Here is a 135,452-nt window from a genome sequence, read left to right as displayed (position 1 = left end):
ATAACCGTGATAACAACCAATTTCCACTAACCTAGTTTCAAATGGAAGGAATAATATGCGGTTGGGTGTTACACCCCCTATCAACTCCCTCTCCCTTCTTCTTACACACTGATCAACACTTTAAGGGGTGGTTTGCTCTTCAAGACCGAAGACGTTTTCTTTGCAATTTTGTCGTGCAAAAATAAACGCTTGAACGTCTTCAAATTTTGAAATTTTCAATCAAAAATGTTCTTCCGGTTAATCAATCTTTTCGCAGTTTGCTGCCAGAAAATCATATGTTCAGGAGAACCTCTTTTTGGCAAAAGGGGGGGGGGGGGTGTTGTAAATAAATAAAACTGCCTATTCGCTGTAATGAGCAGCTAGAGATGATCCTAAAAAGCAACTGTGTGGAAAGGGTTGTACGTGAATGATATTCTAGGCCCATTTTTCTTCAAAAATGCTGTTACACAGGATTAGGAAGACAATCGATTTATTAAAGTTGTTTTTCGATAGACAAATCATATCGAAAAAGGTAATCGATTGATTCCTTGTTCTTATTTGTCATCCTTGGATTTTTTTTTGCTACGTTAAATATGTTGTATACATCGAAAACTCACAATTTTTTTTGTTCCTAAACGGCCTATTTCACAACTAAAAACCCTGTTTTAAACCACCTATTCCTGCAATTGAGCCTCCAAACTGCAATTCCATATTTGGTTATGTTGAATATAATGGTGGAAATGTCTATTAACTGTTATGTGTCCAACAAAAAAAACACCTTTAACAGGCCAACGAGCGTACCCGGGTACCCACAAACTGAAATGCTCATAACTATGGCTTCCGTTATCCGATTTGGACGCTTTTAGTATTTTTGGATTCAGGAACTCGTCCACTTTTTGATTTGTCAAATCGAACCAGGTGAATGGATCTGGTGCATGGTAATCCGGATTTTCCGGGGTAATGTTCCTGTACTAGGGTATGATTTGTAAATTTTAATAATCTCCTAGCAATATGAGTATCAAAACTCTTCAAATTGTCTCGGAAGTCAGTTATTTATTATTACGGGACCCTATGGCAATTTAAGAAATGGAATTGGAATGAAATGGCCACTCACGGCCCCACGGGAACCTGCTGCGAAATGTCCGTTCCGGGGTCACCAAATCACCAAATGGTTCCAAAACCACGAGATACAGCCTACTGATGCAATTCCAAGAATTTTGATACCCATAATATTGCTAGTATTCAAATCAAACCATTAAATCTAGAGAAAATTTTCAATAGGACGTAAGTAACAATGAGAGATTCTCTTTGGGGTCTTTCTCTTCTGTTCATTACTCGGCCTATGCGTTCCATTCTACATCTTGCGAAGTATTGTGAAATGGGTTCTGATTTTTTTTGTAATACATTCTTAGATAGTTTATTTTTTATGTAAGCAATAAAAACACCAATTTTTTATGCTTGTGAATCAGGCACCCATCTTAAGTGTATTCTACTCGAGATGAGAATAATGTCAATAACATTACTGACAAACCTGTTGCGAAACATCAATATTAACATATTAATCGATAATCGGTTTATTATGATCGAAAATTTGCAAGATATTTTTTCTTATGCGGTACCTGTGCATCCAAATGATTTTCACTACATTTTCAAGTGTTTCCAATACTTAAGATTTGATTCTTTCAATGCTTGAGAGGTTTCGTTTAGATCCAATTTATTTAAAATTTCGTATGTTCACATGGACATTGACGCCACATAATGGCTGAGTTCTGTAAAAGAACAAAATTTGTGCGACCAAGCGCATTTGAACAACTTCACTGAAGACGCAAACTGTCTAAATTGCCAAGTTCAACATACCAAGCTTAAAAGTTTATTATTGCTCATGTACACTAGCGCCCCGTGGTGACTCACAACGTTCCGAATTGAACAAAAAACTACCCATACGACATTCACCTTCCTTTAATCTTATCCGCAGCATTGATCATTCCGGTTAATCACACAACGTGTTAACTAAAGGCCCTAGTATAAAGGTACGCAAAGAGCGTGCAGAAAGTGAAGCCGAAAAAAGTCTACCTATCGAGCAAAATTAGAATCCAACTTTGCTGCAGAGGTATCAGAGATGGATTCCAATTGTTCTCGATAGGTAGGCTTTTTTGACTTAACTCTTTGCGCAACTGTTCTCTATAGACTGTGGTGATAACCACATTTACACTAGCGCCATGTGGTAACAGCGTGTCGAACCAACATGACTATCATCCTACGACCATTTCTTTTTGAGCAGCTTTACAGAAGACATGACCTCTGTAGGCCATTATGAAAGCGACATAAAACAAGTTGAAAACATACAAGTTTTCAGTCACACTAGCGCCAAGTAGTGACAGAATTCTGATCTAAACAACTCACCTAATGGTTTCCATTGGACATTAGATCAACTGTGCTAAAGAGAGTAGTTATGCAGTTAATATGAATTTCAAGAATGAGCGTCCTGAATTTTCCCACTTTTAGGTGATGTTAAACATTTCCAGGTGTTGCAATACTTGATATGGGTTTTACAATACTTATAGAAATGATTCCAAACTTTCGACACGCATGTATGTACACTAGCGCTACGTGATGACATTGTTCCGAATCAAACAGATCATGTCCTTCTACACAACTTCGCTGAGGATATAAATCTTCTAGGAAATCAAGATAAGCAGATGAAACATTTTCAGAATGCATTATTTTACATATATTAAAACGATTGTCATGTGCATGGTCATGACCATTTTAATGAAATTTCAGAAAAAAACATCTTTCTAGGTCGTTAGAACGAAATGAAACAAGTTGAAGTACGCAACTTCAAATGTATACTAGCGCCATGCAGTGAGATCATTTCAAACTAAAATGTTCACCTGCCGGATCCCCTTGACTTAAATAATAACTTTCCTGAAGAGATCAAATATGTAGATAATCAGGATTTCGAGGTACAGGCCCATGAATGGACTCCTTCGCTTTTCGAAGTGTTGCAGTATTCAATATGGGTGTTGCAATACTTATTGAAGCGATTCCAAACTTATGACGGGTAGCGTATATCCGAATTCCGCCACGGCACATCTTATCAAAAAACAATAAAGCCCCAGGGCCAGACAGAATCAAATTCAACTTGTTGAAGAATCTGCCAAACTCTGTTAAAATGCACTTGTTAAATTTATTTAATGTTTCTTAGGGTAATATTGACCCACACAATTGGAGAAAAGGGAGTGCAATCGCTATCCATTCCCCGATTGCTGAACATGTCTGAAAAACACATGCATTCGTCGTGTGGTGATTTATCGACATAACGGTACATGGATCTTCCGCGGGGCTCATGTCTAAGTCCCTCTCTATACAATTTTTATGTTAATGATATTGATTAATGTCTTGGCAATTTCTGCGCGCCAAGGCAGCTTGCATACGTCGGTGTAGTTTCTGTTATAGTTCCGAACGGGTGCAGTTGTGTGTCGACGGCGGAGGTTGTGGGCAAAGCGGATAGATGATTCGAAGCAGCGATGCAGTTGATTTTTAAGGGCTGTAGGGAGTCCAGAGTAGTATAATACATCGACATACACGGAGATGGGCATCACCACTGCTTGCACCAGCCTCCGTCGAGTCGGTATGGAAAGCACTGAGGAAAATCAACGAAACGTGCGCAAAACTTTGTACAATCAAGTTTCAGACTAAGATTTGTGACTTCGTTGGACAATGGATCTGTTTCACCATAAAAAATGCTGGTTTGTGGTACAATTCTAAACTTACTGTATTTTGTACGCAGCGTGAACCAGCACAACTGCAGCTTCTATCAATGGGACAATCTACCGCTCAGGTCTTTACAGTAAAATATTTCGGGGTCTGGCTCGACTCGGATAGGTACCTGGGATGCCACATTCAGGCCCGACGAGAGGGGGGGTCAAGGGGGGCAACTACCCTGGGGCCCGGGTCTGTTTTGGGGGCCCGCATTTTTAACTGAATTAAATTTATTTTAATTTAATTGATGAAGTTTATTGTTTCTGTCGACACTGCAAATATATTACAATCAACTACTTCAACTTTAGCGGCATTAATTGGGTTCGCAATAATACATCATTTCTGTACCCAGACTGATCACACTCATCAACTAACACGTGTATCACTCAGCTACTCGACGGTTACAGCACCGCGGGGCTAGTTCAACTATGTGACGTCACTAATGACAACAACTGTATTTTAGATCTTTGCTTTGGAAGCCAGGAGCTCTCCGATCACTTTGCCGTTTGTCGTGCTCCAGCTCCTCTCGTTAAACTATGCCAACACCACCCTGCTCTTCATTGTTTTCTCCGAAAATGTGTACCTTGTACATTCGAAGATACCACTGAGAAACTGACATATGCCTATCGCAAGACAGATTTTCGAGGAATGCACCTTTTCTTGTCTCGTATCAATTGGAATGAAATCTTGTCACAATCTGATGCAAACGCAGCGGCTGAAATTGTTTCGAACGTACTGATTTATGCTATCGACCAGTTTACTCCTAAAAAACTCAATCATGGCTGTGAATATCCTCCATGGTCGAATCGTACACTAAAAAAGTTTAAATTGGCCAAAAGGTCAGCTCTAAAAAAGTTTTCGAAATACCGAACCGATATGCTAAAGAATCAGAATCTTTTTAAATCATTGTTACAAGAGACTTAATAAGTCTCTCTTCAATTCCTACCTTCATCGTATTCAGAGCCACCTTCGTAACAATCCAAAAAAGTTTTGGAATTACGTTAATGAACAGAGGCGTGAGTCAGGTTTACCCACTTCTATGTCGCTGGGTGATTTAGAAGCGACTTCATTGCCGGACATCTGTGAGTTATTTCGCCAACAATTCAGCAGTGTTTTTACCAATGATACTCTTAATAATCAACAAGTCTCCGCAGCAGCCGACAACATTCCCCGTAGGACTAGTATTGGACCTCATTTCACGATATCTTCCGATATTGTACAAAAAGCTTGCACAAAACTCAAGTGTTCTAACACTCCTAGACCTGACGGAATCCCATCATCTATCATTAAAAAATGCTCGTCGTTGCTTTGCCTACCTCTGTCCGTCGTTTTCAATATATCGTTAAGTTCCGGAGTGTTACCTACCATCTGGAAATCATCTTACGTTTTTCCGGTTTATAAAAAAGGATCCAAAAGCGAAGTTCCCAATTACCGAGGAATCGCATCTTTATGTGCACTATCGAAATTATTGGAGCTTATCGTTCTCGAGTTTTTGACACATTGTTGTTCTAGATACATCTCAGAAACTCAACACGGTTTCATTCCCAGGCGATCTACTTGCACTAATTTAGTAGCCTACACCTCATTTATCGCTCGCTCGCTACAGGATCGATCGCAGGCTGATGCAATATACACCGATCTGTCGGCCGCCTTCAATAAAATCAACCAATGGCTTCGATCTTACTTGTCAGGCCGTAAAATGTCTGTTAAAATCGGGAATCATTTATCCTCATCCTTCGACGTAACGTCCGGCGTACCTTGAGGCAGCCATATCGGTCCTTATATTTTCCTTCTATACATAAACGATCTGCATTCATTGATTAAGTGCTTCAAGGTGTCTTATGCCGATGATTATAAGTTATTCCATATAGTTAAAAGTTACTCTGATGCTTTGTTTTTGCAATCTCAGTTAGACATTTTCGCTAATTGGTGCATGACTAACAGGATGGTTTTGAATGCCTCGAAGTGTTCTGTGATTACGTTTGCACGAAAACGCTCCATCGTAACATTCGACTACACTATCTTGCAAAACAAATTTAAAAGAGAAACTACAGTGAAAGATTTGGTGGTTCTTGTGGATTCAAAGCTTACATTTAAGGATCACATTGCTTTTATCTCGTCTAAGGCTTCGCGTAATCTAGGAGTTATTTCTAGGGTTACTAAGCATTTCACTAACGTACAGTGCTTAAAAACGTTGTACTGCTCGCTCGTTCGTTCCACACTGGAATACGCCGCCGTTGTTTGGGCTCCTTTCTACAAGAACAGCATTCAACGCATCGAGAGTATTGAGCGTAAATTTGTGCGTTTTGCGCTGCGCCACCTGCCTTGGAGCGATCCCTACAATCTGCCCAGATACGAAGATCGTTGCAACCTCATTGGTCTTGAAACACTGTCTTTGCGCCGCAATGTGACCAAAGCGTCTTTTGTCTCTGATCTGTTATTGTCTCGCATTGACTGCCCTGATTTACTCCGTCTTCTCAACATTGATATTCGCCTCCGAAACCTTCGTTCCTACTCTTTTGTCCGTCTTCCAGTGTCTCGTACTAATTATGGCAAAAATGAACCCGTCAGTAGCATGTGTAGAGTGTTCAATCAATGTTACAATGTCTTTGACTTCAATTTGTCTCGCACTTCTTTAAAAAAATTGTTTTCGCGCACCCTTTCCCAAACCTGATAGTTTTAGCCAATTTTTTATGTTAATGTTAATACTTTACCTATGTAAGATAGAGTTTACGAAGTGTTTATTTTAAGCAGTGTTTAGTGTTAGTCATTGTATCATTTGGTTTGTTTGTTAAATGTTGATACCTAAAAGATAGAGGTTTTGTGCCTACGGGAGAAGGAGCTTTTGAAAATCCACTCCCGCGGCTTTTTCCCTCTCAATAATAATAACTACGTTCCAATTGTTCCAATGGTTTTCTGAAGTACGTGAACGTAACCCAATTAGATTCATTCAACAGTGCAATAGAACCACTCTGGTTTCATTTATCGCAAGTGTTTGTCCAAGTGTACAGTATGAAATTGTTTACAATTTATCATATTCTTAGCTAATGTTACTAATAAAAGTTGGATATTTTCGGAATGGGGTTGACGAGTAGATGACGAAAATCAATGAATGAAGCCACTTTGAAAACCAAGATGGCGAATTCCAGTTAAGACATCTCTATAACCTAAAATATTGACATTTTCGAAAAAGATAATCATAGAATAGATATAGGTATATTGATTTGTGATGCGGATGATATGATTATAAAAAACTTCTCTGAACCAGAAGACGCTATATTGGCCTTCAAAAGGGCATCGCTCATCTACTCGGTAAACCCGCTTAAAAATACCCTCTTGGTTTATACAGATATTGTTTGAAATAGCTCCAAGGTACCATTTCTATCATCTACTCATTAAGCCCGTTTCAAAAATTCCCAAATTGTTAGGGTTATCGAGATTATTGTTCAATCGGAAGTCTCCATCCTGGATTTCAAAAAGGTGCCAAATATCCATTTTCATCATGTACTTGTCAAGCCCGTTCCGGAAATACCCATATTGTTAGGGTTATCGATAATGTTGCTCGACCAACGAATTTTGATAAGAATGTGAAGCGAATTTTTTATTATCTAAATCCCAAAAAACGAACTAATTCAATTTACGAACCCTTGGCTTGGTCCGTAAATAGAGGTTCCAGTGTACACATTTGATGCAGAAAAATGTGGGAATTGAACTAGATACTTATTCTACCTATTAGTATTCACCAAAAGTTGAAACTCTTTCTCTCACAACTCTCTGTCTCAGTCTTTCTAACAGCAGACTTCACTGTTGGATCCCATTCATCGCATTCGGAATGTTTCCTCTTTGAATGTTGGCGCAAATGTAACAACTGATTCCAAAACCGATTTTACCATGTTCAGAAACCAATAAAGAAAATTCGTTCAGGTCATAGTGACAACTGCAATAACTGCATCCAGTGCCTCAAAATCATCAACGTGTACCAACAATAAGAAACAAGGCAGCATCAGTGGTGCGAAATTTTACATTCAGTTGCCTATTTCTGATTAATTTGCTGAATTTAATATTCAGTTTCAATGCTTCCCTCATTCATTCACTTCCAAACTGACTGAAATTTTATGCAGAATCGAATGGTTGAGTGCAGAGGAAATATAAATTCACTCACAAACCAAAGCATTCATTTGTTATTATGTGGACAGTTTGAAAGCAGAAGTTCTTTTACATTTTAGAGCATAACTGAACTGCATAATCTATATCTGGTGCACTTTTGCTTGATGATCTCAGAGCGGACGGACGAGGAAAACAAACAAACCTTCGATTCATCGCGGCGGGAATAAATAGAATTTTATTTCTCTTTCAAGCTCACGAAGGGATGTCAATTTTTCTAAGCTCGGATTCTGAGCAGCATTAACGATGGTAGCATTAACGTGCGTCAAGGGAGTATGAACGATGGCGATATGGACTGTATGGCAATGTCGCAAAAAAGGTTTCCAATTGCAATGGCAAATCGGACGCAAGTCATTCTAATGGCCAGCCACAAACAAATATATATATTATTATTTTTATTTTTTCATCTATTACTTATTTAAAATACTGACGATTCTGGTAAGCTAACGCATTGAATCGTATCAAATAAACAATTTTCATAAAAAATAGTTTAATTGAAACGGTTGCATTTGTATAGTTCCTCTAATCGATGTTGAAATAAGAAGTCATATATGGTACGGCCCGTCAGTACTTCGAACCCCGGGGCCCGGCGCGGCTCTCGACGGCCCTCACATTAGGTACCTAAACAGAAATGCCAACATAGGATAAACTTTCTTCGCACAATAACCGGAACATGGTGGTGTGCTCACCCAGGAGACGTGATCAGGTTGTGTCAAACAATGATACTTTTGGTAATGCAATACGGATGGATCGTTAATTGCCGTGAAAAAGTAAAACCGAGTTCGGAATGGTTTCATCCAAGTCCTTGCACCTTTCTCAATACAGCAGTCAAATTGTAACTACGAGATTGGGGCTGCAAGATGCAGAGCTGATCCAGCAATCCGAAATGACACGAAACATTCTTTTATATACGCATAATCAGGAACGAGAGCATCTACAAAGCACTATTTTTAACGAAAAATTGTGCTAACTCGAGCCACCAAGCATTCCGACAGCTTCAGGTTTGTAACGTTCAACCTAGAAAGAAATGAAAAATATTTCTATTATTTTTCTCTTTAGTTTACAACGAACGACTAGCAAGTAACTTTTTATCGAATAATTTCTGTTAGTTTGAAAACGTAACAAAGTAAAAATAATCAATTAACTGACCTTTTCGTCTCCTTAAATACACTACCGCAACAGAGGAAAAAACAACTTTTATTTCCTTCGTTCGGAAATGAAAAGAAATTTAAATTTTTCTTCGGCCTCGCACTTCTGTCACTTGGGTCGACGGTAGCGACTCGAAAAGTCACTGCGCATCGACTAGAGTCACTCAGTTGCGACTGCAAGAATAAGGTGAGAGTTCATCGGTGTTCATCCGAAGTGACTTATCTCACTGCATTCGCTTGTCAGAATCGAGTGACTCGAGTGACTCGCCGCGAGTCACCTCACTCGCCGCGCAGAATAGGGCCGTTAGTCTACGTTGCAGAAAAACATTCACCTTAATTTCTCCGTCGTTTGCACGTGATACAATTACAGCATGCAAAAACACTACCAACGCAGTAAAACTGCGACAGGCAGCTTTATTCGTGATTATTGGAAAGTTTAGTCGTAGACCACATGTGTACACAGACGCTTCTAAAGATAATACTTTAGGTGGCATAGGAATCTACACACCATATAACAACGGCAGGTACTCGTTTAAACTAAATACAGAAACATGCATCACTACAGTCGAAATAATAACTATTGATACAGCTCTCACTTTTATTGAACGCGATAAAATCTAGAATGCGGTAATATTCACCGACTCCAGCCAGGTCTGCATGTCAAATAATTGATGCTAAACAGTCCGATAAGACAGCGCCCATGCTAATACAAAATATTTTATTTAAACCGGCATCGTGGAATGTCGCGCTCCAGTGGATACCGAGCCACTGCAATATTCGTGGAAATGAGATCGCGAATACATTAGCAAAAAATGGATTGAACAAAACCACTACTTTATTTAACAGAATTCTAATCGAAGATGCCTTCTGCAAATTTAAATAAAAAAGACATGCATGAAAAAACAAATGTTTGGTACCGAGAGAATTCCGAAGAAAAAGGTAAAACGTTCTATCAGTTTCAATCAGATGTAGACAAATTACCGTGGTTTCATAATAAAAACCTTACTAACGAACAGACTAGCCTGTTGAATAGGCTTATTACGGGACATGATTGGTCAAAATATTGGAAATTTAAAATGAAAATTGTAGACAACATAAATTGTGAAATTTGCGATGAGCCGGAAAACGGAGAACATGTGATATTGCACTGTAGTAGATTTGGAAACATCCGTTCGAAGTATTCATGTGACTGCAAATTTAGAACGCTAGTAGATTTGTTTAAGAGCAAAAATATAGAATATTTTGTTGAAATTTGCGAATTCCTGAAGGAAATCAAAGTAGATATGTAGAATCAAATAAATCAACCTTGAATTGAGCCAAAAGACCTAACGAGAGAATAGTGCCAACGGATCGGATTCAGCTGAGCTGTTAAGCCTAAAACCATTCAGAAGCACAGAGAAAATTTACGAACGAGTCATTGTGAAACTACAGGGCAATATAGTCGAAGTAACTGTGTCATTTTGCTCGAACTAATGATAGCTGTCAGTTCAAAAAGATAAGAAGAAGAAGAATCGTTTTTATCGTAATTGTTGATTGCCAACAGTGGTTTAGCACGGATTTCTGTGGCTGAATGGTGATTTTGTGCGATAGAAACAAATTTATTTTATGAATTTATAAACCAATCGTTTGCCTAAATTTTACCGACTGGGAAAGCCGTAAACACCTGTTGAAATTAGTAAAAATCGCTAATCTTCCAACAATATAAAGTTTTTTAGGTAAATAATTTGTGTGAAGGTTTATGAGCAACAGGGAATCTTCATATGGGTATTTTCAAAAACACAGATATAAAAACTTATAAAAAGTACACTAAATTTTAAGTCAGATGCATGATAAACAATCCAGGGAAGACCATTTTAAAAAATGTATAAATATACCGTAAAACGCGATCACCAGGTAAGTTCGATCAAATGAGACTTTTTTCAGTAACGTACGATAAGATGATAACAAAATAATCGACACAAAATACATACCATATTCTACACATGTTCAGCATCTACTAGCAACGTTTATTTCGTCATTTAATGTACCTTTTATGAACACAAATTCAAATTAAAAATGATACAACTTTCATGCATCGTTTCAATCTCCTCAAACAATTCCTTGTATATCAATGAAATCAATCAACTTCAACTGAACTGATCACTTTTTTAGAAATTGTGAATGAATTTGGTCCAATAATTTATTTAAAAAATCCGAGATATTAACTATTTAATTTCGACTATTTTCCTGAAAAAGTTCGATAAAAGTCTGCTGTATACTTCTACGCAATTTTGTTCTCTCTCGAGACGTCAAAATGAAATCGCCTGCAGGTATGCAATTCACACAACATTTGGAACGTTATTTTTCATTTCGATACACATATTGCGAATCTTTTTTTAAATCCACATTGCGACATTTCAGACATGCGCCATCGGGCCGTGCGTTGAATTACGTGCCCATCTAATTTGCATCGGTGCGAGTGAGAAAGCATTTTGATGTTTTGTTTTTGTTTCGATCGCACTCGAGAGGCTCCCGTATAGCCACAACTCGACGAAACGCTAGATTATCTCGAGATAGACAATATTTTGCTGATCAAAGTTACCCCGAAAACAACCAATGAAAATATACAACTAATTTATTTTATTTTTATAGTAAAACGAAAAAATTACCAAGCAATATGGACGTTTACAATCTATGGGTATCAGTACTTGTTTGCAAACAGTTACATCTACCTATGTTGAAGAAAGTTATTCAAAAAGCTGTAGAAAACAACGTAAATGATTTCTGCGCGCAAAGTTCAAATCTATCGTTTAACACAATTATTCTTCTTTCCAAAGAACTCAGAACTATTTGAACCGCCCGTGTAGTTCTTGAAATATCGACATATGAAGTTCGAAGATATGAAAAATTAATATGAATTGCATTGAACCGAAATCCTTGACATCACTTGTTTCAACGACATGTTAACAATTCATTTTTCATCAGATTATCTTAAAAAATTTCGATAATTTTATTTAAACTTAGAGCAAAATAAAATAAATATTTGCAAATGAATTACACGACATTCCCCTGGGGTGAGAGTATTCAGAGGTCACGCTAAGGCCCATCCACCACTGTTTTTACGCATGGGCACACTGGGCCTGGGCCAGGGACTTGCTAGTCGACTTCGTCTGTGTGCACAGCCTAATAATCTAGATGGTAAACATCATGCTGATCAATGTCGATGTTCATTTCAATCCATGGTAGTACGTCAAGATGAAGCAAGTAAGTCCGAGTTTAGCCGTAAAAAAAACTCGAAGCTGTCAGGAATCTTGCAAGATGCAGAAACCATGTAGAATTTGAGCCCTGTGATTTGTTTGGAATTGTCTTTTCACATAACTTTCATCGTCGATCAACACACATCCATCGAGTTTCGTCAGCACCTGGTCGTAAGGCTTAAGAACCCAGGTCATGAACTTTGTTTATTACTTGAGGCTTCGGTTTGGATGTTTACAGGCTCGGTAACATTTGTAATAGAACATTCTCGTAGACAGAAGGCTGATCAATACGCCTCAACCAGAGGCATTGCTGACCGTAGCATCTATTTGACACGAAAGAATATTCGAAAGCACCCGAAAAGCGAAACTTTTTCGCAAATCGACCATGTTTTGATATACGTTCGACATTTTCCCGATGTTGTTCATGTCATGATCTTCCAAAGACCAAACGTCCACTATGACCATTGTCTTATGGTGTGTAATATTTTTTGAAGACTCTCCAGCATAACTGGAAAGTTTCTAGAATAAATTGAGGCGTTGCACTTGTCACACTTAAGGTTGAACAGAGAATGCGCAAAATTCGCAAACGAAAAAAGCAGTTTTTTTCCACACCGTATGTCAGATCTTCATAAAAATCAATCAGCGTATGTAGAATGTTGTTACAGTACTGCTGATTGATTTTTTTGAAGATTCGACATACGATGTGGAAAAAACTGCTTTTTTCGCTTGAGAATTTTACCCTTTCTCTGTCCAACCTTAACTATACACGTACTGCACTGTTAACTACAAGTTGCGCTGTTGTTTACAAACAAACTGTCTTATTTAACCAATGCATTTGTTTCTGTCCAAGATTTGTTGTATTGTCGCGATTAGTTTATTGAATGAGCAATGTAAAGAAAGTGTCTGTGATTTGTCCAAAAGTGGAACACCGTCGGAAGGCCTAGGAATGCAGCCAGAAAAACTGGCAACAGTTTCCAGTACCCACCGCCAGGCGCCGAAATCAGCAATCGGGCGGCCTTTGGGGGTGTGGATAATGATTGCAATGGGAAAAGGTTTCTGAGACGTCCTAAAAGGTCAACGGTCGCAGGCAAGAGGTCAATAACCGCCAAAACTGTAATCAATTATCCGGTGACCATCGACTTGAACAGTCAAATTTGAAAAGTTGAAGTTATAAAAAGAAAAGTTGGAAAGTTGAAAAGTCAAATTTTAAAGCGGAGAAACGTAGATAAAGTGGATTACTGAGGGGAGAATCATTGACATTCACATAATTTAAGCCTCGACCGTCTCCAAGTCAAACCGTCATGTGGAAATCCCCCATTCTAACCGCAAGGGCCCCTTGGGTTATATTATAAAACTTTTGTGGCTTAATAAAGCTCCACAGTGTCCGCTCGTGGAATAACTACGCCGAAAGCCGGTCATAGCCAACTAAACGAGCCTCTCGTCGAAACTCGAGTCCGTCAACATACTCGAGGGCCGCGTAGGGGACCGGTAGCGAGCGACATAGCTCTAGCAAAGCCGTGTGGAGTTACGGAGTCGGAGGACGAAGAATAGTGCAATTCGTGGTAGAGTGGCAGTTATAAGGAGCTGGAGTGAAGAAGGGGAAGCTAAGAAGAGAAATGCTAAGGTAGGAGGTAGCCACTAAGGAAGTAGGAAAGGAAGAGTCGACAGAATTAAATAAAAGAGGTGTTTGCTTGAGGATATTTCCCAGGTGGTTTCTTGACCGCGATTAGCCACGTTACTGAAGCACGGGGTTCGCTTCTTCATGGACTCTTGCTCCAGTGAGCAAAGATTTTAAATCGCAGTCGCACTGGATGAGTGACTTTTCAAACTCGTGTCGTGTAACCTTTGGCGGGACTGCCTTGCGTTTAACTTTCATCTTCTTCTATACGAAACGTCTGCCTCTTTGGCTGTTTGTGCAAATGGGCCTTTGTAGCTGTAAGGCTCGGTATGACAATTGCGCAGAGAATCATGAGGATGATTCTTGCATTGGGAGTGCTGAAAAATATGCCTATTGTGGGGAGAGTCCACATGATGTATTACAACGCTACACTTTTGCAGAAATACTTCGCCACCAATCTCGACAAATTATTATGTTCTCTTGGCATAAGAAGAGTGTGACTCTGATGATCCCCATATGTGGGATATATTTTACTGCTCCTAGAAACTATAATCAGATGAGATTCCTTGTAGGGGAGACTGAGGAGACTTGATCCCCGGGGAGACTTGATCCCATCATTGTAACTCAAAGGCTGATCAGAATACATTAATCGAATATACTAGAAAGTTGCGCAGCTTTATCTAAACATTCTTTAACACAAAAAAATAAATTGGACATGTGTTATCGAATTTTTACCGATTCAAAGAAAAAAATCTCAGAAGAACTGAAGAAGATTTATTTTCTAAATTTTCAAACTTTTATGCCATTGATAAAGTCACCCACTACATACTATACTTTTGCATACAGAATTACAGGAGAATGTGAATTATATGAATACGTTATGAATGAGCTGATTTTTTTGTTCAACTATACTTGTACTAAAGTTTGCTGAGATGGAGATTTGATCCCCTTCGCCATGCTTCATACACACCACTGAAAATAATCAAATTCACACCAGAACAATTGAAGTCATTGTTGCCATAAAATAACAAAAAATACTGTCAAAAATGAACGCTTCATCGTACAGAAACTTAACTGTAATTGTTTACTACAGTATACGTAGAAAACATGCATCCCACATTTGACGTTCCTCAACCATAATAACGACAGCTTTCAAATAATTGCACAGAGATTTGGGGAATTCGTAAAAAAAACTTGTGAGAGATGCGTAATATGTAGTAACAAAAATAGTAATATGTAATCACAACAATTTAATCAATACCACAATACATTTATAACATTGAATGGGGTTAGGTACCTATTTTTGTCCTATTACCACATTATTTCATTATTAATTTTATTATTTCAGCTTCTTTGCTTTGTTATTAGGAGCCATTTTTTATTTCGATTATAGAGGTTTTAGCCTTAAGATCATTCGCCTCTTTTTAAGAGCCAATATAATAACAAAATTGTCTTGAGAATGGTGAAAATCTTCTGTTTGAGCGCAGCAAAAACTCTAATCGAGTACCCCAATTATCGCAACACCATTTGAGCCAATGCGTTGAGCAAAGATGGCAGATGCTGCTCTAACCAAAGGCTTCAGATGGGTAGGATGATAATAGAAAAAGTGTAAAAATAGACTTATTACCCTACATGCACCTTTAAACACGTTTTCAAAAAATAATCAAGTGTCCCCAAATTAGGGATCGAGTCTCCACTAATCAAAGAATTTTCCAGTTTTTTGTTGTTTTCCAAAAATGCTCATAGCTCATGTCCAGTAGAATATTTCCATGTAATTTTTTTATGATTATCAGTCAACCCTAGAAACAATATAAAACTACAAAAAATACATAGTTTTTGTATCATTCCACGGAGTAGGATTGAAAAATAAAAAAGGGGATCAAGTCTCCTCAGTCTCCCCTAAAGGTTTCAATTTTTCTTTTGAGAACCCGCTTAATATATTAGCTCGACGAAGGTCTGAAACAAAGCCGACACAAACAGTCTTAGAAATTTGAGATCAATCAAAGAAGAAACACCAAAAATCTGATGTGACATTCCCACCAGAGACTCAATGTGATATTGCGCAACTCCTCCCAGCATTGACTCAACTCTTACGGTACGACATGGGGTTGAATTCTCTATAAATGATCTAGCTTACTGCATGATCTACAGCTTTAAAGAGGTAGCCTGCTTTACTGTCGATACCCACATATCTAACCCACTTTCTATGAAACTGAGAAAATGAACGGAAAAAAATTGCAATAATTTCCGTATTTTTTTTTAATTTGATGTCTTTGTAGTTGAAATTTTTGTGTCGCGCAGCTCAAACACGTTTGATGTTTATTAATTTATCCACTTTACATTTGCGATGAACACAATTTATCGTGAATAAATCTGAACGGGGTTGACAGAGCCGTGTCGTGGTCATCTGGCGTCTTTGGCGGAGATTTATGCCGATTTCGGTTTTAGATCAGAGTCGCCCTAGGTTCGCTCTAATATTTACAAAATCCATACAAAAGTGACAGCTCAGAGCGAACCTAGAGCGACTCCGCTCTAAAAACGAAATCAGCATTAGTTGTGCGCCTCTTTTATGTTTACATTGACTTTGTTTATCAACTCGACTTTCAAACAACAAAATACAAGAAAATGGCTTTTCTATCCTGACTAATTTTATAAAACACATAAAGATTTCAGCGCCCACTAAGGTTGGCACCCTTCGTGGGGGCCAACCGCACGCTACGGGCCTGCCTATGATAAAGCATATCGAGGTAGAAATAAGCAGAAACCCCTTCAATTCGATTCACTTTCTAATCTTTTTCTCATTTTCATAACATTCGAACGTAAACGTATATCCGAAAAAGATTCCAAATGATTATTAGAATCAGTATCAATAGTAAAGCCCAATCGGCCTTATAAAACCTGGTACTAACAGTAACTTCAACATGATCTAAATATACCAGCCTGTTGCCACCCGAAAATTCAGGTCCTAATCTTTACGCTCATAAAGTCGAACCATCGCCGTGCTCCATTATCCGGGTCAAACTATCAACACTGATTAAAATTGTATCAAACGGCTGGATACGACCGAAAAGTCTCCCAAAACGACCATTTATCGACGGCGCAGACAACATCTCCGTGTAGCACCCATTATGAAAATCGCCTTTCTTTTACACTCTCTTCTACCACCCTACTGGTCACCCAGCCGAGGGTAAGCGAGACAGACATAAAAGCAATAAAACCAACATCTCTATCATCGTTTTACATCAGCGTAAAGTGGCAGAACAAGGATAACATCAGCGCGCTTTCATTTCCAATACCAACGCACACACATAGCAGGCGAGCGCATCGGATCGGAGTATTTTCACCTACCACCACCCACTCGAATAAATCGTGGTTGGAAAGGAAGCAAGGAAATCCTTTTCGTCACAGTACATTTTCATCCACGATAGCATCCGTTCTTGCACCATCGACAGGATAAGCACTCACCATGAATATTGGATTTTGATTGGATGGCGGTACGGTCTCATTCGTCGAAGTCCTTTCGCTGAAATAGTTCGAAAAATCACTTTCGTCGATCCTGAAGACCGTCGGATGGCGTTGAAAAATATCGCGTCGCGCAAGAACTGTGATTTTCCCCCTGGGACTACTTCAAGCTGAGTAGCGTCAGTGGTGGGGTGGCAGAACGGGAGGCTACAGGTTCCGGTACATTTGTGGCATATTTCAAGTGTCCGTGTCGCGAAACGTTTACCGCTCTTAGCGTATGCGGGTGTGTGTTGGTGAGTTAATGTCGATTGTACGACACTCAATTTGATTACTTTTTTATTATTACAATCATTACACAAACATTCAATTGAGTGAACGCATTAAACGGATGCTGGGTTGATGTTCTATCGCCAGACGGGTGGGGGAGTGGTTTTGCGATTAAAGTGGGCGCTGAGCAGGTACTGTCAACCCGTGGTTTTCGGAGTGCAGTTTCAGAGTGTCATTATCGTCTGGTGTGCCACACGGGTTGGATGGACTTTTTCATGCAGTTCAGGTGGAATAAACTCGGTAGAACTAGCGGACTAGTGTCTGTGTGGTAGAAAAGTTTTTCCTTTGCCATCGAAAACAAGGATTTAACTAACAGTGGAAAATTAGAGACATACGAAGGAAGTCGAATGAAGTGTCGTTTGGATAACGAGCATATAGTTTACCTGCAGTGTCTGTGGAGTGAAACTACATGTACAGCAAAAGTTTCTCTACTAACGACGGATAGTTTGTCTTCGAATGCGGACAAACTTCATATGGATATACTGCTAACGATATGGTGGAATTCAATTTATACGTGTTGTGAGGAACAATTTTGTTTGAGTAGCAAAAGTTGGTTAATTAATGGGACATTTCGTTCGTGTTTCGTGATGTGATGATACAAATGTCATCCTTTGATTTTTTTGATAAATCTTTCAATAATCAGGAACAAAATTGTCTGAAATCATAAACACAGTTATCATAGATCAGTCGTGCTTTATTATTAAGACATTTTACTCTACTTCATGCGGGATATCACGCAGGACTAGAGTTTTACTCAGAAACACAAATTGTGTTTTCGTTTTTAGAACTAACGTCAATCCGGCGCTAGCTTAGTCCTGTCATTAAGTTAGTATCGGTTTTTGATGAAACGAAGTCGAAACGCAAATTCTATAATTAATTTAAGACACTTTAGTTGACAACTTTGATCACAAATTTACAACATGTGTTTCGTTTCTGTAACTTGTTTTTATGATTTTTTTTTGGCATTTTCTGTTCGCCACTAGAGAAATATCGAACTCAAACAAAGGGAGATTTTTTGGTTCTCAACTCATTTTTTACTTAGATAGCTGTCCATCAAATATTTTAAACGAACTGGCTTGAACTATAAGCACCTATGTTTCCAGTTTCACATCTTGACGAGTAATTCGAGAATTCTCAGAAAAGATCCAGAAACCATTGAAGAAGTTTTTTAGAACTTAAAGCTTAACTTCAGTCTTTAAAAGATGGCGTTTGCCACTTTTTCTAGAATAGCAAAGCAGCGAAGGTTCGCTAGATAATCTTCTGTTGTCGTAATTCAATTTATTCATCTTTCATTAATCTCTTCTCTATTAATTTACCATTAAGAACATAGCGAAAAGTTAGATAATTTCAATATTGTGCAATTTGAACCTGAATTGTGAAACATATTCGTGAATTACTAAATATTTAATGGTCCACTTTCTCGGATATGGGAAAGAAATCTACATATATTAGATGAATCAACATTTTGAGAAAAATTACTCTGAGCAACAATTTGCATAAATTTCAAGATGAAACGAAATGACTAGCATTGAAATTTGATAATAAAAAGAAGTGAGAAAATAAACAGTGGAAAATGGAACAACTAGCCCACTTTGTAACAAAATCCTTCGAGTACAACAACAGCCGTGTTCTGGACATACTCAACATGACCGCCGGCGGTCGGCTGGGGGAAGACTTCCTCGGCCGTACCAATGATCCAGAGCTGCAATCGAACAGCAGCAGTAGTGCAAGTGTAGGCGAAAGCGGTGATTTGGAGGAGGAAATTCAAGGACATGCCGTAGATCAGCGCAAAGCTGTGCAGGTAGCGGCGAATGGCAAATATCGTGATGAGGTGGAAGACGATGTCGACAACGAGGATGAAGAATCAATCGATATCGAGATAACGGATTTATCCTACAGTACGAGTGGGTTGAATGGCAACAATGAACATGGTGATAGTATTCAAACTGCAGTCCCATCGGTTGTGTACAATAGATTTAGTGTGCTGAACAATAACAATAATGACGTAATGAATAACCGAAATGAAACTAGTGTAATTAAAAAATTCGACAATAAGATTGATGAGCATGATCATTCCGATGGCATGGGCACGGGAAAGTCAGTAACTAGGATGCCCATTAATAAAAGAAACGTGCCGAAAAATTGGTTGATTGCAGATCTGGAACAGGAAAAAGAAGGTAAGTAACCGTAAAAATATATTCAAGTATAGGTAGGTGCCTATATCCATATAGTTTGAAATTTGTTTATGTATAGTATTGGACAAATCAATAAGGCTCCCCTATAAAATGTGAGATTGCTTTGTTTTCTTTCGTTTTATATCGAGTAATTTGAACATAAATCAACTTGTATAGGTGGATTGAAACAGGTTTTTATTTTTCTAACTTGGAAATGTTGTTCATCAGAATTTAAAAAAAAAATTGATGAACAACACTTCCAAGTTAGAAAAATAAAAACCAGTTTTAATCCACCTAGTGGAGCAATTGTGCATTTCTCATTTTTCCAAACTATGACTTCATGACTGGTTATATTCAATATAATTGTGCACTTATACACAACGGTTCGCCAGGCGCGAACTTGATGAGCTACGTGTCAATGGTGAAACACTTAAAACAAAAAAACATAATTTTTAATTTGCACCCATTTTAATAAATTTTGCATTACTTTGATAGTGGTGATAGCGGTACCAGTTTAAATGAAAAATTGCAGTGTGGCCGCACTATTCAACCCGTAACTCCGGAACCAAAATCCCGATCGAACCAAAATCGATATCAGCCGATGGGAAGGTTGTATCTTTCATTCAAGAGTAAGTTTGTGCAAATCGGTCCAGCCATATCTCAGAAACAGAGGCAATATCATTTGCCACATAGACTCATACACACACAAACATTTTGCAATCTTGTCGAACTGAGTCGACTCTCCGGGCCTCGGCTAAAAAGTCGATGTTTGGAACGATTGTATAACCTTTCTATATGAGAAAGGCAAATTGGTCAATTTGAAATCATAAAAATTGCCCCATGTTGCCGAGAGTGGAGCGATTAAAGTGATTATGACGCATAACCAAATACATCACGTGGTTACCACATACACCCTAAAACGATACCACATTTAAATTCGTACATAAATAGGAACGGACAAAATAGAGCAAAAATCGAAATGTATTCCTATCAATGTTCTCAAGACAGAAATTGTTCAAAATAGTTTCATATTTTCTTACACATAGTTGGATGTTAGGGTTATTGTGCCCAAATTCATCTTAGTTCCTGTATTAATCCCACCCATTTAAATACATTAGTTAGAGCAGTGTCTGCTATCTCTATTCAACGCATTACGTCAAATGGTAGCATGAATTCATGGTAGCAAGCGTTCTGCTCAAACGCGAGTATTTTACATTTTTCAAACTAATTTTTTTATGCTACTGCTTCTTAAAAACGAAGCAAGGCTTCTGATATCTATTTTAGCACAATCCAACCACTGTCAGCCGAGTTACAACCAAAATAGTGTGACATCCTACTAATGATTAATGAGTCTACCCTACTAAATTAAATGTCTCGATGTATCAAATCTGATCAGATGTATTCAATTGGTGTAAATTTGTCCGTCATTGGACCTGGTGAAGAAGTTTAAAGTATGCTGGGACAGAAACTACGGAATCTGAAGATAATCTCCGATCATTTTCGATCTGGCATGTTTAAAGAGCCGACAGCTAGTTGTGCAAATAATTTATGATAATAATATCTACATATTTAGGATGCATCAGAATTCAGCTCCGTATTATAGCAGCATAGCGAACATACTTTGTATAATCGAGATATTTTCGCGTATCCACTAATAACTTGAAGTCAAAACTACACAAAATTCATTTGACAATCGATGTGGGCAATGTTGCCAGAACTCCGGTCGAAATTTATTTTTTTCAGTGGTTACAATAATCACATTTTGTGGTTTTTAACCGTGTATTATGATGGAAGAGGTATATGGGTAATTCTAATGGGTCCACACTAACCAACTAAAGTCAGATCGTGATGAAATTCAACAGCCAATTGAAGCATTGCATCAATCACTTCAAATTTGAAAGATGGTGGACATCGGCCAAGAATTTTATGAGGAATAAGTATGAAATTAACTGTGAACATTGCAAGTCCTCGGGGGTCAAGACTGTCCTAGATGGCCAATGCGATCAAAGCGACTACTGGCCTGCAAATCTATGTAATTTAACACCAAGCTGTGAAAATTACTTATCTAATGTTATCATCATCTCATTTTTTAAGATTTTGCGACTTAGTCCGATCTGACCTAACACCGACCATTTGAGACTAAGTTTGAAAAAAGGGTCGGTTATCTTCAAGTAACCGATGTGCGACTCATAAGCACACATACATTTACCGAACTCAACGAATTGAGTGGAACGAGTGAGGTAAAGACTTAATCACTTAGTCTCTTACCCCTCGCTAATGCTGCTTATGGCATACTTGCTGTGTTGGCAGCATTGCCATTGCACAGTGGATGTCAAATACAGGGTGTCCAGACCTACCGATTTATAGGTAGTCCTACCGATTTTGGTCTTCCCTACCGATTCACAGACGACCACGGCAAAACTACCGATATTTTGTTATCCATAGCGAAAACTACTATTGATTTTGGACACATCCTACTCAACATTCATTTTTGGGTTGGATTTGGTCTGAGATCTGTGTTTTCAGTATTTTATAATTCTATGTCAACCATGTCAACACTATACGTTTTTGGGACAACAATCCGGCCTACCGATAAACTTTTAGTGACCCTACCGATATTAAGGAATTCTATCTGGCCACCCTGGTCAAATATGCTTGTCTCAGTCCATCTTCGTTCTCGTGCAGCAGCCGTTCGTAGAGGGAAGTCTTGCTCTTGTGTCTCTCGTGTCCAGTGACTTCTTCCAAAGTCATGGGATTTCACAGAGCGCAGTGTCGTAGCGGGGGGGGGGGGGGGGTGGTTGTGTTTTAGGCGTTAAACCAGCGGCGTTATCAGTCCTCATCCGTCCGATCTCCTCATGAATCTTAGGTAGATCCGGCGCTGGGAATCTGTCGTCAGCTGCGTATATCCCCAGACTGATTCTTGCGATACTCTCGCCGTCTACTGCTATTTCGATTTTCGTCATAATATACGTATCGATCAGATCACACTCGGTCGTGAGAAGGTCTCCATTAGTATATCTTCATACATAGCCTTTTCTCGAGCGATTTACCTACTCGTAGAATTTTCGTAACTCTGTGCAGATGCTCCATCGCCTCGGTATCCTGATCTTCCTGTAGGTGATTCCGAATCTATATTCGCACTGTGATGTCGGAGAAGAAGTTTCCGTTCATTAGAACGTGGTCGATTTGGTTCTCAGTTTGTTAATCAGATGATTTCAAGGGTGGCGTTCATGTCGCTAATGAGGAGCTTACCATTATGCCGCGTACTCCAAATGCACGTAAAATGCGTCTTTCTCGTTCTCGGGTCTCGCTTCGTGAGAGCAGTGCACGTTGACGATGCTGTAGTTGTAGAAGCGGCCTTTGATCCACATACATCCTTTCGCTGATCGTCTACTACTTGATTACGCGTTGGCGCATTTTGGCCAGCACGACAAAGCTGATTACCAACTCGTTTGGTGTGCCGTCGCTCTGGTAACCGAATGTAACCGCTCGATGCCCGCTTTTCCACACATTCTATCCCGTCAAGAAAAGTTCCTAGAATGCTACGGTTTTGAAGTTGCTAGTTTTCAGCTTATTGTGTAGGATTCGTTCGATCCCATGGAAGCAAAGTGACTTGCAGTTCGATCCCAGTCAAAAAGGGAAGTTGCTGGCTAACGGGGGGCTATTTGCCAACTCGGCTGCGCTAATTGCCCTTCAATTTGCCAGCAAGTTGCTGGCAATAGACCTTTCTCGTCCGACCTAACCCCCTTTTTTCTTATTTTATTCAAAAGACTACACATTTTTAAGAATATTTCCGCTGAAATGAGACTTTTTAGAGCTATCGTGATTTTTTAATGATTTTTTTAAATTTAAAAAATGCAAGAATGTTGAGTATTTTTTCACCTTTGCAAGAATGGTGGGACTCAAAATATGTGTTTGGGCAGCACTGTTTTGTATATTTTTGCTTGGCTTCCTGGCAATGCGGCAAATGAAGTGGTGAGTCGCGGTACAAAGTTAATTGGTTATGTAAACAAACTAAAGTGAGCCTCTCGGTGGAGAACGTTGCATGGTAATGTTTAACCTCACTTTTTTGACAATTCAAAGAGATTGTTTACATGATCTTGGAATTTTTGTTGATTCGATCATAGTATGAGAAACTTGGTTTGGTTCGCTGCCAAATGTTAACACTTTCCCAACAAGGTCGCTCAGCTGTATTTTTTAATTGATGTCGGCATCATACATTGTTCCGTTAAATTTAACATTTTTACTTTTCTTGTACATGATTCATTGAAGAAGCAAGGAATTTCTAGCCAAACATTTGAAAAAGGCCTACTGCCAAATGCAAATAAATCGAATTTTTATGTTCTCTATTAAAATCCTGGGACAGAACCTGTGGATAGATGTTTTCTTTTTTCTGTTCATTTTATTTCTCGTCTTGCATAGCCACTCTTTCTTCCTCACATGTTTTAAATGGACTGGCTACATTTGGCAGCCCCCCTGACTGCATTTGACGGTTCATTTTGGCTGCATTTGACAGCTCCCCCTGGCTACAATTGACATTAGGTTTTTTCGTATCCACACGTTCCGTCCCAGTTAAAAACTATCTATCTGGCCATGTACATAAACATAACGCAACAATGGATTATGAAGAATTTTGATAATGATTTTATAACACATTATAAAAGAGCCCGGCTGATATAAAAGTCCTAACTAGCAATACACTTATTATAAAATGATTATAAAGGACTATTGTAACTGATTCCAAAAGGATTATAAAGGCAGTGAAATACGTACTCAATGAATTAAGGGGTGTGTCTGATGTAAACAATATGCGCAATCAAACTAAATAAAACAGTATTCAATTTTTAAATAGAATTATAATGAATTCGACCAAAACTTCTTTTGCCTTTTTCTCATTTTCAAATGTTTGGGTAGAATTTAGATTATTTTATCGTTGTTGCGATCAATTTCGTTTGGTTTGTTTTGTTCACAATGTTAGTCGCAGAGCATTTTGGTGATCTATGGCAATTGATGACCTTTACACCCCATACTAGGTCCGCTCCTGTTGCAGCTGTTTCGCCCTGTCCGGCACCGAGTCAACCGATGGTCCAACCTGCGCCGCACTCGTCTGTCGCTATGTCAATGGCAGGGACTTGGATTAAAGGCCAAAATTTCAGCTACGGTTGGTGGTATTGCTGCAATCGGTTTGCCTTGGGCCACGTTGGACATTCGGCTAACGGGAATATTCAGCGATTCCGATTCGAAGGAAGCAGCGCCAGTAGCAGACTGCTTCGGTTCAGCAATACGCTCCGGTATCGGACGAAGCTAACACTCCGACAGGACGAAGGTTTCAACGAGGGGCTCAGGTATTAGTAGCAGAGTCCTTGCACTTCCTGCTTGTCGAGTGAACAATTCCGACGAAACCACTGCCGCTCTCGCCAAGTTTGATCACCGTAATAAGTGCGACGTCAGCGGTATAGTGCCAGGATTAGTCGAGAACAGTGCCAGCACCGACTTGCCAAGAGCTACAAGATTAAATAGCAATGCGTTTTTAAAGTGACCATAGTATAACGTAGAGGCTTTAGCCAGATGATTTATTCAGCAGAATAAGATAGCAAAATTACCCAAAACATAAGACCTGGCTGCCGAAGTGAATCCACACACATTATCATCTACAGAGGCAAGCAATATTGGAACGCAGCGAAATTCCTCACAATGAATTGATCTCGTTAGGTGAAATTCCAGGAAGTACAATTTTCATAGCACAATTTAGTCGACCGAAATTGTAGTCCTCAGTCGAGAGAGAGACTGATAGAGTAGCAGCAGTACGACAAGGACGGTCTGCTGATCAACGGTTCCGTCCGGTACCACTATAACACACGGCGCCGGCGACAAATATATATTCACAACATACTAATTACTTATCCTTCCGAAAAAGTAAATAAATTAACTATGCAATTTATCATTCGCTGCCTAGTTATTTCCTGCCAATTTGAACACGACAGCAGTTGCAGAAAGCTTTATTGCGGTGCAAAAATGATGGCAACTCGGGATATAATATAAATTTACATATAATTTCTCCACCCTGATATTCTTCCAGAATGTATAATGCTCTGCATTCTTATCACTCCTATCAAATCCTTCTTACTCCTTATCGTCAGTGCCGAGTACTGTTTTGCATTTGCCGGCTAAATCAACGACAATGCGATAATCGTCAATCGACGAAACTTTTGCTGTAATGGAACTTGAACACGAATAATAAATAATTGTTCCATTCGAAAGCGATAACCTTGTTGTCCTCATGTTTGCAGCTATCATACGCTGGTAGGCATTCTGACCAATGGAAACGTTTTTCGGTATGGGCATTGAACGATCATTTCAACAACTTATCATCAACCGAATTCGTTACCTATAAAGTTCAGGTAAACTTCACCACCTAAAAATGAGTAATAAATCGGATCATCTTGTTAGGACTTAACCGACGAGCAAACAAACAAATGTGTACAAATCCTTATCCATCATCCAGAAAGCAATCGTTTTATAGCCCAATGCTTGATCTTACGATTCAGCATATGCCACCGGGTTTTTCATCCAGCGCCGATTGGTCAATGTATGAACCAGGGGTGACATTACGCATCTCGAAACGAAAGGTTTATTGTATTCAAGTTTGTGTGAAAAGGTCGATTCGAATTGGTTGCATAATGTGGCACCAGGTTCCCATTGTTCCAATTCTCATCCCTCTTGAGTTGATAGTCTTTCAAAGAGCATCGAAAGTATTCAAGTAATGTAAATTTTAAAAGTCCATGTAAACAAGTCTTAGGTAAACAAGCACACTGAACTGTCAGAAAAGTGAGTTTATACATTTTCATGCAATGCTCTATGTCTCTATATACCTGTCAAATATGAATGCATCATTTCAGCATCAGTGATGCCAGGTCTATTTAAATAATAGCCTGCAGTGAAAATATAAAAGTCTGCAGATTGCTACAAAAATCTTCAATAAATTTGACATAGAAATGTAGTATGTATATATTTTAAATGATCAAAAATGTTGAAGGCTTGTGTATAAATTGGCTGGCATAGGCTTTGTTCTGCTAAATATTTGTAATCTGCAAAACATCTGCAGTGCAAATGCAAAATCTGCAGATTTACTAATATATATGCAGAGCTGGCATCCTTTTAGTATTCCCCACAGGAAATTCATCCAAATGGTGTAAAAATACGGGGAAACAAGGCAAGATAGGTATTCAGAATATGGGGTTAAATGAGCAGCTTGCACTATTTTTGATTTTTTCAATAGTTAGAGGTACCAAATCATCGCGGCAATCGGCAGTAACGAATTGGGGATAAAAAAGGAAGCATCCTATCATATAAAATTTTTTGACGAGAAAGGTCTATTAGGGGGCTATTTCAAATGCAACATTTGGGCGATTTGCCGCCGTCATTTTTGGCCGTTCTGCCTGCCCTTAAATCGCCCCCAAATCGCCCAGGGAATGCGCCATTTTATCGCCCTTAATAGGGATCTTTAGGGGTGTGCGGGTTAAGGCATATTCTGATGCAGATTAGTACCGTGAGTTAATATCTCAGTCCTTTTTCAATTTTTTGGCCCGAAACTATTGAAAAAAACATTTTTTAATTTGTTTCCTTTTAGGATAATAACACATCCAAACCCATGCGACTTGCACGACCCTATAGGTTGCCTTATCAGATCTACCATAGTTTGCAGATGAAACTTGGGATGGCAGGTTGCTAGCGGATTGAAAAAGTACCAGATCATGCTGTGTGGGGTGCTGTCCCGGTTAACAATAAGGCGAACGAGATATTTGCAGATACGTCATTTAGTAGGACAACTGTCAGTTTGCTGGTTGAGTTTAATTTGGTTTTTTTAAATTTAAAAATCATAAATGAATAATTAAGGTTTAAGAATGATATGAGTGTACTCGTAAGGATACCCGCTATCAATACATATGAAAAACTGGCACAATTTTTCCAAATTAAAGATCCCTATTGTTTAATATGAAAATTACAAATAATACGTTTTCCTTTTTTATTTCGAATATGTTAGTCACATTTTCTTTTTTTACATTTTAACGACATTCAATTAGCTAGAGATTACTGGGTAGGGAAAGTTATAAAAATTAGAGCCATAGTACTCAAGTGAGAGCAAGGATGTGAAGTAAACAGATCAGAAAACTAGAAGTGGCAGGGTCATTAGAACAGGCTTAATATCGTACGGGCTTAATCTTTGTCTTCTGCTTATGAGGGTCGAGCTTAGGCAGCATAACTACGAATCATGCTTAGTTATGCTGCCTAAGCTTCGGTCTTCGTTACAAATGCCTTAAAACCTTTAAAAAAAGGAAACACGCAAAAAACCCAAGAAGACATCTTTAGCAGCTGACCATCGTATTGCAATTTTAGCGAAATCTGATCCATTCGCGTCATCCAAGACCAATTCAGCACAAATTGGAAAAGTGGTAGGTCCGAGAACAGTTCGCTGTAGGCCGTAAAATTTCAATCTTCCAGTAAGAGTTGCTAAGAAAATTCCACTATTTCGAAGCCAACGCCTTTGAAGAAAAATGCAATTTGCTTTTCAACAGCGTTAATGGGCCTGGTTCAGAAGGAATCAAAACATGGCGACATATCCTTCGGAGGGAAGAATCACAGGTAAACCTGTTTTCCTCCGATGCACAACTAAACGTTAAACGTCCAAAGTGCAAACAGTTTGATCTGCGGCACACGCAAAATATGGTAAAGCACGGAGGCGAGAACAATGAGGTTTGGGGCTTGCTTTTCTTGGAATGGCGCAGGTCCTATTCTTTGCAACGCCACTATAATGGCAAGATTCGAATGCAAGGCTAAAGTATGGACATCCTAAAGGATGTCATGCAGTCCTATGCCAAAGATAACGTGCCTTTACATGACAGTTTCAGCAAGATATTGACCAAAAACACACATCGAATTATGTAAAGGAATGATTTCAACATAACATTTAATTTACAAATAAAAGTGTTCTTTTTCATATTTACGACTGTGCCTTACTATAACATATTTGAATATAAACATATTTTTAGAGAAAAAACAAAATTTCATGTACTTTTATCTCACACCTATTTTATTGACCAGCAGTGTACGTGTTCCCTTACAGTGCCATCACATCAACGAACACCCAAAATTTACATGCGACAAAATATCTGCAATCCCGAATATTAAAGAATCAAAACCTCTACTTATTCGCAAAAAAAGAAAGTTAAAAAAAACAGTTGAATATCCAAGGCGGCTCCAAAGATGAATGACGCCTAGGAAACACCCAATAAAAAAATAGGTGACAAGGGACGCGGACGAAATTAGCTGAGCACCGACTGGCTGGTTTGCCACCTATTTTTCGGGCGAAGAATTTTGGGGCGACACCTGGTAGTCACTAGTCGCTGGTGAAACGCCGATTATTTGAATATTCTAATTTTTCTTATTGCCGTATCTTTTTTCACTTTTCGGATTGAATTTTTTTCTCTGAAAAACCATTTTTCACTATTTTTAGAATATACACTGTGTTTCTAGATGTTTTTTGTGCACTTTTATTGTCCTTGCATCGGGAATCGACGGCCCGTAATGCGAGGAAAAGATATTCTTTCATTTGCCGGAATTCGATTTTCACAAACTGTCACCACTCGCGTCACTCAAAAATATGCCGAAAATGCTTTTATAAGCCACTTCACTTTGTATAATCGTTAAATTGCACCCTTATTGACACTTTCGATAACCGGGAGGCAGCAAAACTGCGCCGAAAATAATGAAAATTAAACGACTCGAAGAAAGCTCTACAAGAGTCAACCGCTCGCGAAGAAGATTCACACTCCCCCAATAACTTTGTTACTTCAGCAAATGCAAACAAAGTATTTACGATAAATCAATGTATGAAATGACAAGTGAGAAATAGTAATTTTAAGGGGTCACGCTTTCATCGCTCAATCTCTTATGGTAAAATCAACTGAGAAATAGTCAATGTGTGTGATAATGCCAAAAGTCATGAATATGTGACACTTTTTGAAAAAAAAACAGTCATGATAGCGTGAACTTACAATAGTGTTAATAGCATACCATGGTAAATTCTAAATAAAAGTTATCTATTACATGGTCAATAAAGCAAGTACCGCCAACATGCATTTTAGAGATGCTAGGGAATTATGCTTATGAGTTATTTTGCCAGTTCGCGGTTAGCGATTTTCAGACCTCTTACTTTTATTTGTTTATAGTAACAAAGAATTGAAAACCTTTAGCTTACCGACAGCTGTCATTGTTATTGATTTTTAATTTATGCTTTCAAACATTGCATAAATGTTGTAAAAGCATACAATAATTTCCGCTGTTATGAATAACAAACTCGTTTCAAGCTTTCATTTTAAGATAACAAGACGTGAATTAAAGCATTTTCTTTCTAGCACTCGTTTTGAGCACTAGTCCGAACCAAAAAGGATTTACTTAAGTGAGCATAGATAACTTTTTTGGCCGATTTAGAATTAACGATGTTTGAAACTACCACTACTGTAACTGTAACTGTGTACTGTAATTAAGGGACCATCCATAAATGACGTAGCATTTTTTGCGTGATTTTTAACACCACCCTCCTCTAAATACGCCCTGGTAATTACGTAGCTTGACGGTAACCCTGCCCCCCTTGCCACCGCAATTTTTTTAAAAATGCTATTCTATTCTCTTTTAAAAAAGCTACGTAGCATGACATGACCCCCAGCCCCCCTGTCGTCACACATCATCATAAAATACAAAACTCCCCCCTCCCCCATATAATGCTACGTCATTTATGGATGATCCCTAATATAAAAAAAAATCGGCAAGAAAGTTCTAAGAAAGTTTGCCGAATATACTGTATAACTAAAACCAATGGTTTAGGCGCAAACAGTTTTGTTTTCCTAAATACAGCTTTTGGGACCATAGTGCAATAGTCAAATAAAAACTACCCCGGCATTCGAAAGGCAAACAGAGATGAACATCAGCATTTTCTTGATGCTGTAATCGTTGACATATGTTAGATGACTTCTGTTTTGTCGGTTCGCATGGTAAAGAAAGACAAGCCTGTCTTTGCCGGGAGATATATTGGCAGATTTGAGTGCTTCCTAGTAATGCTGCCTAAGCTCGACTCCTGCCAGCAGAAGACTAAAGATTAGTCCGTAAGATTTTAAGCCTGTTTCTAATCATGCTGTCACTGTCTACCGATCTGTATATTTCACATCCTTGCTCTCACTTGAGTACTATGGCTCTAAATTTTCATAACTTTCCCTACTCAGTAATCTCTAGCTAATCGAATGTCGCTAAAAAGTAATAAAGTAATAAATCGAATGTCGCTAATAAATTAATAAAGAAAATGGTATTAGTCGAGATAAAAAAGGAAAAAACAAAAAATAATAGCTTTTAATAAACGTTGTTTATAAAAACGTTGTTGTTTATAAACAACATGGAACTGAAGGAGTTGAAACAAGATCAAAGTTGGCTTAAGGAGCAAACTAATTCAATCAACATAATTGGTTGTTTGAAATTATATATTTCGTATACGTACCATGGAATCATATTTTGGATAGGAAAAAAATGGTTGCACCAATTTGTTAAGGACACAAAAACTGACTTAAAGGAGTTGGATTTGTCGTCTAGTGGATGTCGTCTAGCTGACATCAAGTTGATGTCAGTTACTGTGGAACACGAAACATTCAAATCCAACTTCTTTATATTTTGGATAAATCAAGAAGGCCCAATCGCACTACTAATTGAATTAAAATAATATTTAAAATGGTTTAAAAATACAAGATTGGCTAATTTATTCCTGCGAAAGGAGCGAAAAATAATTTTCAACAATTATCAAGATTTTGAGGATGTAATGAATTTTTCAATCATTTTCTGTACCTTATACTAGGTTGTTTGAAAAGTTTATACAATATTTTATAATATTGCGACAAAGTGTTACTTTTCATCTAAATGTGTAGCATATTCAAACAAGAATATGGGTGTTGTTTGTCTTTTGTCTAAAGAATTGCCACTGGGCCTCTGTATCCTACACTACATTCTCTTATAATAAACATGCAAAAAATCAAAAATCATATCTACCAAAAAGGTAGTCACTAGTTTTCCACGCCGATAATGTTGATTTTCAATCTCTTGGCTTTCATTGAAAATTGTTTGCTAAATCGTCCGAAACCTTTATTCGACAATGCCGGGCTCATTGCCAAACTGCAGCTCAGACATTTATAGCAATGTTGCGCCTGGATGAGGGGGAGGAGAGCCTTTAAACTTCACAGCTTTCAAGAATGTGTAACTTTTGCTTCCCTGATAAACCTTAAACCTAGTAAGCTGGTATTTACAGTTTGTTGTCGTACCAGAAATGGGTGTTTGGTTTATTTTTATGGGATTGTTCCTAAACGACACCTCAAGCAGAGGGTGAATAATTTTGAAGAACCGTGCGTTTTCCCGAACTGGTGGGCTGAACCATTGGATCTGGCGTGGAAGCAGACTACCCACCTGATCGGAGATTTGGAGGAGTTTTATACTTACTGTATTTTGCTTTGGTTCTAGCGATTTATAATATGACAACTGAATTTTCAATTCTGTTTTGAACAGGTATCACTTCTACAGGTAGATTATTTATGGTTTAACCTTCGTTCAATGTTATTTCCAATGGGATAAAGTGTCTGAAGCCTTTATAAGGCTGCCACTGCCACCAGCCTGAAAAATCTTATATGATACACCTATTTAAGTTGAGAAATAATCTAATAGGATTTCAGTATGAAGTAGAAATCAAATTCTTATCACGACATACAATGGTTTCTGAACCATTTATTTGCGTTCTGACGAAATAAATATTTATTAGACGTTTTTTCGCATTAAACACCTCCGATTATGTCGAAGGTAACGTTTCTATTTTACAGCTCGTAATTCAACTACAAAGTAACAGCAAAACAATTCTCGAAACCAGCGACTATTTTCACAGTAGATACAAAAGACTAGATTAGGATTGTCAGTGGTAGGAACATCATTTGTCCCGTGTTTCCCCTAAACGTCTTTACAGTGATATTTTAAAACTTGACCCATAATCTCATAAATATTTTGTTTTGTTTAATTTTGGTTTTGCGCTCTCTCGAGAAAGAGCAAATTTGTGTTCGGCTCAAATGGGCTTTTCCCTGCTCCAATAAATAAATAAATAAATAAAATAAATAAATAAATAAACAAATAAATAAATAAATAAAAAAGAATAAATTAATAAATTAATAAATTAATTAATTAATTAATTAATTAATTAATTAATTAATTAATTAATTAATTAATTAATTAATTAATTAATTAATTAATTAATTATTTAATTAATTAATATATATATAAATAAATTGATTGCAGAGTACCGAAATTATCTAATTTCACTGCGAATCCTAAATTTTAATCCCTAAACAAAACCAAAATTACTTTTATACCTACCTAAGGCGATTCGATTGCCAAATCAAAAGACAATTGTTTAGTTTTTATTTAATAATAGAGATTATTCCGATGTATGGCTGTGAGACTGAGTATCGAAACGCAACTTTCACTTATCGAAAATTAATCATTTCACATCCACTACGACAAATGTCCTAACAGTAATGTTATGTATCTCTCATTACAGACAAAACAGCAAAACCAAAACAGGACGTTGCCTTAAACTTGGTTTGCTCGGAAAATGAAACCAACTCGAAGTCATCCGAGGTGAATCCACTGCTTCGACCAAAACCCGCCTCCGAGCTACTGAAGCAAAGCGTAGACCTAATCAATGGCCATGGTTATCCTCCGCTGCCGGCTGTCCCTAATACAACCCTACCGACATTCACCCGCACCGACAGTAACGCCCATCACACCCATGGCACAAACACCGATAACGATTCCGACACAGGTAAATATGTTCTAGTGTTTGGAAACAATTACGAAAGCAGAACATCTTGAGTTAATTAAGATGAAAGCACGATTTATTTAATCAATTAGCACCCCTCGTTACATGGTAAACTCGAAGCGTTCCATTTATAGCAACCCGATTAAGGCCCCCTGAAATTTACATTCCTACCGGATTTAGAAATTTATTTTGTACAGATCTGTTAACTCATCAATTAACGGCTGGATGCTTGCTTCCCACTACTAGATAGAAATAGAACCAGAAAAAAGAGTTGGAAGCTTCCCTTAATCCCAATTCATTACGCTAATAAATTAGAGCTTTGAACCTTTTTTATTAGCACTTGAAACGATATAGAAAAAGTATTGTTAAATGTAATTCTTAAGAAAGCAGTCTCATCAGATGATAAAAAACAATTACATATTTCTAAGGTAATAAACACTGATCAAACTGAAACATTTAAATCTGTAGTAAGTATTTCCAGAATGTAAAAAGATTAACTCGATGTTTCATAAAACTCCAAAGTAATATTCATGATTCAAAAGTTCCAATAATTATAGGTTCAACAATGTTTTAAGTTTAAATTTAAATATTGGGTTCAATTAGTACTGTGCAAAGGCGCAGAAGTAGAGGCACCCTAACACCTATCTCAACTCGCGGCCGGCCTAATCAAATTTATTACAGTTGAGTTCATAAACGAACTCTTTTACCCCGGTCGTGGAAGCTTCGTTTCCCACCCTGCTTGTATTTCAATTTCTCGCTAACTCTCTCGCAACCTCCAACGGAATTGATGCTTGCCGCTTCTGCAGTGCAACTCGTCGAGCGAAGGCTCCAAGATAAACAAAGTTAGGAGAAAAACCAGTTCGAAGCTAACCCCTTCTCCAGTGGATTTCACCAGGTTGGGCGTTCTTGCCAAAACCTTACATAAGAAGAGAACCCGTCGTTGGAAAGATGTTCATTTAATTAGTTAATTGGTTAGACTATCTGCAATGTGAAATTAAATTAAATTAAATGAAGAATTTATTCCTCCGATTTGAAGGTGGCAACAATAGACCTATCGGCCATTTTCGACTTTTTGCTAGCTTTATACTCCGCCACTAATTCGCGTAAACGTAAAATTTCGAAACATCTAAAAAAATTTTTTAAATTAAAAAAACGAATTCGCTTAATTGACGACAATTCAATTGAATTCTATTCTCCAAAAGCCATTTGTGGAGGCACTCAGGTCTGAAAATCTCATCGTTCATGGTGCCTTTGATCACAAATGGTTCAGTACGTTTGCCACATGCATTGAACAACATCATATGTTGCTTCAAACACTTCTCAACTCCTATTGAACAGTTTTCACGACGCCACTCGCGTTACGGCTTGGTAAGGCAAAACTGGTGTCGAAGGGGGTCAATTATGGTTGTTTGACGTATTCTTGATGGTTACATCGTTAGCATTTCGGCTAGAAATGCTAATGATGTGACCATCAGCCTAAATTGATGATTAGAATAGAATATTCATGTGCAATGAAAGTATTCATTTCATTATCGTTTCAGATAGTAAGATATTGCAAAAATACGCTGGTAGATTCTTCTCTGCTTAACACAAAAAAAAAACATTATTCTATCTCTAAACCAAATGTTTGAGGAAAACATCAACCTGTAACTGTACAGAGCATTCGCAAGACGGAAGACAAGATAAAGGGATAATAAAGGTGGTATAAAATCTGGTAAGAACCACCTAATATAAATTGTTTATATATAAAGATCAAATAAAAAAGTACGCGTCAATTTCTTACCTTCCGTAAGGAATCGAATGTATTTTTATAATATTTAAATTCATTTGATGCAAACATTATATAAGGGCGAGGTTGGTTGATGGAACGATGGCTTCGGAACACGGTTTGCCCTATAAACGAAATGGGTCATCGGAATTCAATCGAGCTAACACCTACCCAAATCCTGGAACTAAGTTATTTGCATGAACAAATACCTGGAAACATCTTTTTTTTCTGTAAACCACGGTCAGCCAGTGACACTAGTTTATATAAAGTATGATCAACATTTAAACAATGTTCACGATTTCAGGAGCTTTGTCAGGATTTTCGTTATTTATTATCACGTTACCATGAATCTACCATCGGATTCTACTGGGAGTGTAGCGCGATTTATGTTCATGATTTCAGTTGTTTAGTCACGATTGTCGTAATTTATATTCACGCAATCATGCTATTTTAGTCCGATGTTTCGTATTGGATTGTTCTGGCAGAGTAGTGTGATTTATGTTTATGATTTCAGAAACTTAGTTACGATTTCTGTAATTTCCATTCACATAATTCACATGTTTTAGTCACAAGTAGCGTAATTTATGTTCATGATTGGAACCTAAGTCACGATTTTCGTAATTTATAAGCGCATTATCGTGATATTTTGATCTTAAGCTTACTTTCGAATTTGACACTTGGGGTAATGTAACTCATGTTCATGATATTCAAAATTTCTCTTCCCCTTATGGCAATATGCCATTTTTGATTACTATCGGATTGTTTACTCGGAATAACCTGTCAATATGAACTAGATCATAAAAATGTGACTGATTCGCGGTATCTTGTTTTGTGAATTATATCACGAACACAATTTGTGGCTCTATGATGTATTTTTTGTGTTCAGCGCACTTTTCGTTTTCTATCCGGTCATCACATTGAGCGTTGTCAAACGAACAGCGCTGTTCGAAGTCTTAATAGTTTTCGTATGTCTGCTGGTCGGACCTAGTATTAGTCGCTAGCAGATGGACATAACTATATGATATTTCATGAAAAAATACAAATTTTGTTAAATAGTTAACGCGAAAATTTCATCAACATGAGCAGATTAATATGAAATTGACAATGATTAGGAATATATTCTAAATATCAGGAGCACTCAAAATAGATCATGAATCATGTACTAGGAATCATGAACCAGTGCACGAATCCATGAAACATATTTTCCAATTTTGTGAGCTAAAGGATGTCCCACTTCAAATTGCATCACGGAAAACACGCTGCAGAAAATAACCCATTGGGTATTTTCTCTTGGAAGTTTAGGTAGAACTAGTTTAGAGTGTGTGATTTACACTGTATTTTTACCTCTGTCAATTTTTCGAAAATAGGAAAAAATGGCATCTCCCGAAAAGTAACGTCGCGAATTGATTTTGTGCAAGCGCCTGGAAAATCCTCAACTCTCTTTTCGGGACATCGGAACACAAATCGAAATCGTGCAGTCAACGATGAGTCATTACTACCAAACTCTGAGCATCAAACAGAAGGAGAAATGCAGTTAGAATGAATGTTCTATGAGCGATCAGGATAACAAGCATGTAGGGAAAGCGTTTAAGCGGAAGGCTCCAAATCGTGACGAACGGTATACGGTGGGAAAGTCGTGGGACCGGGAACTGTACAGTGTACACCCAGATGCTGACGAAGCCTTATGGCTGATGAAACTTACGTCAAGGTGGATTTCCTGTAGCTTCCGGGGCCACTGTTCTGCACCGCCCAGCAGTATGATGTTCCGGAGGAAGTAAGGAAGCAGAAACTTTCAAAGTTTACCTCATGTGGCAAACGGAGTGCGCCGTTCGTGACTACCGAGACTGTAAACGGGGAGATCTACTCCAAGGAGTGTCTACAGAAGCGTCTGCATCCTCTGTTAAAGCAACACGAGAGCCCTACGATCTTCTGGCCGGATCTAGCTTCGCGCCACTATTCAAGTGTTGTCCTGAAGTAGTATAAAGCCAACGGGGTCACTTTCGTTATCAAGAACATGAACCTATCAACGCACCGGAACTCTGGCCCTTCGAAAAATACTGGGCAATTATGAAGCAGGTACTACGGAAGCATATCAAGCAGGTCAAATCTAAAGAAGACTTCGGGTTTCCGTATCGAAGAAGCTGCAGCTAGATGTTGTACAGAACCTAATGAGTGGAACTTTATACATGTTTTTCTATCATTTAATTCCACTATGTGGAATTAAATGGTAGAAAAACATATATAAAGTTCGTTCATTCCGCTAAGAGCTCCGTTCGCGTATAGATTGTAATAAGTAGTGTTAAGCGTAAGATGTGAGCGTACGGTTATGGTATTGAAGTTGAATGGAATAAATATGCCAAAAGCTTACTAATGGGTTATATTTTATTGCCTGAAAGTTGTATAAGGATCGGTCCACTAGGTAATTTGCATTACAGCGTTCTTCCGTGATGCAATTTGATGTGGGACGCCCTTTATTTTACGAGCACTAATGATCAGCCGTTGCTATTCTGCTAGGAATCATGAACTAGCTCGCGAATATATTATGTGGCAACCCGGGTTTACGATGGCAAGTTGAATCTGGATGGCTGCTACTTGAAGATGTGGTGCTACTGCGACGACGTGGAAAATCAGCGGTCCTATTACCACCTTGCTGCTGTTCGACACCGGCTCACATCAGTGGGAGGTGCCGGTTTCTATTCGCTGCTCAACACTGTATCGGAAAGGACTGCACACGATTCCAGCGGTTCACGCCAGCGAAATTCTCAGGAACTAGTTGCCGTTCGGTACCGCCTGGCGGATAGCGGCTGAAAGGTTTTTTTTTATTTATTAACAGATTAAGGCCGAAGTGGCCTGTGCCGTATACAAAAGATTCCTCCATTCCACTCGGTCCATGGCCGCGCGTCGCCAGCCACGCAGTTTGCGAAGGGTCCGCAAATCGTCTTCCACCTGGTCGATCCATCGTGCTCGCTGCGCGCCACGTCTTCTTGTACCGGTCGGATTACAATTGAGAACCGTTTTCACCGGGCTATTGTCCGACATTCTGGCTACGTGCCCGGCCCACCGTAGTCGTCCGATTTTCGCGGTATGACAGATGGGCGGCTCCCCCAACAGCTGATGCAACTCATGGTTCATTCGCCGTCTCCATGTGCCGTCTTCCATCTGTACTCCACCGTAGATGGTACGCAGCACTTTCCGTTCGAAGACACCAAGTGCGCGTTGGTCCTCCACGAGCATGGTCCAGGTCTCGTGCCCGTAGAGAACTACCAGTCTAATCAGCGTCTTGTAGATGGTCAACTTCGTACGACGGCGAACTCTGTTCGACCGAAGTGTCTTGCGGAGGCCAAAGTAAGCACGATTTCCTGCCACGATGCGTCTACGAATCTCTCTGCTGGTATCATTGTCAGCGGTCACCAGTGAGCCCAAGTACACGAACTCTTCAACCACCTCGATTTCGTCGCCACCGATGCAAACTCGAAGCGGGCGGTTCTCATTCTCTTCTCGTGAACCTCTTCCTATCATGTACTTTGTCTTCGACGTGTTGATGGCAAGTCCGACGCGCTTGGCTTCTCTTTTCAGTCTGATGTAGGCTTCCTCCATCTTTTCAAAGTTTCGTGCGATAATATCAACGTCATCGGCGAAGCCAAGTAGCTGAACGGACTTTGTGAAAATCGTACCACTCGTGTCGATCCCTGCTCTTCTTATTACACCTTCCAGCGCGATGTTGAATAACAGACACGAGAGACCATCACCTTGCCGTAACCCTCTGCGTGATTCGAAGGGACTCGAGAGCGTCCCTGAGACACGTACTACGCACATCACCCGATCCATCGTCGCCTTCACTAATCGCGTCAGTTTGTCCGGGAATCCGTACTCGTGCATAATCTGCCATAGCTGATCTCGATCGATAGTGTCGTATGCGGCTTTGAAGTCGATGAACAAATGATGTGTGGGCACATTGTACTCGCGGCATTTCTGCAGTACTTGACGAAGAGCGAACACCTGGTCCGTGGTAGATCGTTCGCTCATGAAACACGCCTGGTACTGCCCCACGAACTCTCTTGCAATTGGTGATAGTCGACGGCATAGTATTTGGGAGAGTACCTTGTAGGCGGCGTTCAGCAGGGTGATTGCTGGGTAATTACAGCAATCCAGCTTGTCGCCCTTTTTGTAGATAGGACACACGACACCTTCCATGCACTCCTCCGGTAAAATCTCCTCCTCCCAAATCTTGGTAATCACCCAGTGCAGCGCTTTAGCCAGTGGCTCGCCACCGTGTTTTGGTAGCTCACTTGGTATTTGGTCAACCCCTTTATTATTTTTGAGCCGGTTAATCTCCTCCTGGATTTCTTGGAGATCCGGAGCCGGTAGTGTAATGTCTTCCGCGCGTGCTCCCAGGTACGTTACCGTGCCATCCTCGTCGTCTGCTGCATCGCCGTTCAGGTGTTCTTCGTAGTGCTGCCGCCACCTCTGGATCACCTCACACTGGTCCGTGAGAAGATTCCCGTTTGTATCTAGGCTGAAAGGTGCCTGTCGTTCATTAAGCAGGAAAGGATCGCCGGCGACTAATTTTCGTGGTTGCACTCAACGGTATAAGAACTGATGTTGGATTGCACCTGGATTATCGATGCCAGTTAGCGCGCCTGTGAAGGCATCTTTCCAGTCAAGAACTGTTCCACCGGTAGCTATCACGTGACCAAAGGATGCTGTCCTGGAACTAAGCACGTGGTAATCGACAAGCGTGTCGAATGCAGTCGATGGAACGATTTTTCAGCCTGCAATTAAAACCTTCAATCGAAGGTTATCACCTTCGAACGATGCACAACTTACTATTAAGCCACACTTTAGTTAAGTTAGTTGTTTTTACCTGGTATAGATTTGCAACGATTCTAACAATGAATCTTACAATTAGCCTACATATGTCGGCGACTTGTAGTGCCTTTTATAAACAGAATAATTTAATTTAACTTGTAGTGCCTTTTATAAACAGAATAATTTTGTCCTCAGACTACACTTTATAAGATTTCTGGTTCTGTGGCCAACTAAATTTGGAAACAACTGCCTAGCTCGACGACTAATATGCAAGAGGTATAACATGATCAATTGACGCCTCAAGAAGGCTATCCGAATGTATTCGGCGACAGATGGCTTGTTCTGATTGGTTAATTATAAGTTGTAACCGATTTACAGCGAGTATGAGAGCATATCTGATGAGATAAATTAATTATAATTTTTATTAATCTAACGCTTCGCGATTTTGGTTGTGCTCCGGGCTAGATGAGCCATGTACTAAAATTAACGGGCGTAACGTTTCACTGCTAACGCATATATTATGATATGCAAATATCGCGAACTTACATTGCAAATACTGTTACACAACCTTGGGCTTTATGAATAAGGTTAAATTAGTTCGGAAAATCGATTTGACAATAACATGGTGGAAGCTGTGACTGAATTTCACAAAACAAAATCAAATATTTCCACAAATAAAAGCGTTATGCAGGCGGTACTGCAGGGAGATTGAACATAAGTAAGGTTTGATATTAGCTTAGGAATTTGACGAGTTCCCCGGCGGCATCAAGAACCGCCATAGGTGTGGTCAAAAACTACTTTGATTGATCATCAATGATCTAGACCCTCAAATCCAAATAATGTAGAACCCAATTGAATATGCATTGCATCTTTCGGACATCAATATGGGAAGATGGGAATTTGATGTGTGACCGCACTCTTCAATCCGTAACTCCGGAACCGGAATTCCGATCAACTAAAAATTCAAGAACAGCTTGTGGAAGCGTTATGCCGTTCATTTGAGATTTATGCAAATCGGTTAAGCCATCTCTGAGAAAAAACAAACAAAGACATTTTGCCATCTTGAAGCACTGAATCTAATAGAAAGTCGATTTTTTGAGCAATTGCATAGCCTTTCTTTATATGAGAAAAGCAAAACGGTACAAAATCAGCTGAGTTCCAAAAAGTAGTTTCTCATTCAATTTTTTTCGAGGTAACATCAAATCTCGACGATTCATGCATTTTAAAGATGTTCGTCATAAAAAAAAATTAATTTGCTGAAATTTCATGTGGTCTTTGAAAACAAAATTTTTGTTCAGACTTATATGGGAATTTCATATGTGACCGGACGATGCAGTCTATATTTCTAGGGGTATAACCGGTACGAACGAAATGGGGATAACATATATTGCATTTGAGATTTTTTTATGTAAATCGGCCAAACTATTCGAGAAACTTAAGTGAGTATGTTAATTTTGAAAGATGGTCATTTTTCCAGGACTGCCAGAACCTTTTATGGTGGCCAATGTGACCAGTGAAACGTCGGGAGGGAAAGGGGAAGGAGGGTTTGTTCAACGGTGCAACCCAACAGCATACACCGTCCATTTAATGCATGGTTTGTGAAAATCGGTTCAGTCAACACCGAATCGGTTCAGTCAACACCGATGTGACTTTTATTAAGGAATATGTCCGAGGCCCAAAACTTCCGAAATTGTCGATAGTGGACAATAATTTCAAAGAATCTTTTATTGGCCATCAGTAATCTAGATCTGCGAAGCAAAACAATTTAATTCCATTTCAGTAGATTTTGAATCTCTGATGTATTACGATTGTAATGGTTTATATGGGAAATTCCTAAGGGACCGTAGTAACCAACCTATATCTCCGGAAGAAAAGTCAGATCTGAATAAAAATCAATAGCAGTTAATTGGAGTGTCACATCTTTTATTGGAAATCAAGTTTGTAAAAATCGGTAAAATTCGCTGAAAAATAGATGAGATATTAACTCAGAAGTTTGGTAAGTTCTCTGGGGGCATGAAAAGCCGTCTTAGGCGGCCGATGTGGTCCAAACTAATTCGATTGGTCATTAGTGATCCAGACTCGCAAATCTAACTAATTTTGCATTTTAATATGTATTGCATCATTTGGCCATTATGGTGGTACCAGTTTATATGGGAATTTGCTGCGCAACCGCACTCTTCAAGCGGTATCTCCGGAACCAGAACTCTAATCCAAATGAAATTCAATATGGCGACCTTTCATTTAAATATAATATTGTTGAAATCGGCTCAGTCTCTGAGAAAAATGAGTAAGTTTATTTGACACATACATACATGCACACATATATACACACACGTACACACACGATTTCAGATCTTCACGAACTCTTTACGAGATTCGGCCCTCCGGTCCTCGGTTAAAAAGTCGAAATTCTATATGAGAATGGCAAAACGTGATTGTTCCAAAATTCATGGCACTTTATTCGCAGTTTTGGGAACAATGTTTTTCCGTGTAGTGTAATTGCTCCAAAATATCCTGTATGCTTGATAAGCAACGGCTTCCATTTGCGGATTTTGATCATCCGGATTCAGAATTTTTGTTGTCAAACTTCGTCGTGATATCGCCAATAATATCATTAAATTACAATATTTTTTATGCAACCGACGACATGAAACTTCTAAATTATTTAAAATGGGCGTTTGTGCACACTAAGGCCTGTGAATACACTCACCCTAGTGTTGATACTTATCATTACAAAAGATGTGGAACTACATATCGTAGCTGGAGTGGTTTGAGAGCATCCTCCGTATTAGCAATGATTTAAGATCATGGTAGAGGTATTGAATTATGCACTCAAGTTGTAATCAGAATTATTGTGCTCCCGTCTACAAAACGCAATCTATGAATAACTAAGATATTTCCCTTACTATTATATACTAAACACTGATACACCGACCACCAACCTATAAATTAAATATAAGTGTATAAATCCAAAAGTATGTTCCAGAAAAATCAAACAATAAATTCGTCAAAGGCAAAAAATAAAAGCTGACCTAGTGTTGCTACCATTTCATCTATCTTTTCCTTTCGAATTTAATGCCGGTTAATTCATTTACAACAAATTTGAATTGCTGCTAAATTGAGTTTTACGACTGTCTGTAATGAGAATTTAATTTCATAACGCGCAACTTTGTAATTTAACTGCATGCGCTATTCAAATTTAGAGCTCATAAATACAATATGCCCTAACCTGCGAAAGCACATCCCTTACCAGTTTGTTGAAAAATCTTCATAGCACAGAAGATAAAACAATCCCTACAACTGAAAGCAAGCGGTGTAAATGACTGCAAAAAATGAAAACGTTCATCCAACATTACACACCGACCGGTTCTTTCCACTTGGCGGGGTATGTAATTGATATACCACCAAACCAGACCGAGATTTCTCCCAGTAGCATATTGCTCCGGAGTTTCATGAAGTGTAGAATGTTGCCTGTCCCGAAACAGCAGGATACTTTGTCCCTACACTTGATTTTATAAGTTTTTATATACACTTTCAATTGGAAAACCTAGCACTTCATCGCAACAATCCAGATATGCACTTATAGGTGAATATCCATGCTGGAAGAAAGCCCCATCTAAAATGCACCCTCTCTAGAAACTTTAGACTATTACTGTGTTAAATTGATATAAATTGCATTGCAAATAATAATGAATAAAAGATTTGTATTACGGAGCAATGCTGCTGCCTCCGCTGGGATGCCCGCTGCCCTACGCCTTCCCATGAACTGAATTTAATTTTCACCCCTGCTTTCATCCCTTATTACTACGATACCATCGGGCAGTTCGGATTCGGCTGGAGACTGAACAGATCCGAGTTCAAGTTGAAAGGTCTGATTTCATATTGTGCAGGTTACATGTTATTAACTATATAGTGGGGAAAATGAAGAATTGATAAGAATTATTTATAGCTTCTTTGGCGTACTCTTGGTCCAGATATAAAGTTAGCCGAAGGGTAGCTACACAAGCTGCATAGAAAATAGAAAACGAACGAGTTCAGAACAGGTCGTCACACTATTTCATAAGACATACTCCATAAGGCAATAGTTAGTGTAGTTGGAGAATATTGTTAATTTCTCTGCTATCATATGCCAAGTTATAATTTCATCACAGAAAAAATGGAGATAAGATTTAATCTACTGGCACATATAACATTCTAACACAGTTCGAGCTATTTCTTTAACTGAAAGTTCCTCTGATATCAAGCAACTCGACCAAATTACATAAACATTTTTTTTTTGCTCATAATTAATGAACCTTCTAACCCAACCCGAACTTAGCGGTCAGCGAATTCGTTTCGACACAATTTTTCCACAAACCATAACTGATTATCTTTCTATTGAATTACTGCACTGCGCTGTGAAAACTTCCATCAATCATTGTTTCGAACGACTTACTCAAAACCATACCCCCTGATATCTTCCACCTTTCCGCATTGCAGACAAGCGAGAATCAACATCATCTCCGGACGACCACCAGGACGATTCGAATGAACCTTCCGCCACGGGTGGCTGCGACGAAAAGCTGAAATCTTCCCCGATTCCGTCGGATTCTGTCCTTAGTGGGCACGGGTTGTCCACATTGGCCAACAACAAGCAGCGACGGTCACGAACCAACTTCACCCTAGAACAGCTGAACGAGTTGGAACGGTTGTTCGAAGAAACCCACTATCCGGATGCGTTCATGAGGGAAGAGCTCAGCCAGCGGTTGGGATTAAGCGAGGCAAGGGTGCAAGTGAGTACATCTTTAAATTTTACACTTATAGGGTAACTGTTTCGCCGTTCGTGTCATTTGAACACATTTGTTAAAGTAGCAGTAGATATTAAATTAAATCGTAATCCATTGGCTGCAGTAATCGATGAAATCCTGACTAATGAGATGACTAAAGGATCCTCTACCCTATTCGTTGGATGTGCAAAAGGGGTGGCAATTGGGTTTTTATTGAGTGGCTATAACATGATATCACCGGCAAGATTGTAATCGTGGCAGTTAGGGTGCGTGAAATGTTTTCCTTTATGAACCACTTTAACAAATTAAGGGACTGATCCTATGCAGAATGATGACGGTTTGCTATTGATATTTTTCAATCAGTTTTAAAATACCCATGGTTTGGATACTTTAGAAAAAGATGCAATGTGAATTTTAATACTAGATTAGCTTAAAATAGTGTGCACTGGGTGAAGTAGAATTAATTGCGAAGAACGATATTAATTCATCTAGCAGTGGGATGATACCTTTCTTCACCTTTCTTATAACACTAAATGTATTTATTATCTGTATTTATACTCTCTTTATTTTATGGAATGTAACCCATTAATGCCCACTCGTATTATTCAAGTAATGCTGAAAAAGTTTTAGACAAGTTAGAGCGTTTAAAGCGGTAATTATGCTTTGTTTTGATTCAGTTTTCCCTGCAGGGGTTACAAATTTTTGTCAGGGTGAAAGCCCCATTTTTTAAATTAGACATTTTGAAAGCACATACGTTCAAAAAAATTCTTTCAAAATTTCATAAAGTTCGGAGCACTGTAACTTGAATTATGACTATTTATGGACCTCTATCTGTGGACCACTAGAAGGCGGCCTGTAGTATTCGATACGTGGAACCGTCGACTCGCTGCACCGACCGTTGAACTCAATTATTTCGGAATACTATTTTTTTTTAAAGAATTCTTTGCGGCAATCACGATATCTCAAGAACCAATTTACTGACCATTCTTAAATTTGCGTAAAATATTTAATGACTAATCAGGCCATTTAAATCTCATTTCTTTTATGATTTTGATCAATTTTACGAATTTTTAAATTATATTTCGTAAGTTATTATATTATTTTGAGTCTAAGTTGCTAATATTTCAATGCTTCTGTTTATACTGGTGGCTCATTCGAATCAGGCTACAATGCATAATTTGGCATCGCAACAAATATACTCCAGATCACCGACCTCTTCTCCCCTTCATATTGTGACGAATATCAGATGCCAAATTTCACATCATTTGCACAAGTTTTGATCCCCACCCAATTAGATTAGAAGGAAGTTTGTTATTATGGGAAAAATGAGGGAAAATACATTAAATGCTATAATTTTCGAACTACCTTCAAGAAAATTACTTCTTATGCTTTTTATAAAAGAAAGCAATCTTACTATTTGATTGAAAATGCGTTCGTTTCTTAAAAAATACAGAATGTTGGGATTTTGGCGTATTTTGTATCCCCAAAATCTCCTATTTTAAGAATATTTCTGCTCTCTGTCTACAATCAGTTGCAGTTTTTCATATGTTAAAAAATGTAAGCTTTCGGAATTTTTTTTAAAATAAATAGTAACTATTGTCATTTGGTGCTATGATGTTGGTAAAAATTATTCCTCCTAGTAATGATATTTTTCAATTGAATGTTTTTTGTGCCAATACTTTCGACAAAGTTGAATAGATTGCTTTCACTCCTATCTTTTCATGATCATAAGCATGAGCCTAGTACAATTCCTAGTTGCTACTGCGTGATTGACCAGAACAAGCGAGATTACACAGAGGATCAACGAATGGACATGGAAGTAGCTATCCATCCTCAATGTGCACGTTTCGAGAGTTTCATAGTTTGAAATGCCAATAACGGCGACAGCCACGTCCTTACAGTTATCGGGGAAGGAAAGGAATGTTAGTGTAACAAACGTTGTTATGGAGACCGTGTATACCTCTGCTTTTCCACGTTTGCCACGGGAAAGGGTTTTTGCTGGTAGGATGGAGTAAACAGTTACATAAATCTGGATTCACCTTGATGAGGGATACGATCTATGAAACTCTCAGTAGTGTTATCATGTGTTTATTGCTCTGGGGCGCCAGCTGCCTAGAATTTATGATAGATTTATCGTTTATTGAACTAATTTTGAAATGATCGGTTTGTAAAACAAAAAAGCAACTTCAGCTCCGGACAGCCAACAGTTGGAAGTGTTGCTTATGTTTAATTGAATAAAACGACAGGTGAACGATTTTATTATTCCGGTGATTCCAAAAACAATATAATATAATGAAAAGCGATTACTTTAAGTGTTTCGAGACATTTGTCGATATATCTATGTAATTACAGGTTTCGTAATACACGCATTATTTATCGTGTATAAATTTTGGTATTATTAATGACAATTATGTATTGACTTTTTCTCCGCGGAGCATCAATTCTCATCGATCGCGTCGTTATGCTATCTAAGGCACATTTTAAACGGTATAAACCTTTTACCTGAAACGACTAAATTTTTATGTCGGATATACAACCGATGACAGGAAACAATAAGAATGAAAATAAACTAACTTGTTACCTTTCCCAAGTAACAATCCAAATGCTAATTGGTTTTATTTAAGTTTTATGGTAGTCTTATCAAGGCATTACATAGTGAATCTGGTTTTAACATTGCTTATGAAAAGGGCATTTAGTTTTATATGCTTGACGGGGTTTAAGAGTGCTTCAAGAACTCTTGAAGAAATATCCATAAAACTACATTTTTCATAAGAGTAATTAGTCTTATGAGCAGTTTTAAAAGACTCTTGAGCCTCTTCTTAAGACATCGAAACCTCCTTAAAACCAAAAGATAGCTTTATGGCGTTCTTGTTGAAGCATAATGTATCTTAAGAATGCTACCATAACACCTTCTTAAACCCTTAAACGAAGTGCAAATACTCTTGCATAAGAGCGTTCTATAATAAACAAACTGTAATGACTGACGGGATATGTGACGTATCCCAACGGAGAAGCCGTGACATGTACCTCAATCATGTATAAACAGCCAACTCGATGATTATAAATTATTCATTTAACTTTGCAAATCTGCAGGTGCTGTCATTAGTTGTTCATATAGTTCTATTCAACATGCGTTGTTGAAAAAAATAACAACTTTTAGATGGAATTGTAATTATCATAATAATTAATCATAGGCATTTTTATTTCAACATTGACATTTTTAATGTTAAATAGACTGGATTTATGGCGATCTTCCATCTAACCTTTCTGTCTTGAAAAATTCCTATTAGTTTTATTCAAGTCCAACAGCTCTTTTTCAAGTGTATCATAAATAAAAATGAATTTATCACTATCTTGAAAAACTCCTATTACTCTTGAGCAAGAATAATTAGTTTTAATAAGATCTTATGGCGGTTTCAGTTAAATCCAATGAAAAGTAATGGCGTCGTGGATATTTTTACCGCTTCGAAATGGTAGCCATTAGCATAAGAATTAAAATAATAACTTTTTTTCATATACTGAACTGATTCTCACTGATCGAAATGCATTTCTGAGCTAGAAAAATGTTTATACATGCGTTTAATCCAAAATATGACAATTATGAACATTTACACATACTATTGAATTTTCGAAACGATTTAATATTTCCTATAAAAATCAATGTTTTAGAGATTGTTTCACGGCGCGTTGAATTTTTCGCACGTTTATATTGCATATTATCGAAAAACTAGCAATCGCATGCAAATTTTCTCAATTATGAGCTTAAAAACCCGGCCACTTATATTATGGATTTTAATTTGTATCCATTTTGGTAAAGGAATATCATATGATGGATATATTTTTTTTCCAAGCTGATTTTTTTCGTCTATACACCACGCTATCTATCTAACAAAGCAGTTTCGTAGCGCACTAGAAGTGTTCTTGAAGAAAATCATAAAACTATCAAGACTTATGGTAGTCTTATATTAGTTTTAAGCAGCTCTTGAACACCACTATAAGAATGTATTGATAAGACCTAAAAGTTTTAAGATAACCTTGGAAAATACTCTTGAGAACCATCTTAAGAATGGGCTTTTTTCGTCTTAAGAGGGGTTTATGGTTGTCTTGAAGCAGTGTTGTAGAGTAATTGGTTTTATGCTCGGTTTTATGGAGCTAATTTTTAAGATATCTTCAAGTGTACCATAAAACTTAATTTGTTACTTGGGATTTGCGTCAATATGTATTATGTAATATAATACAAATGTGAATTTAAAAGTGCTTTCGGATCCTTGTTTAGCGAAATACTTCAATAATAACAAATTATTTTAAAAAAATTATTGCTATAACTAATTCAAGTTTAGCCAAAATGCTAATTATACCAACAATGCATAATTGCTAAGCTAGTAAGTACTTTCTGAGCATTAGTGGAGCATTAAAAATTGAAAAACTTTAGGAAACAATTTGAAATCATGCGGTCAATGTTTATTATTATCTAGACTGAAATATTGAACCAAACATGAACACAAATTTTCACTTTTCGTGAACAAATTTCAATATACCTAAGATAATGAGATAATCTGAATTGTCTTATTCGATTAAGGGGAAAACACTATCCAAAGCTTTCCAAAAACATCTATTGTCGTAGCGAGTTGCACAATTCTGCATTTTTATCAGGAATTATTGTGTAGTTAGTGGGGAAAATTTCATCAAGATTCATAAACATGTTCAAAAGTTGTCAAAATCATTCGTAACCCAACTTTGTACCGGGAAACAAGTGCTTTTTGTTCTCTCCGGTGTGGTTTAGTTTTTTCGGTGGTACGAAGGTGCTTGCTGTGGCAGAGGCTGCAGTAAAGCATTACTAATAAACAGTCCCGCGAGTGATAATTGTTACCTGCGATATCAGTTAAAGTAGTGCAGTGAAGTGCGTTACTAAACATTTTTCTTGCCTGACAGACGGCTTTGTTTAGACGAGCTATATCAGCTCTACTGTGTGAAGGTCACGCGGGTGACGGATAAAACAAACGAAGGATCAATTCACCTACCAGCTCGTCAGGAACCAACTGGTGAAGTGTTTCGTTTTTTACTTTTCTTATCGATTTTTTTCTTTTTATTGCTTTTGATTTTTTATTTTGATTTAAGTTAAACAGTGCGGTCGAGCGTGTTGCTCCCGCAACAAAATGGAACAAACAGAAGGATCACCCTCCGAAGAGGAATATTATGAAGAAGAAGAACGTATATCTGATACTGAGACAGATAATGTTATGGTCGATCCACTTCCCCCACTTTCCCCCAATGTCTCACAGCCCCCCCGAGTCAAGGTTTACCAGGATGGATCCGCTGGTCCTTGGGTGGTATACTTTCGGCCCAAAAATAAACCGTTAAACAGCATAACTGTTGCACGGGAGCTGACAAAACGTTACTCGGCCGTAACCGAGATTAAAAAGGTTCAGTCAGATAAACTGCGCGTAGTCATTACTGACTTGAAACAGGCCAATGATATCGTTAGCAATAGCCTCTTTACGCTGGAGTATCGCGTCTACATCCCTTCTCGTGATGTGGAGATCGACGGTGTGGTAAGTGATGCGGGTCTAACTGTCGATGATCTGATGAATGATGGGGCTGGCCGCTTTAAGGACCCTAACCTTCAATCAGTTAAGATTTTGGAGTGCAAGCAATTGCACTCAAAGTCCATCGAAGATGGTAATTACTATCCATCAGACTCGTTTCGCGTAACCTTCGCCGGATCTGCACTTCCGAGCTACGTTGAAGTGGGAGGAGCTCGTCTACCTGTACGCCTGTTTGTACCGCGGGTCATGAATTGTTCCAATTGCAAGCAGCTAGGTCACACGGCCACCTACTGTAGCAACAAGCAACGGTGCGGTAGATGTGGGGAACGCCATGCGGATGATACTTGCAGTAGCCCCGCTGAGAAGTGTGTTTACTGTGGGGAGAATCCGCATGCACTTTTGACATGCCCAACGTACAAACTTCGCGCGGATAAACTGAAGCGATCCGCCAAAGATCGCTCCAGACGCTCTTACGCAGAAATGCTTAAAAGAGCTGTTCCACTTATCTCCGAAAACCCATTCGCTCTCTTGCCAACTGACGATAACGCCTCTAACGACCCTTGCGAGGGGCATTCTTTGGCTCCGCTTGGAAACTCTAGGAAAAGACCTAATCAAAACTCACCTGAACTTCCTCGTAAGGGTCCTAGGTTGTCCCAAACAAGTGCACAAAATAAAAATAATTCATCAACTGGAAGTACTGGTACATATCCGAAGATAATACCTCCTGGTTTTGGGAAATTGAGATACAACCAGGAGTTCCCAGCACTCCCCGGGGCACCAAAAATCCCAAGTGCTCCAATTTTACAGTCAGAAACTCAACCTAAAACGGGATTCCTTAAATTTTCTGACATTGTGGACTGGATATTCACAGCTTTCAACATTACCGATCCTATGAAAAGCTTGCTGGTTGCTATTCTACCAACAGTAAGAACATTTTTAAAACAGTTGACTGAACAATGGCCCCTCCTTACAGCGATCGTATCCTTCGATGGCTAACTTATCAGACGGAATCAGGGATCTGATCACTGTTTTACAGTGGAACTGCAGAAGTATTATCCCCAAAATTGATTCATTAAAACACTTGCTAAATTACAATCATTGTGATGCATTTTCCCTATGTGAAACATGGCTAACTTCTAATATAAACCTCAACTTCCACGATTTTAACATTATCCGCTTGGATCGAGAAGACTCATATGGGGGGGTACTTTTAGGGATCAAAAAGTGCTACTCCTTCAATCGAATCAACCTCCCTTCGACGCCAGGCATTGAAGTTGTCGCTTGTCAAACAACAATCAAAGGCAAAAATCTTTGCATTGCTTCTATTTACATTCCTCCTAGGGCCATGATGGGATATCGAAGATTCTCCAACGTGATTGAACACCTTCCCTCGCCCCGCCTGCTTCTTGGAGACTTTAACTCTCACGGTACGGGGTGGGGCTGTCTATACGACGATAATCGATCTTCGACAATTCAAGACCTTTGTGACAACTTCAATATGACAATTCTGAACACAGGGGAAATGACACGAATTCCTAGACCACCTGCGCAAGCAAGTGCACTGGACATATCTTTATGCTCGACATCACTACGGTTAGATTGCAAGTGGAAGGTAATATCTGATCCCCACGGTAGTGACCACTTACCAATTGTAATTGCAATCACCACTGGTTCAAGACCATCGACACCAATCAATGTTCCCTATGACCTCACACGAGACATTGATTGGAAGAGCTACGCTGCTGAGATATCCAAAACTATCGATTCAACACAGATACTTCCCCCGGAGGAAGAATATAAGTTTTTGTCCAACTCGATTCTCGATAGCGCGATTCAAACTCAGACGAAACGAGTACCCGACGTGAACACCCAAAAACGTTCTCCCAACCCGTGGTGGGACAAAGAGTGCTCAGACGTGTACGCGGAGAAAGCTGCCGCGTATAAAACCTTCCGGAACGACGGTTTAGTTGCTAGTTATCGAGTATACGCGATATTAGAAAAGCGAATGAAAAAATTAATGAAAGCTAAGAAACGCAGTTACTGGCGCCGGTTTGTCGACGGGTTAACAAGAGAAACATCGATGAGCACTCTTTGGGGCACGGCCCGACGTATGCGAAACCGAAACAGTACTAACGAGAGCGTGGAATATTCAAAACGTTGGATATTCGATTTCGCCAAGAAGGTTTGTCCGGATTCCGCCCCGGCACAGAAAATCTACCGCGCCGCGTCGCCTTACAATACCGCGAACGAAACACCGTTTACGATGGTGGAGTTCTCACTTGCTCTCTTATCATGTAACAATAAAGCCCCGGGGCCAGATAGAATTAAATTCAACTTATTGAAGAATCTGCCAGACTCTGCCAAAAGACGCTTGTTGAATTTATTTAATAGGTTTCTTGAGGGTAACATTGTCCCACATGACTGGAGACAGGTGAGGGTCATCGCCATCCAAAAACCAGGAAAACCAGCCTCCGACCACAATTCGTATCGTCCGATTGCAATGCTGTCCTGTATCCGGAAGTTGTTCGAGAAAATGATCCTGTTTCGGCTCGACAATTGGGTCGAAACAAATGGCTTACTGTCAGATACACAATTTGGCTTCCGCAAAGGCAAAGGGACGAACGATTGCCTTGCGTTGCTCTCAACAGAAATTCAAATGGCATATGCTAACAAAGAGCAGATGGCATCAGTATTCTTGGATATTAAGGGGGCTTTCGATTCAGTTTCGATCAACATTCTTTATGAGAAGTTGCACCAGCATGGTCTTTCGCCAATTTTAAATAACTTTTTGCTAAACCTGTTGTCTGAAAAACAAATGCATTTCTCGCATGGCGATTTATCGACATCACGATTTAGCTACATGGGCCTTCCCCAGGGCTCATGTCTAAGCCCTCTCCTCTACAATTTTTACGTGAATGACATTGACGAATGTCTTGTCAATTCCTGCACGCTAAGGCAGCTTGCAGATGACGGTGTGGTCTCTATTACAGGTCCTAAAGCCGTCGACTTGCAAGGACCACTGCAAGATACCTTGGACAATTTGTCTGCATGGGCTCTCCAACTGGGTATCGAGTTCTCCACGGAGAAAACTGAGCTAGTCGTATTTTCTAGAAAGCGTGAACCAGCGCAACTACAGCTTCAATTAATGGATCAAACTATTGCTCAGGCTTCAACATTCAAATATCTCGGGGTATGGTTCGACTCTAAAGGTACCTGGGGATGTCACATTAGGTATCTGAAACAGAAGTGCCAACAAAGGATCAACTTTTTCCGTACAATAACTGGAACATGGTGGGGTGCCCATCCAGGAGACCTAATCAGGTTGTACCAAACAACGATATTATCAGTGTTGGAGTACGGATGTTTCTGCTTTCGCTCCGCTGCGAACATACACTTCATCAAACTGGAGCGAATCCAGTATCGTTGCTTGCGTATTGCCTTGAGTTGCATGCACTCGACCCATACGATGAGTCTCGAAGTGCTGGCGGGCGTTCTTCCGCTGAAAAATCGATTCTGGGACCTCTCATATCGATTGCTCATTCGATGCGATATTCTGAACCCATTGGTGATTGCAAATTGCGAAAGGCTTGTCGAGCTTAATTCTCAGACCCGATTCATGTCCTTGTACTTCGATTACATGGCACAGAACATCAATTCATCTACATATAACGTCAACCGTGCTCATCTCTTAGATACTTCTGATCCAACTGTATTTTTCGATACATCCATGAAGGAAGAGATTTATGGAATTCCGGATCATATTCGCCCACAAGTGGTCCCAAATATTTTCTATAACAAATACCATCAAGTCGACTGCGCCAAAATGTTCTACACTGACGGATCAATTCTCGACGGGTCCACAGGCTTCGGTATCTTCAACGAAAATCTTGCTGCCTCATTCAAACTCAATGATCCTGCTTCAATTTACGTCGCAGAATTAGCTGCCATTCAGTATACTCTCGGGATCATTGACACCCTGCCCTCAGACCATTACTTCATCGTTTCGGATAGTCTCAGCTCCATTGAGGCCATCCGTGCGGCGAAGCCTGGAAAGCACTCACCGTATTTCCTGGGGAAAATACGGGAATATCTGAGTGCTTTATCTGAAAAATCTTACCAGATTACCTTGGTTTGGGTCCCGTCACATTGTTCTATTGCGGGCAATGAGAAGGCGGACTCTTTAGCCAAGGTGGGCGCATTAGAAGGCGACACTTACGAAAGACCAATTTGCTTCAACGAATTTTTCAGTATCTCTCGTCAGAGGACGCTCGATAGTTGGCAAACCTCATGGAGCAATGGGCATCTGGGACGGTGGCTACATTCCATTATCCCGAAGGTATCAACGAATGCTTGGTTTAAGGGGTTGGATGTGAACCGGGACTTTATTCGTACGATGTCAAGGATCATTACCCGTTTGACGCGCATCTCCGTCGTATAGGGCTTGCTGAAAATAATCATTGTGTTTGTGAGAACGGCTATCACGACATCGAGCATGTTGTTTGGCTGTGCGCAGAGTACTGTGTTGCCAGGTCCCAACTAATAGATTCCCTTCGGGCCCGAGGTAGATCACCCTATGTGCCAGTCCGGGACGTACTGGCAAGCCGTGACCACCCCTATATTTTTCTTATCTATATCTTTTTGAAAACCATTGATGTCCAAGTTTAATACATTTTACCCTCTCTCATTCACAGTAGAATCTCACCAACCTATCCCTGTATCTACAATATGGCATTGCTTCACGAGTCTTCGGTGCACACTCTTCTCGATAACCGTCTATCCAGAACATCATGACATACCGCACATGCAGATGATATAGAGTGCCAATAATTATCCGAAATATCGACCCTCCCCTCGCCCCTGCGATTACAGGCTGGAAACTACAACACTACAACAAAGTGTGCATATCCGCCACAATGATCAATCAGCAAACGACGATGTCAATTACACAATATGTATCCCACTTCCTACCTTTTTCCTTTACTTACATAAGAGGGGAGCAAGCCGCCCCTAAATACGGCTTTCCCTTCCCCCACTAACATGTGACATGTAATATTAAAAAAAAAATGAATTATCGGCCTCGTTAAGCTACAGCATTTGGGCCTAAATAAACGTATTTTAAGATAAAAAAAAGTTGTTGAAAGTGGAATGCAAAAGACATAATTAATTTTGATCAAAATGATTCATTCATATTGAAAACCAACGAGGTCAACAGAAGTGATCGCCAAAGGTTCCAAATTTCAAAAATCGATTATGAATTCCATACTGAAACCACAGACTAACAGACATAACACTATGAGGAAATTCCTTCAAAAACATCGATCCGACAATTTTCCGAGAACACTAGCTCCACCTTTTATTCACGGTCCCAAACACTCATTTACTGGTGGGTTACCCCTCAGTTTTGGGGACAATTTTTCAATAGTGGTCTATCCCCCATATGCTTGTTCATATGTCAGTGGCGCCATAATTTCAAATGTGGCCACAGTCCCAACTACAAATATATTTGAAATGATCGTTAAAGCGGACGAAGTTTTGTTTTTGAGTGTTATGTCTGTTAGTCTGTGCTGAAACGTTACCGGAAACTATAACGTTTGATCATGCAAAGCAAAACAAATCTAAAGGTGGGAAATATGACTGGATACTATGAGCGAAAATCAGTAAAGTAGTACAACAGAATACTGGGATCTCCAGTCGTGATTTGACCAAATAACTCACTTTGGCGTACACTCCAGCTTGGCAAATTTGTTTGTGAGAAGGTTGTCAGTCGTAGTATGACAACAAGACGTGGTTGCTCAAAACTATACCAGGAAGTAGTACAAGCATGTAATGGACTTTGGACAAATCCTTGGTCTAACAATTTAAATAAAACTACGAATCTTAGTGAATTTCACTTTTTTTTCGAGTTTTTGTCATATTCATTTTTAGTTACTGCAATTTGCAAGCAAACTTGTTATCAATTTTCACTCCATGCATTCCATCGCATAATCGGCTTATTTTCTATAATTTAGAATTATACTATTTTTGAAAAATATGTGCATCGCACAGTAATTGAATAATAATCGTAAGGAGTGAATAATAATTGTACAGAGAGTGTAAAAGTTTATGTAACTATGTTGTATAATATTTCAAAATACATAGTTTGAAATGACTAATAACATCAATTCTCATAAAAGCTACATCTTCTAAACACCCAAACATCTCAATGCGTGCAAATAAATATCAACACATTCTATCATTTAACTACACACCATTTAAAAGTCGATACATTATAAACGTTATTGGCATACACTGGAACCATTAAATCTTCATTCGTGAAAATTGACGAATATTTAGATTTAAATGTCGGCCATTTTGTATCCGCCATTTTGAATTTTGAAAATCTGACATAAAAATCGTAATCTGCGCCCCAAAAAACCATGGCATGTACCTTATCAGGTCAATCAAAACCATTTTCGACTTTTGGCCAGGTTTTTATGGAAATCTGCCACTGTGCGCCGGGTCAAGACGTGAAATTTAACGGGCGTTAAAAGATTTTGAAATCAGTGTAAATGATTGCAAAAGAAATTTCAAACTGATTAACTTTAGTAAACGCTTTGTTGTAGACCTTCAACACTGCTTGAACCACTGAAATAAAAAATAAAAAAAACCAACCACTTATTGTCAAAAATCGAGCGTTTCTTGTTATCATGGTGGTTTTAACATCTGCTAACTAGTGGTGTCTCAGATGATAATTCACGACTGCAGAATTTTACAGTCAAAATCTTCCACAGAGAGGAATTTTGGGAGATTGTCTTTAGAACTGTCATTTTGTGATATTCTTAGAATTTTTTCATGAAATCAAAACTATATCTAAATATACGCAAGAAACAACGTGTCAGGTTGATGCTTTGTCCAAAAAAATTACGTGGGTTCTGGGTTGAGTGGTCGCCTAAAGAGTAGTTACCTCAATAGCGATACTAGCTTCGAAGTGTCTGCATAAATACATCTAGCTGAATCGACTAGTATGTTGAACACAATTCGCTTTAAATCCCATTTATAATTAGTAATACGAGAATTACTAAAAATCAAAGTCTATATAGACTTTTGCGCTCGTCCGGACATTCCGTAGACTTAGGTGATTCCAATTTCTAATGCCAAAAGATCCTGACTCCTGCGGTAGCATACAAAGGGTTAAGTCGCCGGTAAACTCTAAGCTTGCCCAGATGACCATTTCCACGCTTTTCTAATTTGTCTTCCTTCAACTCCTTGCTCTCCCTTGATTACTAGAGTGACAAAAAATTACCCCTATCGACCTACCCCTGAGTCGATTCCTAGTCCCACTAGTAGTACTTACTCCAAATTTGAAGCTAATCGGACAAGTCTAGCTACCGGACCAATGGGCCTGAAGTTTGTATGGGATTTTTTGACAGTTTACATGGAGAAATCCCACTTTCTGACATTTCACATCAATAAATCTTCTGAACATTTTGATAGTATATCCCTCTTCTATGAAATGTTAGTGTTGGCGCCCTCTATGCGGCCACAGGTTGAACTAAAATGTTCTAACCAGAGCATAACTCGTATTATGTACTACAATTCTTCTGAACTTGCTGTTGAAATAAATCTAACTATTATTTCACAAAAATGTATAATTCGTGGGAATCAAGTACTGATACACCATGCACTACTAAGCCCCATGCAAAACTGACTCAGACATCACTTCGTTAAAAGTTTAACAACTCATTTTAACAAAGCCGGATTGACTAGCAGTCTTCAACAAAGTTGTGGACAATTAAATTATCTTTCTTGTTTTTTGCTTACAGTGATAATACAATGCATACAGTGCCACCTAGCAGTGAAAATGCGAGATAGTGGGTTTTCTCCATGTAAATTGTTTGAAAATCCCATCCAAACTTCAGGCATCTTGATCCGGTAGCTTAACTTGTCCGATTTGCTTCAAATTTGGTGCAAGTACTCTTGGTAGAACTAGAAATCGACTCAGGGGCCGATTGAGTTTTCAAAAATTCATTTTTTTCCTGGGCAGTCGATTGAGTACTATGGCTCTTAATATTGAAAAATATACTTCATTTTCCAGTCCCTTGCTAATTGAATGTCGTTAAAAACATAAAAAAAGACAATTGACTCTCTCTTAGTCGTTAACAAAAGAGGAAAAAAATGTACCATGATAGGGACGACGCCGTGTTCAATTAGCACACAGTGACCATACGCCACAACTGTTGATGCAACACAAAATGCCGATTAAATAAAACACCTCGGCAGGCAATTAGTGAGAGCAAAAACTAGCTCATTCAATGAGTTTCAACGTCGTAAAAAGCTTAGTGTGGAAGTTTACCGTGACTTAACTTTTTTCGGTCCCGACAGCATGAAGTAACAAGTTACTTTACGCTCGTCCGGACATGGCGTAGTCTCAGGTGACTCGCATTTCTAATGCCAAAAGATCCTGACTCCTGCGGTAGCAGACAAAAGGTTAAGTCGCCGGTAAACTCTAAGGTTGCACATATGACCCTTTCCACGCGTTTCTAAACTTTCTTCATTCAACTTCTTGCTCTCTCTTGAGTACTATGGCTCTAAATATTGAAAAATATGCTTCTCTTTCCAGTCCCTTGCTAATTGAATGTTGTTAAAAACATAAAAAAGGAAACTCTTAGTCGATAACAAAAAAAGAAAAATAAAGAATTTTCCTAAAATTGGTTCAAGGTTAGTTGAAGGTCGATTACACGTGTCTCAATCACTTTGCACGGGTCGACTCATACGTTTCCGGCGCCATCGATTCATTAGCTAGACAAAAGGACTATTTTAAAATTAACGCACTTGTAAGGACGTGGTCAGATGCGAAAAAATAAGAGTTATGATTTGCTATTACACATGCTCATATAATATAAACTTAAACACAGCAGTCATAATATCTGGCTGCGACTACCCAAAAATGACTGAATAAATAAATAAAATAAAGCAATCAGGAAGTCCAAATTTCGCGCTTGACAGATGTATCTGTACATTTGCCTTATTACCCCCATCAAGCCAAGAAAGGTCCGCCCGTTCTGTAATAGAACACTTCTAGGATGCAACCGAGAATTAACTCATTTAACTTGACCACTTAGCAGCTCGAAATTGAACATAAATCTAGGTTATCGTAGCTTTCCAGAGTTGGATTTGTCCTTCCTCTGGCAGCTCTAGCCGCGTCTCCTTCGAACGGTCATCCCTCTTTCAGGTTGCCTGGCGCGCTCTACTCCATCCGTCACTCTTTGCAGTATCTCAGCGACGAGTTATGATCCTCGCTGGCCCATAACTCACAGTTAATTTAACAGCTGGGAGGAAAATTGATATAAATTACATGAAGCGCGATTTCTTTGTTCATCACGGGGTCCCAGCTTCAGAGGACAGTAGATTTTAGACATGCTGGCTCCTACGAGAAATCCGAACCTACAGTGAAGTGGTCAGCATAATTCACCTCATTTATAAGGAACAAAACACGCGAATTGGAAAAACGACGTTTTCATTCTAATAATAGAAGAAAAAGGATTTTCCTCCCTTAATTTATTTTATTAGGTAAAATCTCTCCACTTCACACTACGATTTGGAAAAAATGGCAATTTCATCACAGGGCAATAAATAATCCCACATACATTCTACCATCAGCCGAACTGTTTTCCTTCTGAACAAAGAGGGATTTCCTTGTAGCGATGGATTTGTCTTGGTGAAGAATACTTAACGGAGAAGTGGGCGACAAAATCGAGATATAAAAGTGTTTCCCGGAAGATAAATAGCTGCCAGGCCGAACACCGAACAGAGTGTGCGAGAAAGGAACAATCCAATCAATTAGTGGAAAATTAATGTCCGATTTACGTAACACGCCAAATTCACTACATAATGTTGAGCAAATTAATTTAATTGAACGGTTCTTTTTACACGAACGTGGATTTTGTTTAGTGATGGTGTTTTGCTAAAGGTCGTTTGATGGAGAGCTGTAATTAGAGTGATATTACAATGGAAATACAATGGCCTCATTATGTCTTTATTATTGTTGTTGTTGCTATTACACTAAATAAAACTGCAAATTGAGCAATAAACAGAAACGACGATTACAAGGACAACTTTATTGACGAGATAATAATTTAAAAATAGTAAAATTATTATTTAAACTACCTAGCGTTTTTTGTCATGAATAATTATTTGTTGTTTTTTTTACTTTTTCAGGTTTGGTTTCAAAACAGGCGCGCAAAATGTCGAAAACACGAAAATCAACTACACAAAGGTATGTTGGCTCGCACCCCTCTGCAACTTGTATGTATACATTTTCAATCAACATTTCAAATCAGTTCATTATGTATTTAAATGATCAGCCTAATTTAATTTAATCTACGAATGGAAATTTGTTATTCTTATTTGAAAAACACCCGCTGCATCGTCTAACCGAAGCAAAACATCCGTAAAATGTACATCGATTTGCACGTGCCCCTTTGAAACCATTTCCATCCTCCCTTCGCCCAGTTGTTGTCGATGTAAACATTCAATATGCGAATTCGATAAATTTATTAGCGAGGATTTATGTTTATTCATCTAAGCACCACTTGAATTTTACGGCAATTGTACTTTTTTCCGGCACAAGGCAATAGATTTCAGTATCTTTTTGCGAAATATCTGCAGATCAATATAAAACCGAGCTAACCGCAGGAGGCCGTGTCAGAGAGCATAAAGAACATTATTTTCATCTTTTTCGACTAAAAACCAAGTTGGCGAAATCGGGATAAGGGTTCCGATCGGTCGGCAACCACAAAGGGGTTGAATAAATAAAATTTCTAACACTCTGCCTGCCTACCCTTTGCCAACTATAACCCTGGGTCATGTGCGAAGGCAGCCACATAACATATTGGGGTGTATCTTCGCATATGCTAAATTGCTACGGGTTGAATCGAATGTACGTACGCATTCCAGGCTGGATTTGACCGTCCCCACATCTAAAACATTACCAATTTGTTTATTCGATTCGGTTGTCATCAATTTTATGCGTAATCCAATTTGAGGCAGTAGGTATGCACATTTTATTGAATCTAGGCGGCCATTTTTCATCGATGATTTAGCTTCCTAATTGGTGATGTGTGGTGTTAAAAAGTATTGGGTGCAGTGCACCAGCGATGCCATCATATTGTGCGGTTCAAATATTTGACTTTAAGGTTGAATTCTCACACTGACTGACTAAGTAGTAAGGAATTCAGAGTAAAACTTATATTTGAAGATGATTGTCCCACCTCATGCCCCCACAAAGGTGTAAGCTGAACGATTTATCTAGAAGATAATTAATATTTTCAAACATGTCAACGCAAATAAATAACCAGTTTCAGCAAAACAACCCGGACCATCAAGAAAAGGTGCCGAAGCACTCTGAAGCTAAATTGGAATCGAATTTGCGTTTCGACTTCGTCTCATCAGAACCCGACACTAACTTAGAGACTGAACTAAGCTAGGGAGGGATTGATGCCAGCTTCAAAACCGGAGACTTGAAACTTTATTCAAACTAGAGGATGCAGTTATTCATATTTTTAAATACTAGATATACAATTTGCATTTTTAACAAGAACTATTATTTGGTTACAAATTGAAACAAGGAGAAACACTATTTGGATTTTTATAATAAAGGCACAAGCACAAGAGCGATTGATTCCAACATTAGAGTAACAGAAACCGTATAAGGGAAAGAGGGCGGACAACAATGACAGGAAAAAGAAGAAATGAAACGTTCAGCTTTTTGGCAAACAGAAGATTACTGTCAGAACATCATAAACCGGATCGCTTCCATGGATCCGCTGGGAACTCTTTTGAGACCAGATTTACAGGTAGCTGTTAGCATATAAACCATAAGAGAAGAGATAACTAAATTTGTGTTTAAAAATATGTATATGATAGATATATATATATCGGGGAGATCGAGGATAGCCAGCCCATCTCGGGCTGGAACGAGACCGAAGGGATTAATTAAACGAAGATCTGGCGCTAGAACAGTAAGCGCATGGCCAGACAACATGTTTAATGTCGTGATAACCGTCACCACGAGCACAGAGATCGCTGTCCACGATCTCGATACGCCGGAGGCATGGGCATTCAACGTATATTGTGTATTGTACATGACCCGAGATATCACCCGAATAAAGTCACGACCCTCATCCATCCCCTTGGACCAAAGTTTGTTGATGCCTTTGAGATTTCTAAACTTCCATTGCTACACGAAATTCGTAAATTTTGGAGCGTCCTCTGACAAGAAATACTGAAAAGCTCGTTGAAACTACGTTATCTTTCATAAACATTACCTTCTAATGTCTAAAGTGAAAGTAAGGTGAAAGAGCTCAAACTAAGGTATTCTGCAATAATTTTTCAGATAATCTACTCAGGAGCTCCCATGTTTTCCCCAGGAAATACGAGGAGTGCTTTCCATGCATCGGATGGAGAGCTCTTTATGATTGCCCTCACTACTACTGCCATAATAATTAGCATAGAAGCAATGCATAGCTGTCATCATCTAACAAACGTTAAGGTGATACGCGCACTTATATGTTTAGTGCTTTGCTGTCAGATTAATTTGTGTGTTTATTACATTTATCTACAGTATTATTATTATTTCATCGTGAAACGTCTATTGTTTGAAAGTGGATCTACATGGAATGCTGTTGTCGCCGAAAAGGGATTCTTGGTTCCGTGCATTCCGATCAACGATTAAATCGGATACACAACGTAGAGCCTAACCACCTTACGAAACCTTGTTTCACTTTTTAATTCGTCGACGAACCGGTGCCAAAAACCGCGTTTTTCAGTCTTTATGAAAGTTTTTCATTTGCGTTTTTAATGTCGCGTATGTTCGATTCGGGCAATCCGGTCGTTTAAAATATCCTTATAGGACCTTTTCGTGTACAATTCTGAGTACTCTCTGCCCACCACGTAGTGCGAAACTGTCCACGGTTGCTCGCGCCGGGTACTCGTTTCGTCTGACCTTTAATCGCAGTGTAGAGAATCAAGCTAGTTAAAACCTTGTACGCTTCCACTAGAGGAATTCCTCGTTTTGATTCCATTATTTCGGATATAGTGGACGCGTAGCTCTTTCAATCAATGAGCACACTAACTATAGCGAGGTCGAGTACAATTTTCAAGATGGTAATATTGAAATTGTCGCGAATATCATATTGTTAGATAGATCGGTTATCATCGTTAAGACAACGCCATGGTATACCGTGGGAGTAGAAGTCTTCTGGTACCAGCCGAGATGCGATGTACTGGGAATAGATTGAAATAATAGCACATTTTGATCCCCAAAAACGCTCCACCATAGTGTTTTCTTGGCCCTGGCGAATGATGTTTAAACTAAAGTCATCAAAACAGCCTTAATATCTTACGGGCTTAACTTTTGTCTTCTGCTAATGAGGGTCGAGCTTGGGCAGCATAACTACGAATAACCCGAGTTCACCAGCATGTGTCCTGGCATAGACAGACTTGTCCATCTTTACCGTGATTGATGCTAATCATCGACAGGTTTTCAGTGGTGATCTTGCGTGGCTTTTCTTTTGTCGGTTCTCACTGTAAAGATGGATAAGTCTGTCAGTAATCTCTAGCTAATAAAAAACCTGTTTTAATCCACCTAGCGGTGCAATTGTGCCTTTCTCATTTCTCTAAATTATGGCACGGAGGCTTTTTATGTTCAACATAATCGTGGAAATGTCCATTACATTCTTAGTACACTTTGCACTTATACACAATGGCATGCCAGCCACGAACTTGATGAGCTACGTGTCGACGGTGAAACACTTGAAACAAAAAAATATCATACTCCATTAGCCTAATCAGCATTAGATCAATGTTATCTGCTTGCTAACTCATTTTGTCATGCGGGGCTGGGTATGTGAAGAGGGCGAAAGTCCCATGAACGAACGACTCCCCAGCTTAAATTGGTATGCTTTGTGATATAGTGGTGGTTTAAAGATGATGGGGTTGAAAGGGAGGAGTATGAGGGCTGGATGGGGTGGTGGTCTGAGGGGTGATTTAAGGAGATTTTTAAAGGAGGGGCGCGAACAGTAGATGGGGGGTGTAACCCCTCTCCGAAAAACCATCAACTACGCCCCTGTTAAAATCCAGAAACCCTAAACGAGTCGAAAAAAAAATTTAGGCCGGGATTAGGTTGACGTTTTTCAGAGTGATTGCATAACCTTTCTATATGAGAAAGGCAAAAATGTGCCAAAATCCAAAAAAGTGAATCGTAGTCAAATTTTTTTTTTCGAGTTTGCATCAAATCTCGACGTTTTATGCACCTTGAACACATTTAGCATCAAAAATAAAAATTCTATTTTTAATTTTTCCTATAGTTTATATGAGAAATTTCTGTGTGACCGCACTCTGAAACCCGTAATTCCGGAACCAGAATTCCGATCGATCCAAAATTCAATAGCAGCCGATGGGAAGGTTGCACCTTTCATTTGAGACTAAGTTTGGGCAAATCGGTCCAGCCATCTCTGAGAAAAATGAGTGACATTATTTGACACATACGCACATACATACACACACACACATACACACACACATACACACACATACACACACACATACACACACACATACATACATACACACACACATACAGACTTTTTCCGATCTCGACGAACTGAGTCGAATGGGATATGACACTCGGCCCTCCGGGCCGGGATTAGGTTGACGTTTTTCAGAGTGATTGCATAACCTTTCTATATGAGAAAGGCAAAAAGCTTAAATATAAGGACACTTGGGGTTGAGGAGTTCCTTATAAGAATGCTTCAGTTTTTCCCAGCATAATTTATATGTTGAGAGTTCCAGCAGTCTCTCTACAGTAGGAAAACTTTTCATGATTCCTGCCGCATTTTCCATTCCATGCCTTGTTTCTACAATGACCCTATTGTCTGCAACGACACCAGTTTATGCCCCGTGGTACAAAAAGACGAGCAAGCAGACGAACCCTGTTAAAAAAAAACAAAGTTTGGAAGAGTAGATCCGGCAAAAGGCTCGAAATGAGGCTGATAGAAAATAAGTTGTTTTCTGTATACTCCTCGATTTGTGCTGAACGCAATTGCCTGCATGCCAGAATTTTTATTGACTGAAGCAAAATGTTCTGGAAGGAGACAACCCCATACTTCGCACCTGAGGCCCCTGTCGGAGACTACACCATCAATCTCTACATCCCGCGCGGATACGTAGACAAAATACTTCTTCGTACATGACCGAGTATTGTTTAGTTAGGTCACGCGATATATCTATAATGTTAAATGGCTTATATTTGGTCCAGAAGTAGACCATCCAGAGGCCGGTTGTATTAGATTGATATAATTTGTATCGAAAAGGAGACCCATCGGCATTATTTTTGTCATCGGAGAAATATTCAAATCGACCTAGATTGAGCCTGTGGGGATGTCGGTCGTCGGAGATACCTTCCAATTCCCCACACTATCATGCGGGTTTCAGTATCCGCGAAAAGAAGGTTTTATTGGAGGGAAAAGAAAATTAATGCAACTAAATTTAAAGTAATTGGTACATAGCTGTGTAACATTTGTAGTATCAGTAATCAACAAAAACTTTTTCGCTAAGCCCTTGTCCATGCAGCTCGTTAACAAAGAGTGTTTCCAAATAAGCACAATCTATTATCCTGAAATTTTCATTTTCACTTACACGTACCATGTCTAAACTTTCATCACAACCGGTAAAAATCACTCCGAATCTTACTACCCACTCGGGGAAAAAATGTTCCGCCGGCCCTGAACCAATGCAAGATGCACTGTTAAAATGGTAAAACAGCATTTTTCTAACCCGAAGAGGCAAATGACCTTAAGGCTAAAACCTCTATAATCGAAATAAAAAAAGCATTTATATGAGTTGCTATGCTATTTACATGTAATGGTTTTATGTTTATATTTCTGGATGAAATTGATCTACGGTTGTGAAATTTGGGTAGTGTATGTTTACTATAACGGACTTCCGGCTGGTGTTACTGTCTTTCAGAAATTTTGTGCAACTTTTGATAAAAGCAAGAGACGAATTTTATCCCGGCGGTGCGTTTAACCCTATCTTCTCCTATTGGTAAAATGCGACAAATTCCCAACAACAAACCCCTCACGCTATGCTTATCTTACTACCCACTCGAGCTAAAAGTGTGACGCCGGGCAGCAGTCAATAATCGTATGCAAAATATATGACTGGAACTTATTCCAAAAATTCATTCTACAATCTTGAAGCAAGGAAAAGATGTTTGAATATTGGGATTTCCACTAGAAACACTGAAATAGCTGAATTTAATGCAACCATGCAGAAGATAGTAAAAATTGCAGCATTCGAATTAACAGCCTAAGTGTATTCTACTGCACTTCGGTTATGTCTCTGACATTGCCTACCCATCCTTTTTTTAATTTTTTGCCTTTCTCATATAAAGAAAGGCTATGCAATCACTGTAAAAATCGACTTTTTAACCGAGGCCCGGAGGGCCGAGTGTCATACACCATTCGATTCAGTTCGTCGAGATCGGCAAATGTCTGTGTGTATGTATGTGTGTGTGTATGTGTGTGTGTCATTTAAACTCACACAATTTTCTCAGAGATGGCTGAACCGATTTTCGCAGTTTCATCTGAAAGCAATAACGCTCCCATAAGCTGCTATTGAATTTTTAGTTGATCCGACTTCCGGTTCCGGAGTTACGGGTTGAAGAGTGCGGTCACACAGCAAATTCCCATATAAACTGGTACCACCATGATGTTCAAATGATGTAAAACATATTAAAATTGATGTAACATTACTCTAGTTTGCGGGTCTAGATCACTAATGGTCAATCAAAGCAGCTTTGACCAGATTGGCCACCTATGACGGTTCATGACGCCCCCGGGGAACCCGCCAAGTTCCTAAGCTAATATCACACCCATTCCCCAACGAATTCTCTACCGATTTTTACAAACTTGATTTCAAATGAAAGATACAGTAATGCCATTGACTGCTGCTGAATTTCATTCGGTTCTGACTCTTGCTTCCGGAGTTACATGGGTGTTAGTAAGGATACACTGGAATTTCCTATATAAATCGGTACAATCGTAATACCTCAGAGGCTAAAAACTATTGAAATGATCACCAAATTACTTCTAATCGCAGATCTAGATAACTAATTGCCAATCAAACATTCTTTGAATATATTGTCCACTATCGATAATTGCGGAAGTCCGGAATTCCGGGCATATTCCACAATTAAAGTCACATCGGTTCTTCGGTGATGAGTGAACCGATTTTCTCAAACCAAGTCTCAAATGGAAGGCAAAATATGCAGTTGAGTATTCCGTCGCCGCCCCTCCCCCCCCCCCGCCTTGCCCTTACACCTCCTTCCTTCATCACTTCCCTCCCCTTGGACCACCCTCACGCCCGCATTTCCTTCATCCACCCCGTATACCGAAATAAGATGAAATAAGCTAGACCGATTTGATCAACTTAGTCTCCAATGAAAGGTGTTGCGTCCCCGGAAACTGATTCGACTCAGTTCGTCGAGATCGGAAAAAGTCTGTATGTGTGTGTGTATGTGTGTGTGTGCATGTATGTGCGTATGTGTCAAATAATGTCACTCATTTTTCTCAGAGATGGCTGGACCGATTTGCCCAAACTTAGTCTCAAATGAAAGGTGCAACCTTCCCATCGGCTGCTATTGACTTTTGGATCGATCGGAATTCTGGTTCCGGAATTACGGGTTTCAGAGTGCGGCCACACAGAAATTTCTCATATAAACTATAGGAAAAATTAAAAATAGAATTTTTATTTTTGATGCTAAATGAATTCAAGGTGCATGAAACGTCGAGATTTGATGCAAACTCGAAAAAAAATTTGACGACGATTCACTTTTTTGTATTTTGGCACATTTTTGCCTTTCTCATATAGAAAGGTTATACAATCACTCTGAAAAACGTCAACCTAATTTTTTTTTCGACTCGCATAAGGTTTCTGGATTTTAACAGGGGCGTAGTTGATGGTTTACGGAGAGGGGTTACACCCCCCTCTACTGTTCACTCCCCTCCTTTAAAAATCTTCTTAAATCACCCCTCAGACCACCACCCCATCCAGCTCTCATACTCCTCCCTTTCAACCCCATCATCTTTAAACCACCACTATATCACAAGCATACCAATTTAAGCTGGGAAGTCGTTCGTTCATGGGACTTTCGCCCTCCTCACATACCCACCCCCGCATGACAAAATGAGTTAGCAAGCAGATAACATTGATCTAATGCTGATTAGGCTAATGGAGTATGATATTTTTTTGTTTCAAGTGTTTCACCGTCGACACGTAGCTCATCAAGTTCGTGGCTGGCATGCCATTGTGTATAAGTGCAAAGTGTACTAAGAATGTAATGGACATTTACACAATTATGTTGAGCATAAAAAAAGAAATGAGAAAGGCACAATTGCACCGCTAGGTGGATTAACCCTTTCATGCCCAACTTTTTTCTAGTGCATGTAGGGTTTCAAAACTATTTTTCCTTGTAAACGGTTGGGTCAAGAAACACGAGAAGCCTATTTTCATAAAGATAGATCCTTCTATGGCAGTGCTAGAAGCTGGTCAATTTTTACCTTCTAATGCTCAATACAATTCTCCTAGAATAATTACAATAGTCCAATTACGTGGAAAACGTAGCCAACGACAGTCTAAATTGATAAGTTTTATCAGTTTTCAATAATATTGCACCATAACGAACATATATGAAAAAATCATTTTCCGTCGTCAACGTAAACTGTCCCTGGCAGCACTGCTACATCGGAATCCAATCAGACTAATTGCAATAACTTCAGTTCTAGAGCTGATCCTTGTAACTGTTAATACTCAAATGAAAGGCAATAATCACATTAATGAGCCTTACTTGTTGTTGCAAGCAAATCTAGCCTCAATCAAAAGTTATAGCTGTTTAAAAACGTTGTTGTCCACAAACAACATGGGCATGAATGGGTTAAAACAGGTTTTTTTTTATTGAATGCACAGTGGCTTTTTGCCAAAAACACGCGATTAATTATTTACACAAAAACGGTCAAGTTTAGATCAAAAATGTCTTCTAAAAGTTTTATCAGTATTTAAAGATCTTTCTTCTGGTTTAGTACATTGAGTGATTAATCTCCCTAAAAGTGAGATATTTTTCTTATATTTTTAAAATGTATAGATAATGAGATCATATGTTCTGCAATGTTGTAGAGCTACTTTTTGCGAATAACTTTGCTTAAGAGTCCAAAACTGTATATTCAATACTTATGAAGTTATAGTGCCTTGTTTGTGGATGACCCCTTAAAATCATTTTTTTAATATAACTTTTTTGGTATCGTACCTATGAATTTAGAATGTTCTACAAAGTTATTAGCGTTAATGCCACCCGCAACTCTTTAGAAGAACGTTTTGTTCTAGCTATTGTATCTTCGAAGTTATTTAGCTATTTTTTTTAAAAAAAAGTTCTATTTCCAATAGCAATAGTTATTCGCAAAAAGTAGCTCTACAACATTGCAGAACATATGATCTCATTATCTATACATTTTAAAAATATAAGAAAAATATCTCACTTTTAGGGAAATTAATCACTCAATTAACTAAACCAGAAGAAAGGTCTTTAAATACTGATAAAACTTTCAGAAGACATTATTGATCTAAACTTGACCGTTTTTGTGTAAATAATTAATCGCGTGTTTTTGGCAAAAAACCACTGTGGAATGGTGTAATTCAGAAACGCTCTTGAAACCAGGCTCAACCCTAAATCACAAATGAGTTTTAAAAAATCATGGACTCTAATGTTGCGAAACGTGGATAACTATTTAGAATGTTTGGTGCTACATATGATTGGTGTTACCGTTATTCCAATCGATAACATGTGTATCTATTTCATGTGAAGTATGTCGAAACTAATTCGAATTAGACTCGTCATGATTTTTTAATGGCATTACCATTGATAAAATCGTCCTGTAAAAATCTATCAAAAAACCAACCACTGCAATTATTGCGCTAAGTGAAGCAGGTTGCTGCAAGTTAGTACTGCTTACAATTGTCCTAAACTCAACCCCTACGTAACTAACTGAACTGAGCGCAATCAGTGCATAAACACTCAATTATCACGCGTAAACATGACTCCTCTCACGTCTGCCCCATATTTGGTAAGCGTCCGTTTAGTGTAGAATCCTCTCAGATCCCTTATTCCAAAAAGGGAAAGATTTCCTGAAGCGTATTCAGTTCGGGCAAGGGTAACTTACTAGAATAGAAAAACAGAGGGGTTGCTCGTTGTCGTAATTGTTGGTACACATTACTTGCTTTTTATTGTTTCTCGAGCAATAGCAAATATGAGCAGTGGCGACAATTATTCATTACAATACAATTTTTAAAGTATGTACAGACGTACAGTTCGATCAAACAAAAGCATGTGATAAATCTAACGCCCGCTAAGTAAAATTGAAATCAATTTCAAAATAAAAGCATACATACATCGAGAAAAAAGAAACACCCCACTTAACATTAGACATCTTAATATAATCAAAATGATTCCCCATGAGAGCTATTATGATCTTGGGCGTAACTCAGACTGACATAGTGATTTATCTGCGTAAGCCATAAAAAATAACGAAACGAACCTGCTGGTTCAGGCCTTCATCGATTGATTGCTGAATCGGCACAAGGTCAGATTAAAGTTTCCCGATCCACATTACACCCACAGACTAACCGTGTATAGATAGGTACAAAAAGTTCGTCGAAAAATTAAGAAATGAAGCACGATCTGACGTTTCATTACTTGCAAAAACAAACCAAAACCACCGACGACAATTTCGTAGAACGCCAGTCATCCGAACTGAAAGATGCTGACTGGTGTTTACCGAACCAAATTGGCAGACAAACAGAATGTAAACAGTGCACCAGGCAGCACGGCATAATGTATGCAAATTAATGCCGGCTGGGTTCAATCTGACACAACAAATAATGCCGCAACGAGTAGTGACGTGTAATGTAACGAATGGCCGCGCTGTGGGCTGAAATCGGCATGAAGTGAGAACTGATCGAAATAATGTATTACACTCTCAAATCATTTAATATATTGACACATTTGAATTGTAAAATTTTAGTTTGACTTTTCCGTGGTTGTTTCTTTTCGTTTCGACTTCTAATAATCGGTATCGTAGCCGCCAGATAGACACTGAATTCAAAAATGGAAAATGGATATATTACATTTTTATCAAGGATTTAAAAAAGGGGTTCATAGTTTCCAGAGTTTATATACAAAAGATTGATTTACAAAAAAATAATGTCCAAAAAAAATATTTTCGATTTATGTAGAATTTTGTGAAAAAATTAAACCGCTCCTATATTTTGTCAGTGTCATCTAATGACTGTGGGAGTCACGAGTTAGTTAGTTACAATTGTTCAGATCTGTGGTACAATACTACTCAATAAGGGAAAAATAATAACTGGTCCCAATAAGCACGGAGAGTAAGAATACAGCAGTTTCCCATATAAAATAAAACCATGAAAGAAATACTGTTCTGATAACCTTCAATAATTTGGCCAGGACCAAAAGCTGCATTGTGAAGAACAACATACAACATGCAGTCAAACAACGCTGTTTACATACCCATATCAGATCCCTATATGCGAGTCCTGTAACCAGACCAATCAAAAACAGCAAACGGCTGCCCAGCAAATAATTACTGCATACAGTACCTCCAAAACAACAGCCAACAAATCCAGAGAAGTAATAAACCACAAAAATGCTATACTATAGTGACTTAGACACATAAAAAGCATCAGAAGCAAACTCAAAAGAGTAATAACGAAGGCGACATGGACACAACGAAAGCGAGGGAGAGGGCAGACTGAACGATGCCCAACCCTCTATCACTGTTTGTTTTAATGCAATTGTTTAAATATAATAAATATAATTTATTAATTCGTTATATTGGGTTCTTAATAAAAAGTGGCAACTTGTCTATTGCTTACATCATTTGGATACTTACCACACATCTACTACCATATTCAGTATTTGTCTAGCCCACTCAGCAGTAACTGGCCTCGGGTCGAGACTAATTCAATTAATCCAATGAAGTAATGAAACATTATCACCAAACGGTAGACATCCTGCACTTTGAATATAAAGCATGAACCCAATCATTGGAATGTTATAATGCCAACCAGGATATTGGCTCAATAGAATACAGATAAACCAGAAGTCATCACCTACTCAGCAAATGCCACTCAACAACCATCCTAGAAGCTAAAAGCGGAAACATTGGTGCGAGACGGAGAATGTTTGATTTTCAAATCAAGCTGCAAGAGAAAACATAAAACAAACTCGTAAGGCGGCAATAAATAAAAGCGAAATGATAATTTAATAAACTTCCCCTCTCCCAAGCAGGGTGGACTGGACACACACACGCAGTGGATAGGTACAGCTTGTAGCGACCATTGCGCAGCAAAACCGCTCACACTCCCCGGGAAGTCTGTCAGATTTATGGGATTACGTCAAATGTAATCACATAATCGAATTAGGTGTTTTTTCGCCTACGACTCCTGGTTACCATGGTAGAGCAAGAAAAAACGAAACGACTTTTTGGACTTTATGACAATGTTGTCTTCTGGTTATACCTGGCACAAACAGGCACGAAGTCAGTTTGATTCATAGGCTAGGGAGTTTGGGGTTTCGGGAGAAAATAAATTAGCTTCGGAATATGGGCAATGTTTTTTATTTGATACAAGTAAAATGGCTTGAATCGAGTTACGAAATATCCCGCTTATCATATCTAAAGAATATCATCCCAGCGACTATTTGAGACGACTCAAAGTGATCACCTTCCATACAAAAGTTGGACAAAACCTCAAAACTGGCCCGAATTTGATGAAAACTTCACATTAGAGTAATTTTGTGACGCTGAATTCATATTTAATGCTTATTGTTTTATCTCAAAATTTTGGCACTTAGGGTGGTTCGAAAATTCAACATTTACGAATATAAAGTGTATCTAAAAGCAATTGTCAAACAATTGTTGATAATGTTGACAGACATTTCTAAATTATACTATGAACCCTGGGTAATCAAATACTACCATCCGCCTCCTTCAGACCTATCATGAAACTGCCCCTTTTTCATATCTCGGGCAGAAAGGGACAAAACAAGACATTCATTTTCGGAAAGTACACTAATTTTCAAGTATCATGAACTACAAACGATCTTTTCAAACTTTTTTCTTTTTTATGAAGATCTAAGACCTTCATTTTGATGATATAGTTATAGCAAAGATAAACTCAAGATAGAGTGGTCCGATGTTTCCAATGTACTATCTAAATGCGACCCCTCGATGAACCCGGTTCACAGTCAAAGTGACAGCTCAATAATAAACAGAAGAAAAGCTTTACGAAAAATAAACAATGTCGATCTTTGCGTCGTATCCATGACAATACGTTATTATGGAAATAACAAGGAAACTTTCGGCAGAAAAGTAAACAAACCTCGAGGTTTTCAAAGTTCGATAATTAGGTGAAGTGTCATGTAATATAACTTTTTGCTATTGATAACTGAATTAGTAAATTAGTCTGCTAACTAAAAACTGATGCATTTTACGTCAAATTCAGCAACGAAAGTCGGTAGAGTCAAGTGGATGTTAAACTGCGAATTTTCTTGGTTTCAATTGTTGCGGACTGTAAAAATTACGGTATTCACCTGCTCAGGATACGAACTGTTTGAAACGGGCGAGTTAACTTCAATAATGCTGGCCATGAATGCTCTAGAAATTTAGTAGCCTTTTAGTATTAAACAAAGCTGTATTATACTTTACTGTCCGTATAGATTGCCTGTTTCTTTCGTAACAAAATTGTTTACTACTTTGATTTGATTCGTAACCATAGCTTTCGATCGACGCATTAACGGCTATTAGCGAGAGGGCAGCAAAAGCATACTATTATTGAGTTCACCGGTTCACGGTTACTGAACCATGTTTTGCTAATGGTTTGTATGGGACCTAGTAATCTTGAGTTTATCTTTGGTTATAGTTAGCTTATTGCTATTACTAAAAAAATAATGGGTGAAAAAATGTCACTTATAAAAGGATTAATCACGAAAATCATAGCAGCAAATGAGAGACTTTTAAATTTTTGATAAGTATCCCGAAAACACTGTTGACGTAAACATAGTCGTTTCACCGTAAACAACACTATTTGAAACATCATATTTTACAAAAATTGCCGAATTACTTCGAAAGTAAACGAAATCAACCAATGTTGTAACTCAGAAACTTCATTTTGGCAATTCAAATTTTTTTGTGAAACATACCGAATTTGTCAGAATGACATTCAAAAAGTAATATAACTGATTTAGCTTTAAAGAGATCAGCCACAAACAACCAGCAATTAAAGATATTAAAGATAAAGATTTTGTGCCTTCAGCAAAGTTGTTGGCTCTACAACTTTGCCGAAGACATAATTTTAATATATGAAGACATCATTGATCCAAATGTAACGATTTAGGCGTGATTAATAGATTGAACGATTTTGGCCAAAAAACACTGAGCATTAGTTTGGTTCATGAAGATTTTCAGAACTGAAGAAACCGTCTTTACGAATATTCGAAAACGCATTGAACTCTTTTCATCTCTGCTTCTATCTAAAAATATTCGAAAATTTCAGAAGATATCGGAAGATTTTAGAAAATTTCGAAAGAATACGATAGATTGCAATTAATTTCAGAATCTCCTGTTTTCTTACTCGAAAAATCTTCTGAAATCCATTTGAAATTATCTCAAATATTCTAAAATCTTCTGAAATTTATTGTAATCTCTTGTAATATTTTTAATCTTTCTGAAATCTTCTGAAATTTTCTTTCTGAAATCTTCTGAAATTTTCTAAAATATTCTAAACCTTCAAAAATATACAATTCTTCTGAAATCTTTGGAAATATTGTTAAAATGTTAAAATTTGACTTGACATTTACTATTTTTTTTGGAAATATTTACTAGAAGAAATAGATTTCAGTCTATTGAAGTTTTTTGAAATTTTGGATGTGCTGAAAAATTCTTTCATCTCGATATCTCACAAAATTTTAAAAAATCTTCTGAAATTTCTAAAGTTTACTGATATATTGTGATATCTATTAAGAAGAAAGGTAACCATGCGCTCCACAAAAGACAGTTTTGCGATTTTTCGAGAGAATATATTTTAATTACCATACTTTTTTCAAGCCGGTAATCAAGTGAATTTTACCGATTGTTTTTTTTAATTATGAATAATGGATGTTTTAGGATTCAGTTCCTCCAGTGAGTGCAAACCGGCTGTTACCTTTCAAATTTAGCAATTGATCGAAGAGTTTTTTATGTACAGTATAAAACTTCAAAAACTCCCTAAATAGTCCACTAGATTATCAATCTTGTCAACATTTCGTCGCTGTTAAACAATCTTGTCAACATTTCGTCGCTGTTGTGCTATCTTATGACAAACGCCATTGAGGGGTAAACTGAGTTAGACATGCCACATCACTTATCCAAAAAATCTCTACAAAGAGACGTTTTCAGAATTTTGAAATTCTGCTTAGTTACTGAGATATAGCGAGAAACGTGCTGATTTTTTTTAATTTTTTGCTTCAAATGACTGTGTCTGGGGATTGCCTCAAATTATCTTGATGTGTAAGATGTTTTTATGTGTAAAAATATCTGAGAAACACAACGGCATACTCATTTTCAGAACAAAAATACCCGAATTGTGAGAAAAATGCAGTTTAAGTTTTAAACTTGAAATATAACATATTTGGCAACACTGTAATTAAAAAATAACTAGTTTTGCCTTTCTCATATAAAGAAAGGCTATGCAATCACTGAAAAAATCGACATTTCAACAGAGGCCCGGAGGTCCGAGTGTCATATACCATTCGATTCAGTTCGTCGAGATCGGCAAATGTCTGTGTGTATGTGTGTGTCATTTAAGCTCACACAATTTTCTCAGAGATGGCTGAACCGATTTTCACAAACTTAGTTTCATCTGAAAGGTGTAACGCTCCCATAAGCTGTTATTGAATTTTTAGTTGATCCGACTTCCGGTTCCGGAGTTTCGGGTTGAAGAGTGCGGTCACACAGCAAATTCCCTTATAAACTGGTACAACCATGACGTCCAAATGACGTAAAACACATTAAAATGGGTTCAACATTACTCAAGTTTGCGGGTCTGGATCACTAATGATAAATCAAAGCAGCTTTGACCACATTGGCCACCTATGACGGTTCATGATGCCTCCGGGGAACTCGCCAAGTTTCTAAGCTAATATCACACCTATTACCCAGTGAATTCTCTACCGATTTTTACAAACTTGATTTCGAATAAAAGAGACAGTAATGCCATTGACTGCTGCTGAAATTCATTCGGTTCTGACTTTTGGTTTCGGAGTTACAGGTTGGTTAATAATATTGCACTGGAATTTCCCATATAAATCGGTACAACCGTAACACAACAGAGGCTAAAAACTATTGAAATGGTCACCAAATTACTTCGATTCGCAAGTCTAGATCACTAATAGCCAATCAAACTTTCTTTGGATATATTGTCCACTATCGACGATTCCAGAAGTCCCGGATTCCGGTCACATTCCACAATTTAATTCATATCGGTTCTTCGGTGATGACTGAACCGATGTTCTCAAACCAAGTCTCAAATGAAAGGCAACATTTGCGCTTGAGTATTGTGTCGCCACTCAGCACACCCCCCCACGCTTGCCCTCACACCTCTCTCATTTATCACTCCTCTCCCTTTGGACCACCCTCACATCCGCATTTTCTTCATCCACCCCGTATACCGAAATAAGATGAAGGATTTCTGACGCATCCTCCACTCCCACTCTACTAAACCCCCAACCGCTCCATTTCCAAACCCATTCCACCAACATTTCATAATATAATCACATGAAGATAACATTGAACTCATGTTGATTACGTTAATTAAATATTAGGGGAGCCCGGGGCTAGTTGGTGGTTGGAAACCCATTACCCAAAGTGTTTTTGTTAAAAAGCATTTTGTTTTGTTAAAGTTGTGGGTGATATTGTGTTTTCGAGCATACCAAGTATTTTTTTTTAAATTTTAAACACTTTGTGTTATTTAGGGTGATTTTAAATCTATATCCCAATATTGATTTTATTTTTCGATAGTGCGTAAAAAGAGCTATCAGTATACGTAGTGGTATCAAATCTATCCATGAAAGAAAATTATTTTTTAAATAGTTTTTTATAAAATATGTGGTTTGAGTAAGTTGGCGGTGACGCACGCGGGGCAAGTTGGCGCTACTATTTACAGTGCAAATATAGTCATCAAATATTTTTATTTTTGGAATTCACTCCAAAGTAAAACTTTGTGTATCTCGTCAATGCAGGGGATATATACTTCGGCCAATCGCCTGAAGAATTTCGAAAATATGCTTTTGAATATGGAATACGCGCAAAGTAAAATGCCGAGGTATTGAGACTAAAAAGTATAGTAGCAATTGTCGGTTAATATACAATTTTATTGAAAAGACAGTCAGCATGAACCTTTGATATAATTGAATCTCCATTTTCTGGCGTATTCATACATATCGCCAACTTACCCCGGGGCCGAGGTAAATTGGTGGGTTTTCCGGGTTACACATTTTGTCTATAAACACAAAGACAACAAACACTTTGATGAAATTCAGGGATGTTGCCAACAGTCTGCCCTTTTATGCCACATGTTCTATTTTGCAAGATCTATCTACATCAAAACGGTAAAAAATGGAAACACCGCAAACTAGCCCCGGTCTCCCCTATACTTTTTTGTTTCAAGTGAGTCTGCATCTACTTTCGTGGTAGTCGTGGGATACGTGCTAAGTGAAATAAGAATGTAATAGACATTTCCACAATTCTATTGAAGAAAACCAGCTAATGAATCATAGTTTGGATAAATGAGAAAGGCGCAATTGCACCACTAGGTGGATTAAAACAGATTTTTCTAGATTCCCTGACTCATTTCCTTCAAAATGCATCTAACCGATTGTTTATAGACCAAATGAAGCCAAAATATGAATAAAAGTTAATAATTAATTACTTTTTTGGCAAATTACACATACACGATTATGACACGCCATACAAATTTTGTCACCAATACACACCTATGGCATGTGTGAGTGCGACTTTTGTTTACATTTATAGTAGAAACTCGCAACATAATCAACCGATCTTCGTAATATTTGAGAGATTAATAGAGAATAGATAGAAGCAGCAATTGTCTTCTTTGAATTGTTTATACCATTTCTAAGCTTGAAGATATTCAATCTCAAATTTTAAAAATCGTTTTTCTCGAAATGTGCTAAATGGCGCTTGTAATAAGATAGCACAAGAACGACGATTTGGCAACACTTATATACTGAACCACTCTATGTATGTACTCATTTCTTATATATTTTTTTATTTCTACTGATTTTGTATAAAACGTTACCAGATTTGGCGAAGACGGTAATGGCAACATATATTCTAAAAGCAACATATATTCACTTCAAAGCAAATATCCAACTAATAGTAAAATTGATTCGCAAAACTACACAAGTATTTGTTGCGTCCACAGCTCACCACAATGGAGTAACATTGTTGCTCACGAAAATAACTAAGTTACGTTAGACTTTAAAGTGTCAAAAGGGCTGCATGCTCGTACTATTCGAACCACGTTTTGCGCGCAGACTCAGAAGGAAATCACCATTTTGAAGCACCTATTTTGAATTTCGCCCATATACTAATTTTCACGAAGTCTTGAATAATAAACGTATTTAAACATCAAACCCGAATGCTCTTATAAATTTTAATTATTCCACAAAATATTAACTAATTTTGCCTTATTTTCGTCCAAAAGAAAAAGAACCGCCCCTTAAAATAGTTGTTTATTATTGAAATAAGCGAGAACAAGCACTTCGGAAATAAAAAATGCATATGTTTGGACTTAATGTTCCCATATTCATCTTAAAATTTGAAATTAGAGTAGGGTTGCCACCCCTTCATGTTTGACCCGGAGGCTCCGGTTTTCGGATGTGATCTCCGGGCCTCCGGGTTTTACATCGATTTCTCCAGGTTTGATGGAAATAAGCAAAATTTCAGCTTTTTATTAAATTAAAAGATTTTTTGCAAAATATTTAAAAAGTCTAAGATTACTATTACTCTGGTTCAGATTTATTTGCCCAACTAACCCTTCATTTCGAAGATGAGTTCACCAAATATTGCTGATTTTGTTCGCAAAACAATAAAAATTAAAAACAAATCAAATTTACTACAAATCAAGGAAAGTAATATTTTACTGTATGCTGCAATTGAAATTTGGCATCCCACTAAGTCGCTCAAAATGGTGTAAAAAGGATAAGGGTTGATATCGTTTTAATCGTTTTTTTTTTTCTTTTAGATCAAAATCGAGAGCAAGAAATCATTCTTTTTACATTAAACAGATCTGCTGAGAGCATATTGAAAACTGTTAAAATATTACATGATGATAACAAAATAAGTAGTCAATTTAATGTTTTGCAAAAAAATTTAAAAAAATATTTCTTGAAAACGCAGAGCGTGAAAGCACAGCAAAATGAAATCAAAATATTTCAGACTATTTTCTCAGATATGAGATCAAAATATTCCACAATATTTTCTAAAGATGAAAATTGACTTTAGGCTTATGGAAATCACCTTTCTTCAGTATCGGCACCTATGCAGCGCAGTACTGATATCATCCAACGTGTTAGGCCAAGCAGAAATATCCGTTTGCAGAACAACTTAAAATACGTGGATGAAAGTTACAGCGTTGGAATTAAGATTCCCGTGTACATAGAAAATGGTAGTATAGAGGTAATGCTATATGAGCTATCAACGCGTACCCCCGTGAACCAAATGCAAAATATACTTCATAATTCGGAGATATATAATCCGTTACACCTGATACTTGAAGAATCTTTTTCCTGAATATGGCTAATGATGTTCTTGTGGAGAGAATTCGGGTAGAAAGAGCTATCCCCTCTTGACCAAAAACAATTCAAACACAACGAAACTAAAATTGAACAAGCCACGCTATGCATCCATGATGGGCAGTAGGGTGGGACAAAAATTAGATTCCAGCTCCGAGCAACTTTTTATGTACCATTTGGGTCCTAGAACAAGTGTGCAAAATCTTAGCTCGATCCCTGAAACTATATTTTTGCGCCCCTACAACAATATATGAAAAGTGAAATTTTCATCAATCTTCAGGGCATCAATCGGTTTAGTCTTAATAACTTTTTCTACAAGCATCAGATTGTTTTGCGGTCTTCTAGACTTTATTTCCTTGACAAATTTCCTATAAAAATCAGACTATAAAAATCCAGCATCTGTTTATTTTTAGGAGGTAACGTGCGGCTCTTTGAAGAATTAATTTGAAAATTACAATTTCCCCATACGAAATCCCATGTAAATTTTAAACGGTGGGCGCAAAAATATAGTTTTACCGATCGAGCTAAAAATTTGCAGAGTTGTTCTGGGAGCTAAATGGGACCCAAAAAGTTACTCGGAGCAAAATTTTATATACTTTTTTTGCATATAACCTTGTCCCACTCTAATGAGCAGATTCCTACAAGCAAGCTGAACTCTTCTGAAAACTTCGAAAATCTTTCGAAATCCTCTGAAAGCTGTTGAAATTCAGAAAAGTATAAAAATTGCAGAACTTTTCCAGCATAGAGAACAATCGTCCATCTCGAGCATTAGAGATGTATAAATCGGAAAAAGGTCTTAGGAATCTACATGCTTTATGAACTTATGATTTTTTTCTGTGTGGTAAAACCATACCCATCCAGAAACAAGTGTGATTTTCCGAGCCCATCAATAACAGTTTCGTTCACATAAATTACATTCACTCCCACCCGCAGGTATTATCCTATCCAGCCACAGCCCACCGGTGACAACCCCACTGGAACCGTGCCGGATAGCACCGTACGTGAACGTTCCCTCGCTAAGAGGTTCTGCTGTCAACGTGGGAGTAGCGGCCGGAGTCACGCCTCCGACTGGGGTGAGTGCAGCAACCTCCCATCCTGGATTTCCTGCAGCCGCATTCTCGGCGTTTGATACGGCATTCATCTCCGCAGCGGCACATCAGGTAATTTACGTAAATGACAAATACACGTAGCTCCTGTAATTCAATGTTTGAATATTAAAGTAGAATAATGATGAATGTTAAGAAGTTTTACGTGCAAGTTTAACATTTTCAATGGTAATAGTGGAGTTTTCTGAATTATCAGTGGTTATAATGTGCATTGTTTTGATACTAAATCATTACCTGACATCAAATTGAAAAATGGATAAACTTGATGTTGCTGATAATACCTGAAGTTATCGTTTCGAGATGGGTAACACCCATCGAAATATTTAAATAGAATCTAACGAAAAATTATTTCTGCTATCAGTGATTGCAAACTGACAACTCAATCTTGTTTATGTTTAGTTGTTATTTTTACATAAAAGTTGACTAATGGCATATTCGTTTTTGACAGTGCACTACACCGGTGTAGTCGGTGTTACACCCATTCAAACTTGGGTGTAATCAGTCTATCTCTTTCTTTGCACTACACCGGTGTAGCAACAAGAAAAAACGAAAACGCCATAAGAAGCGCCTGCTGTTAAAATTAAAACAAAGTTCAATATACGATTTCGATTTTCTGTCGTTTTGATGGTTTTGCTCTGTGAGTTTTGTACCGTACTTCAGATTTGTATGGTCTAATAATAACATAAATATGTAATATCAAATCAAGTAATTCCAAAAACACATTGTGTTTAGTATGTAAGAATGTTTCAACAATTTCTATTCAAAATTGCTATGTAACGAAAAATCATAGGTTTGTTCCAGTACCAGGAGAAACTGGAAGTACTCCGGAACAAACAGGGAGAAAATCGTTCCTGTACTATCTTCTTCTCTTTTTTCTTCTTCTGGTGGCAAACCGGAGTGAAAAGGAGCAAGAATTTTTTGCTCCGGAGCAACAGGGAGTAACTTCCATGTACTGGAACAAACCTCATGTCTCCCCACAACAAATCGTATTAAATCTATTTATTTGTATTCCAGTACGCGGCTGCGCTATCTTCCGGCACTGTACCGACGGGGCTGTTCTCGCTGTCCCAGTACCGACCGACGACTAGTGGTCTGGCAGCAGCGGCGGTGGCGGCCGCGGCCTCGGTTTCCCTACCCGGTTTCACCGTTGCGCATGATAAAAACTCCAGCATCGTAGACCTTCGACTGAAAGCGGAGAAGCACAAGGAAAACCAGAAGAAAATTGTAAATAACGTGTCGTAAAGGTGAGAGGAAGGATCGAAGACCCCATCCTAATCCGGAACCCTTGTCAGAGCATCCTGTCAGTATGTCGCGATGTGTGCAATTTATATTTGTCCAATGTTGCTGGATGGATTTTTTTTTATTTTTTGAATTAGTTTAAATAATACTCCCGAAGATTAATTAGGTATTCAGCATACGAAATTTAGTCAGCATACACCATATTGTAAAAATTATTTAAAAATGAAATAAAGTAAAACTTGGAAGAAGGGTAAAAATTACAATAATTAAATCGCTAAAATATGGAAATGTAAATCTGCGTACATTTTTCCGAACAAATACTATTATAAGTACATCAAGTATGTAGATTGTGAAATATTTGTAAAGAATACAAAGTTGGTTCAAAATAAATTATGTACAATATAGAATGAATAGAATCCCATGAAACTATAGAGAATCACCCCGATAAAAAGCTTGAGGAAAAGAAAAACAATAACAAACATGAAATAAAACAGTCTCGCAGATGGTTCCATGTTCGAACAAATAAAGGTGACACATTTGAACGAATTCCTGTTAACACACTATCGCCGCCATAACGCAATATTCCAAACTAGAGGTATGGTCACAGAGAACAGACATTCATGTTCGAATAAATATGTTTATAAGAAGGACGCCTGTTCTCTGAGGAATAGTGATCCTTAGGGTATTATATTTTCTGGTATGGATTGTTATTGTGAGTTCTCAGATATTTTTCAATATTTCTAAATGCGGAACTTTTGAAAAAATATATGCTCTGAAACATGAAACCCGCGGTTAAAAAACTTAGTTTTTGGTCCCCTATTCCGTGCAAAGACGTGGACAATTTTTGTACCCCTACCCCATCCCCAAAATATCCATGTGATGCATACGTTTCTTATCTTTATCGGATAAACACATACGAAGGGTTTTCAATTCCATGAAAGATATGGGTTTTCCGAAATAGTTTTGGATATATCATCTAACTCTCAGCAAGTTGGTGTCAGTTACTGACGAGTGGAATACGAAACATTAAAATCCAACTTCTCTTTCGGAAACATGTTAAATTATTTTGATACTGACCCGAATGATTGTTTCACATTCGTTCATACATTAACCGCAGAATTTATAGGTTTTCTTTGTGTTTTGTAAAATTTTTGTAAACATATCTCATTTCAGAACAAAACTGCTTTTTAGAAATTGTTTGTTTACAACGTACTTTTATCGTTACTAACGATTTACTTTTCAATTTTTTGTTGTACTGCATGGATTTAATTAATTTCTTCGTCATTTTGTCGAAAATATGTTCAGCAAAGTTTTAAGGGCTGTATATTACCGAGTATAAAATATTTATGAGCGGTACACGGTTGGTGGATGAATCAGTTTGTAACCGTTGGTTCCATCGTTTAGATTTTTGTTGTAAATAATATTTGTTGTTTGTAGAACCTTCACGTTTGTTGTACTAAATACACAACAACATTAAGCAGGGTAGCCAAAGTCCTGTGAGTCCGTCTCAGTGGGTAGGTGAACCACCCCGTATGGATTGAAGTTTAAAAGTGGTTTTCTGAGAAAAATTGGAGGGAAATGCATCTCAAAATTATTATAAAAGGGCCAGCAGTTTCAAACTCTGGTCTGTTTTATTATCAGGCGTCCCCTGGGGCGGGAAGTTTGTTTAAATTGTCGCGGTTCGTTCAGGTAGTTAAAGTTTTACCCTGTGGAAACGATGGAGTTATTTAGCAACCTTGCGCTTCGATGTTTTCACCAGAACCTCTAAGCGCCGCATCAAATTGTTCAGCACACGGCTCGGCCCGTGAATCCAGGAGGATTCCGCGCCTAACTCGGAGAACAGCATTGTCCGTCATCCGGCGCTGCGCGCCATCGTTTCACACCCTCGGCAAAGGAGGGTTCTCTCTCAGTGTTGGCCATTGCGGTTAGCCGCGGTCACGCCGATGCTCGCCAAGGAGGGAAGACGCCTATGTGCATCCAAGCCAGCAACGCCCGCTGGTCCGTCCAACTACCATCTGGATCACCATCGTACCGGGGCCTTCACCCGGCCAGTTGCAACGACGTCCGCGAGGGGGTCTCGCCCGTCGGCATCGTTAGCATTGCGACGCTAATCAGCAGCAGCAGAAAAGTGCGGTACGTTGAGTGATAGCAGTACTGTACACGCCACATTAACAACATAAATTGTAAATCACACCCACACCTACACGTCACAATTACACATTAATAAAAAAGTACAAGAAAAGTGAATGTTTTAGGTTTTTGTTCTTGATCCGCATAGCTCTTGATTACCCGGTAGCTAGCCGACCCTGCCAGTTCGTGGTTGGTTACCGTCAATTTCATGCACCGAGCCGCAAATCTTGAACAGAAAGAATAGTGATTTTAGTCGGTTTCTGTTAGTCAACCTTGTTGAATGACCGGAGACTACATTTCAATGCCATAGAGAAGGTGATTATTATGACTTCAACCGGCTCCGTGGAGTTACTATAATAATTAGTTTACACAGCTCCGTGCTAGTAACGGGAGCCAATTGGTACAAAAATCTCCCACCCAGAGAACATTTTCCTTGGAAAACAAATTAGCCTTTATCAGCGCTATCAAGCCATCAATCAGAAATTTTAAATTTAAAATCTTTTCCTTCACCAACTATTACTTTTTTCTGGAGGATCGAAGTTAACATACACATACGAAAAAAACCGATGTTAAATCATCATGACTGAAGTTCGTCGATTCTCGCTAATTACGTGCACCGAGCCGCAAATCTTGAACTTTTTTTTTCAATAGGTTTATTTGACACGGCTCAATGCGTTAGCACAACTGAGCTCTTAATTTTTTACAATAAGTATAACTAAAAATACTAAGAATGTCTCTCTGCCAGATCTTGTTGACGCAGTTTGCTGCTACGTGTTGAGATTCTTTTTCGTGGCGGTGAAGCATTAGTTGTCTTATCCGTCGCAGCATGACGGTCATTCAGTCTGCCTTCTCTCGCGTTAACGTTCACGTCTATGTTATCATCGGTACTGTTTTCTAGCTGCTCACGGTCAGAGGTTCTTATTTGTTTCTTGTTTATACGAGTAACTGCTGTAAATCCATCTTCACTGGTAATTGCTTCTTTATTGATGATGCTAGTTTTTGGTTTGGGAGCGGTTGTCGTGGTCATTGTTCCTTCATTATTGGTTAATTGGGTCGTTGTTTTTGGTTTATCTGTAAGTGTCGGTGGCTGCTTGTTTGAGTTGGCAGTAGTAGATGAGTTTTGACTATTTGCTTCGGCGCATGTTTTTCCGTAGTGGGTTGTCTGGTTACAGAATTGGCATTTTAAGGCTGGGAATAATTCCTGTATTTCCTGTTTATTGAGGAAAGAAACAGAAAAAAGAAAGACCTGTTTGACATCGTTTTTCCCTGATCAGCGCTGTCGTTTCTCTGAGTCTGATATCACTGGACTTGAGTAGGCCTCTCCATTGGATATATTCTGGTTGCAGTTGAAAATCGAAATAGTGAACTTGCGCCTTTCGATTTTTCTCCTATTTTCAGCGTGTAGAACTAAAGCGCAACTGGTGTAGATGATGCGCAAGTTGATTCTCTAACATGTACACAAGATGCGCTTTAGTTGCCAACTCTGCAAATAGGCAAAAACACGAAAGGCACAAGTTAATTTTTCGATTTTCAACTGCAACCAGAATATCAAAGTGGCAATCCACGGTGAGTGAAGTACGATTCGATTTAATGCCGAAAGTCCCGATAAATGGTCATTTTTGCCATAAATCAAGATATTGAGGGTATACATTTTTCAAAAATTGTCTTGTGTTGCATTGGGCGAGATCCACATCCCTAATAAAAAAAAATATACGATTCCACATATAGTTTGGATTATACCCTGAACAGGTCGTTAGACTCTTGGATCATAAGATGTTTATTAGGGGCAACCTATACTAGGTCACTGAAAAAATACAAAATCACTATAGCACCGTTTGATTTGTGAAAGGCCCCTTAAAAACAGTTTTATCATCATTGGTTTCCTTCTAGATTATTTACGTCATATAAATGCTCTAGAACATTATATGGACTAATACAAATTCTAAATTGGGGTAAACCTCTGTATTTATGCATAGGTGCATAACCTAACTAAAATTAAGTCATATTTTTTGTGTTTCGGATTCTCCTCATCAGTAGCTAACAACTGACTGGGTCACCTTTTTAGCTGAACCACTTTTTAGTTGTCTTCTTTGAAGAATTTTTGACATTTGTCAGTCGGTGCAACTAGCGAATCAATATTGTTAGTCGGACAGAGGCTGTGGCGAGAGACAAGCACTTAACCTTCAATATGACGCAGTGCTAATAGTACTTTGAGTACCGTTGAGTACTATAAAGTACATTAAGTACCGCCAATATTTAAAAAGTACATGACAAATGACTGTAATTTAATTCCTGGTGTAACCCATGACGGTAACAATTTAGCACTGGATGGAAATATACCTATTTGTGCGTACTCTCTCCGTAGAGTGTATTATTTATGTAACAATGCTCGCCACTGTTCCTTATGAACGTTCACTTGTTCTTGTGAATTTTGTTAGTTTTAGCTTTTGTGAACGATTCTGTTGGTCTAGTTAGGTGTAGAAAATTTTGTTCATATTTCTGTATAAATAACATAGGAATTAATTAGGTCACCGTTCTCCTTTGGCTATTAAATTGGCTGCTGGTTATGCTGCAAGGGCGATGACAGCTATGCACCGAGGCGGTTTGTCGTTTTTTGTTTTGGTCGGGTGGAAGGCGACCATCGCAGGGATAAGTAGTTAGTGACGAACCACAGTTATTGTCAGACGCCCGAATCATCAAATCCTTTTCGGGACAGTCTTCCGCCACTATTGCCAGTGAAGTAAAGTGTGCGCGTGTGACGGTCAGTTAAATCCATCGAAGAGTGCCGGCCCTTGGTTCAGACACACGTAAAAGCGGTGTCGATACGCCATTAAAGGATAAGTTAAACGTCAAGGAGACGACCGGAGATTCGTCGCCAACATTGCTAGGGAGATTCCAACAAACGAGCCAAGCTCACCTCCCTAGCTAACCGCAAAGGACCGCTGCCGGAGCAGCCAACGGAAAAGGGAGAACTCAGCCGTTGTGGTCCCGGCCGGTTGGATGAAACCGTCGCCTTCCTACCAGCAGGATCAGTTTGGACAACGAACGGCCACAAGGGAGAGTTGGTGTAAATAAATTCGGTAAATTTCTTTAATTGTTTGTGTACATTTTATTGTTAGCATACGAAAATCCAAAAGTCTTGGTAGAAGCGCCTAGGCCGCCCTGACAATAAGGGTCCGCCGGGCAAACAAGAACCCAAGAAGTGCACAAACCGCTACTTACACTGGAAAGTTTTTAAGAACAGATCTTTTTTACTGCTCAGGAGCGTTTTATTTTATATAGGAGTTTCAAAGTAGAACTGAAACTGAACTGAAAGATTCGCATCCCCAGCAGAGCATTTCGTTTTATTGTTTCGCACAGCCGTTCTATTTGTTGCTGATTTTAAAACACGTTTTGAACTGTGCTTAAATACATTGAGATTACTCAGCCCAGAGACTTGGACCCAATAGACTGACGAAAAATAAATTTGAATGCAGTAACGCTGAAGGCATGGCGAGACACGAATTATAAACTGAATAGAACGCTAAAACTGCTGCTGGGGACAGCAAGTTCTAGTTTCAAAATTTTTAGTTTTATATTATAGAACTATCAAAATTTTGATTTTAGAACTGAAACACTCCTGAACATGCCCTAGATTCGCAAAATATTTTGAGGACTGCTTTTATGTACTTTAAATACTTTCAAGTACTTGTAAAAAGACATTAATTACATTAAATATTTTAAGTATAACAGAAGTAGTCTTAATTACTTTAATTACATTCAAAATATGCAGGTATGTTCAATACGATGCACTCAAACCTGCTCGGGCTGTGGCCCAACCAGCGAATTACGACTGTACTTAACATTCTTCTAACAAATTCTTCTCATACACTGGTTATTTCGACCGGCCTGTCTGTGAGAATAACATCGCTTGAAATACATGTGTTTTGACAGTTCGCAGTTTTAAGTAGCAGTTTGACCACTCGCATTTTGAAAGTGCGGAGTCCAGGTTAGTGGGAAGTACGCAATAATATTGTTAATTTCTACACGCAGAACGTTTTTTATGCATCGATAGCATACTTTTCTATCTGCCTCTCGTTTCTTCTGCTGTAAATTTTATGCATTGGACATATTCTGTCTATCCACTCGTTGAATGCTTACTTGAAGTATATGCTAGAAAATGCATAAAAATCACAGCAGAATAAAAGAACCGAGAATAGAAGGTATGCTAGCTGCCGCCTAGCTATATATGCATATTTTTGTTTCTCAGTGCATAGTCGGGTGGTTTTATTACCCGCAATTACACACGATTTCTTCCAAACATGCTGCAAAGCACCCCTCGATGACAAGTTTCAAAACTGACATCACGGCGGCGCTACTGTCAATTTATGTTCGGCTTGTCAAACGAAACCAGAACCAGAAAAATACTTCACAGTCAACCAACCCTCAACGCGTAAGTGAAATATATTTATTGTGATCGTGTTCTTGATTTAGGCCACAGAAATGGCTTTATACGATGACCTCGATACCAAGCAGGGTCCAGACAAGGTGGCCGGTTGGTCATCAGGTATAAAGTTACTTCAAACACAACTGCAGGCGAAAAAAGCCACCCAACCAATCATTCCCCCTAAGAATACATTGCGGAAACCAGTGAGTATATTTTGCGTTGAATTTTCACCTTGAGCATATTTTGAAGGCGACTGTTTCTTGAAGGTCCTAACACCGGTGGTGAATTTGAAAGCGAAAAAGGAAAATTTTGATTTGTTCGGTGGACCGTCCGGCAGCCATTCTGCACAGGATAACAAAACGAAGTCGGTCACAATTACGACTGCAATTCCTAATGTGAACAGCTCTAGCTCTGGTGGTGGTGCATACAGTTGGGATGTAGTTGACGAGTACGATCCGCTATGGCCAAATGAGTACGAAAAATTGGCCAAGGATCGAAAGCCAAAAGATCCTGTTGTTAAAGCACCGCAAAATAACTATCGGAATAGAAGAGAGTATAAGCGTGGCATCAACCTTAACAAGATGAACTCCGGAGGAGGACATAACGATGGAGATGGTCCCAATGCAAAAAAGAGTGGTTTTGCTGGTCGTCCGACCTCCGAAGACGAAGATGAATTCGTGCCAGCGCAGCAAAGAGCTAGCGGAGCGGCTATTGCACCTCCTGCTTCGCTGCAGGAGTCAATTGCGCAGATTCCCGAGGGAGCCAAGTAAGTACAGTTGTAGCGTTAAAAGTATATGAAAGTGTCCCTATTTCCAATATTTACAGAATGACTCAACTTACTGCCTACGGCGGAAGTTCGGTTGCCGCTAAAATCATGGCTAAATATGGATTCAAGGATGGGCAAGGTCTGGGCAAGCAAGAGCAAGGTATGTCCATGGCCTTGCAGGTTGAGAAAACATCCAAACGGGGCGGTCGTATCGTGCATGAAAAAGATATTAGTTTGCCAAATTTCGACGAAGTCATTCCCGCTCCGTCACAGGAAGCGTTGATGGCCAATGAACCATCAATTACGGAAATTATGAAGTCTCCTAGTAAAGTTGTTTTGCTGAGGGTACGTATTTTAACTGAACTTTAGATTATTTTAATAGAATATTGTGAATGGACAATTTATTTTTTTTTCTTAGAACATGGTCGGACCTGGAGACGTAGACGACGAACTGGAACCAGAGGTTAAAGACGAGTGTAACACTAAATATGGCGATGTGGTCACGGTTGTGATCAATGAAATTCCCAATGTCGTCCCGGAAGAAGCTGTTCGAATCTTTGTTGAGTTCAAACGAATGGAAAGTGCCATCAAAGCGGTGGTTGATTTAAATGGTAGATTCTTTGGGGGTCGTCAAGTTCGAGCCGGATTTTACAGTCAGGAAAGGTTTGATAACATGGATCTGCTCTAAATCATAACGAAACAAACGGACATTTCGGAAGAAAGTGAATAATGTTTTACAATGAAACGTGTAAATTCATTTGGATAAAAAGCATCAAGCAAATATAAGAACGTATAAAAATGTCTTTATAATCATTTGCAATGGCACTTCGTCCAAAGTCAATGGGATGGGTCGATTCGATATCTAAGCTAGGTGCGTTTAGCGATTTTGACTAGATTCGTTCATGGTGGCGTCAAGCAGATGGCTAGAATGAATAATGTAAAATGGCTAGTGATTTTACGACCGAACACTACTACTGGGTCCATCGTTTTCATCGACGGAGACATCGATCTGCGAAGAACTGCTCGTTATCTGCGGTAATGAGGGAGTCTTGAGCGGGACGCTATTCTCGTAAATGACAATTCCGTCTGCACGTTCTACCTTAACGATCAACAGTTTGCAGTAGAAGCAGAGCTTGCTGTTCATCAGATGCTGAATAATGCAATTTCTGAAACGAATATGTTAAAATTAAACGCCAACGATCAAATCGTCAGAAGTACGCCAAACTTACTCGCAAGACTGGTGTTGACATGGTTCAAAAACGGCTGAATTTTGTTTAGCATAGCAGATGGGACACAACGATTCTTCAGAGAATACGGTGATTTCTGACAGTAGGGTCTGTCTGAGTTGAAGAATTTCAATCAGACGTCTTACGCGACACAATTCTTCGTCGGTTACGTGGTTTGGATCTGGAATTTAAAAAAAAACAGTTTATACCGTTTTACAAACAATTAACTATGCATGCTTACAATCCGCCATGTTGAATTTGATGATTGGAGGATCGGGTACAATCTCTTTTACACCGACAATCGCCCGGAAGGGAGAAGGAACTCGCACCTCGTTCGTCAGTGGGTCAATATGAGCCCTCATTTTTGGGTCGAAATTTCCTCTGGGAGCTTCATGGGTTGTCGTAGCGATTGGCGTCTTTATTTCACCCAGTGCAAACTCCAAACTAGTAATGTGAAAACTAGTATCCGTCAACAGGTGTTTGCTGACCCGCGGAATTTTCGTAACGGTGATATCGGCGTTACTCGAACTACTGCTTCCATCACTGCCCAGTTCATTTTTCATCAAAGCCAACAGAATACCGACGGCTGCACTAATGATCGCAAAGTGAGTTACATTGCTCAGATCCGGCAAGCATAGGTCCATGACGTGTTGGAAACATCCGGGCGGAACGGTAACCCGGGAGAGAACTTGGATGGCGAGCTGGAATCAGTAGATAATTAGTTGAGGTAGCAGTTTCGATATGCTGTTATCTCCCCAAAGGGAATGGCATATCCAACATTACATATTCTTACTGAAATTAAGTGCAGTAACAACGACTTACTCGTGTATTGATCAAAATCTTTAGTTGGAATGAACGTTTCGAAATCATGCAGTTTTTTATCGACATGGGCATACAACCGGCTGAAGGTTGAAGCAAAGCGAATTGGACTGATCATAAACGCGGCAAAGACAAAACACACGAGAGCAAGTGGATGGAGGGAAAGGTATTTTGATGATGATAAAAATTGGAGGGTGGCTTCCGGTTCACTGGTGCCCCGATGATTCAATCCGGCGATTCACTACGGACTACTTGGAATAGTCCCCGAAAGTGGATCATTCCTACCTCTACTTTCGAAACAGATACTACTCGGGCAGATACCGAAGTCAGTCCAGCGATTCTTGGTGGAGGACGAGTTCCAGTTCACAGACGCCCCGACGACCACTTACCGGTGCTAACTCACGCTCTACTCGAACTAGTCGCCGGCGGTGTGCCTAGCCCACTCCGACGGAGACATTTTCCGACGTCGGAAGTTCTCTCGAAACCGTTATCTCTATACTAGTCGGTTAGGTGTCGAGGTCAGTCCTACGATTCCGGGTGAAGGATGACCTCCGGTACTCATGTGCCTCTACGACATTTGTCAACGATACCTGCACTCAGTCTAGTCCCCGGCGGTGGATCTAGCCTACTCCGGTTGCGCCCGCTGGTCTCCGTTATCTCTCTTCAACAGTCTGACTTGTCGAGTGCCAACGACGGTCCGATGATTCCGGTTGGAGTGTAACTTCCTGTTCATCGGTGTCTTGACGACTCGAAGCCCTGCATGGCTACGTTGCTGGTCGTTGCTCCTCCCGTCATCATTGTTGCAACGCTGACATGATCTGAACGGCTGTTTTGTTCACCGGGTCCCATATTTTTTCGTCCGCACACATTCTTTGGACAATGTCATGTTGACATCCGTACCGACAATGGTTCTCATTTCGTTTTGTTCGTGCTTGAATCGCGAGCATTCCAATACTACGTGCTCGGATGTTTCCTCTGCATCACCGCACGCGATGCGGAACGGCGATCTCGCGTAGCCGAACCTGTTTAGACACTTTTTGAAACAGCGATGACCAGACAAGAACTGCGTCATGTAGAAGTTCACTTCGTCGTGCGCTCTGTTCATCAACACCAACAGGCATAGTCCATTTACTGTTTACAGCGTTATCCCACTGATGTTGCCACTTGCTTAAGATATCAGCCCAGGCTCGTTTGCGGACTCTCGATCCCTATACTACTTGCTATCTTATTCGAGTAGAAGGTTTATGGGAATCGTTCCAGCTATCACGTAGGCTGCCACTGACGAGATAGTTCGATACGCGCTTAAACACCCGCCCTGCGTTTCTGAGCACTGATGGGGAGACACTCACTAGCAGTCGCTTTTTACTACTACTGATCGCCGAATTGTTGGACGTGATAGTGCCTCACTTTTACGACTCTCCTGTATGTGTTTAGTAAGCCAATTAGCTCCCATTGTGTCACGATGTAATCGTGTAATCCACGGCGGTGAATCTATTCTACTGTGAATTCCCTGGTGATAAATTTCTCCCTATACCGATGTTCGTTTCCGTGAGCTCTCCGCTTCGTCCCGATCTACTCAATCTAGTCCCCAGCAGTAGACCTTGCATACTCAACGGGCCAGCCAGTAGGTGCTGAGGTCTGTCCCGCGGTTCCGGGTGGAGCATAGCTTCCGGTTCACTGGCGACCCAACGACCAACTGCTAGTTGTTCGACGCAATCTACTCGCTCTAATCCCCGGCGGTGTAACTACTCTGTTGACAGCATCCCAGATATGCTCATCGGGGCACATCTCTTCGACAATATTGTCAACTGTCACACCCCTCTGAATTTCTTCATACTCAGGACATTCGAAAACCCCATGTTCCGGTGTTCAGAGTTATAAATTAGGTTCTTTACTGGCACAGTTAACCTCACTTTTCTTGACAGTTCGCTTGTACTGTTTACATGGACTTAGAAAAATTCGTGGACGACTAGATTCGCTCGAAGAAAATAGTAAAGATGTAAAATGTAAACAGTACAAGCGAACTGTCAAAAATGAACACTGAGTTCATTTGTGACGTCAGCGTAAAGTATTCAATAATATTGTCGCGCTTATAATAAAATCTCACATTGCGGGCGTCTGAAAGGCGCATCAAATATAGCCGCAGTTGCTCCGCAAGCAGATTTCAGTGGAGCTTTATTTTTCTGCCAGCTGTGTGCTTTTCGCTTCAAGGAAAAAGCTGCCTATACATTTATATAGGCGGCTGTCACGCGCCTATCTCAATTGAGCTTTCATATAATCGCATATCGAGCGATTATCCTGCAAGGCACAATAGAAGCTCTTTTTTGACAGCTGAAAATGAACCTGATACCATAATAAGTATCATCGCTTACATACAAGGCACAAGGCCTACTTTGATGGGTTTGATTCATAGCAGCACGTTCGATTCGTGCAATAATCAAAAACGAAAGAAAGTAGTTTTTCGTTTGACGTTTCCACTTGCGTCACTGAATATTGAAAATGAATGCGGTTGAATATGAACATTTTTTATTCAGGGAATTTAAATATTTGTAACTATGCCGGTATCTCTTACACGTTCACACACTCTTTCTGCCACTTAGCCAACGAGTCCACTCTGACCAGTCTCCTTGTATTTCGTGCATTCCTCCGCTGGTAGCATTCCACGTCATCAGCCAGAGCGATGCAGATGGGGAACATCCCGGCAATTACCCGGCTCCAACGATATCGTTCTGTACGCACTCTCGACACGAACAGCCATTAGACAAAACATGCTTGTCAATTTCGTCCAGTTCCACTTTGAATTCAGCGCAGCAACTCACGAGTTTGAGGTACGCCATACCTCAATATTGAGGATAAGACACCCGCCAGGAGATGTCTCGTGCTGCATCTTGTTCGGCATGATCCATGCCAATGCGTTTGTTGTCTTCGCAGCCTTCTCACATACTTAGTCGATATGGCCGTTGTAATTTAACCGATCGTCGTTCATCACACCCAGGTCGTTCAACGCACGCACGCGCTGGTTATTTACGGTTGCTGATCTGCACTACTTCCGTCTTGTGGTGAGCCATCTGTACCTTGGTCAGCAATCCAAGTTTCCACGATGCCTATTGTCTCTGCTGTCAATATCTCCACCTTCTCGAGGGTCTTACCGGTTATCATCAGGACAACCTCTGCCCCCGGTTCTGAAAGTAAGTTTTCAAAACCTTTCACAAGTAGTCCGGGACCCGCATTTTGCGCAGCGCTACGGCGATAACGATCGAGCTAGCGCTGTTGAACGCGTTCCTAATGTCGATCGCAACCACGGCGCAATAGCGATTATTCCTCTGTTGTGTCAATGCTTTCTGCGCGCTCGCTATGATTGTGCAGATGTCGTCCACCGTTGAGATTCCTTTACGGAATCCAAACTTCCTCTGGGATAGTACGTTCTCACTTTCAGCGTAGATCGTCAGCCTGTGTAGCAACACCGCAGCTTCTGAAACTTTCATCTATCCGGAAAGAGGCCCTCATCCAGGCACTTCTGTAGAAATATCATGAACATGTCCGTAAACGCCAGGATCGCGGTCTTCAGTGCCAAGTTAGGCATACCGTCCGGATCGGGAGCTTCTTTCGCTTTCAACCCTTTCGCTACTATACTGAGCTCATCGTTAGATTCGATTGTCACCAGCATTTCCACCGTCTGCATTAATGTAAGGTGTAGGCGGCCATGCGGTTAGATCGTGTTTTGGGAAAAGGCCCTCCACGATAATTTTCATTTTGTCAGAGCACACATTTCGACTGGTGTCATTGGATCCTTAATCCTGACCACAACGACACGGTAAGCATTGCCCCATGGGCTGGCAATTCCACCGACCAATGGTGTAGTGGATCGCCTGGTTGTCGCTATGTGTGTACTGCTCACTAACTCGCCAATTCAAGTTATCCATCAGCAATGCGCTGCAGAATGTTATGTCGATGATGGATTCCCGGCCGTCTTTAGGAAATGTGCTTGCGGAACCTTTGTAACCGTCGGTTACCATTCCAAATGGTTGGCTCTGCCAGAATGAAACGAGCCCTAAAATTGCTTGTGAGTTCCCAGTCACTAAGTCCGACCCATACTTTGACTAGCAAATCCTCTCTCAATATCACCGAATAACGACGTTGAATCCCTCTGGATAAAGACTCGACACGTCAATCGTTTGTTTACCATTTATCTGTCAGTGTCATTCCAGTGGAGCACGAGACCTGTCAATGGCCCTCGTACCAGAAGGATTCGAAGCGATTTTCTTCAGATTGTGTGCATTTGACAAGTCTACTGCTCGATTGGAATGACGCTTACTGATAGATAATAAGAATAAGATAGAGATGGCGAGTCTTTGTCCAGAGGGATTCAGCGTCTTTACCACCGAAGGTACTCACAGTCGCATTCTAGCAAGAGCGGTATTTGTTTACAGCGGGTTAGGGTATCGGTCGCCTAGGACAGTCCACGGGTGAAGCGACCAAATAACGGCTGCTGAGTGGAAACACATTACTTGTCAAAGTCCGAGCAATGTCGTTATTTTTCCGAATCCGACTCACTGATCGCGCTTTAATACGCTCAGCCAAGTCACTGAACCTTCTTTCTGTCCGTGAGTTTCAACGAAATAGGAAGTGCGCGACGGTTATAAATTTAATATAGGTTAGGTTTTTTAGAAAAGTGGTGTACGGGGTTACTAATGTTCATTCTAATTGTAGCTAAAACAGAGTCTAGGAATAAAATAAAGGAGTGTTCTACATACTACGTTAAAATAATAAAAATTTTGGGTTAGTGTTAAAATATGTACAGTTGTTGAAGTAAATTATGTAATTGTGGCATAATTGCTAATCCCAGTGAACCTTTTTATCTTGGGCTTAGGACACATGTCCGCATGCCATTCTATTCACATTGAAGATAACCCAAGAAGCTTCATGGTATCGTCCTCTACCGCGGCGAATTGGATTCAACTCGGACAGAAAATCCACGGCTCTCAGGACGCTACAAATACGAGAGCATCGGCGCGTGGAATTTGACCCGTCTCCACGTGATCAATTCCATCTCGGCAAGGCTACAGCAACCTGCAGCCTGCTGAACGTTTCGCATCACCGTCGCTGTGATTACACTCGGGAAACCCAACGTGAATGAAGTCCCACTAAGGTACGTCAAAATTCAGCACGGGCATCAATCGCCACGAGCAGTCGACCTTCGTCCGGGAACCCTCTCTGGAGAGCAGCAAAAAACGCCAACCATAAATCAAAGAAAAACGCAAGTAGAACTAAGTGACGTCACTAGGTTAAGAAATGATAGATGTTGTAGATAGGAATAAATCCAATATCATGTTATCGAAGTGTACTTCGAGTTAGTTACGGTAGGTGTTGACTACGCCCCGTCTTCAACCACACCTAATTAGGTACATTCAGTTTACCGTGTATCGGCTCGATGTGTCTGCGTGCACTAACGAATGTCCCTACCCAACACGAGTAGAAAGGGCACTGACAAAAACAAAACAACAATCAGCAAAAAAATCCATTTCTAATACTTACATACTAGAGCTAAAAGTGAACTAATTTATGAATTAATACTAATTTTGTTGCTTATCGCATTCTTATACCTACACCATTTATCTTATATCTTTTAAACTAAATTTGTAGCTTAAACCTAGACTTACAACTAGTGAGCAGTACCTTTAAACTAGGTGAGAATTGTGCTAAAGAAATAATACGTTTATGTTAATGTTATTATTGGATTAGGTCAAAAACAGATACGAGGCACATTTGGTAAACTAATTTACCGCCAAATAGTGATATTGGAAGGTAAGAATTTTTTCAAGGTTCGAGTGCAACATAGACTAATGATAATTATGATAGGAAACAGGTGTTCGGAACAGACTGTGTTGCCAGATTATTTGAGTCGTAGCTGGATCACTAAAAGTATGAAGCAAAATGAAATTATTGAACATTCTATGTATAACTAAAATCTATATTGTAGGAATTTTTTAATTTGTATTTCTATCATCGTAGAATAAATTACTTAATTTGGATCCAGCTCGTTGTCTCCGCAACAGTTTAAAAAATTATTTTACGATGTCGAAGAAATCGTCCAGTTCCGTACCGAACATACAAGCTCCAGTATATACAAGAGGAGTTGGAAGCAGTATCGTTGCACTGACTGCAGCGAGAAAGGTCACAGGTTCTTCCCTCCCAGCATCGGAAGACAGGTAAATGCTGACGTTGCCCATAACATTCAATCCCGAGGATACGGGCAAATAAATACAGTCAATGTTGGTTCCGGGAATAGTGCTAGGCGAAATCCGTTGCGCGAAACTCGTAGAGCTCGGGACTATCAGTGTCAGTTCTGTGAAGAGCGCGATAATGACGAAATGGTGCAGTGTGATGGTTGCGATAAGTGGTTTCACTTCGTATGTGTTAAGGTTACGGAGGATATCGCCAACGTTAGCTGGGTTTGCACTGCTGTAAGACGAGTTTCGTCCCTCCCGCTATCAGCCGAAAGATCGAACAACAGCATCGACATCCGTCTTTGTCGGAAAACAAGGCGCCATCGGCTGGCTCCAAGAGCAAGGGTGGATCTGCTCGAAGTGAAACAAGGCGGTTGCGAGAACTCGAACTTCGAAGGCTCGAGGAAGAGTTCGAGATGGAGAAACGTGAACGAAGGTACGAGGTTCTAAAGGAATACGGTAGCGAAACGTCATCAGTGACAGGAATCAACGAACGAGACAATGCTTCGAAGATAGAGGATTGGTTAGCCGAAACGGAACGTGTCGGTGAAGCTGAAGATTCCGGATTAGCTGCAGAGGAGGCAAATGGGCAAATACCGAACATCTCGGATAAGCTCGAGGAACACCAAGCTCTGGATGTCGTCCAGCAGATTCGAAGTCCACCAGCGAATTGTACCAAGCAGCGTGATACTTCCACTCAAGTATGTCTTCAGATGCAGCTGGCGCAACAGCAACATCAAGCGGGTCAGTCGTTTGCGTCTCCTTTAGCACCACATGCGCTGCAGCATCACGACCATATGCACCAGCTTCACCTAACTTCAACTCGCTCTGGTCCACTCGTCCATTTGCAACCTGACAGCAGAATGCCGGCCATACCTCCTTCAATACCAGAAGCCTTTCAGCAGTCAACACGAGGGCCGCCAGTTTTAGAGTTCGCTCCAATGAACATCCACCCCAGACAGCCGTTTCCAGCGGAATTCAACTGGGTGGGGTGCCCACGCGCAACATGCGTCGCAATTATCATCACGGGATCGACCGCCCACGAGTCCTAGGGCATTGCTCATCCCTTCGAAGAATTGCGGTATACGAACTGAAGACAAGATTGTAACTCGTTCTGCTCCGCTTGCCCAGCTGCAACCCTACATCCGTCCTACGATTTTGCCTTCAGTAATCCCAGAAGCCTACTTTCATCAACCGACACGAAAGCCGTCAGCCTTCGAGTTCGCCCAAATGCACATTCAAGCTAGACCGTCATTTTCGGCAGACTGGGTGGTGGCTTCCCGAATCATGCATCGCATTATCTGCCACAGGATCGACCGCAGACGAATTCTAGACCGGTGCTCACCTCTTCGACGAATCACGGTATCCAGACGGGACACGATACCTTCGTCCCGGGTCAGCGATCAACACCGATACGACTTGATCACTCGCCACGAGATGAAGAAGCGACAATCCCCGACGAGACAGTGTGCGTTCTCAACCGAAGCCAGATTGCAGCGCGGCAAGCAGTTTCAAGGGATATTCCTGAGTTCGACGGTTCATTGGAGGACTGGACACTATTTTACGCTATGTTCAATCCATCTACGCAAATGTGCGGGTTCACAAATGAAGAGAACATGCTTAGACTGCGGAAGTGTCTGAAAGGAAAGGCACTGGATGCAGTAAGATGCGCGCTGCGTCACCCGTCAAATGTTGTAGACATACATGTAGAAGCCTTCCGACACCAAACGTGGAGAAGCTCGAGACGGTGGTTAATTTTGCATTGACGGTGAAGAATTTAGTTGCGACGGTCCGTGCCTGCGAAATCGATGATTTTATTTTCAACGCATCTCTCCGATACGAGCTGGTTGATCGTCTACCGTCATCCCTGAAGCTAGACTGGGCAAGATTTGCTCGTAGTATCCCGATCCCGAATCTCGCTGATTTCAGTATGTGGCTGTACACCGTAGCAGAAGATGCTAGCACAGTGATGGCTTCGCCAGGTCATGATCAGCGAAATCGAACGACCAAGAAGGACGGCTTCCTGAACTTCCATTCCGGATCCGACTCCGGCGATGCGAAACCGCTAGAGTCATCCAGAAAGCCAAAGTTGACTGTAACTAGGGATCCCACTAATGACCAGTGTGTAGTATGCAGGGATAACTGTTCAACTGTTGCACGATGCAGCAGATTCGAGGGTTTCAGCTACGACTCGAAGTGGGCGACAGTAAAGGAGTGCAAACTATGCCGTAAGTGTCTTCGCAAGCATAACGGCTCCTGCAAACAGCAGAACCAATGCGGAGTGAACGGGCGCACATACCTACACCATCCTCTCCTTCACAATCCGGACATCAAATACACAGAACCCTCGACGTTGAAGCCAACCGCGCTTCCTTCAGGGCAGAAACGACCGGAGCCAAGCTGCAATCTTCATCAAGGACAGTCGGCAGTACTGTTTCGCATCGTTCCAGTTATATTGTATGGGCCGGAGAAGGAGGTTAAAACCTACGCAATTATCGATGACGGGTCCGAACTAACCCTGATGGTACAAAGCCTGGCAGACGAGCTTGGCATCGAAGGACCTAGAAAGCCGCTTTGTTTGAAGTGGACTGGTGGTACGCGAAAGGCCGAACATCAATCGCGGCAGGTGATTCTGGTTGGTCATTATTGGCAACGTACATCCCAGGTTTTGATATTCGGTTTCGAGCTCAAAAGGAGTTACCAGCCTTCGTCGTTGTTTGTCAGCTAGAATTTTGGTTCAGTGCAGGGCTTGTGAGCAACCTACAGTGAGAGTTTCCACTTTGCCCGCCTAAACTTGAGTTGCAACATCGGTGCTTGCATGTGTGTTGGTTGATCCGTCCCTCCACCCCCCACTCAATGAATGAGTACCCTTTAGCGTATATGCGACGGCTACCAATTTCTGAGCAAGTCTAGGGACTACACATTCGATGCACAGCCATCAGCCCAGCTTCGGCAGGGCTTCTAACAGGCGGTAAACTCTTGCGTTGGTCAGCCTGCTACCCCACTCAACGGCCCAAGCGTTAAAATCTTCTCCTGACGATCACGAAACCTTCATGCGTGCTATCCATCACGTCTCGGACAGGGGAACCGCTCATCACTTGGATTGCCACCATCCCTGAACTATCCACTCTGCAATAATTGCAACGTCGCACTTTGTTTCTATTGTTGACTGCCACACCAGTTGCCGTGCAATGTCGCAATGATTGAGATTAAGCTGGGTTATCTCCATCATCACATCTAAGATTTCTTGAACATCTTACATCTTGCACGTCTTTTCGCGCACAGATTAACTACGTGCATACCGTTATGAGTTAAAATATATGACCCTCGGATTGTAGAATTCATATCAAATCCTTCAAAGGCATGTCATATTGGGCGGAAATACCGGATTGGTTAAACAGCCAATAAAGTTTCTGGGCCACCTAATTACGCCGGAGAGAATTAAGCCATCCTGGATTTTTCGGGACAAACAACCGAAATTTTTATACACTTTATTCCCCGAACAGACATAAATCAGAAAAACTCCAGACAATGCTCGCTGAGAATACGAGTAAGCATGGTACGAAGCAGTATACGAACAATGCAAGCAAAACTAGCGAATGGAATTCTTCTTCAAAAGCAAAACTAGTCCTGAACGTCGACAATTCGGGCACAGTCATCGGCGCAATTTTACATCACATAACGAACAATGGTCTGGAACCCCTTGCAATTTCGCGTTATAAAAAGTAGGATTCCTGGTACATACAATTTTATGTGATGTTTAATGTCCTCTGGGTAATGAATGGCCGGTGGTCTATTCGGGTTGTATAACATTGGTGTAAATGTTCCATTCGAGATAAATGGTCAATGGGGATGATAACATTCGGGCGAACGTGATTCGGGTGATGGCTGTAGAACCCTTTTACTAATTCTGGTCGATATTGATCTACGGTTTTGTAACTATTGTGATATCCTCGCTTGTGATAAAGCTTTAACCCTTAAAGGCGCAAAGCAATTTTTTTTTCAAATTTTCTGAAAATTGTCTAACAGTTTTAATACGTTACTATGATAATTTTGAGATGGTTTTCGCAATGTTGTTTTAAAACAACATTGCGCATTTAAGGGTTAAATTCAAATAGAGCTACCAATTGGAAATATCCAACCCACAAATATCTTTGAGCAAACAGTTTCGATTATGACTTTTAGTCATCCAGAATGGAGTGAACAATTCTATACCTGTCTTAACACAACTAAAAATATTTACTACTCATTTGCTACAGACAATTTAAGTAAAATGATATCAAAATTATATTCCATATTATCTTACCTGACAGATTCGACCTAGAATAATTTCACTATTGGCACGGGATGCGTCCTGCAACAAACCAGGATTAATGGTCACAATCATCTCCAGGGCACGCATCAACGAAACGGTCAGCTCGAAACACATCGAACAAATTTTCAGCTGCTTTGTCTCGATCATGTGCTGTTCTTCTCGCAGGGAAACATTTTGTATCTGCAATGTTCCATAAATAATCAAAAAATACTTTTTCCATAGACACGGTAAACATTTCATATTACATCTTGTAGAATGTGAATAAACTCCGAAAATGCCCAATTCAGCTGCGAAAGAACCGAATTCAAAAACGTAGTACAGTACGGTTCATCCTTGCTCAGCATCTTGCTGATCATTCGCTGAAAATGACTGGAAGGACAAGCCGGAGCAATCAGGTGTAGCAGCCCAGTATGTGTTCCATTCTTAGCCCTGCTGCGATACAACCCAAGGGACCGTGTCTGCTTTTTGCCGGCCTGCCAAACGCACGGTGCTCTCGATTCCCGGTAGGCAAAACCATCCCCTAACCAAAATCTGAGCAATAACCAGTTACTTTGTCCCCAGGCTCTATTCTCGTACGGTCTGAGTAAAGCTCTGATGAACGCTAGTTGACTTTTAGGCGATGCTTGTTCCAGCGAACGGATTCCGGCCTCATGACATGTCAAGGATCCAAGAGCCTGTATTAGAGCATCCTTACAGGATGCCAAAATCACACGAGAATCGGCCAGATGCTGGGCCAGAAATTCAGCTGCTGCATTAATCAACGAACTATCCGCGGACAAATCGTGCTGTAAGGCAGTGTCGTGAAAGCTGAAGTCGAGGATAGTATCCAGCAATACTGGGACGACGTTCACGTAGGTTTCCGGTAAAAATGAAAAGAGGACATCGTCTTGGCTGAAGCGTTGTAGAGTTTCACAAATTATTCCCATCAACCAGCAGAGCAGGTTTCGGCGGTGACTTCCGAGAGCAACCGAACGATACCAAGCTTGCTTCCGAGCTAGTTCCATTGAGCGTTTCTAGATTCAGTAAAAAATGATTCATACTTAATTAAACTAATAAACAATAGAAAACATCTCACTCACAGCAAATATACTTTTCCGTTGGCCAAACCGCGAGTCCAGTTCGTGCACCAATTCTTCGTGGGTTTTGCTGAACCCGCCATCACTGGAGCGCTTCAGTTCGTCCAGATTGTGCACGACATCGTCGCAGTTGGTCTTGGTTTCGACCAAAATATCCGACAGGTGGCAAATGTTATCCCTTAGATCGGCAATCATGATTACGTATTTATGAGCGACAGCATAATAGAAAATAACTGAACAATCGAGCAGATCACAGATCGACAGACGTACATCCATATTTCCACCGTTGATCGGTCCACCAGTAGCAGTTCGGTTGGATCCCAGCGAAGACTCTCCGTGTTGATGAACTTCCGAAGCAACGCTGAAGAATTGATTGGAATCATTTAACATGTATTGCGCTATTTAAAAATGTAGGCTTACTTTGAGGCCGCTCTCGACACCAAAGAATACGTTGCATTTGGTCCACCAGATATCAAGAACATTGCAGAATCCAGAAATGCATTAAAAGCAGCTAAAAAATAATTATCAATTTGTTTCCTTTAATTTGATAGTTTTACCAGTACCTATTTCATTCCGAAGATCTGATTGTTGATCAATGGCCGTCAGACTCGGATGATCCTCGCCCAACCTTTCAACGAGTTGGGTGCGAAAATGTTTCCTCAGATACGACAGAACGCCACCAATACGATCGATGTTCGTATATTTAAAAGTTCCATCATAGAAAAATCGATAGTCGATGTACGGTGGTGCTGAGGTGTCTTCACTATTGGCTACGACTTCTTCATTCCACAGTGTACGTGCCACGTCCAACAGTGCACAAAGAAACGATAAACCAATTGCTGGTTGGGTCGAAGAAGAAAAGAGACCCTGTAAATGAGATGTCAATATATATTGCTTATTTTTTTGTAACGGATTTTTGCCAAACTTACCCTCATCTCAGCATTGTTATCCATCACAAACTTGCGCAGTTTGGTGACGAAAATACGCCGACTCGATGGAGAACCTTTGTTTGTACCGTCACTATTGTTGAGCAAAATAAGTATCAAATTCTTCTGCAGCGTATAAAGCACACTCGTGTGCGCTTTCAATCGGTCACATGCGGCCAAATAGAGCTCCCGGGATCCACCCAATCCTTCCGTCCAAATGGTATCGTCTGGCAGGAGCTGTTCCAGGGTTGATTCGTCCGGAGGCTTAGTGTACAAAAATAGTGGCAGACAGTTTTTCTTGAAAAATTTGTACTCCAATAGATACTTCCGCGTTTGTGGATGCTGGCAGATGCAGGTAAGAATGACAATGATTTTTCTCTGTTTTTCATATTCCAAATCCACTGGAGTTTCCTTGTACGTATTAGCGAGAAAATTGAGCAACTTTTTAAGGAAAAGTTTCATCTCCTCCAGCTCCAGGTATGTCCAGAGAAGGGTGAGGAATGTTCCGAGGGTACTCTCCGGAAAACCGGGTTGAGTGGGTGGTTCATTTTTGGTGTTGCTTCGCAAAACACACATTCCTTTTATGTATTTGAAGACTTTATCTTCAACGACATAGGAATTAGCCAGTAGTGGAGCTATTTTCTCAATCAACATCGATGCAATCAGCATATAAATGGTTTCAAATGTCAAAGGAATCGTTTGGGAACAGGTTGCGTTTAGGTCATTCGGGGAATGGCGAGAAATAATACCGGAAAGATTAACTAAATACTGCAAAAGACAATCTGCTTGAAATAGAAAAACATTGGGCGGTTCCTGCAAAGGACAATATCCTTTGATAGGGTATTTAAGCGGAGATCCACCGAAATTGGCAGTAAGACTATCATTGAAAGCCAGAGATACGGCTGGGTACAGTGCCAGTCCTGGTCCTCGTTCAATATCCTTAAATGCTTCTCCAAGAGCCGCACCATTCCGATAGTACTCAATTTTTCCTTCATCCATGTCAATGCAAACACCAAATATATCACCTGACCGCCAAAATGGGCCATATTTTTGTGTGTGGACATGCCAAATTCGTTGCTTGCTTCCATCGAGGCCATAACTGTAGCGAGTATCACCGACTCCCGTATCCTGGGTGAATTTACAGTGAGCAGAGCACCACCCAATCTGCATCACACCTTTTGACCGTAGCTGAACCTATAATTACGTCTTATAAATTATCACGCCTTAATTGAATCGAAACCATTCTCACTCACCTCGTACATCCATCGACCCGAGTAAATACAGCAATTCGCTTTCACAGTCGAGAATGCGTTCTGGGATTGCAAGGTCAATTTATCCTTCGACACTAAAATGGAACTATCCTCCGTCACATCAAAGATAGTGCGTTTAGGACCCAAACGTCCCTCAGTGACTTCGTTCTCCTTCGCTGCCTCATCAAACGAATGACTTTGAAGTTTATTTTCCAACCAGGTATCAACTTTGGCCAAGTACCTGAGGAAAAATAACATGGTGATTGATTGAACTGCTTACATTCGTAACACGTAACACGATGGCCTAATAGATTACCCAGAAAATACCGAGGAGCTATCCTCCTCGGAACCTTGCAATAGCGAAACCGGACATACTCCACCGAAAATGTTGGAAATAACACTTGCAAAGTCCATTCCGCAACTCGCTAGTCAGTGAACAATCACATTTTATTTACAGGCATCACAATTTAATATTTTGTCAGAAGGCCAAAATGATGTATGGTATACGCGTCAGGGGTCACAGATGTTAATGAATGCAAAAAATTATGCTTTGCACTGAAAATTCTCATCACTCATCAATTTGTTTACGAACGATGTAAAATGAATGCGAGAGAAAAGTGACAGCATATCTCACACAGCAAGCATTTCTTTTTCTTACACTGTAAACCATCAATAGTCAATTTTAAGAAGTTTTCAAACTTAAACAATGGTACTTTAAATGGATTTTAAAAAGCTATTGCACGAAGTTCCCGAACAGAAAGTAATATCGAAATTCCGGAATTCCTCCATCATATCGTTTACAAAATTATAAACCAACGCTACATTAAAATCGACGTTTAACTGGCCTTAACTTTTTTCTGTTTATTCGACTTTGAAGCATTTTCTTGCAAAAGAACTGGAAATTATTCCAATTTCTAAAAATGCCATAAAAATTGCATTGGGATCGACGACCCCGGAGTAAATCCAGATTGCAATGGAGTTACAACATTTGGCCATTTTCAGTTTTTCCTAAATATTTTCAAAACAACGCAAGAATTTCACTTTTTTATGACAAGAATTGGTTAGCAACCCTAATAAAAAAAATATTATACACGAATTTTAACGCATATAGTGCAACGATTCCACATATTGTTTGGATGAACAGGTCGTTAGGCTCTTGAATCAAAAGATGTTTATTAGGGAATGACCTTCGTACATAATAATTGCACCTCATATATGAGTAATACGATTGTATGTCGTTTCCCGGAAAACCATTTCCCGGAAAACCATTTCCCGGAATCTACTATTTCCCGGAATATCATTTCCCGGAATACTATTTCCCGGAAAGTACCATTTCCCAGAACGTACTTTTTCTCGGCAATTTGTTATACTATTGAAATCTGAAGTACTTTGAGAACACTTGGAACTATGTTGCTACTCACATATTTGTTTGGTTCAATAGACCTTTCTCGTCCGACCTAACCCCATTTTTTCTTATTTTTAATCGAAAGATTTCACAATTTTAAGAATATTTCCGTTGAAGTAAGACTTTAAAGAGATGTCGTGATTTTTTAATGATTTTTTAAAATTTGAAAAATGCAAGAATGTTGAATATTTTTTTCACCTTTGCAAGAATGGTGGGACTCAAAATGTGTGTATGGGCAGCACTGTTTTGTATATTTTTGCTTGAGTTCTTGGCAACGCTGCAAATGAAGTGGTGAGTCGCGGTACAAAATTCATTGGTAATGTAAACAAACTAAAGTGAAGCTCTCGCTGTAGAACTTGCATGAAAATGTTTAACCTCACTTTTTGACAGTTCAGAGAGCTTGTTTATATAGTCTGAATTTTTTGTTGAATCGATCATAGTATGAAACACTTGGTTCGGTTCGCTGCTAAATATTATTCTGTTTGCAGTTGAAAATTGGAAAATCCTAACAGCGACAATCGTATTTTCTCTAATTTTAAACAATGGAATCACGTCGGACGTAGTGCTCTGTATTCGTACAATTTTGCGCTATACAGCGCTCTACTTCCGACATCATGGATTAGCACTAAACAAGAGAAAAAACGATTGTCACTGGTTGGATTTTCCAGTTTTTACCTGCAACCAGAATAACGCCTTGTAAACACGCTCGCTCAGCTGTCATTTTTTATTTATTTATGTCATCATTATGCAATACTCTGTTACATTTAATATTTTGACTTTTCTTGTACATAATTCGTTGAAGTAAGAAATTTCTAGCCATTTGAAAAAGGCCTACTGCCAAATGCAGCTATCCTTGACCTGAGTAATGGTAAAACCAACAGGTTACAGTGCGATTAATTAATAAATTATAAATCACAACAAATCGAATTTTCATGTTTTCCATTAAAATCTTGGCACAGGATCTGCGGATAGAGATATTTTCTTTTTTTTCTGTTCCTTTTACCTTTTGTCTCACATAGCAGCTCTTTCTGCCACACATTTTAAATGGACGAACTGCATTTGACGTTAGGTTTTTTTTCGTATCCGCACGTCCCGTCCCAGTTAAAAACTATATATTCGATCATGTACATAACCCAACAATGGATTATGAAGAGTTTTGATAACGATTTTATCACAAATTATAAAATGGCTTGGGTGATATAAAAGTCCTAACTAACAATACACATGTTATAAAAAGATTATAAAGGATTGTTATAAATGATTGCAAAAGGATTATAAAGGCAGTGGAATATTTATTCACTGAATTAAGGGGAGAATCTTGTGTAATGTGCTTAAACCGAAAATAATTTTGTTTTACGATTTTGAAGACAAGGCAACAATGGACCCCTTGTGTAATGTAGATTTGTTAATACATTCATTATGTACGAATAAAAAGTATTTTTCAGACACATACTAGCGTTCCAAGAGTAGATGTCCGACCATTAGTGAATCGGTTCTTGGTTCTTCTTCTTTGTGTCGATTTTTATGTTTATTTTGGTTGGCAGTTTCGGAAAATATTGTAATAAGAAGAGTGTGATTTAAATTTTACTTTTTATCCCCTAATTGTGTATAGTTATGAACTAGCAAAATGCCACCGGCTTGAGAATTAGCCGAAGGTCGGCTGGTGGAGTAGAACTCGATACTATGTTGTTACAACTGGATAGTTCTCACCGCTGGTGTCTGTTGATATTGGAATGAATTCCAAGATACCTGATTCTTTGACTGATTATTCATTGGTGACGCAGGCGGGCGTGAGTTGTTTTGCTTCTCGGTCTTTCATCGACTAAAATGACGAATTCAACTATTGCATGCCGTCCCCAGTTTGACGTAGAGTTCACTGCATCTTAGTTCTAGTAATCTTTGATGTATTGGGTTTTGTCCTTCATAATCAGCTTTCTCGTTCCTGTTTCCTTCGCTGGGTCACCTTGGCACTCAATCGTCGTTGGTGCTGAAACGTCAACCTGCCTTCAAGGTAGCACCAGTGTTTCATGGCGTCACAACTTACTGACTGGTAATACCCTTGAGTTTTGTTATTGAACGAAATTGTGCCGGTTTCAGATTTATCGCTTCCTTCAACTCTTGTAGAAGCCGTTAACTGAAACTAGCATATCCCATGCCCTTGAAGGAGCGCCGTTTCGTGTATGTTAGCGTACAGTACAAAAGATCAGGCCGGTGGTAATCAGGAGCTGATAATTTCCACACTGGAAGCCGAACCTACATTGATAGCATGCAGTGCCGAAGGAATTACGAAATGTTAAACTTTAAACAGAAAACCCATTTGTTAGTAATTGAACACTTACCATACTCGTACGTAGTACATAAGGTAGCAATAACACCCAAAACACGTAGTCAATAACTTCAGGTTCTTGGATTACTGAGTTTGGCAGTGATGGTTTCTTTTCTAGAAACAAAACACAGAATTAATTGAATTAGACTAATATCTTTTATCATGCCTTACCAAACAGTTCTTCGATTCCGATGTGCACCCTTGTATCGCCCTATTTTCCCATGCGATTTCTTTGCTGCCGAAGACCATATGAAGTATATTGAGCTAGGTCATCAGAACATTGACTAGTGTAAGCGTTTATCATATGTACTGCGTAGTTTCATCGTCAAAATGTGTGCGTCTCAACGGTTTTTCAGTTGAAGCCCTGTGTGGGATTGATTTCCTTGTCATTGGGTCGAACTGCTTCCACAGCAGGATACCATTCTACTATGGTTGGTTAGGAGGTTTCAAAGCAAGAAAGATTTTGGTGGAATTTTCCTCTGATATTTAAGGGCGGGACATAAGTGCTTCTACTAAGGTAATCGCGTGGATCACTTGTGAGTATTCGGACGTACCTAACTCTATGTTCGACCACAGTAATATGTTCGGCCGATATCCATGAATCGATGACTAACTTATACTGAACGTTTTGCGTTGTTTCTAGTAAAATGCGAAAGCAAGCCATTCTTGTGAGTGTATTCGCAAGTTATTGGGATAATCAGTAACCTTCTCAATCTTCAACTGGATTGTCATTTCATTAAGCCGGAAGGCATACGTCACATGGCAGACTTAGACTCCGGTGTCCTAGCGATAGATGTCCAAGATTCCTTGCTACGACACCATGCCGTTGTTCACCAATTGTTAACGTATCCCAGTTAAGCTCAGCCGGAAATGACCGGAATTCTGGCTGGTATCAGTTCATATTCCGGCTCCAGTGACACAATCGATTCTAGTTAGAATCGGTTGTGTCACTGGAGCCCGTATACGAATTGGAACCAGCCAGAATTCCAGTTCATTTCCGACTGAACTTTACTGGGATGTTGTGCAGATTGTCCAATGATTTATCATTATGTTGCAGTGAGGTTTCGATCGGATTGCCGTCCTGTACATTGCAAGATCGGATTTGTTTACCTTTGTGTTGCAGTGCGAAAAACAAGAAGAGAAAAAGATTATAGCATACGGTGTGCGTCAATTATGTTCTACTGAGTATCAATTTGGAGAAATATCACTTACCTCAGTCGATTCTTTGGAAATCTTGAAAAGCCCGCTATTCGTATACAGTAAGCCGTTAGGTTCGTATATTGTATTCACTGGGAGTATGGCCAATTTCTTTTTCAATATGATTGTCGGCTTGGAATGCTTTCCGTATTGACGGTGAAGAGCGATATTTTGTTCGGCTTGAGATATGTAATTCTTTAGCTCGAAATAGTTTATCCTTTTCGGAGGTACGTTTACCGCTAGTGTTACGGTGAAGAACTCGCAATGGAGGTGTAGTTACCCGAATACTATGACGTGTTATGAGAAGCTTAGTGCAAGAAGCGCAAAAAGCTTGTTTCGAGATATACAAGAAAAACGAATCCAACCGAAAAAATATTTTTGACAGGTATTAGGTTTTACACCAACCGACATAACCCAACAAAATGAGTCGGATGAACTTCGTTTGACAATTCTCGGTGGTTTGTTTACATGGGAGTTACGTGAGTGCAAATGCAACAGATGAGCACCCGTTGCACTCGAACTCACGCAACTGACAAAGTAAACAAACCACCGAGAATTGACAAACATGAACTTCATTCATCATGAGTTCATTCGTGTCGTCATCTTGTAGAACTCAATATGAATGAACTATTTTAGCATCAGTGATGCCAGGTCTATTTAAACAATAGCCTGCAGTAAAAATATAAAAGTCTGCAGATTCTCACAAAAATCTTCAATAAATTTGACACTTAAATGTAGTGTGTTGATATTTTAAATGATCAAAAACGTTAAAAGCTGGTTAAAATTAGCAGGCATAGGCTTTGTTCTGCTAAATATTTGTAATCTGCAAAAGATCTGCAGCGAAAATGCAAAATCTGCTGATTTACTGATATATATGCAGATCTGGCATCCTTATTACGAGAGCGAATCATCTTGTTTTATCCCCCACAGGAAATTCATCCAAATGGTGAAATATAGGGGAAAACAAGGCAAAATAGGTATTCAGAATATGGGGTTAAATGGACTTTTCGCACTATTTTTGATTTTTTCAATAGTTAGAGGTACCAAATCATCGCGGCAATATGCAGTAACGAATCGGGGATAAAAAAGGAAGCATTCCAGCATATAAAATTTTTTGACGAGAAAGGTCTATTCACAGCTTCTCTTTCCTCGCTGATCATGTTAATGAATTTAAAAAAAAAACTAATTCTTATGCATATGTAATTTTATTTGAAATCATTATCAGTCGAAGGTCCAGAAAACAGCTTATGCTAAAAAGAACGCGATATCAAAGAAGGCCGTAATTTAACTTAAAATTAATAACATTTCAAAAATATACCACGAAAATATTAAAGAAGGCAAATCCCTTCAATTATACGTTATTGTATTTGAATCAATGAAATTCTAAAATTATTTTCATTGATTTGCTCTTGTTTCAAAGAATTCTAATTCACATAGAAATTTTCAATACGAAGTGAAATTTAAAATAACTGAAGACGTTTTCAATGCACTGTTACTGTAAGCAAATATTAGTGAGAATGAAAATCAATAAAAGTCCAAGAGTATTTTCAGAGAAACTTCATGTAGATTAAAATAACATTCTACAAAAAGTTCCAAAGAAGAATGCATATTTATAAGAAGGCAACATCTCAGACAGATACATTCACAATCTATAAAATTTCAAAGGTTCCAGGAATATTTATAACTAAATTTTAGGGAATATTTATATTTTTTCGTTGCCTTTTACCTAATCTTCAGGGCATTTTTAGAGTACTAGTGACTGGTTATCATAAAAATGGTGCCAACGTTGTGGAAAATACTGCCTTTTCAGTTTCAAAGATGGCCGCATTTCGAGGCGTTCTAAATTGATCGTACGAATTTACACCATTCTAGAGTATGGTATAAGCATATTTTTCTTTGTGCAATAAGGAGATGAATCAAGATCCCAAAAATGGGTTTCATAATACGACTTATGCAGCTCAAAAATATTAATATCAAGTAATTTGTTCAGCATTTTCAGCATTACCACGCGACGTAATCGATTCAAAATAGAAAAAGAATTGAAAATATACCATTTTAACTGAATCCGCAAAATTTGCAACAAATATCATGCAAAATATAGGGCCTGTTAGTCAGGAATCAGACGGTCATCATCCCTTCACTACCTGCTGTGGGAAAATTGGAAAGTATTTGTTACTATTTTGGTACCCATTTAATTCATTGATATCCCATCCATTTTGGGGTGCTTTTTATCCCGCCTCGATTTTTTTTAAATCCTCCCAAGTTTCTTTTCGGTTCAAAGCCAAAAGTCGTTCGTAAGCTGTTCGTATAATGATAAATTTAAATAAATTTTCCTAACATCGGCGGAATCGAAAAGATTAAATCGTTAAAATGACAGTTTTGCAATCTTGTCGCTATCTTGTCTTTTTTTACCACAATAACCACTCAAGATAAAAAAATAAAAATATTTTCAAACAACTTTTCATGTTCTAAAGTAGGTAAAATCTCCTAGAACACAATTAGCTGCATAGCAGGTCTTCTAAAAATAAGTGTAGTCGGTGAGGTACGATTTTTTTTATTTTCCGGGAAATGGTATTCCACGAAATAGTTTTTCCGGGAAATGATACATTCCGGGAAATGATACATTCCGGTAAATGGTTTTCCGGGAAATGGTACATTCCGGGAAACGATATTCCGGGATATGGTACATAGTTTTCCAGGAAGTGGTATTCCGGGGAATGGTATTCCGGGAAATGACGTACAACCGAGTAATACCAATTGGCCAGTTCCTGGGGGGTTCCCAAAAGTGGCCTCTCGTGAGTTTACATTGTATATGCTTTATTATAACAGAAACTATAATTTATTCCAACAAATCTTGTCAGATCGTGGACTTAGTATAGTAAGTAATTCATTCAATAAAGGTTTAACTAGGTTTGCCATTTTCTAACCAGTTCCGGGAATTCGGTTCTTAGGACCATTTTTTTTTTAATAATTTAATAAAATTTTGAGGTATGTTAAACATGCATTAACAACGAATAAATGTTTTGATAAATCTTTTGTGAACTATGTACTCGTAAATGGTGAAAAATTTCTGCTCATCTCGGTTAGAGCCGTCAATATGGTGCACCAAATGATGAAAAGTTTCAACTCTTAAAGACGCAAGTATTTTTATTTTTTCAAATTTTGTGAAAATTTTCTCATAGTGTCAATATGTTACTGTGATAAATTTGAAATGATTTTCGCAATGTTGTTTTAAAACAACATTACGCATTTAAGAGTTAAATATAGCTCCGTTACAGATTTGTCTCGTTATCATTCACTGAAAATAAAGCACAGATTATTATAAAATGTAAAATCACGCAAATCTGGATAATTGCTCGATGTTCAATTATTATATGATTCCGATACATTCCATCCATCCATCCATCCATATATATATTCAACAGGGATGTGAATAAATATTATTAAGTACTATGGCGATACACATCAATTACGTGATTTTCACTTAAATGTGTGTTGTCATTGGTGACATATCAGGTGTATATGCCTAACATGTATCATTGAAGATAATTGAGCTCTACAAAATGACGACACGAATGAACTCATGATAAATGAAGTTCATGTTTGAGAATTCTCGGTGGTTCGTCAGTTGCGTGAGTACGAGTGCGACGAACTCACATAATTCCCATGTAAACAAACCACCGAAAATTGCCAAACGAAGTTCATCTGGATCATTTTGCAGGGTTATGTCCGTTGGTGTAAAACGTTAAAAGCACGTTCAATTTAGGTTAGTGTAAGTGCAACATCATACCTTTTTCTTGCAATTTTGGTAGCACTTTATGTGATGGTCATGATAGTGACATGTCAATTCTACTAATAAGAAACCCTTGTTTTGATTTTTCAAAAGACTGAGACAGCCGACTTCAAAATCTCCAACATAACAACCAGTCGTTGATCTACATAATTCTTTTCTCACTCATTTTCATCTCTTTGAAGCAGTAGATTAGAACATAGAAGTTTACGGTGGTTAGTTCCTGGAGAAAACGAAACGTTAGTTGAACTAATATCGATAACATGTAATAAAGACACTAATTTTCATAACGCTTTGTTTTCAGCAAGCAAAAAAATACTTTTGGTTTTGGAAACATCGACTAACGTCGGCAATGCACTGGATATTGAACATTTATGAAACAATATTTAGAAAAACCGAACCTACAAAAGAAACATCCCATTACGAAGTGATCAATAATTCATATTGTGAGTTTGACGAACAATCCCAGCATTCAACGAATACCAGTGATCAAACTTTGAACAACGATGATAAAGAAAATTTAGAAGTTGAAACAGATGCGGTGGAATTAATCATTCCTGAAGTGTGCATTGAAGATTTTAATATATCGATTTCTAGAAGCATTGTTACAAAGAACAGAAGAAGGTAAAGAGATTATTGAACGAGCTTAAATTGGGAAATTTTCTGAAACTAAGCAGCTGGAGCTGGCTGGTGTAGCTGCGAAATACTATTTGAGCACAAACAAAAAGATACAAGCAGAGCTATTGAAGACATATGCTTTAGCGATTTACATTCTACTCAAATCGGAACGAAAGGTAAACAGGAAATTGTATATTATATTACTATAAATTACCGTAACCAGAGGTGGAGACCGGCTCAATCCCGGATTCAAGATAGCCAATAAAATCGGGAACATAAAGCAAAGTATGCGAAATCTCGCAAACTAATTGTGGTTGTAGAAGAGCAACTTGATGGCTACGAAAGAAGTTAAATTGACTGGCTATCACTGAACGACGACCCGTGGAGCACAGTTCTCGAAAAATGGTCGGCAAGTTTCATGCATCGCCAACAGCATTTCTCGATAAACATATGATTACGGCTTAATAGCCTACTGTCAAAATTCTCTTTGAAAGGAAATTCCGAACAAACCGTTATTCGCCAATCACAGATCTTAGTAGTAAACGAAAGAGAAAAGTTTTCTCTTTCGTTAACTGTTATGAACTGTGTTTAGCCAGTAATGGTTTGTCCGGAATTTCCTTTCAAAGAGAATTTTGACAATTGGCTTTTAAGCCGTAATCATGTTTGTCGAGATTTGAACAATCAGAAATTTACGCTAAAGTTGTTGTTGCTGTTCCCCCGTTATAAGAGTCCTCATTGATATCAATTGGTAGAAAATTCTGACAATTTATGTAACAGTTTTTTCAATCAGTTTACTTCATTGGGTTGATATCGATTTTAAATTTTTGTATCCTTTTTCACAAAAGGGATTAATTGTTCTGGAGAACTTCACAGCCGGTATAATATCTTATACATCAAAGAAAGCACAAGATGCTGAAATATTTGAACGATGATGCTCGCAACAAAGGTATTTCATTCATTGTTTCCATATATCATAAATTGATACCATTTGTTCTTTTAGATGTGCGTTCCATTGCCTTGCTGCTAGTGTGTTGCTGCCTTTTCACGCTTCAAGCCAACAGTTTGCGTTGCTCAAGAAGACACTGTTGTTTTCGTCAGTTCAGAAACGGAAATTATATCGAAAATCGAATCTATTTACTCTGAGTATGAAGAAATCAGCCGTTGGTACCCAAGCTAGTAGTTTAAGGCCTGGAAAACAACAGTGGAATTTTTTTTTGCTTACTATCAAGGACAAAGTTACGAGTCGCCATCAGTTCCTAGAGCTATCAAATTGACGTTCTTATCAAATTGACGGCAGTGTTGGGCTTCCTTTTTCCAAGATTGGTATGGCACTTTATAAGCGAAGTTGCATACGGGATAAAACAACAAGAGTCATACGCAAACATCAATAAACTAAGAACATTTCTAAACACGATCCACACTGTATCTTAGAATCATGATTAAGTGCATGCTTATTGGATGCAATCAGATGTTTTCAGATGCCGCATTTTATTTGAGCCATCTAAGAAATCACCATCATACGCCAGTCGAATCCCGTTATAAGTGTACAATGTACATATTTAAACTGTATTTACAAATTATCACCGCATCAGTAAACACGTCCTGTACCATTTTCGCACGACTCTGTCACAAACTCAGCCCGTGCAAAATAAATTTCGTGCATCATCTACCGCTTGTTACACAGAAATAATTTCAGTTGTAATATCTGCAAAAATAACAAAAATAAGTGTACATGATCAGCCTATTGTAGTATCCTAATGTTCTGATCAACTCACCTACGAAGCCGCTAAATTAACCCTGTATATACACAAAAAATAATTTAGCAAGAAAGGATGTATATGATATTCAAACAAAGATGACCCAATTATTATCAGAATTAGCTAACCACTTAGAATCTCTTCCAACGGCATCGGATACAGAAACAGAATTCCCATTCAAAAGTTACCTAGCAAAAATAAAAAATAGGTTTAGTTCTGTTAACTCTGATTGCAATTTACACAGTTATTTACATAATTTAAATGGATTTGAAATGCCTAAAATAATTATCATCGAGAAAAATAAAGCTGTTGCTGCAAAAGAGATTGATTTAAACTATTGCATATACGTCGAAGACAGAAATACCAACTATCTTGTATTATTACCAATAAAATATCAAATTAGGGCCTTTTTTGAAAGTAATAGTGTGCTTTATCAGACATTGAAAAATACGAGAGAATTGGAGAAATCTCATGAGATAAAGCATTTTGTGAATGGTACAACTTGGAAACAAATAAAAGAAAAATATCACAATGCCACAATTATGCCTCAATGGATTTATGCTGATGAATATGAGATTAACGACACCCGAAGTTCACACAATAATAGACATTCGATATGTGGTATGTATTACAGCTTCCCTGCATTGCCAGAACATTTTTTTTTTCGAGAGTTGTCCTACTGGAGCTGTAGAGCTAGGTTCTCGGAAGGGCTCCCCGTCAGAATCACATACTACAATTTGCAGACGAGACAGGCAATGTCACTGCATTAGGCCAATTGTAGCGGGCCGTGATTCTGAATGCGATATTCATTGTACGGTTCAGGTATGTGCGGACGTAGGGACTCGCGATCGTATGTATCATCGCGAAGGGTTCGAGCATTTGTACGTTAACGTGTTCGATCGCGTGTGCGTTTGTATGTCGCGTGTGCTAACGTGTATGTTACCTCGCGTATATAAAATCTATTTTATAACCGTGTGCATTTCGCATATTCGCGTGTGTTCTTTGGATAATCTTGCGCGGACCGTCAATCTAATACTTTATATTTGGTGTACAGCTCAGATGCTAAATGAAAGTGAGATCTTCCATATCACGAGTTCCCGGCGATGTCGCCGTAGAGCGTGTGGTCTAGTGGATATGAGCTTTATTTTTTTGATTGGTCCAACTGAATGTTTGGACCTAAATTACTAGAATGAAGGCTAAAGATTTCCGGACGTGACCGATTCATGATCGCGCGCGTTTGCGGATTCGCGTTCGTAACTTCGTAAGTACTAAAACGTTCACATAATTACCGGAGTGTTATCAAGTTTGCGCGATAGCGGGCATAGGTGTGCGTAGATGATCGCGAAGGGCTTAAGCGTTCGTATGTTGACGTGTTTGTCGCGTGTGCTCGCGTGTATGTGACTTCGCGTGTATAAATTCGATTTTGAAACCCTGCGGCCATTCATATATTCGCGGACCGTCATTCTGATATTTAGTTTGGTGTACGGATCACATTCTGACAGGGAGTGAGTTATCCCATATCACTAGAGTTCCCGGTCATGTCACCATGGAACGTTTTGTCTAGTGGATATGGAAGCAATTTTTTTTTAATTCTTCAATTTTATTTATTTTTTTAAAATTAACATGGACCTAGACTGTTGGTACCGAGGATAGAGACTTCCGGACGATTCCGATTCATGATGGCGCGAACGCGGGAGTTTGTAGATTAACGCTTGAGATCGCGTTGGTAAGTTTATGAGCGCTGAGACGTTAACCTTATCACCGGGGTATAATCATGCTTGCGAGTTGGTGGGCGTAGGTTGTCTAGAAAATCGCGAGGGGTTCTAACGTTTGTACGCTAACGTGATTTTCTAACATATTTGCGTGTGTTGTGAGTTCTTGAATGGTCGCGCGAACCGTGAGTCTGATATTAAATTTTCGGTGTGCGGCCAGAATTCTGGCAGAGAGTGGGATCCTTTATATCGATAAGCTTCCCGGTTATGTCGCCATGAGACGTGCCGCCGAATAGGTATGAGCGTATTTGCCCAATTGGTCCAGCTGAAGGCATGGACCCAGGCTTCTGGGATCAAAGGTAGACCTCCGGACGTGACCGATTCGTAATCGCGCGCGCGAGGGCATTTTTGTAGGTTCCCGCTTGAGACCCCGCTTGAGACCGCGTTTGAGAATGTGTGAGTGTTAAGATGTTGGCTATCACCATCTTTGCTGACCCAGCTGAAGGCGAGAGTAGAATGGCAGTATAGGATTCGAAAAGAAGAGATAAAAGACAATATATGAGAGACGCAATAGATAAAACAGGTACAAGATACAGCTAAAGTTATGATCATAACATGAAAGACATACATTAGTACTTCAAACACTACTAATACTTGAATACCCAACCACCACACATAGCACATCCTTTCTCAATTATCTATTTGTTACTAGTTGATTGTTGTTTATGAGCGGGTGAATAGAAGAAAGATAAAGAACAGAAAAAAGGCTCCTATCAGCCCTCCCGGCCTCCTCGATACACCACTATCGAGGCGTATTGTAATCAACATCTTGAAGCGGGCTTCTTATATAAATAAAATCTTGCGTCATAATGATTGGTGGATTATTGACATAAGAACTAATTAACCTCTAGTAGTAGCACTTGGTGCAAATAGAAACCAAAAAGAGCGAAGGGTCCTTATATTTAGATAATTCTATTTAGTCTATTGTGGCTTGATGATGTTTACAATACCATCAATCTTCCTGCGAAAGGGATAAAGAAATAGATATTAATAGATAATAGAATAGGTAAGATAATAGATAACACAGAAATAGATATTACATGCATCTAAACTACTTTTAGGTGTTTGGTGATGTGGTTCACGTGGATTGGATTTCTTCAAAAACTACGTGTTTCAGTTTATTAAGTTGATCTAGTTGAGCATTAACTAGTGGCTGAACAGTATGTTTAAGAGAAGATTCCATCCATAAGAGATTGTCATCTCTGTTTCTGAAAACAGCGAATCCGAGTGTTACTCGCCATCTTCACGAGCCAGAGCGACAGAGCGATTTAAGAGATAAAAACACCCACCTTCAGTCTGATCATCTCTTATAGATGACAGTCCATCGATCCGAATCGAATGACTCGATCACTATGCTCAAGATCAAATGAGTCCCCGAACAACCGAACCAGCATGTTCCCCCATTTGAAAGTAGAAACATCCATATCAGCCGCCCGCCAAAACACTCGATCGAATGATTATTAGTCATGAGATTCAGAGGTCAATGAACCAGCACTCGCTCGGATCTCCCACTCTTATCGACCAAGCAAGAGTACGCGCCCATTAGGCTCATCACCCAAGCCCAGGGTCCCAGCATTGCCAGAACATTTTCCTTCTAAATTGTCAAACATTTTCTTACCAGGATTGGTTAAAAAAGTTGATTTTATAATGCAGACACAAAAATCTCCATGCTCATAAAAACGGATCCATACGCCATTTTTCATCACTTTTCTTCTTCTTTCTGGAGAGCAGTATGTGGTCTCAGTACACTCGAGATATTCTGCTTTGTCGAGCAGTCTCATTTCACGAGTATCCAATCACTTTTATCGACCCTTGAAGTGTTTTATTTGTATTGGTAAAGAGTGTTAAGAAAAATGGCAAGACATATGCAACATAGTTAAAAGATATAGCTCTATACAAATGTCGAAAATATGAGTCTGTTGAATGAAAATATTGAAAAACTAAAGTGTGCAAAATGTATCCTCACATATCCAAAGTAGCCCCGCACGGTACTATAAAACTAGGTACTATAAAAAAGGAGTCCCAATCGCACCCGTGAATACTATAAACTAGAAAACCTTGTGCGCTTTGCGCAACGGATTAAGGCACTGTTTTAAACACCTATCTATCCGATGAATCGATTCGGAAAGGTGTAAAATTCGGCTTAAAGATGACAATCCTCATCCACGAGCGCAGCAGACTCCAAACGTTACGTCATTCTCAACAATAAATATACCAGAGACAATGTTGAAACGGATCTAGCGATGCGTAATATAATAGAGCAATGATTTCCTTGTCTTCATCGTGCGTTTTTTAATCCTAAGCATTTGGTTTCAATAGCTCAGAAACCTACGCCAGGCTAGCTATACTTATTCCGTTTTAAAACATCGGTGCACTGTTCTGCTAGTGTGGTTTTCCACTTTCAAGCAAACGTTTTATGTGCAAAACTAGTGCACGGAACTAACCCAATGCATTTAAAAAAGCACATTAGGAGTGAAAAATTAGTCGAGCGAGCATCATCAAAATCGTCAGCGTGAATAAATGAGAAGAATTTGATTTTTTGCAGCTAACTCATTATCGGCACTTGGAAAATCATGAAAAAGTTCAACCGATGTCTAAAATTTGTGCTGTTATGAAGAAATCACGATTAGATGTTTTGTACGGTCTGCAGCCTTTTGCTTGCCTTCCATCAATTGTCGCCATAACCATCGCTTCGATTAACCTGACAGATTAATACTTTTCATTCTAAGCGCTTAAATTATGTTTTTTATTTATTTTTTATTTAAGTTACTTTTGGGGTTTTCGATTGATTGACACCGGTGTAGTGGAGTGCACTGAAACTGCACCGTTTTTGCACTTTCTAGCAGAAGTGCAGAAAACTGGGTATGTTCCATTGACACTTCTGCTAGAAAGTGCAAAAACAGTGCACTCCACTACCCCGGTGCACTATCAATCGAAAAGCCCAAATGTTTAATCTTTTAGTTTTAAATGGGATTTTCGATTGATTGACACCGGTGTAGTGGATTGCACTCGTTTTGCACTTTCTAGCAGAAGTGTCAATGGAACATACTTAGTTTTCTGCACTTCTGCTAGAAAGTGCAAAAAACGGTGCAGTTTCAGTGCACTCCACTACACCGGTGTCAATCAATCGAAAATCCTATAAGTTAGTGTCAAATTCAGATCAGACGTAAACTCCACAACTAATTCGCAAAGAACGAATCATTAGTCTCACTTAAACAGAGTGGTCAGGCGCCCGAGATTATATTCATTTACCTTGAATTTAATATAATAATATTTCATATCGATGCGCTTTAACCAATGGATTTTTTATTTTGAATGTGCAATTTTTTTACTGTAACTCGAAAACTGTTGTACTATAAATTCTTTGGTCTTCATTTTCAGATTCAGCACACGATTTTACATCTAAACTAGTGTTATTGAAGCACGACGGGTGGTAAACGTCATGAGTTCGAACCCCGATAAATGTACGTTTGTTATTACTTTCCCAAGGTGTTCTTTTCTCTTGTTTTAATGGGTTGTTTTGTGATATTAATACATAACTCCATAAGGGTTATTTTTACAAATGGCCCAAAATTAGATATTTTTAAATCGTCTCATTTTTGCCCTTTTCGTATAGGAAGGTTATGCAATCACTAGGAATTTCGACTGTTTAACCGAGGGCCGAGTCTCCGTTCTTCGTGATCGGAAAATGTTTGAATGTGTGTATATGTGTATGTATGTATGTGTTAAATAAACTCACTCATTTTTCTCAGAGATGGCTGAGCTGATTTCAACAATATTATGCAAATTTCCTAAGCGGGAAAATTTGTGTTAGTGTTCACAGCTGGCTAGTATCGGTTTTTTAGTCATTTTCAGGTCAAGTAAGAAGTATCAACAAATTTTTATAAAAGACAGACATGGTCAGTTTTTTGAACTCGCTATTCATGTTGTTTAATATGAGAGGATATAAACGTACAAAAAACAGGTTATCGCAAAAATAGATAAAAGATTTTCGTCTGTGATTTCCATTTTCGGAGCCTTGATCATATAAAATCACTTCATCTCTTGCTATACCTAACATAGGTTTCTTCAAAACAACTGTCAAACATGCCACCACATTCACGTGCCTATTAGGTTCTGTTCTGAAACAGTTAACCTCACTTTTCTTAACAGTTTGATTGTACTGTTTATATGACTTATAAAAATTTGTGGACGACTAGATTCGCTCGAAATAAATCGTAAAGAATTTTTCTAAGTCCATGTAAACAGTACAAGCGAACTGTCAAAAATGAACACTCAGTTCATTTGTAACGTCATCGTAAAGTATTGAATGCTGGTTGTTATAGCAACGCACGACGATTTTTTTACCGTATTTTTTCCATTCCTCATCAACATCATTAAACGCAATATTGTGGCTCATTCATTACACACGAGACATTCTTGAATTGCGTATGTGCTGATTGTACGAGTTTTAACGCTCTGTTGTCAAGTGCAAGAACAGCGAAGTACTAATAGTCAATGCTACGTTGCGCAAGAGCATGAGTTCAAATCTGGGTGCAACTGTTACTTTTTTCATTAATCGTGAAATTGTCCAAATGCTTATATACGACTTCTTTATGCATTGCGTTTTTCATTGCCAGCAGCCTTTTTTGTCTAACGCATATAGGTCACCAATGCGCATATATCGCTAATATGTAGGAAATAGTTTTTTTCTGTTTCTTGCAAAAAAGATTGTTACAATTTTTTCAAATTCTCAGAACGCTTGCAATTTTAGTTAGCGATCCTTGCATTAATGCAATTTATTCTTCCCGTGTTTGTTTCGGGTGCACCCATATGAAATTCAATAGCGACTTATGGCGATGCTACAGCTTTCATTTGAATATTGCTGAAATCGGCTTAGGAGGAAAATGAGTGAGTTCATTTGACACATCGATTAATGTTACACTCTGATGGGTTTTCATGTGCATCGGGGTAGTTCCGTGTACTAGTTTTGCACACAGAAATTCTGCTTGACAGTGAAAAACCAATGCACCCTGTTATCAAAAACGGCATAAGTAGCTGGCCTGGTGTAGGGTTCTGAGCTACTGCAATTGAACGCTTAGGATGAAAAAAAAACAGAATATAAAGATAAAGAAATCATTTCTCTATCATATTACGCGTCGCTAGATCCCTTTCAACATTTTCAATAGTATATATATGAGATGAGAATGACTTTCATGGGGGGAGGTAGTCTGAAGTGCACGTGGATGAGGATCGGAGAGCCGTCCTTAACCGCGCTGTCTCGCGTACCTTTTTAAATAATAAGCAATAGCCAGTTAAAGTCAGCCGCATAAATGAGCCCGGGCGATGGCTGGCCGGTTCTCTAATTTCGTATTCTAGGAGCCCAAATCGTTCGAATACACACTAGTTAAAGAACCAGCCAAAACACCTGGCTGAACTTTACTGGGAAAATTTGAAGGGTACTCTATCGTATTCACGGCGCAATTATATGACTCCCTCCTCCTTTTTAGTAGTAGTAATTAACATATTTTTTTTTAATTTTATCGACATTCGGTTGGCTTACTGGGTACGGGGTTACCCCATATACAAATTATTCTGTATTCTACAGATTTTTCAAGATAATTTACAACCAAGATTCTGTATATACAGATTACAGATTTTTCGCAAAAATACAGATTTTACAGATTTTCGGTGTAGGTTAGTAGAACCCAGCCTATCAGAATGTCATATAACGGTTAAAAAGCATCCTATACAGTTCAGACCTTAAGTATACAGTTCGAAAAACGTGTAATGGGATTTGGGTTCATGTGTATTTTAAATGGAGCTCGGTATTTCAAATCCCGCGACTACACAAAAATGACAGTTTTCATGAAGTGTAAACCAAAACCGCAAGAAACATCAGGAGATTTTAAAACTCTTCACACAGAAATCCGGCCGGGAGCAATTCAATACAAATTCTTTCTGACGTGGAAAATTGTTTTTTTGACAGTTTGGAGAGATCTCGACGGAAAATTTTCCCTGATCAAATCCTGACACAAATCCTGTGACCGATTTCCCGAACTGTAATCTAGTCATGGAACAAAAACGCCAAATTTAAAAATCATTTGTTCTACAGATAAAAAATAAAATCAATCTGATTGTTTTATTTGTGATCGGTTATCACAATTAATTTTTTACTGTCAAAATATTGTTTTTTGGGAAACTTCTAGTTAATTTTTGAATACAGATTTTCGATTCAGAATTTTTCTCCCGCGGAACAGATTTCCTGATTTTTTCACGAAAAAATACAGATTTCAATGTGGCAACCCTGAGCGAAAGTTATTAAAATTTAGAGCCACAGTACTCAAGTGGGAGCAAGGACGTGAAGTATACAGATTGGAAAACTAGAAGTGGCAGGGTCATTAGAACAGGCTTAATACCATACGGGTTTAACTTTTGTCTTCTGTTGATGGGGGTCGAGCATAACTTCGAATCACTCAAGTCCACCAGCATGCCTCCTGGCAAAGACAGACTTGTTCCTCTTTACCGTGAGAAACGACCGACTAATTGAATGTCGTGAAAATGTAAAAAAGAAAATGTGACTACATATAAGGTAGACGAGCTCTTATTCATCCCATTAGTCAGGACGTCACACTATGTTGAATGTAACTCGACTTACAGTAATTGGATTACGCTACAATAGGTATCATCAGCCTTGCTTCGTTTCTACGAGGCAGTAACATTAAAAATCGGGTTTGGAAAATGTAAAATACTCGCGTTTGAGCGGAATAAAAACTCGAGTACAACGCACCCTTATTCATCCTACCATTTGACCTAATGCGTTGAATAGAGATCGCAGACACTACTCTAATTAATGTATTTAAATGTGTGGATGAATACAGGAGCTAAGATGAAGTAGGGAACAGTAACCCTAGTCGAAAAAAAGGAAAAAAAAAAACATATTAACATCACATCAATGAAAGTGCTGTTCTCACATAATTAATACATTAAATATTAAATGTATATTTGAGAGACGTGTAGCCTTTTGTAGCGACTGTCAACGTAGGATAAAGTGCCTATTTTCACTTTATTAAGGATGGTGCCTCACTAAATGCATTAATTACTCGGCTTTGAATCGATGGAATAGTCCAATGAATGATGACGTCATTGAAAAAGAAAATAGAAGTCAATAAATGAACTCATTGTATTGCGTTCGATAATTTATTTGGAGAAAATAAAAATGAAAATGGAAAAAAATGGGCAGGTATTGGCAGAGACGTAACCAAAGTGAAGTAGAATACACTTAGACTGGTAACTCGAATGCTGAAATTTTTACTATCACCTGCATTGTTGCAGTAAAATCAGCTATCAGGTATTTCTGGTGTAAATCCCGTTATAATGGAACGTATATCGATATGGAAAATGTTTAAACATCTTTGCCTTTCTGCAAGATAATATCGAATGAATCGAGCATAGGTTTCAGTCAAATGTTTTGCTTACGGTTATGAACAGGGCTGGCATCACACATTTAGCCCGAGTGGGTAGTAAGATAAGCATAGCGCGAGGGGTTTATTACTGGGAATATGTTGCCTTTTACCAACACATAAGCTAGCAATACATTCACATAAATCACTTGCTATGCGTTTGTGCACATGGGATCGCGGTTCTATCTTGAAAATTGTAAAAAAAAATTGTGTAAAATTGTATAAGCTTCAACATTGCTGAACAATAGAATCTGTTATTTGATATAATAAAGCTACTATAGCAATTTAACTAGAAAATGCGCTTGGATTCTCTCTGTTTTTGCACTTTCTAGCAGAAGTGTCAATGGAACATACTCAGTTTTCTGCACTTCTGCTAGAAAGTGCAAAAAACGGTGCAGTTTCAGTGCACTCCACTACACCGGTGTCAATCAATCGAAAATCCTATAAGTTAGTGTCAAATTCAGATCAGACGTAAACTCCACAACTAATTCGCAAAGAACGAATCATTAGTCTCACTTAAAGAGAATGGTCAGGCGCCCGAAATTATATTCATTTACCTTGAATTTAATATAATAATATTTCATATCGATGCGCTTTAACCAATGGATTTTTTATTTTGAATGTGCGATTACTTTTTTTACTGTAACTCGAAAACTGTTGTACTATAAATTCTTTGGTCTTCATTTTCAGATTCAGCACACGATTTTACATCCAAACTAGTGTTATTGAAGCACGACGGGTGGTAAACGTCATGAGTTCGAACCCCGATAAATGTACGTTTGTTATTACTTTCCCAAGGTGTTCTTTTCTCTTGTTTTAATGGGTTGTTTTGTGATATTAATACATAACTCCATACAAATGGCCCAAAATTAGATATTTTTAAATCGTCTCATTTTTGCTGTTTTCACATAGAAAGGTTAAGCAATCACTGGGAATTTCGACTGTTTAACCGAGGGCCGTGTCTCTTATATCAATCGACTCCGTTCGTCGTGATCGGAAAATGTTTGAATGTGTGTATATGTGTATGTACTAGTATGTGTTAAATAAACTCACTAATTTTTCTCAGAGATGGCTGAGCTGATTTCAACAATATTATGCAAATTTTCTAAGCGGGAAAATTTGTGTTAGTGTTCACAAGTGGCTAGTATCGGTTTTTTAGTCATTTTCAGGTCAAGTAAGAAGCATCAAAAAAAATTTATAAATGACAGACAAGTAAGACAAGGTAAGTTTTTTGGGCTCGCTATTCATATTGTTTAATATGAGAGGATATAAACGTACGAAAAAATATGTGATCGCAAAAATAGATAAAAGATTTTCGTCTGTGATTTCCATTTTCGGGGCCTTGATCATATAAAATCACTTCATCTCTTGCTATACCTAACATAGGTTTCTTCAAAACAACTGTCAAACGAATGCCACCACATTCACGTGCCTATTAGATTCTTTACTGAAACAATTATGTTAGTTAAATCGTAAAGAATTTTTCTCCAAGTCCATGTAAACAGTACAAGCGAACTGTCAAAAATGAACACTCAGTTCATTTGTAACGTCACCGTAAAGTATTTAATTGAATACTTTACACTGACGTCACAAATGAACTCGATGTTCATTTTTGACAGTTCGCTTGTACTGTTTACATGGATTTAGAAAAATTCTTTACGATTTGCTTCGAGCGAATCTAGTTGTCCACAAATTTTTCTAAGTACATGTAAACAGTACTAGTGAACTGTCAAGAAAAGTGAGGTTAACTGCGTCAGTAAAAAACCTAATACTGTTTGTTATAGCACGACGATTTTTTTACCGTATTTTTTCCATTCCTCACCAACATCATTAAACGCAATATTGTGGCTCATTCATTACACACGAGACATTCTTGAATTGCGTATGTGCTGATTCTACGAGTTTCAACGCTCTATTGTCAAGTGCAAGAACAGAGAAGTGCTAATAGTCAATGCTACGTTGCGCAAGAGCATGGGTTCAAATCTGGGTGCAACTGTTACTTTTTTCATTAATCGTGAAATTGTCCAAATGCTTATATACGACTTCTTCATGCATTGCGTTTTTCATTGCCAGCACCCTCTTTTTTCTAACGCATATAGGTCCCCAATGCGCATATATCGCTAATATGTAGGAAATCGTTTTTTTCTGTTTCTTGCAAAAAAGATTCTTACAATTTTTGCAATTTCTCAGAATGCTTGCAATTTTAGCTAGCGATCCTCGCATTAATGCAATTTATTCTTACTGTGTTTGTTTCGGGTGCATCCATATGAAATTTAATAGCGACTTATGGCGATGCTACAGCTTTCATTTGAATATTGCTGAAATCGGCTTAGCCATCTAGGAGTAAAATGAGTGAGTTTATTTGACACATCGATTAATGTTTCACTCTGATGGGTTTTTAAGTGCATCGGGGTAGTGTACTAGTTTTGCACACAGAAATTCTGCTTGACAGTGAAAAACCAATGCACCCGGTTATCAAAAACGGCATAAGTAGCTGGCCTGGTGTAGGTTTCTGAGCTACTGCAATTGAACGCTTAGGATGAAAAAAAGCACTGAAGATAAAGAAATCATTTCTCTATCATATTACGCGTCGCTAGATCCCTTTCAACATTTTCAATAGTATATATATATGAGATGAGAATGACTTTCATGGGGGGAGGTAGTCTGAAGTGCACGTGGATGAGGATCGGAGAGCCGTCCTTAAACCCTGCCTCGCGTGCCTTTTTCAATAATAAGCAATAGCCAGTTAAAGTCAGCCGCATAATGAGCCCGGGCGATGGCTGGCCGGTTCTCTCTAATTTCGTATTCTGTAGGCCCTTTATCTGAATACACACTAGTTAAAGAACCAGCCAAGACAACTGAACTGAACTTTACTGGGAAAATTTGAAAGGTACCCTATCGTATTCACGGCGCAATTATATGACTCCCTCCTCCTTTTTGCCTTTTTCATATAAAGAAACACACCTAGAAAAAATAGTGTAAATTTACATCTCCTGACCATACGAGCATCAAAAATGACTTAGTTTTACGTTTGATTTTAATTTTACATGACGTTTAATTTCGTAAATCATGTAATTTTACTCCACATACAGCGTTCGTTCTGAATGGTAGGAAGTGTAATTTTAAGTCATTGCGCATGTAAAATATATGTTTCATGTAAAATTAAATGTAACACGGTAATGTTCTGTCATTTCGTAAATTACGGTTTGTTGAATTGTGTCATGTTTGCAATTACGTCAACGATAAAATTCAGATTTTTTTGGTGTGAAGGCTATGCAGTTCGTCGAGATCGGCAAATGTCTGTGTGTGTGTCATTTAAACTCACACAATTTTCTCAGAGATGGCTGAACCGATTTTCGCAAACTTAGTTTCATCTGAAAGGTATAACGCTCCCATAAGCTGCTATTGAATTTAGTTGATCCGACTTCCGGTTCCGGAGTTACGGGTTGAAGAGTGCGGTCACACAGCAAATTCCCATATAAACTGGTACCACCATGATGTTCAAATGATGTAAAACATATTAAAATTGATGTAACATTACTCTAGTTTGCGGGTCTGGATCACTAATGATCAATCAAAGCAGCTTTGACCACATTGGCCACCTATGACGGTTCATGACGCCCCCGGGGAACACGCCAAGTTCCTAAACTAATATCACACCCATTCCCAAACGAATTCTCTACCGATTTTTACAAACTTGATTTCAAATGAAAGATATAGTAATACCATTGACTGCAGCTGAATTTCATTCGGTTCTGACTCTTGCTTCCGGAGTTACAGGGGTGTTAGTAAGTATACACTGGAATTTCCCATATAAATCGGTACAATCGTAATACCTCAGATTCTAAAAACTATTGAAATGGTCACCAAATTACTTCTAATCGCAGATCGAGATCACTGATCGCCAATCAAACATTTTTTGAATATATTGTCCACTATCGACGATTCCGGAAGTCCGGAATTCCGGGCATATTCCACAATTAAAGTCACATCGGTTCTTCGGTGATGACTGAATCGATTTTCTCAAACCAAGTCTCAAATGGATGGCAAAATATGCAGTTGAGTATTGCGTCGCCGCCCCTCCCCCCACCTGTCTTGCCCTTACACCTCCCTCCTTCATCACTCCCCTCCCCTTGGACCACCCTCACGCCCGCATTTCCTTAATCCACCCCGGATACCGAAATAAGATGAAGGTTTTCTGACGCATCCTCCACTCCCACTTTACTAACCGCATCCTTCGCTCCACTTTCAAACCCATTCCACCAACATTTCAAAATATAATCACATGAAGATAACATTGGACTCATGCTGATTAAGCTAATTAAATATTATTCTTTTGCCTTTCTCATATAGAAAGGTTATGCAATTGCTCCAAAAACCGACTTTCTAACCGAGGCCCGGAGGGCCGAGTCTCATATAACATTCGACTCAGTTCGCCGAGATCGCAAAATATCTGTGTGTATGTATGTGTGTATGTATGTGTGTATGTATGTGTATGTATGTATGTATGTATGTATGTATGTATGTATGTATGTATGTGTGTATATATGTATGTGTGTGTATGTGCGGATTTGTTAACAAAATGTCCACATCGGCTTCTCGGAGATGGCTGAACCGATTTTTACAAACTAAGATTCAAATGAAAGGTATAATATTCCCATAGGTTGCTATTGAATTTCATTTTCAACCGACATTCAAACCGATACCGCGATGAATGCAAAAAGATGCTCTTATATATACTTACCAAGTGTAATAAGAATGAAAAACATTTCCATAATGTTATATTGTACTAACCAGCTATTATATCATAGTTTGGAGAAATGAGAAAGGCACAATTGCAAAGCTAGGTGGATTAAAACAGGTTTTTTTACTTTATAACGATATTCAATAAGCTTACTGGGTAGAGAAAGTTATGAAAATATAGAGCCATAGTACTCAAGTGAGAGCAAGGATGTGGAGTAGAGATGGTCGGGTTTCAATTTTTTCGAACCCGACCCGAACCCGAGCGCTTGAAAATATAAAAACCCAAACCCGACTCCGAAATTATAAAATTTGAAAAACCCGAACCCGATCCGAGCCCGAACATTTTAAAACTTAAGAACCCGAACCCGACCCGTACCCGAGAATGAAAATTTTGTAAAACCCGAACCCTACCCGACCCGAGAATTTTAAAATTTGAAAACCCGAACCCGAACCGAACCCGAAAATTTAAAATTTGAGAAGCCCTATCCGAATCCAACATTCTAATACGGAGAATCGACCAAAGATCTCGAAGATTTTTAATTATAGGCACCCGAGCTGGACCCTTGACTCATCTAAGAATAGTAGAATCACTCGAATCTGAAGTAGCACCATACGCATTGAGTTATGTCTGCATATGGCAAAACAAATCACTGCCGAGTAGAATCCGCATTTATATTTACTATTATTGAACGTCAAATTTGTAACGTTCTGAGAAACTTATAAATCGTTGATATCTTAACCGAAAATTAAGTTAAATCGGCGGCTGGGAAACAGAAAGCTTAATAGTCACAGTTTCCAACAACCTTGCCCGTCGTACTTAACCAAAATTTCTGATTTTTTATCAGAAACCATTCCTGCAAGGCAGTTTAGTATAATTTATTACATGTATTAAATTAAGCTATGGCAATTGACAATTCGTATTCGACCGTTTACATGACGTCACCCACGTTACTGGTTGGAACGGTCAAACCTGTATCGAAGGGTATCAATCATTTTCTGACGTGTCCTTGATGTCCCATCATTAGCGTTAGGACGATCTATGATTGGGTATCTAAGTTATTTTATTCTTCAGATTATACGGTAAGCGCGCCAGTAGAGATGCTTCGTCATCTCCAATGGAGCTCTCGGGACGACACCAAACTTTTAAAAATCCGTTAATGGCTTCAACAGAACACACCACATTTTTGCGATCAATTCGTTAAGTTCATGGAAATTCATGTATTTTCATGAAGGAATCCGGATCATGCAACAGCTCAGCCCGGGAACAATCTGACAGAAAGTGCTTGTTTCATATATGTACCACTGATTTGATAGTGGTGCTATTATCCCATCACCCTATGAGTGTCATGAACAACGAAACCTGGCGGAAGTGAAGCTAGGTTTAGGTTTTATGGAACAAAGGTAGGCTCTCGAAAGTAAATAAATTTGGCCCAAACTATCTGCTTTTAAAAAAAATAATGTACCCTTTTTAAATTTGAGCCGCCATAATGACACCAAAGTACCACCATATTTATGAGTTCAAATCCTTATTTTTCCGTTACAGTTTTTTTTAATTGCAAGCAATCTTTATCATAAACCAATTTGATTATTAAACTTCCGTTAAGGCAGGTACAACCTATTTGTTTAATTTGACCAATTTAACAGTGCTTGTTTAAAGTTTGTTTGGGGTGCAAATGTACCCCACAAAACCGTTTTTCATTATTGTTTTGTCATGTGTGCATAATTCAAAAAAAATTATTATATCTTTTTTTAAAATCAAAATATCGATACATAGTAAGCGAGAAACTTGTGTAAAATTGAATAAGTTCCAACTCTGCCGAATAATAGTATATGTTATTGGGTATAACAAAGCACTATAGCAAAGTAACTAGAAAATGCGTTTGGATCGGTATCGTAATTTTTGCTTTTGCGGATGAAAGAGTCAAAACACATTCGAGAATATGATTTGTATATAGTATGCAAGACGCATCATTCGATTTGTTATCTTCTGCAGTCCAGGCTCTGGAACATACTTGCTTTATATACACGTACAATGCACCGGCTCTCCACAAAGGGGCGGCGAAACACTGTACACCAGAGTGGGTAGAAAGCATGGGGTGAGGGGTCCTTTAGTAAGCATTGTTTCCCTTTTCGCAAAGCACACGCTTACATTACATTCACATTAAATCACGTTCGTTTATGCAAATGGAATTGTGGTACATCGATATGTTCCAACGTGTGTAGTGCGAGATACATGCGTTGCACATCTAAATTTTTTGAAATGGTTCAAAATTTCGAGGGGGTAATTACACACTCGGTTATTTTCGAGTGGGTAGTACTACCCATACTACCCACGCTTTCCGCCGGCCCTGGCTCTACCTATTCCTTCGACGCCTTTCTGTTTCATCTCTGTTACTGCATATTGCTGTATTTTTAATGTTTGTATTAGCGTATGGTTTTCAAAAAAGCATCGGAATAAATATACTTTTTGACCGGTTTTTGGAAAAAAAAAATGTTCAGATGGAAATATAATAAGCTTTACAACGTCGTATAAATGGTCAAAACTATCCAATTTAATTATAAATTTAATAAAAATTATACATACTAGAGCGATTTTAGTTCTGGGGTACGAATGTACCTTACAAAACCGTTTACTGTATCGATTTTGTTGGCTATTTTCGGCAAATTTGAGACTAAGAGAAACGAAAGCAATGAAATTGAAAGACGGATAGGTATTCTAGAGCGAATCAGTTATAAACTTAGAACGGAAAACGCCGGCGTCGGCGGTAAAACATGATGATGAGTTATGTTCTACCATAGACCATGCGGTAGACTTGGGTGGAACGCCCAACTCCTACTATGCAGAAGGCAAAAAATTCTTCACATTTCCTTTCGATCATGCCCATATGAGCCTGCCTAGTTCTAGTTTTCCGTTCTAAGTTTATAACTGTTTCGCTCTAGAATACCTATCCGTCTTTCAATTTCATTGCTTTCGTTTCTCTTAGTCTCAAATTAGCCAACAAAATCGATACAGTAGAACCTTGCGGCAATTAAAACATAGTAACACAAAACCGTTTACGTAGAGAAAAAGTCGCCGCGGCCTAAGTATCGGTTTTATAGTACCTGTCGAAATTTATATTCCATTATAGAAAATCGAACCGATATTTTCCGATAAATTCCTGTTGACTTGGTTTATTACTAATTATCATGAAAAATAAATCGCAAAGAGATTTTAGATATGAAACACGTATTGTTGAATGCTCTTTCATGAATGTTCGTTTAATGAATTATATAATTCAGGGAGTTTGCGATTCTGAAGAGACGGAATTTTATGCAAGAATGAAAAAATACAATATTGGAGCATCAGAAAATACGACGAATTGTAGCGATTCAGAGGTGCTAACATTTGGTACGGTTATATGTGTCATCCATTCGTATTACGAAGAATAATTCACTATTGCAAAAAGACTGCGTTTTGTGTATAGGCGCAAACAGTGTCATGAAATCGATGGGTTGTTTTGTTCAAAACCCGAACCCGACTCGACCCCGATAATTTGTAATTTTAAAAACCCGAACCCGACCCGAGCCCGAAAGTCCAAAATTTCAAAAACCCGGACCCGACCCAAACCCGAGAATTTCAAATTTGAAAACCCGGAACCCGACCCGAACCCGAGAAGCTTAAATTTACAGAACCCCAACCCGACCCGAAACCCGTCGGGTTCGGGTCGGGTCCGGGTTTCGGGTCCAAAAACCCGAACCCGACCATCTCTAATGTGGAGTACTCAAGTTTTTTTACGCAGGGGATACAGGCCTCATGAATGAAAACCGCGTAAATTTTAAAATCCACGTGAATTAAAACCGCGTAAATTTCAAAATCCGCGCCAATGAAGACCACGTAAATTTAAGAATCTGCGTTGATCGAAACCTCGTAAATGGATACCGCGTAAATTAAAAAAACCCGCGTAAACGAAAACCGCGTGAATTTAAAAAACCGCGTAAAAAACCTGAGTGTATACAGATCGGAAAACTAGAAGTGGCATGACAGACTTGTCCCTCTCTAATTGAACGACGTTAAAATGTAAAAAAGAAAATGTGACTACATATAGTTGAAATAAAAAAAAAGGAAAAAAAGTTATTAACATCACATCAATGAAAGTGCTGTTCTCACATAATTATTACTTTAAACAATAAATGTATATTTGAGAGACGTGTAGCCTTTTGTAGTGATTGTCACCGTAGGGTGAAGTGCCTATTTTCACTTTATTAAGGATGGTGCCTCACTAAATGCATTAATTA

At 39.0% G+C, this 135,452-nt stretch overlaps 3 protein-coding genes and 1 long non-coding RNA gene across 10 annotated transcripts; 2 read left to right on the top strand and 2 right to left on the bottom strand.

Moving 5' to 3' along the window:
- Positions 1-17,249: 17,249 nt before the first annotated feature.
- Positions 17,250-83,305, top strand: LOC131681398 (segmentation protein fushi tarazu-like). Of its 4 annotated transcripts, none has more exons than XM_058962157.1 (7): positions 17,250-17,404; positions 19,135-19,876; positions 33,510-33,773; positions 44,827-45,119; positions 60,857-60,914; positions 81,555-81,781; positions 82,742-83,305. In XM_058962157.1, exons 2-7 carry the CDS (start codon positions 19,273-19,275, stop codon positions 82,967-82,969), a joined length of 1,674 nt encoding a protein of 557 aa, XP_058818140.1. In that variant the 5' UTR covers positions 17,250-17,404; positions 19,135-19,272; the 3' UTR covers positions 82,970-83,305. The 4 variants fall into 4 exon arrangements, with proteins under 4 accessions (XP_058818140.1, XP_058818139.1, XP_058818137.1 ...); XM_058962156.1 differs by having other exon boundaries at positions 17,250-17,665; positions 19,152-19,876; XM_058962154.1 differs by having other exon boundaries at positions 17,250-17,665.
- Positions 83,306-89,483: 6,178 nt separating this feature from the next.
- LOC131678652 (splicing factor 45) lies at positions 89,484-91,081 on the top strand. The gene is made up of 4 exons (XM_058958895.1): positions 89,484-89,725; positions 89,789-90,288; positions 90,348-90,633; positions 90,707-91,081. The coding sequence occupies exons 1-4, from the start codon at positions 89,579-89,581 to the stop codon at positions 90,974-90,976; spliced, it is 1,203 nt and encodes a 400-aa protein (XP_058814878.1). The 5' UTR covers positions 89,484-89,578; the 3' UTR covers positions 90,977-91,081.
- Positions 91,021-106,675, bottom strand: LOC131678651 (E3 ubiquitin-protein ligase RNF123). Its single transcript, XM_058958893.1, has 11 exons — positions 106,444-106,675; positions 106,131-106,368; positions 104,881-106,071; positions 104,515-104,818; positions 104,372-104,462; positions 103,955-104,312; positions 103,121-103,888; positions 102,867-103,055; positions 91,756-92,215; positions 91,518-91,695; positions 91,021-91,454 (listed from the first exon to the last, which is right to left on the bottom strand). Exons 1-11 carry the CDS (start codon positions 106,539-106,541, stop codon positions 91,244-91,246), a joined length of 4,086 nt encoding a protein of 1,361 aa, XP_058814876.1. The 5' UTR covers positions 106,542-106,675; the 3' UTR covers positions 91,021-91,243.
- Positions 106,676-109,134: 2,459 nt separating this feature from the next.
- On the bottom strand, positions 109,135-111,459 carry LOC131682919 (uncharacterized). 4 transcript variants are annotated; one of them, XR_009304257.1, is made up of 5 exons: positions 111,071-111,459; positions 110,564-110,968; positions 110,030-110,497; positions 109,872-109,972; positions 109,135-109,785 (listed from the first exon to the last, which is right to left on the bottom strand). It is a non-coding gene; the product is annotated as an uncharacterized LOC131682919 (long non-coding RNA). The 4 variants fall into 4 exon arrangements; XR_009304259.1 differs by having other exon boundaries at positions 110,030-110,668; positions 110,866-110,968; XR_009304256.1 differs by having other exon boundaries at positions 110,030-110,968.
- Positions 111,460-135,452: the final 23,993 nt, after the last annotated feature.

Source organism: Topomyia yanbarensis, chromosome 2 (genome assembly GCF_030247195.1).
Source record: "Topomyia yanbarensis strain Yona2022 chromosome 2, ASM3024719v1, whole genome shotgun sequence".
In the NCBI taxonomy this organism is placed as follows: Eukaryota; Metazoa; Arthropoda; class Insecta; order Diptera; family Culicidae; genus Topomyia; species Topomyia yanbarensis.
The sequence above is the reverse complement of the archived record's forward strand: the minus strand, read 5'-3'. Positions and strand labels throughout refer to the sequence as shown.

Bases quoted from the DNA above. Each gene is read 5' to 3' on its own strand.
- LOC131681398 (XM_058962157.1), top strand. From the start codon at position 19,273: ATGGAACAACTAGCCCACTTTGTAACAAAATCCTTCGAGTACAACAAC. The intron at 45,120-60,856 runs GTGAGTACATCT...TTACTTTTTCAG, and splicing joins TAAGCGAGGCAAGGGTGCAA to GTTTGGTTTCAAAACAGGCG. The intron at 60,915-81,554 runs GTATGTTGGCTC...TCCCACCCGCAG, and splicing joins CGAAAATCAACTACACAAAG to GTATTATCCTATCCAGCCAC.
- LOC131678651 (XM_058958893.1), bottom strand. From the start codon at position 106,541: ATGGACTTTGCAAGTGTTATTTCCAACATTTTCGGTGGAGTATGTCCG. The intron at 106,072-106,130 runs GTGAGTGAGAAT...ACGTAATTATAG, and splicing joins CGGGTCGATGGATGTACGAG to GTTCAGCTACGGTCAAAAGG. The intron at 104,819-104,880 runs GTAAGTTTGGCA...TCTCATTTACAG, and splicing joins ATAACAATGCTGAGATGAGG to GGTCTCTTTTCTTCTTCGAC.
- LOC131678652 (XM_058958895.1), top strand. From the start codon at position 89,579: ATGGCTTTATACGATGACCTCGATACCAAGCAGGGTCCAGACAAGGTG. The intron at 89,726-89,788 runs GTGAGTATATTT...TGTTTCTTGAAG, and splicing joins AGAATACATTGCGGAAACCA to GTCCTAACACCGGTGGTGAA. The intron at 90,634-90,706 runs GTACGTATTTTA...TTTTTTTCTTAG, and splicing joins GTAAAGTTGTTTTGCTGAGG to AACATGGTCGGACCTGGAGA.